This window comes from Falco cherrug, chromosome Z (genome assembly GCF_023634085.1).
Source record: "Falco cherrug isolate bFalChe1 chromosome Z, bFalChe1.pri, whole genome shotgun sequence".
Lineage (NCBI taxonomy): Eukaryota > Metazoa > Chordata > Aves > Falconiformes > Falconidae > Falco > Falco cherrug.
Window position 1 is genome coordinate 13,717,915 of NC_073720.1, and position 144,179 is coordinate 13,862,093.

The window sequence follows — 144,179 nt, forward strand, 5'->3', positions numbered from 1 at the left end:
GTCCTAAAGATGCTTATGGTTAGCTCTTTCAGCTCTAGAGCTCCTGAAAAGTCTTACAAGAAGTGCTAGGTACCTTGATGAGACTTATTAAGGAATTGTCTTTGTCTGAGTTTGCAGAACTCAGAATGACTAATGATATTAAACCTATTCAGATCCAGTAAGATGAGAGGCTACCTACTGTTTGTGAGGGGGACAGAAGACCGAGTCTGAATTCACCAAACCTGAAAACCGTGAATAGGGGAAAGGATGTCCACATGTAAAGGAGTGGAGAGGCAGCTCAATACTGTTCAGTACAAAGTTCAGCAGCAGTATTAAGGAGCTACAGTGAAGTTTTTCTTTAGCAGGCCACAAAGGTAATATCTGGGTTTTGTATTCTTGTTACAAAAAAAATAGTCTGAAGATCCCATTTGGAATAAGCATTTGTAAATGTAGAAGCTGGTTATAAATAATTCCAGGTTGTGGTGCTAGGTTTTCCGATTAACTATTACGGAACCTTAATGTAGTTTCAGTGATCTTGATCTCAGATAAAACTTTGTAATGTTTGCTTCCTTTCAAGAACAAGGTCTTTCAACACCATCTGATAAATCGGCAGAAATGTTGCAGGAGGAGGGCTCAAATGGTTCTGGATCTCAGACCAAAAGCAAAACCTGGGACTTCTGCGTAACAGTGTTGTAAGGGAGATGCTTTGGTGCTATTGAGGCATCACTTTATAATAGCATGTTTGCAGTATCTTTGCACTTCTTGTATCTGTAACTAACCACTGCTGTCCGTATTGGGTCTGACTGAGCCCCATAGCAACCCTCAGTGTTGCGCTTGTATTGCTAGCAGGTAGCCAGGGTAGCTGCTGCAGGGTCCTCGTGCGTAAGCCTGGAATGTTCCAGCAGGTGTGCTAGTTGGGAAGTCCTAGGGCAACCCCTGGATTCCATGTAGGGTGCTAATATGCTGCTGTTATTCCTATGAATGCAGCAAGCAAGCAGGTGGTGAATTTATTCATAGAATCATTTAGGTTGGAAAATACTTTCAAGATCCAGTCCAACCATTAATCTCGCACTGCCGGGTCCACCACTAAGTCATGTCCCCAAGTGCTGCCTCACACACACCTCCAGGGACAGTGACTCACTGCTTCCCTGGGCAGCCTGTTCCAGGGCTTGATAACCCTTTCAGATAAATTTCTCCTTATACCAAATCCAGATCTTCACCTGGTGCAACTTGAGACCATGTCTTCTTGTCCTGTCACTTGTTACGTGGATGTTTAAGGTTAGCCTACCACACTACTGTGGGGCTGTTGCATAGGTATAGTGTTTCCCATCTCAAACTGAAGAGTTCGGGAATAAATACCTGGTAGTACAGAGCACATTGTTAACTATGTGTTACTAGACCTTGATATTTAATTTGACTTTCTGTGGTATAGCAAATACAGCATTGCCTTTTTAATCTAAGTTGGTTTTGGTTTTATTAAATTGAACAGAGTGTAAGACTTTGAGTCATTAATGTGTCTGTGCCCCTTACAAAGGAGTTGGGGTGACATACCTCATCAAAGCTGGAGCGGAGGCTGGATGATATTGGGTATTCCACTGTTCCACAGTTCGTAGCCTTAGGTTTATGACTTGAATTCTTCCAAGAAAAAAGTAAATATTTGCAGCACAGCACTACTGTAAATTGTTTTTCTCCCTATGCACAATTTAACCCCATACAACTTCTGCATTTAATAAAGATCTAAAGAATTGTTGTATTGTACAGAACGACTGATGAATGGGAGGAGACTTTCCCTGACTTGCCACCAACTTTGTGTTGTGCGTCTAAAAAAAACCCAAAACCCCCACAAACTGTCCAAGCAACATCTAAACAGTGGTTTAGAGGACAGGGTGTTACCACCAGTACATTTAGCATTTAATAGACAGTGCTTTAAAACCCTGTACAGAATTGGAATAGTAGTGTGGCTTTAGCTAGAAGGAGTAGTCCCAAATTTGTTTAAGTACCATGTTCAGTGTTGGTAGAGGACACACGTTTCTACTGCAGCCCCGATGGTAGTTGTATCAGACACATAATGGAGGTCCTCTGGGTAAGATGCACCACTGACCTTTTCTTGAATGAAAAACGTTATTTGGTAGCCCTGAGCAGTCCACACCAAAAACTGCTACATAGGTAAGTCTCTGCATTTTACCTAAAGCATGAAACAGTGTAAAACGAACTGTACAGTAAGTAAGTTGAGCGCATTAAACACCTTTGAAAGTTGAAATAAGGCACAGGACAGCTTCATGTGTTGATTAATTTTTATTACATAACATATAAACACCACTTTTTTTAAAGAAAAAAAAGCAAAGAATGACAGGTCTAGTTTAGTAGAACACAGTGTGGACTGGCACTAAATGAAAAGACCATGGATTTGATTCAGCCAGTAGAAGAGGTACAGAGTTCACTGCCAGTTGCAGCAGATTAAATCAGTGTGAAACCAATACTCAGTCCTGTTACAGAATACGTACTAGGTGTCTGTCCTGCAATCCTTTGTAATAAAGTATTTTATTAATCCTTAAATTCTTAAATCCTTAAATCTAGAATCCTTAAAAAGGATTCTAGAATTCATTATTTTAAAAAGGGTAGCTGCTTACTGTTTATTTAATTCTACATCTCTGAATCATCCTAGTTACGTAAATCAAGCATTCACCAGTAAATGCTTCAACAGAAGTGCAATTAAATATAAACAAAACCAGTAGAGGCCACTCACGAGCAGGTCAGGTTTCCATTTTGCTAAGCAAGTTAGGAATTTGACTGAAATCTCTTTACTAATCTCTACGTTGGGTCTGCAGGGCCTGAAAACATTGCATTTTAGTCTCAGCAGTCATGATAAGGAATGAGAGGCATCCTTAGGTATGCGCCCTGATCAGACTAATAGTCTCCATTAAAATGTTACTGCACACAAATGTCTCTAAATATGATGGGGACAGGGTTTCTGCCATTAATTTGTCTGTGCAGGTATTCAAGGATGCTTTCAATCCCTAAACCTCTGATCTAACACTGGTGAGGTCCTAGGAAGTCGTAAATTTGTGTTAATGGCATTGGTGGGTGGTGGGCGTTCTTGAACCTTTACAGCGTATTGACCAGTGTACTAGACGGAGGCACATAAACCACCCTTAACTGGTTACAGATGGATTAGGAGTGACTACAACACCCTAGTCTCTGTGCAGCCAGCTTTCTAAAGATTAGTCTTTTGCATCTTCACCTTTAGACCAGTTTTGCAGATTATTTTAGACATTAAGAGTGTTATTCTGATAGTTCCTGAACTTACTAAGTTTTGAAAGAGTGTTTTATCTACTTCGATTTTCCCCTTCTGGTCTGCAATCATGACAACTCACACTGACGGTGTAAATAACTCTTGTCTGCAGCACACTTAGAAGATAAAATGTACACAAACAGTGATAGCATATTCAGAAAGCTCCATCAGTATCACATTCTTCTAGAACTGATTGGCCTGATTCTGGTTTAGAGACTTAAGTAGCAGAAGGAAAAGATGTTTTATCCACTTTCTCCACCTATAAAGATCAATTTACATGTTGTGATTGGCAATAGACACACTGATTGGCCATGCTGGAGAACATTCACATTAGACCCGAGAACATCTGTTACAGAAGTCTCTTCATTCAAAAGCAGTTTTAAGAAAACTCACTTTTGGAAATAGATCTGTAGTAGACAGGACAAAACACATTTGTTTCAAGTCATGTAGCAGAAAAGTTACTACTGCAGGAATCTTCATTTTGTCAAATTCTGCCCCCTCATCTATGCAACGATCAGCATAGACTTTCAAAGGCAATCATACTTCACAGTTTCTCTAAAACATCTAGAAAGTCATTTCCTCTTCTATAATCAGAGCTTTTTTTTCTGTTATCAACTTGCCTACCCAACACATGATCAGAGTCACGTAAAGTTAAAATTAATTTGCTGCCAATTAAATATTGGTAACGATCAGCACAGGACTGGAAATTTAAACTTTCTGGGCAAGTTAAAATTACACACTTAGGAAATGGGAAGACATCCATTAACTTGTGCTCCAACTACTAGCACCCAGTACATACCATTCTTCCTCAATTACAAACTCTGAACCTAAAATTCCAAACCATTCAACTTAGTAAGGCCCAAATATCTTTCGTGATGATAGCCGCCTACATACACTACTGTGACTGAATACCTGCTAGCCAGCTAATCCATTCAGTGAAGGAGCGTGTCATACTTCAATGTCTCCTGTAGTTTGTATAAGTTTGTATATTCATATTAAATGGCTCAAGAAAACCCTTGGTTTAAGTCCCTCTCTAGCCAAAGAGAAAAGGTAAGAGCTACATCATTCAAGACGTGATTAAACCAGACTTTGACTTTTGATGTAAATCTACAAAGTAGAAAAAATACTGGAAAAGGAAAAAAAAAAATTGTCACAAGTTGTATGAAACTACAAAGTTGTAAAAGTTTTTAAAAGCATACAAAAGTTTTTTATTTGTTCCTGTTACGTCAACATCAGGATTTACCAAAATCTATATATCCTTGCATCATATTGCTAGATTGACAGCCAACTTTTCTACAAAAGTGTATGTATGAAGGTGTTTAGTTTCATCAGTCCCAGACTGTTACTAAAAAACTGTACATCTGAGTATTTAATGCTACGGACTTAATACTTGAACCCATCTGCCTGTGTTTAAAAAGATGTTCTTTCGTGTTTGCCTTACAGGTTAGAATGTCAATTTTCACTGAAGTTAGAGGTAAGATTTCAGATGTATTTTTTTTACACCAGATGCAAAAATTGCTTAAATATCCCCAAAGCAAAGGAATGAAAAGCATCTCAAGCTTCCACCAATGCTCTTGCATCCAAAAAGGACAACTTCCAAAATAATGCAGCATTGCAATGTGCTCTCCCCAAGAGTTCCCTCTCTGGATCCAGAACTGTTTCAGCAGAAGACACTAGGATCCTTCATTCCTCCAGTAGAACAGTGCACAGTGCATCCTCTGTATCAATCATTATTGAAGCTATTGCCCCATCATTGAACTCAAAAGATGTTCCTCCATCTACAACCATACAAGCATCCCAACAGCGGGAACGGACGCAGACTCTGCAAAAAATAAGTTTTCACAAAATAGTTTAAAAAGATGATGTATTTCACACAAGCACTTACCTTGAGCAATAAAGACTAGTTCTTGCACATTCCTCTGCATGGGTCAGCAGATGCACAAGCACACACAGGCACGGCTGGAGAAGAATTTAGCATGGTACTAAGCACTAGAATCCCCCGAGCCATCAGTACTTTGTATAGACTTGGCCAGGAGTCCAGAGAGTACTGAAGGGCTATTGCTCCAAGAGTCTGAGAACAGCCTGTAACACTTGATATTGAAAGCTGCAGTTTAGGTGTATTTTGTAAAGCAAGCTACTGATGATCCCATTTCATAGTGACTTACTTACTTTTTCACGTAAAAGTCTTCAATTCATGATTCTAATGTATGGTCTTCATGTTAAGTGGAGCATGCAGGTTCAGCTAGCAATGCTTAAGATTCAAATAATCTGGATATTAATATAGTCTATTTTGTTACATGAATCATTCAGAGACATAAGGAAAAGTAATTTCAACACAAAGTTGAAGGTCAGAATGATTGCCAAGCAACATCATAAATAGGTATTGCAGCAAATTACTGCCTATGTTAGAGTGTGACTGCTATATACTAAGCTAATAAATTTATATTTAAGCTTACACAATTTAAGGCAGCTCTTTCAGAGCTGGGCAAGACAGAATAAAGATACTAACCATCTCCACTTTCCTCTAAAAGAAAAACTAACGCAACCATTAGAATTCATCCTTTCACATATGTAGAAAGTGAGAACTCCTTAAGTAAAGAATTCTTCAAACTTTTTTCATATTGCTAGATGGGGACCAATAGTTACGCCAGAGCAGCTGCAAGACTGCAGTCTCACATGTGCTTCACTCTTTCTGACTTAGGCCTCGGTATAGGCGATGTTCTGACCTCCAAAATGTGATCAGCAATTACCCAGTGACTTAAATTTTCAGGAAGACCTATCTTTCACAAATATAAATAACTTGGAAGTATAGCCACAGTGTCAAAGCTTAATTGGCCTGTGCATCACTAAACAGCGAAGGCTGGACACTGCAGAAGAACATGGACACATCTTCCACTCCTTCATTTCACTCTGGGCAGCTACTACGTCAAAAAGGAGTAACAACAGCAACAGGGAGATGTCTAGTATCAAGAGCTGAAGATCAAGCCTATGACAGGGAGCAAATTCTCCTTTAAAAAGGAAAAATGGGCAGATCTCTCTCACAAGCATGCAGATATTTATAGCTCCAGTATAGTTTTTATAGTCTATCCCATGCCAAGGACTCTAAATAAAACAAGACTTAGTCCTGTAGAACCCATGGATGAAAACACAGTTACCTGCTCCTATTTTAACTTCTCCTTTTACTATCTCTCTTAAGATTTACTCATCCTTGCGAACTCCCAGATCCAAATGACTAAGAAGTAGTAAATGTTTAAAGACATGACACATGCACAGTGGACATCTAATATAATATTTAGTCCCAGTAGCCAGACAAGTCATTTATTGCTAGGTCAGAAAATGTTGTGATGTGGCTCAAAAGGTGCAGAATTTGGGTCTCCTTCAAGTCAGAGCTCCTTTAGATACTTGTTTTGATATAAAAAGTGAATTAACATTTAATTAATACCAAGATATTATATTGTTCTCAACAGTTATTCTGAACATATAACTAACAGTTTCAAGTGTTTATATTTGATTGTGGCAAGGCCCAGAAAAATCATAGAATCATCACAGAATCATTTAGGTTGGAAAAGACCTTTAAGATCATTGAGTCCAACTGTTAACCCAGAACTGCCAAGTCCACCATTGAACCATGTCCCTAAGCGCCACATCTACACATCTTTTAAATACCTTCACAGGTGATACTAAATCACTTCCTTGAGCAGCCTGTTCAGTGCTTGACAACTCTTTTGGTAAAGAATTTTTTCCTAATAGCCAATCTAAACCTCCCCTGGCATGAATGCCCCAAGTTAAAAAAACTGAATTACCAAATAATTTAGTTTGGAACGGTATCTAGTCCAACATTCCACTCGAAGCAGGCCTTACTTCAAAGACAGATTAGGTTGCTTAGGTCCTTGCCCAGCCAAGTTTTGAGTTTCTCCAAGGACAGCGATAGCACAATTCTCTGGGCAACCTGTTCTAATGCCTGACCATTCTCACTGTGACATTTTCGTTTTTTTATCAAAATCTTACGCCCTATAAAATCATGGCTGTTGCCTCATATTCTGCACTGAAAATGGTTTAACTCAGACTTCTCTGTAACCATCCACTGGTAGCTGAAAACAGCAACTGGATCCACCCACTTAGTCTTGTCTCCTCCATGCTAAACAAAAGCACCGCTTGAGTCTCTCCTTTACACACCAGATGTTTTGGCCCCCTAATCATCTCAATGGCCCTTTCCTGCACTGAGTCCAGTCTGTCAATGCCTGTGTCTCATACCAAGAGAAATGGCACACACCCAAAACTCAGAACAGTGAGGTTCTTTTATTTTGTAAGACTGTGCATGGATCAAACATTAAAAAGGCCTAACACAACTTAGATACATTTCCTTCCTGTTGTTATGAGGAGCCCCTCAAAACACCAACTGGATGTTGAAATTATTCAAGGGAAACTCCTGGATTACTCATACTTTGACAAATACACAGAATGAAGTAAGAGTTCAGTGACTGCTAGACCCAACACTTACTTTGAAGAAAAGCCACGCTGCTGGCTGCTTGAGAAAACGCGGTTTACAATTGGTTCTCGAATACTGAAAAGCATCTTTGGTTCTTCTGGACTGTAGAGCAAGGACTCATTGTAATCATTTGTTACTGTGAACAGAGAAATCAGCCATTAGTTTCTACAGAGCAGACCAGTTATTCTCAGAAATACACATTTCTCCAGGAAAGAACAGCTCCCCTACCAAGAGGGAATATTAAGCCTTGCCAGACGTTTAACAGCCTTCACCTGCAAAAAAAATTAATTTTAAAGAATATTCCTTTCAGTTCTATTGCATGATGAACACTCAACAGCTCTTTTAATGTGATTAAATATTAAGTGTCTCCAACCTTAGGAGAACCCAAATTCTCCTGGAGATCTATACATATGAAAGTCTACATAAGTGCTTTCATATCCAGTCAGATATTTTTTAACAAATGTGCCTAAATAATGTTTATAAGACTGATATTGCAAAAGTTCTAAAATATTGAAAGCAGTGCTGAGTATTAAAGAGTACAAACAAAAGATGAACTAGTCAAAGTTAGGATACCTTAAAGGAATCTTGCCTTTTTCACTAACCTTTTTGCACCAGTTCCATACTCAATGGCATATTCAAACTTCCATGCTTTTTAGCTGTTAAGCCAAGGGAAAGAACTCTGGTTAGACAGGTGTACCTTTATATAAACTTGGCCAGTAATGCCACACTGTTCACTCACCAATCTTTAGGATCTCTTCAACAGCTTGATGTGCTACCTTGTTAATATTATAGGACCTAGACAGAGAAGAAGTCTTGTTTGCTAAGCAATGCAATTTGGGAGAAAAACAAAAACAAAATAAAAAATCTTGCATACAGATGAAGAACTATGTTCAACATGAGGAAGAAAAAAAAAAAGAATGCTATTAAGTGTGAGGTGACATCAGTTTCTTTTAAAAATGCCTTCAATTAACTCTTGGTTTGACATTTACCCGTGGCTTTGTAAACCCTAATCTATTAAGTGAAGTCTTCAGGAAACAAGAGCACAATACACAGGATGTAGTCTCCTTATCAATAATCCTGCCTTAAAACCCCAATAACTGCTGATTTAAGTCTGCCTTAAAAAAAATGAAGCATGACAGTTCTACAGATTGTGTGTGTTCTTATCCCTTCTACCCACCTCTTGCTAATTAATTCCTTCTGTCAGTTCTCAATTTATAAGACCCAACACTTCTTTACAAATATTATGTCTCTTTGTCCATACCCTAAGGTGTGGGCTTGAATCTCATGAGAACTGGTGTATATAGAAAACAAATAGTCAGACCAGACACTTTTGCTTTGCCACATTTAGGTGCACATAAGATGAGCATAAAGCCTCAGTCTGAAACAAGTCTGAATTCCAGCAAAAGTCTTCCCCCTGTGCCCAGGCTCAAAAGGGATTAAGTACTAATCACAGCCTCTGTGCAGCAGTAGTACTGTGAACATCTCAGTTGCCCACATCTCAATACAGCTTAAAATCCTCAGTCCAGCACTTCTGTCATGCAGTCTAACACCTCGGACTGCAAGAGACATTCACTATACATCTGGCAAACTACAGAGATGCTGAGGGCAGCCATCAAGGAGCTCTCTCTTACACTTACTGCTTACCTGCAAGCCTGAGCAGATGCCAGCAAGAAGCTGAGATGCACAGTTTGAAACTCTTCTCCCTCTCAGCTAGATACCCTTTTATGCAAGTTTGGCAGCTGAAGGAAGCTGAAGGGCATTTAAATGCCTCAGTCAGAGCGGGTCTGAAATCCCAGAAGAGCCCCTAAAACACGGCCTAAGGAAGATCGCTCCACTAAGGTTTGGCTTCAGTTTACAGAAGTCCAACAGTTCACAATGATTAAGCCATGGAGATGGGCAACCCTGGAGTCTGGTGCCTGGTTCTGGGGTTGCTCAGTACACAGTGTATAAGCAAATGAAATGCATAACAACAGCACTGAAGTAAGACTGTACATTCCCAAGGTCCTGAACACTAGGAAAGTTCCCCATGCAGTCTGCCAATTTCATCCTTGGCAGCCTGCAGGACTAAGTAATGCTGACCGAATACAAAACAATGAATTACAATAACGAGGAAAACCCAGTAACCATGGTTACATCATGAATATTCATTTTCAAATTTCATTAAAAGCTTCAGTTTTAGTTATTCTTAGCCTGACACATAAATCCAGGGCCTGTTGTATAACTTTAAAGTATAAGCATAACCAGATTTCCAAATAAGAGGCTGTCAATGTACATGTCTCTCACATCTCAAAACTAAACTGATGAGACTCACACGCAGTACTCCAGCTTGTTTAAACCAAGTTAATTTACTCCTTTGATTATGCTAGCACAGCTCTGCTTAGATATGCCTGTCTTTGTTTAAGGGGACTATTTTGGCAAAAAGACTGTGCCCTTTCAATTCAGTTTGAAAGAAGCATGAGGCTTGGAAGGAGAATGGACAGGGGTTGGAACTAGAACATCTTTAGGGCCCCTTCCTACCCAGCTCCCAAACCATTCTATGATACTACGAGAACACCTAACACTGTTTCCAAGCACATATTTTCTCATTCTTCTTAGAGCTTAGATTTTTATACTGAGCTTTCTGAGCTATTTCATCTAACCATCTTAATTCTAGCCAACAAGAGTAGTTCAAAGATCCCCCAATACGCTCTGCAAGTCCAAGCAGAATCTCTTTCAGTCGTCACCCCCAACCATTCAATTCCATGTGTGACATGCATCCTTCACCAAAATTACACCTAAGGTAAACATCTGTCTCAATGGCTCAGCTCCTCACCCTTTCAATTCTTTTCTCCATACCTACAAGTGAGGGGTACTCTGCTCTTCTCATTCACCTGAGCTTTGAACCATACTGACAGTGAAAATATTTGGACATAACTGACATGCAATGACCTACTCATAGACCTACTCATAGTATGAGTGTCAGTATGGATAAAATGCTTAAACAAAATAGGTCCATCTAGCTTATTGGAAGCAGCATTTTATATGAAAAGCAACAACATTTACTTACCATGCTTTTGATCCAGTTCCAGTACACACATTAAGCCCTGAACTCTTCTGTTTTTCCCAAGGACCATCATCAACTGATATCTCATAATAGGAGGCCCTATGAAGCGAGAATTTAAAACTGGGTTTGCAGGACTTAAAGTTCTCCCTGAATAAGACAGAACACACAGCCTTATCAGGCACATAAAAATTTAGAGGGGCTAGTTTCAAATCTGGATGACAATTTCACAGGCTTTGAACAGTGTTTCCGATTTAGCAGACATTTTTTATTCGCTGTTTTGCAGCATGAACTTTTAGGTAGTTCTTCTACAGCAACTTTTCATATTAAATTATGCACAAAGAACTCTGGTTCATCTGCGAATAGCTTCATATACAAGCAGGGTTTGCTGGACTTACAAACGAAACTACAAATACATTAGTTTCCTTGTATAACTGTTGAACTATTGAAAAACTGTGTTTATGCTGGGATTGAGTCTCATAAAATTACATCAGGGAACACTAAGAGGTAAGGCACTCCAACATCAGTAAGTAATAGCATAGCTTCAAGCTGAATTCTTGATCACTGCAGTAATTAAAAATCCACTGTGATTCTTCACAAACAGTTTTAGTTCTACAACAGTCAGCAGGCTTACATTTCGCCCCAGGGCAAATTCTTCCTAAAACTGTAGCAAGCCTTGCGGCACAATCATCATTCTGCACAGTATGCATACATCATGCTAATGTTAAGCCTAGAGAGACCAGACAGTCTCCCTCCATAAGCTTCAAAACACTCAGGGGTACATTTATGATCTAAAGTTATTCATGTTCATAGTGCCTAATTCAAACAGTATGATACAGTCTTCAGATTAATAGATACTCTCTTAGAAAAACACCATATTCACTGTGTTCAGCATACCTGAGTTTCATCTTCCTTGGTAAAAGGACCTTACTGAGCTGTTTTAGGTGATCAGTGTTTCCGTCTGGATCAACTAGGAATACACCTCTGGAGTATTTGGTGTCAAACAGTTTTAGACTCTCGGTAACTAAGGGCATTTTATGTACTCACTCTTGAGAAGATGGGAAGATGAAAGAACTGGAAGCAAATTAAGAACACAGGTGCACAGCTTGATTGAGTTTAAGACAATTTTTGCAAGCTGGGTATGAAAGGTGGGTTTTTTTCCTTCCATTTCCCTGTTTCCTTAACTGACATGAAGAGTAGGACTTTGGAAGAAGCACCTAGAGTCTTTTTGTCTTAAGACACAACAGACTCGTGTATCTGAACTTTACAGAGGATTCATCTGTGTGACATCATTACTTAAGTCTTCCAGTGTAAGGTCCTGTTAACACATATTTATTACTAGAGATTTGTTCCTCCAGGCATTGTGTTCCTCAGTGCTTCTCAAATATACTGGAACCAAAAAGCGCAATATATGTGTGACACTCAGAAGCAGAGGGCTATTATAAAGAGTTGAAAAGCAACTTTGTGTTCCTCTATCACTATATGTTAAAGAAACTCTTTAGATTCTTAGTAAAATTAGGTTCAATTTAGTAGAACGAAATTTGTATCTTTTTGAGACTAATTCCTTTGGCCAATCTGAAGCTACAGTCCAGATGGAAGATAGAGCACTCATGGAATATTTATACTGTTTCCAGCAGAAATCACGGTGTCCCAGGCACTGTACAAATACGAGAAGATGTTACTCTCTTATGTTTTGGGTTTGTTTTTTTTTTTTTAATTAGATACAGGGAAAAGGGATATAAAAGACAAGTAAAAGTTTGGCCAAATCCTGACCAAAGATTATGTTTTAACTCCTCTCCCACAGCCCCAGTCACATTCCCCGCTTCTTGTTGTCATTTGGCTGGCAGAAATATACTGATCTTCAGGATAAAAAGGACAGTCAAAGGTATCCTGGATAATGCAGTACCAGAATTTGAAACTTTAAGAAACTAGTTTCTTAAAACAAGGAAATCAGTGTTTTCCCACAATAACAAAGCTGATGGTGAAGGCAGGCTGATACCTTTGCCTCTAATAAGAGAGGCAGGGCAAAGAAGTCATGCTTAAAGCTATTTCTGCTTGGTCACGCTAAAAGCTTATGAACATATATTTAAGAAGAGATGCAGGAGAGAAGACAGTTTAAGGACAGGTATTTAAATCTTCAGTTCACTGTAAAGATAGTAACTGGAAGGCATTTAGTTACGCAAGAACTAACCAGGAAAGGAGTAAAACGATGAAGAGGAAAGAAAAAAAGCCAGGAATCATGAAAGGTGAATGACTGGCTAGACAAAAAGGTGGAAAATCAGATACCAACATCACTGCACTTACATGTCTGAAAATACACTTTGTAATCAGCAACAATAAAATCAGCGTTATGCATTCATGGACTAGAACTGAAATTTGACAGCAAAGATAACCCATCACTGATTGTCCATTGCAACGTTATAGAAAAAAACTAAGTCAATTGTGTCTTGCTGCAACAACAAACAATTAAACATACCTGGATGAAAGAGATTCCCCAATGAAGACTTCATTGAGTGCTCTCACTGGTAAAAGATGTGGACCAGAGATGTCAGATCCTGCAGGTATTTAATATCAGTTTTGAATTACAGCTCTAAAACCCAAATTTTCAAGAACAATTCACAACTCATTGGAGGACACACTCTGCTACCTGGGTTTCTATCCTAGACCTAAGGCTTCATCTTCCTCAAGGACTCAATTTTTCACTGATTTAGTCTGTAACCAGTCACTGTCCTTTTACTGGAGACTAGCAATATTTGGACCAAGGTCAATAAGGCAATGACACTTATGTTCAGACACTGCTTTCCCCTCACAGGCAAGCAGACAGACTGAAGCCCTCTCTGCTGTGAGTCACTCTTCCAGCCTAGTTAAATTCACCGACAGTGATGTAACAGACATTTCTGATAAAATTCAAAGAATTTGGCTTTATACCACTGGGTAATTAAGGGGGATTCACAAATTGTTCACGTTGACTAAGGATTTCTAAGTGAGGAAGTGCAGTGCTAGACACAGGTTAAGGACAGAATCATGCATCTTCAACCCATCATAAAGAAAACAGTCAGAAGTGTCTGATGACTGAAGCATTACCCAGGGAGAGATTCTAACCCCTAATTTCTCATTTGCTTGCTGGCAGTCTCTGAACATCTTTTTCAATTGTGAAGTAACCTACCTCGAACGTAGCACAAGTTAAGAGCACACATGAATGCCTGCACTTTTAGCGTGCAACAGCTAGACGTGGTAACATGTTCATATGGTAACCTCAAGCAACTATAGTAAGCCTATGAGACAGCACTTTAAAAAAATCTCAGGTACTTTGCCAGCAAATAATACTATCAAAAATATCTCTAAATTACATGTTAATATCTAAAACGGGTTCTAAAGTGTACCATCCAGAATAAACAGAGAAACAAAAAACACTCCCTTCTAAAAAGCCTTAACCTGGGCCTTCAGCTAACGAGAGCTATCTCTCCCTGCCTGTCAAATACAGCAACCAGACTTCAAATACTTCAGCTCTTACAAATCTTCACCTCCTACTACAAGTTACCATAGCAAAATGATTATATTGTCAGATTTTAACCTACTTTGATCCTGGAATCTTTCATTTATGTGAGCCCTGCTGTGTTGCTCTTGGCTTAGCTGCTGTTCATGTAAGTCTACAGGGGTTGGGTTAATACCAGTTCCTTCAAGATACAGTCGGATTCTTTGTCGCCACTGCCACCTTAGAAAGGAGAAAGAAGTTGGTATCAGTAGCTGAAATATTCATTACAGAATTAGGAACACAGTCTTCGCTCTCAAATCAGAGCACCTTTAGAGTAGAAGTTAAATATATTCAAAGTCACGTTTCAAGTTTTATAGTTCCACTATAATTTCTAAATTTAGAAAGTTAATCATACTAAAATGTAAATAGCTTACACTTACTGATTTGCTACCTAATATTTTTTGTATGTGTAAAGTAAGACATTATAGATAACAACTCATCTTTTTAGGCATGTGATCCTAACTCACAAATTAATGATTGACACAGTGATTTTGAGAACAAGCTCTCAGGAATTTATACAGCAATACATGCTGTATTTTTACCATCTTTTGTTTCGATCTGCAGATGTCCAGAAAAGCAGCTCTATCCACCCCTTCATACATAAGGGCCACACATATCCTTTCATTTTAAGGAACTCTCCTAGCCTAGGAACTGTAGGATGCTTAAGAGGAATTCAAATGAAGAAAAAGAAGATATGAAAGGCATTCTTCCTTAAGCTGTTACAACTTTCAGACTTTTTTCCTAGAGGACGTATCAATTCCTTTTTCCTCTTACAATTTAGAGATTATATAAAACAAATTAGTAATAGTAGCTTTGATCAAGAAAGCAAATCACAAGGGAGTGTTATAACCACATCTTTTCCCAGTTCATACCATTGATACCTGGGTGACAGTAACCAGCTTACATGTTTCCTGAAATTACAACAAGACTTAAGAGCTTCGTATGACTACATTTCTAGTTTTTCCTCATTGCCATCCTTGTAGAGCCTCATTCAAGACATCCTTAGTATAACTACCTATCTGCCCTTAAATTCCAAGTATGGTTTTAGGTAGTCAGGCAGACAGCATGCAATGAGTATCATTATGCTACCCTCCTTAGAGTAATCATGCTAGAACATGTCAAAACCCCTACCAAATTAGAAAATGTGACTGTACCCCTATTATACCCCTATTCTGAGATCCTGTTACACCACTGACCATAAAAAAAAGCAAACATGGGTAGTCGGATATAGTTTTGTCCTTTATAAATCAATAATGTTGGTATTTTTCATGGGACTACAATGTAAGTGCTTACACAGACTGTTGCACTGACTGACACCTTAAGGATAAGAGCCATCAGAAGCTCTTCCAGACAGGCTGATCCAGTTACACATGTATTTTAAAGCTTCCTTAGGGCCAAATGAGAACTGCCAAGTGAAACACCTGCTGAGGTCCTTGCTTAGGAATATCAGTTCCTATTGTTCTGGAAAAATAACCAGGGAGATCCCTTTTGTTTCTTTCTTGGTGAGGTTTCAGCTCCACAACGAGACACAACAGGAACATCAGCAACAAAAATAGAACAGGGCATCCAACAAAACATTGTAAGTACTTAGCTAACCAAGGAAGGTTAAATGTATTAGCACTACCAACTTTACCTTAAGCAACTTTGCATGATGGAGAGTTAAAAGCTTCTGTTTTCTGAGTGTCAGAATACGGAGCTGAAAGTTTTATCTCTTGGAAGTTTATTTAGCAAAACCTGTTGAAACCCCTTCCGTTATTTATAATCAATCCCAATTACTGTATTTACCTCATTTCAGAACTCTTCTATGGCACAAATACGCTTCAAGATACAAATCAAATATGCTAGAAGTATAAACAAAACCTAATTGCAGTATATTTTCACATTAATTACTTATTTCTGTTTGATGGTTTGCCTTCATGAAAGTATTCTGACATATTAATACACCACAAATCAATGTCTCTTTTTAAAGTTTTTATCAACTGTCCTTTATTAGTATTTGTGGATAACTGGCTAGCTGAAAAGGGTCACATAGACATAGTCCAGCTGGCTGGACAAAAATGCACATGGCTCTCAGCTTATCTGAAGTAAAGCAAAAATACACTATCGTTGGCTGTCCTTGTTACACAATAGCAGGAGATTGCGGTGGGAAAAGAATGTTACAGGTGGGAACAGATAACTACAGAAGAGAAACTAGGGGCGGGCTTGGTATTTAGGCAACTAACCAATAATGAGCTTAACTTTTGTAATATGTATGAGCTAATTATAACAAGGCATAAAAGGTGACTGTAAGGCACAATAAACGAAGTCTGCTGATCACTCATATTGAGTGACTGTGTCTTCCCTCCGTCGCAACAAGTATTTGTTTATATTTATTTATTTATAATATCTATATGTAATAAATTATCCTTTATTTAGTATGTCCTTTAAAATTCAGCTTGCTTCTTAATTCAGTTCAGATTCTTCTATTTTAAAGAGTATCTAGTACGGAAAATATCAAGCCATCTTCAGCATAACTAACCTGTTAATAAAATTTAAGCCACTTTACCTTAATCACCAAAACCACAGATGCAACACACTGGCCATTTCCCACTCATATAGGCTTCACTAGCTTTTATTAGTATGGCCCATCACTGTACTACATATGCTTTCAAGTCTTAAAATATGTAAACCAAGAGATCCTTTAAAAGAATGCAGTTCCTCATTTATGAATTTGCTAAGTCAGAAAAAAAAAATTCTTGAAGGTCATAATAAAAGTCTTTTTGCTGGAACTGGGAGTCAGTTTTGTCCTTTGTATTCCAACTTCACTCTTGACCACAAACCCACTTTTCAACAAGGCAAACATCTGCAGAGAATACACAATTTGAGGCATTAAAGTTTTACTAAGCATTGTCTGCTCCTTAGGAATGGCACATCATTAAGTAAGTATTTTAGAGCCATAATATGTTCTGGAAAACCAAAGATCAGTGAATCCTACCTGAACTCACCACGATAAAGCTTCTGCAGTGCTTCAGGAAACGAGTGTGTATACCTCACAGGCAAGCACAAGTGACCCTCTGATCTGACAGCAAAAAGGAAAATGAAAACAACAGTATAACTACTAAGATTTGGTACCTTTAAAAAACAAAACAAATCAAACATCTCTTTCTGTTACATAAAGCAAAGCTATACTCCAACCGTTATGAATGTATACCATTCTTATGTAACAGCACATCAACAATACACCTCTTTCAGCTCCTAGGGTGTGTCTGAGTGAGACATAGGATATTCCTCCCACATTTCCCCTAAAATCTGGCTGTTCAGCTAGTAATCCTACAGGAATATGTAGGTACTAACATAATTCCTGTCACTATAGCTCTAGGCAAGGAATTCAAGCCTAATAAACTTTGCAGGTCAGAAGGAAAATTTCCTCCATTTACACACAAGTTAGTGACAGGAGACAGGTAAGCAACATGCCTAAGATCAAATGAATCTTGTAACAAGGCCAGAAGACTAAACACTGCTCCCCTTTCATGAGTGATATTTGATAACTTGAAGGCATTTGTTATTTGAACCCTGCTATTCAGGCTTGATACTGTAGAATATCTATTCACAGCATTTGAAAAGTTTTGGAAGAGGAGTAAGGTATGGAAGGAATTAAAACTTTTGGCCACCACTTTCTTATCCATTAAGACTAAATCAAGTGGTAGTATTAAAAGAAGAAGCCCAAATCTAGAAATCTCAGCAGACAGAGCCTTGGTGAATTCTAAGTTTTACTTGCAATCCATTTGAAGGTTATACCAAGCAGGCAGTACTAATACACTGCATCCACCTGCCCAAATCAATCTTATGGCTAGGTGGATGCGATTTGTGTGGAGTTTATAATAGGACAACTAAATGCCATTAATTGGCTGAGGAGACTGCGTCCTCTGCAGTATGATATGGCTTACATGAAGAAACCATAACAAATCTCATCTGGGGACCTATCGGATTTCCAGTAGGATCCACCTTCTTCATAAAGAAACCAAGTTTCTGTGTGTTAAGGCACCACACTTTATTTTTAAGTCCCTCTTCCTGTCTCTGTGCTATACCTAGCCTCTAGCCTCAAACTTCTGGTTAGTAATACAAGTTAACTAGCTGCAAGTGCTGTTACACTTCTCTGTGAGAACAGCTGTGGCAGTTAAACAGTCATGCTTACCCAATACTACTTAATGTCCTCTCAGATGAGACAGGACAACTCATTGTGGAGACTTTTCTAATAAAACAACAGGTTCACTTGATATTTACAATCCACTAAAATAGACATCTGCACTACCAAATGATACAGGTACACTTCATGCATGATGAAAACAGAGGCATATTTTGCCTGATAGTAAATAAAGCACTGCTTTCCCAAATGTGTTTTTACCTTTCAGGATCAGTATTTACTCCAATAACTGGTTTAAATTTATCGAAGACCTTACTAGCTGCCAACAACATTGTACCATCACCTATAGAAAAAGCAAAACGAAAGTTAAATTTCATTTCACATTCTAATATCCCAAACAAAATAATCTCACATGTACTGCAGCATTACCACTACCTGCTTTTATATCAACAGCTGATGAGGTAAGCTGCACAAGACCAAAATGGGACCACAAAACTACTGACACCTTTCAAAGCAGAGTACTGACAAATGAATTCAAGATAGCAAATGCGACTGGAAAAAGTGCAACTTATCTGACAGCTACACATGCCTAGGCAACTTAATTTGGCAGAAGCAGGTTTGGAAAGAGATTTATGGAAATTTCTGTACATTTATCAGCTGGTAAGAGAAACTCTTGAAGAAAATAAATTTGGAAAGTATTGCTAATTAAAGCCACAGGAGAGAGGAAACAATGCCAAATTTTACTGGGAATCACAGGAGAACAACAAATACTTTAGCTCCATCTCAGCTGTTGTCCTAGAAGGCACTATTTAAAGGTCTTATTTGGCCCCAAATAGGCACACTTGGAAAAGAAGTCTTTAATAAAACTGGTGAAGTAGAAATCTTTAAATGTCCCTTGTTTCTTCAGATATTGGTATTCTTTCCTCTCTGTTAAACAGGAGAACTATAACCTGATGATTCAGTCACTGCACCCAGATACAAACTCTGAAAAGTGCAGATGATGTATCACTTCCCAGCTGCTTGCCTCATAACCATGACAAATGTTGACACAGCCAAATCAGCACTTCATCTCCAGCTTAGAGGAATTTTTTGAAACCTACAGGGGTATATGAGGATGCCTCAGGAATATACACGTATCCCATTATACCCACCCTCTGTGGTAATCAGTAGCTAAGGGCAAAGTGGACCACTGGGGAGGAGAGAAAGGCAAAGCAGTGGTCAAGTCTAGCTGCCACGGATGACAGATCCACAGAGCCCAACAACACTCTGCAGCAATTTGCAGCAAATCACAACGATCACAGAATGAACTGCTGTGATCTCATGTTAAAAGCAAGCAATCAGGTTAATTGCTCTGTTGGTTCATTTTAAAAGGTTTAACCAGTGGCACAGGCTCCTCAGAAGTCGCATACTTTTTCTTGTACCATCCAACTAGATACTCCAGTTACTGGAATTAAGTAAAAGTACGAAAGACAGTTTGGGCAAAGGGAGGAAGCAGTAGTATGCTAGTCTCCACCTCACACACCAAAAAACAAAGAATAGAGTTTAGTGCTCTGTATAATCACAAGACAGCAAGCATTTTATCCTCTTTAGCTGAAACCTGTAATAAATTCCACAGTTTACACTGTTTTACACAAGACAATTGAACATTTCCAAAGAGGCCATGCACTAGGATTCACTCCCCAGTGCTACAGTTTTAGAGAGGATGGTCCCAACCACTGCATTTCATCATATTTCCTGACAACTAAATAAGCAACTTGTTTTCCAAAAGTGCTCCAGATGCTTCACCCACTTCAAAATATTTTTGAAAAAATGTATCTGTGAAAACATCCTGAAACAAATACTGTCATAAAGTCCTACCTCCTGCTGATATAACAGCATCTGCCCACCGAACCGTCTCTTCATTATATTCTCGACGCTTAACAAGACGAACTTCTATCCTCTCGTTCCTATAAAGTGCAGAAAAAGCCTGAATGTGTCCTATATTGATCCTTGTCACACTCTTCTGAAAAACTGACATGTAATTAAGGACTAATTACAGTGGTATTTGACTTACAAGCATTTGACACACAAATCCTTTAGATCTTTTTCATTTGTTGTCAAAATAGTAACACAGTGTGTAGTGAATGGAACAGAGCTAGGTCACATTACAATTCTTTCAGGAATGCCTGTTCACCTGCATCATCCTGTTTTCCGTATTCCTATTTTATTAGAGCTTGTAACAGAAAGCTTCCTTCCATTGTTTTACACGTTTTACACAATCCATGGATATTTGCACTGTGTCTAAAATTCTCAACATCCATACATTCTTACCGTAAACTGTCTACAACGTGCTCCACGTTTTTTGTATGAATGCGATGCCGCTCCAACAGACCCGCATAGTTAGATCCTTTCAAGGCAAGCTGTAAGACATAAATAGATTTTGTAGATGCTAATCACTACAGTACATGCTCTTGAGTAATACAAATAGAAGCCATAAAAAAGCATGTATTTTATGTCGGTAGAGACAAGTGCTTTTATAAGCATTGCATGAATTACATCTACATATACAAGTCAGCTTACATTAATTAGTTCATCAAATGAGTTACATGGCCACAGCAACCAAGAATCACAGAGTTTTTAAGTGCTCAACAGAAATACGCAAACAAGTATGCGACACTGACTTCTGTGACACTTCAGACACTTTGTTTTCCCTGATTCTGCTAAATAACTTAAACTCTGTGTAAGTCTACATGAAATAGTAATATTAACTATACCCCTGTCATGTGCTAAAAGCACTCAGACAAACAGTTAAGACAGTTATCTTAAGAAGTATAAACATTGTGCTATAGAGAAAGAGGACAACAGAAGAAGCAACAGGAATGATAATTAAGAAAACAGGAATATGAAATACCTACAGCATTAATCTTCAAATTTTATTTGAGCTGAAAAGGAAGACTGCCAAGTGCTGACAAAGGTGACATTTCCCCTGCGTCAAAAAAAGCGTAAGGACAATCTATGTACTACCTTTGATACTGTCCCCTGGACTATAAACCAGATTTTTCAAACAAATTCACATCAGTACCAAGACAAGCAGTATTCAGCAGCTGCATTCTAGCCTTGTTCTTCTTGGAAGCTGGAGAATTTAAATACTTCATCTTCACACACTCTTCAGACCACAGAAACATTCTGCACTTCATATAGATTGACTCTTAACAGCAGGCAGGTGAGACTGCTGGCTGAAGATTAGAATTTTTTGCAGCAGGTTTCCGTGTAATTCAGTCACCATCTGTATGTATTCATTCTTTAACTCAGTGTCCTCATGTGGGGCTGGTACTGCCAAATACATGTTTGCATGGAGATTAAGCAAGTAGAAGAAAGGTGGTGAAACGGATGTTAAGTGAAAGGAGTTTATAAATACATTCATAACCAGCAGGCTAGATGAGATGACCTCCTGAGGCTTCTTCTAGGTTGAATTATTCTACAATTATACTGTCATTGCTTCCTTTTCCTTGACCAGTTAAAAACAATTTGCCAGCACAGAAATAGACCTTCTCCCAGAGTTTGTGTAGAGAAATTAATCTCTGCCAAAAGCTTTAAACACCACAAAACTCCACAGTGAAGAGGAGAGTACTGGCAGGATATGACAATTACAGTTAATTAATTAACAGCAATCCAATACCCAATAAACACAATCTTTCTTCACCTGACACCCACTGATGTCAAGAAATCCAACCAATAACTAAGCACTGACACTCGGCGCTGAAGAAATCACAGAGAAGAATGGAAGTGGCTGCTCTGGAACTGTATTGCTGTCCTGCTCATTGTGCTTACAATCAGTGACCGACTTGCAGGAATTAAATCTTCAGGTGGTCTTACTGCTAGGATCAGGAAACCAGCTCCAACAGATGGGCTCCTGCACTTTACCTGAAAGCCACCAACAACTCTACAGGCACGCAGTGGGAGCAGCTGCCACACACACAGATAAGCATGTGGGTGAACATAAAACATCCAGATAAAGCTTTCAGGTCATCCTTACAAAGCTTGTTAGCACCGGTTTACAGCATATAGGGTGTTATGTCCCATTAATTGCCTCACACAAACCCTTTGTTTCACTCCCCAGCTACAGTGCTTGTGCACTTCCATACACCTCTTGCTCCTCCAGAGCCCTTGGTGTTGCACTGGGGACTTCAACAGTGCCGCTGTGCTGCTGTAGTGGGGAAAGAGTACGAAAGGCTACAGCTAGCTGCAGCACTGCCCATTGCTGCATCTGCTGTCAGCTTCTCATGATCCATTTTGAGCAGAAAGAAGAAAGTGGAAAGGGGAAAAGAAGAAGGTATTTGCCACCCACAGGCATCTGCTGCTGACCACCACTGGTCTAATTTACTAGAAAAGGGATTTTCAATTGCACATTTGAAGCACAAATTGACCATGCCTTACCACCAGAAAGAACAAGAAATCCACAGCAAATAACCTCAAAAAACTCAACTGTGTCACTAAAATCAGGGTTCCCATTCGTGTTTCCTCTAGAAATATCTGCTGTGAATTAACACAAGCACCTGACAGGCAGACGTATGTTTTTCAGACTACTATTTCCACAGTCTATTGCTTCCACACACAACAGAAACTGCAAACTCCATCTTGCAATTTTATGTACCTCATTTATTTGGCTGATTTGTCAGCATACTATCTTTCAGCTTGGTCAAAGTGAGTTTTTATCTCAGAACAATGACAGTGCAATGAATCTCTGTATGATCATTGGCAGGCTTTTGAGCCACCATCATCAGTGGTGAGCCAACAGCTAACATTTTGTTGGCATTACCAGCAAGGAGAGGTATGGGTAGCATCACTGCATTTGCCTTAGGTGTGCTAAATTATTTCAACAGCTTCAGAAAGCAGAAGAAGATGCTCAACAAATAAGCTACCAGTATCCTGATGACTGGCTGAACAATTTCCATGGATACTTCCACACTTCCAGCCCTGCATAACAAGATCTAATGCAGAGGTCTCATCTTTGAATTTAATAGCTCTAGAACAAGTTAAGCAGGCATCCCTAAGCAACAAGATAAATGAAAAGTTAGGGCCTTGAGTTTAAATAGCTAAGCTACATCTACAGAGTTAATGAATCGTTCTAATTTGGAAAAAGGCTCCAGAGATTAAAACAGTCTGCTCGTCTCTAGCCTCATCCTTCTAGCTCAGAGATAAGTAACTCACAAGTTCATACACAGAACTCACAAAGGGACAGCCTGCCTGAGCTTAACCACAGTCAACTGTATCAAACAAGAATGCTAATCATCAGCTGCCTTTCATGTAACAAAGAACCAGAGAAAAGCCTACAGCCCTGTAGTCAGAGGTCGGAAGGGATCTCTGAAGGTCATCTGGTCCAACCTCCCTGCACAAGCAGGGCTACCTGGAGCCACCTGCCCAGGACTATGGCCAGATGGCTTTAGAAGATCTTCACAGATGGAGCCTCCATCACCCCTCTGGGCAACCTGTCCCTGTGCTCAGTCACCCTCACAGTGAAAAAGTGTCTCCCAATGTTCAGAAAGACTTTTGTGTATTTCAGTTTGTGCCCACTGCTTCTGGTCCTGCCTCATATCCAGGATGTGTATGCCACACTACAACTATGACAAATGCTGCTTCTTAAGAGCTTTGCACTGAGGATAAAGCATAAGACAAACTGTGACTACCACCTCCTTTTTACTTTACTGACAGCAAAGTTCAGACAGTCCAGTTGCTGCGTGCCTGATCATCCACCCCACGAGCCTTGGAGGAACGTGTGACATAGAGGAACTGCCTGACTGCAGGGCATCTTGGCTCCCAAGCCCACTGATCTGCCAGGCCCACAAACCCATGCCAGGCTTAGGTCTTACCAACCAACTCCTCAAAAAGGCCTACAGGTTTAGGTTCTGCATGAAGACACCTTGCAATTTTTTTTTCCTTCGGAGGAAGCTCAGGTGTACAATTGCCACAGCTGTCCTTCCAAAAGGAAAAGGGTTGACAGGCCATTCTCCACTTCCAACATACGAGAGCAAGTCTGAGAGTCTTATAGATATCTTTATACCAAGTATTGACACTCTTGGCTAAAATGTGAAAAAACTATTACGACAGACCCATGTTGAGTTTATTTGGTATTTCAAGCTGTATGGAGTAGCAATTTGACCTAACTATCAAGTCTACTTGAAAAGAAATGAGTTATACCAAACAACCCTGTCCTGGTTTCATCTAGGAGAGAGGTAATTTTCTTCTTAGTAGCTGGTGCAGTGCTGTGTTTTGGATTTGGTGTGAGAACAATGTTGACAGCACACTGATGGTTTTGGGCTTTGCTGGGTGATGTTTACACTAAATCAAGGACTTTTCAGTTCCTTGGGCCCTGACAGCAAGAAGACTGGAGGGGCACAAGAAATTGGGAGGGGACACAACCAGGACAAGTGACCCAAACTAGCCCAAGGGTTACTCCATGCCATAGGATGTCATGCTGAGTATATAAAAGCTGGGGGAAGAAGAAGGGGGACATTCGGCACTGTGGCATTTGTCTTCCTGAGTAACGGTTACACGTGATGGAGCCCTGCTTTCCTGGAGATGGCTGAACATCTGCCTGCCCATGGGCATGGGGGATTAATTCCTTGTTCCACTTTGCTTGCATGCACACCCTTTGCTTTCCCTATTCAAGTGTCTTTATCTCAACCCACGAGTTTCCTCACTTTTACTCTTCCAGTTTTCTCCCCCATCCCACTGCAGGGAGGGGAGCGAGCAAGTGGCTGCATGGGGCTTGGTTGCCAGCTGGGGTTAAACCATGACAAACCCATAACATTTATGTAAATAACTTTGTATAAGGTAGTTTCTTTGGGTTTTCTGTTTTAAAATCATTGTTAAGGCTTAAATGAAGTTAAAACAACAGAGCTCTGATGTTTTACAGGAAAAAGTTCTCATCCACAGTAAACCTTCTACTTCATTGTACCACTAACCTTTTTATGAAAAGTCACTTCCTTTCATGGAATAAGCAGCTATGTTTGGTCAGTGGAACTGAAGAAAATCTTGTAAAATCAAAAAAAAAATACCTAAACTAAGTGTCATGGGCCAACAGTATATACTTCTGCAAAAGTCACTCATACTAACACAGAAAACCTAAAAAAAATACAAAGAATGTTAAGAAGCCTGCCAGTACAGTACAAGAAGTACGCTCCAAAACGCAAACCACTTCAACTTAGCAATACTCTTTCAGAAATTGCCGCACTGCAGAGTGACTTTCTGTTCACAGGCTAGAACAAAAAAACCCGCTATTCCTACAGAGCTCAGGATATTCAGACTAGAGCACACCTGGCATTTCTTGGTGCTGAAGTTGTAAAAACCTACACGAGGGGCTACACACAGGTCTGGAGCCCTGTGCTGTGGGTTAAGTAACTTCTTCCAGCAGTCATCTGGAAAGATCAGTAAGAGCAAAGGAAACTGAAAAGTACTGATAAATAGAAGTTACTGGCTATGGGTCTATAAACACACAGAAAACACAGTATTTGCCAAGTCCCACTTTCTGAGGCTCCTGGAACAAGTGGGGGAAAAAAGGGGGAAAAACGCACAGGAAATGTCTTTGCAGAGCACAAGGGCAGTCAGCGACAGATGCCATTAGCAGAAGTACCCAAAAGCAGAAGTATTAATGGAGAGTGGGACGAAACAGGTGCAACTGTAGGCCTGTTAATCTGACCTCAGTAGCATGCATGACTGTAAAATAAAATGCATGAGAGCTATTCTAGCTAAAAGTGCATTAGAATATGAAAACAGGGACAAACTGGCCAAAATACATGCAGGCACAGCTTCAGTAGTCTTCCTAAAGCTCACAGCAGAGATGCCATGCGAAGCCGGCTTCCAGATGAGCTTGAATTGGAAAACACACTCAGGTAAGCAGAACATGTTCTATGATCGAGTTACTTTTCCTTAGAAGCCTGAAGGACAAAAGGTCTACATCAAATACAAAAAAAAAACCTTTCTCATATCTTCTGGCCTGATCCCTTTTTAATAAAAGGATAATTTTTCACAGAGCCTCTTTAATAGTTGTTTAAGCAAGAGACATTTGTATGACTGCCGTCCTTCTGGAGTCTTGGCTCTCACCGCTAGCAAGTCTCACTCCACTTGGTGGGAACTGTGGGTCTGCTGTCCTTGAGTAATGCTGGTCCTCCAGGAACAACGCTGCGCAACAAAGACAAGGCTTGTAGCCACAAATACAGAAGCAACATGAAGCCAAGCAACACCCAAATACCCAAGTCTATATATATGGGTTATGACCCTTGATTTAGAAAATAGGGAAAACAACAGCCAAAGTCAAGTCTTACTGACACTGCTGACCTAAGCATTAGGATAAAATAGTATGCTCTCAGAACAGTAATGTGAATGTTGTCCAGAGTGAAATGATTAATCAAGCACTTTGTACATCTCATCCTAGTACACAAAGATTAACAGGAACTTTTCAGACACATTCTAGCTATATATGAATATGTATATAATATATATTCACATTCTTTTGACTGGGCTTACCCTGAATTTACAGCAGTTTCACATCGCCTTAAAGTGCCACCACACCAGGGTTGAGTTAACACCTGGTGTACCAATCAGTTGTTTTATAACTGTTTAACACGTTCAGGAGTTAAGCTAAATGACTGACTAGAAACAAAAAGCAAACAAAACAAAAAAGGCCTAGATCTAGAAATGATTGCTGCCTCAACTTCCCACAATGAACTTGCCTACACATGCACCCCTAGCAGGAAAACAAGAACAGATCGCTGCTTTCCAGTCTACTAATTTCTACATAAAGAACCACGAAACAAATGGATTTAGAGAGCAACAGCTATACACAGAAGTTTGAATTTTAACCTGAAGAGGAAAATACTACAACCACTGTAGGTATAATAATCTAACCATTTCTAAGCAGAGTATAGCACTATTAAAAGTCCTCTATTTTCAGAAAGTCTCTCTAGATTGACCACATCTCTCAAATACAAAGTTAGTGCTCTCTGTTCTGCTCTCAGTTTTAAAAGAAATAAGCATTTCCAAAAGTGTTAAGCTTTGAACTACAAACAACTCTGAATATAGCACGTGCTTCAAATAACACAATCCTCTTAGCCTCCCTGTCAAATAAGGCACACCGACTCCAAATTTGCTCAAATACCAAAGTCAAAGACTGGCAATCTATAGTTACGCAGAAGTAACTTTGCTGTGTTCTGTTGTTAACTACTAGTTAAGCTAAATATTCATCTGTCAAGCTAGAAACAAATCCAGTTTTTCTCACAGGACAGGGAGACACTGCACTTTGTGATTTCTTAGGAGCTCAAATCACATATTAAGCTTTCCCATCTCCTAACGTAAAAATAATCCATATGAAAATATGTGCAATTAAAGCATGATTCAAGTTCCAAATCTCTGTAGTTAGCCACAGCAGAACCTGCCCAGTAGAAATCTGCACCTCGGAGACGTATTTCAAGTGCTCCACAGAAAAGGGTCTGCTCGAAGGACAGCCAGAGCAACCCTGAACCACAGCCCTGAACCTGCACTGGGTTTTTCAGCAGCAGCTGGAACTGATGGGGGAGTTGTATTTGATAGTTATATACAACAGATGTCCGGGTTTGGGTATGACAGCAACTTCTGTAGTAACTATAGGACACCATGCCCACCCTCAATTTCTTCTAACTAGAGAAGAAATATCAAGGCATCATCTATGAGCTTCAGTTGCTGTATTTATACTAATGACAGCAAGTTTGTTGATGACACTATGCTGAGTGGTGTAGCAAATATTCTAGAGGGAAGGATGCTACCCAGAGGGACCTGGACAAGCTCAAGAAATGGGCCCATGTGAACATCCTGAGGTTCAACAAAGCCATGTGCAAGGTCCTGCATATGGGCTGGGGGATGAAGGGATTGAGAGCAGCCCTGTGGAAGGATGATTTGTGGGTACTGGTGGGTAAAAAGCTGGACATGGGCCAGCAGTGTGCACTCAAAGAGACTTAGAGCAGCCCAGCAAAGGACTTGGGTGTTCTGGTGGATGAAAAGCTGTCCAGGAGCTGGCAACGTGTGCACACAGCCCAGAAAGCCGACCGTACCCTGGGCTGCACCAAAGGCAGCGTGGCCAGCAGGGCGAGGGAGGTGACTGTGCCCCTCTGCTCCGCTCTGGTGGGACCCCACAGGGGTACTGCATCCAGCTCTGCAGCCCTCAGCGCAGGGAAGACACGGACCTGTTGGAGTGGGTCCACAGGAGGGACACAAAGATGATCAGAGGGCTGGAGCACCTCTCCCGTGAGGACAGGCTGAGAGTTGGGGGTCGTTCAGCCTGGAGAAAAGAAGGCTCTGGGGAGACCTTACTGCAGCCTTTCAGTTCTTAAAGGGGGCTTATGAGAAACACTGGGCAGGGACTCTTATCAGGAAGCACAGTGATGGGACAAAGGGTAATGGCTTTAAACTGGAAGAGGGTAGATTTAGATTAGATATTAGGAAGAAATGCTTTACTGTGAGGGTGGTGAGGCACTGGAACACATTGCCCAGAGAAGCTGTGGATGCCCCATCCCTGGAGGTGCTCAAGACCAGGCTGGATGGGGCTTTGAGCAGCCTGGGTGTCTCTGCCCACAGCAGTGGGGTTGAACTAGATGGTCTTTAGGATCCTTTCCAACCCATACTGTTCTATGGTTCTGTGGCTCTGTGTTCATTATAGGTGCTTGACTTAAACTTCTCAAAATTCTTAAAAGGTGAAGTGTGTTCTCCTCCTACTTGCTTTTGCACTAGAAACACTAAATGCATCAAGTCTGAACTTACGTGGTTTTGCCAGAGGAAAAAAAAATACATGACAGGGTCAGCTCAGCTGGAAAAAGCAAAAGTCAGATTTAAGTCTTTATTGAAAAGTTTCAGGCTACTTGAACTGATACTTTGATATATCTTTGGCTCAATCTTGTGCTAACAACAGGACAGGTTTCACCAGAATCATGCCTGTGGTACCAGCAGATTAACCCATTCTGGGACACCCAGCTCTTTCAGGAACCTGCAGTCCAGCACACTCGGACTAGCAGGAATGCTCTCAAGGCTTCTCTGAAGTGAATCTGAGAACCAGTCTCACCGAGCAGCTACAGGTCCTGGGTGAACTAAAAATGCATTGGTTTCAGGTAACAGTTGAAAAATGCAATCCACAAACTCAATACATTGTTTACAGGATAGCTTTAATAATAAGCATTTGCCTTAGAAGTAGCAGAGAAACCACACAGCTTCCCAAAACAAAGTCCTACAAAGAATAAGCATTACCTAGGCTCAGATTTAAGTTCTCTGTAAAGCTTTAAATATGAATGAAGTCTTAAATTACAAACTACTGCTGAGTTGCAAGCTGCAGGCATTATTCCCAGTTCTTCCCCGCTTCCCAGTCTGGGTTATTAGTTAGTATACAGGCCATTAACTGCTCATAAAAAAAAAAAAAGTGGTATGTTAAGCAACACAGTAGGTCAGTACCTACCATAAAAGAAAGGTAGTAGGCTAGTGCTACCTGACCACCACTCCTGCCTGTCTCCTGTTGACTGATGTACTAACCACCTGTCAAATGCTCAGAACTGTTCCTGGTCATGTGCTCAGTTTCTACCAGTTCACTATGTTACCCCTTGTTCTGCAGAAGTCCAGTGGGCTTTAGCTAGGAATTTTTTTTTTCCTTATACTTTACTCACTGTTTTCTTCAGCAGCTTAGTCCCCTTACTTTCATTACATACAGCAGTCTTTCAAATGCTGCCTTTATATCTGCTATACAGTAACAATTATGAGGTGTTTTGCCCATTGTAGCATTTTGTATTCCACCACTTCTGTAGCAGCTGACTTCAAATAATTTCTTCACTTGGTTAGTGAAACTGGCAACATTACGTTCCTGAAACTTCACAGAAATGCTGCTCTGGAGGAAGAGTTTGATCCATACGTGAACAAAAGTAAAAATGCTATAAACTCTTTTCTAATTCTTCATCTACCACATCAAAATATTATTCTAATTTTAACCACAACTGAAGAATATACATAATGGTTTATAATTCAAAAGCTAATGCAGCGCAAATTGTTATGTTAACCATAAACAGCAAGTGACTACTTTCTGCACTAACAGGTTTCTAGAAATCCCATGCAATTCAGGCATTTCAATCATTTGCTTCTCATTAATTCAGCAGAACACCAACACAATGTCATGTCACAACTAGCTAAGTACTTAAGAACAATAATATCCAGTTCCAAAAAGTAGCCTTTTTCAGCTGTATAAAGCATCAGGTGTTTGGTGAGGTACTCCATGAAGTTTAGTTTAGGCACACTAAAATGCCCTACTTGTGTATCTCTTTGCTATATATGACTCAGTATACTTGGAATATTGTGCTGGAAAAAATAAATCCTATGGAAAAAGGAGTTGGTACATTCCATTTATTTGTTTCCATTTTCCACACTCCTCTTATGACAGAACAGCAACATAAAGCAGATGCAACTGACACTACTTAACACTGATGCAAGCACATAAAATTTGAAAGGTAAACAAATGCCCACTGTGATTGTGTAACTTGAAGAACATTTACACCCATCTCAATTTCCAATGGACTGGCTTGAAAATTTTATTTCTGAGAAAAAGTGTCTTTATCTTTATGTAATGTTGGTGTACTCTAACCTCCGTCTTGAATTCTGTATGTTTCATGTTCAGTAGACTGAGATGACTTTTCCCTCCCTATCTCTTTTCAGGGTGAGGTAGAGCCAAGTACAGCCCCATCAGTTTTTAAACATGTGCTCCCTAAAACATCTACTGAACTAATTTACATTACAAAATAAGCAGAGATGGGTAGTACACAGTACCACTTCATTCGTTAAGATTCTATTTAAAGTTACTACCTTCAAATATACCACTGTACATTCTACCTTCAAATATACCACTGTACATTTGGATCCACAAGAGAACACAAGAATAAATACCCTAATACATACTGCCTTTTGGAATAGCTCAGCCTTTCCTCCGCCCCCCAAGAAAAAAATTAAAACACAATTTTTTATTTTTTTTTTTTTGGGGGGGGGGGAAGTGCTGAATTATGTAACTTCATTTTAAACTTAGGATTCAGTTGAGCCCTGAAGTTTGTGTATCACTTTTTCCTTCTGCTACCTTCCTTGCACCTGTAAAAATCCTAGTGTTTTGGAAATAGTTGAGTAATATTTTCTAAGTAGAGTTCTAGTGGATCACAGGCATCTGGCTTGAAGTACAGTTCTCTAAAACAGAAATCTAAGAATTAAATACCTAGCTAGCTTCTAAAAGACTACCTTGGGGTGGCTGTGTAACATTCACAAGCTTGAAACGCTAGCAGTTAGGAGAGGTAATTCAAAAGGGATAATGAAAATGTGTATTTCATCATTTAATGTAAAAGAAGGTAAAGAAAAAAAAAATCACCTATCAAGTTACAGGTACAATAGTAGATTTCCCCCCAAGACAGATTTTTCTAAGAAACATGAAAACCTTAATGTGCTGATTAGTAAGAGCTGGTGCTGTAAGCACCCAAATCAGGAACGGGGCGGGGGTGGGGGGAGTAGTGTTCTTTCCACAGTTCTGTGGGTTTTGTTTTGGTGCACAACATATGAACTCCTGCTGAAGCTCTCCCACCTGCTGCGAAACACTCCCTCCTGACCAGCCCTGCCCAGTATGTTACTGGAACCCTATGCTGAAGATGGAGTTCACATTGTGCCTCTTTCATGGGAGGCAATATCCTGCTGACAGGTTATGTCTACCCTACCCAGACACCAGTTTTCAAGAAAGCCATACCAGCTTCAGGTTTCTGAGATGACCACACCTGACAATTTGTTGCAGTGGTCCAAAAAAAGCCAAAACTTGTTCCAAACCTCCAACTCCTTGCTAAAAGTAAAGACATATAAACCAGCCACAACATTGTTACCAGCTGTGATTCACACAGAACCATTTTCCTCCAGTTAAGGCTAAAACAAACGTAGCTTTTCACTGACAAGGTATTTTCAAATGTAATTAAAACTGCATATGAAGTGTGTTTGGACAGCAAAATTGGTCATCTTCCCTAAACACCCAACAGCTGAGAGAAGCTGGCAGCTGCATCTCAACTGCACTATCAAACAACAACAAAAAATACCCCACGGCTCAGGAAATTATCTGTCTTGACTACTGGGATATTAAGTTCTCTCATATAACGTTCTCTTTATACTAGGACAACAGCAATGCTTGCTCTGGATGGGTTTGCTGGGTGAAATAAATAGTGAGGACATACTGTAGCCTTCAGCATTAGTTGACTGGATTATTCATTTTGTAAGCAGCCACATTTAGATGCCAGTCTCAATAACCAGGTCAGAAAAAATGCAAATTGCTGTCATTTCTGATAAGCAAACTGTTTGTAGGAGCTTAGAAAATTACTAGGTTTTTATTTAACTTAAAGCTGGTAACTGCAAGTGTTAGAAATCAAGTAGTCTCTTTAACTGTCATGAAGGCAAACAAACTTATTCCTTGTGTGATCTAATGCACAGAATTTACTGATGCAACACTTTAAAAAAAAACCAAACAGTGCTGGGGTATTTTTCTTTCCTGGTATCAGAAGAGAAATCTCTCATTTTTATAAGCCTCTAATCTCCCTTCTGAACTAAAGAGTCTGGGAAAAAAAAGCCTCATACAACATTGTTCAGAGTGCTTTAGGCTTTTCAGAATTAGAATACTGATAATGATAGTCAAATGTGTTTAAGTACATTTATAAACAGATTTAAAAGACTCACCTGTAAGTGTGTAAGAGTATCTGCCACAAGGTATGTAAATAAAAACAACCACCTGGAGCAAACACATAAAGCATGTAGAGATGCAATGAAAGATTTAATCCTTCACAGATCTCCTAAAAACTCTTTGAGTGTTTGCCCTGGCTCTCCGTCTCTTCCCCATCTGTTCTGCTCTTCTGCTGTCTGGACTGCTTCTTCACCTCTCCTGTCTGTTTGCACAGAGAAAGAATTCAGGAATCATGACCCTGCACCTTTGACTTTGCAACATTTAATAGTGTTTGTACAGTACAACTCCGTAGGTGTGTTCAAAAAGAAAGGCCACAGGTGCTATTAGAAGTGCCAGCCAGCCAGCTTCGATATTCTGCTTCTTGGAATATACCGTGATTTACACAGTATATCATATATATGATACATGCTCTAATCTGTATCCCATCTTTATATCTACTGGTGTATGCCAGTGCTTCTTCTTCAGCTTTCCCAAATATGGAACAAACCACATTACTAGGATGTGCGCCCAAAGGCGCACCGCACACACAGGTAGTGTCACTTCTGCATTAAGTGACTTACCACATTTTCTGTCTTAATACACAAACACATTAATTGCAACAGCTAGGATCAGGTCTGCTCTTCTGTCACTGTGATCAGGCACAAGCCCACGATCTGCTCACGCCTACAATGATCATTATTTGTGCTATACCAAAATCTGAAGCTTCCAAGTAGAGACACCAGTTACCTTCCGGGAACTTGCAAGCATCTCCTCTGTCCACAACCAGTAAGCAAACAAACCCAGGTACAGCTCCTCAAATCTAAACCTCCAACACTGCCTTCAAATTGAATTTCTCTATTAGATAGCCAACGTCTGGACATGAGTATCTGTGACTGCAACAGCACCCTGCTCCTCTTCTGCTACACCACAAGCCACCTCCAGGGTCACCTGAGCTTGAGCCCCTGCTATGTAACACAATCCCCACCACCACCCCCAAGTGAGCCAAACCTTTCCTATATGCCTTCGTTTTCACTCTTTGCTGCTACCCCAACAGCAGGCTTTCACGGGAGCCTCAAGTGCCACCCTGCCCTCTGTGTGATCCTTGAGCATAACCAAGCTCCTGGTCAGATTCATGACTGCTTCAGTTCACAACCTTCAGGATAAACTGAGCATCACCCTGGGTAGCAGCGACTTGCCACACATCCAAGGGCAGTCTGGCCTCATCTCTGAGACCTGCTGCCTTGGGACCAGCTTCAGAAGTCTCCACAGGAGAAGCAGAGAGACAGGGAACACAGTGCAACTGATCTCAGGAAGCAAAAAGCACCGTGCTCCCAAGCTGCCCTCAAAGGTTTTGGCACACTGGGGGAAGGACACTTAGCAGCAATCACTCTGCTAAGAAGGTCCTCAACAGAGATGGTAGGGAGTCTTTTGAAGCTTCACCTAATGTATTTACTGAGGCTGCCACGAACTCAAAAATATTATTAATAAATTTTTTTTGGGGGGGAAGGTGTGGAATTTGAGACCACACAGCAGAATGTAAATACAGAAATTTTTACAGGTCAGCTAAAAAATGTGAGAAAAAAGACAGTAAGGGGAATTCTTTCACTCTCTTAACTCCCATTTCAAATACATAATTCTTTAAGAGCTTTTCAGTGTGTTCTTGCACAAATCTTTGTATTCCCACCCATACAAGCAAGAGTCTAACTGAATATTGCTACACATAGTTAACGAAGGTAGGTTTTGTCTTACCTGGCAACACTGAGGTTTACTGCTGCAATTCTTCACATGGAGGTATTTTTCAAGGTAAAGCTAGATTGAAAAAAGTGCCAGTCCTAATAAAAATTCTGGAATTCTCCCAAATATGGAGAATTATCTTATACCTGTAAGTTTCTCCAAAAGGACAAACTCTAAGGTGTTTCTGCAACTACTTCAGACTGATACAGGTACCAAACATGCAAAACATGCATTCTTGTGATAAGTAAAATTGCAGCTATCACTGCATTTAGTCAAAAGAGTACCTTTAGCAATATGCAACGCTAACAACACTGCTCACTGACTGTCCCACTCCTGCGTGTACACAAGTGGTTAGAGAAAGGTGACCAAACAGGCCATTTTGGTGTTCTTTGTTTTAGCTGCACACTGAGGACAACCTGATTCTCTATACTTAACAGCAAGAAATGCTTCCTCAAGAGAAGCTTAAACAAAGACAGAAAAGCAGTCTTACAGATGAGCTGTGAGAGATGCTGCTTTTCCACAGTGACCATATGAAAGGACGTACACCTCAGCAACAGCAACCTACACGTAGGTGAGAATAAGAACACTGGCTGATGTCTCCATATTAAACTCAGTGCCATAAGGAACTTGACTAGAGAACTTGACAAAGTATGTAAAATGTTTGGATAAGAATTCCGTAGGAGGTGGATGACCTACTGAAGTATTCAGAAAAATGTAAGAACTATCTTGCTTTAGATACTACACTTTTTATCCTGGTGCTTTACAAAGCAACACTATGCAGCCATAGCCTTTGTTTATGATACATAAGTTAAGCACATTTGCAAGTTTAATCCAAACACTGCAAATGAATAGAGGTCTAAAATACTTCCAGATGGACCCAAATTAACGGTCTTACTCGAAATAAAGACAATAATACAAATTCATACAATCTGGTCTGCACAGACTGCTGGCAACCAACGTAACTTCAGCGGGTACCATCCTTTAGCCCACCTGTGGCCGATAAGCACTGGAAGGAGACAGTCATGGGGCATATGGAGGACAGGATGGGGCCAGTGAGCTCAGTGGAGACGAAGACATGAGACACTGGGTGCATTTATCAATTCCTACAGACACCTGCTTTCCTCAGCACACCTTCATTAATGGAACAGCCAGCTGGTTTTGTACTGAATTATTTCCTAAACACCAAAATAAAAAAAAAGGCTTTTCAAGCCCATAGCAACACAGGTGAATGTGAATGAGAGGTCTGGCTGGTGGAGGAGTTGTTAGGAAAACGCCTGAAGTGAGGAAGCCAGGCAAGGATACGAAGGAAAGGAGAAGGCAAGGGGTCCTCCTCTCCAAGTCTCAGAGGAGATTTTCACAACACTGTGCTTTCCACAGCAAGCACTTCTCTATACTGCCAGAAAACAGCCTCCGGCTTGCTGAAGACTGCTGGCATCACTGCGAGGATCAAGCCCAAACGCGATTACTGCACAAATCCCTCGGTAATTTGCAATAGATGAGCGAGGCGCGGTTAAGCGGCGCGGCTCGCAGCCCCTCGCCAGGCCACGCGCCTGCCGGGCCCGGGAGGCGGCGGCACCTGCACAGCGGGGACCGCGACCGCGCCCCCGCCCTACGGCGCCGGGCCGCGCACCAGGGCGAGGGGAAGCCCCGGGGCACGCCGCACGCCCCGGCCCCGCGGGCCCTCCGCGGCCCGAGCACCGGCCCGGGTGAAGCCTCCCCGCGCCCCCACAGCCCGGCCCCGCCGCCACCCCAGCGGCAGCGCCCGGGGAGGCCGCGGCCGCCGCCCCTCCCGCCGCTCACCAGCTGCTTGAGGTCCTCCTCGGAGAGCCCGGCGTAGCGGTACCGCTGCTGCTCGAACTCGTACCGCGTCGTCTTCACCACCACCGCCACCCGCGCCGGCCGGAACCCCCCGCCGGCCGCTCCCAGCCCGCCGCAGCCCCGCCGCTGCGGCGCGCACGGCCCGGGCCCCGCCGCCGCCCCCCGCCCCGCCGCCAGACAGCGAGCGGCGAGGCTCAGCCCGCGCAGGGCGAGGAGGCGCCGGCTGGCGCCGCCGAGCAGCGGCAGCTCCGACAGGGCGGAGGAAGCGCCCACCGCCCGCTGGCATAGCGGCGGAGAGCGGCGGGCGGCGGCCCGGCTGGCCAGGCAGAAGTAGCCGCAGAGAAAGCCCCGCGCGGAGGCCATCGCCCGGGCTCGCTCCCCGCCCGGGACGGGGGCGGGCGGGAGGGCGCAGCGATGCCCGGCGCGGCCGCCCCCACTCTAAGGCTGCCTCCGCTCCCGGGCAGCGATCGGCACACATGTCACGGCCGCGCGGCGGCGCCCCGCCCCTCCCCGCACGCAGGCGCCGCCTCCACCAATAGGGAAGAGCGCCGGTGGGCACCCACCCGCCGCGGGGGCGGGGCTGGGGCGGCGGGGAGCGCTCCAGCGCGAGATGCGCATGCGCACTGCTCGACCAACCGCGCCGGCCCGCGGGAGGGGAGGCGGGAACGGCGTGTGGCGCGCGCGCCCGCGCCCCCTCCAGCTCCCGGGGAGCGCGAAGTGCGCACGCGCCTGGCGCGCCTGGCGCCGCGCGGGGCCGGCGGGCGGGACGGGGCCGTAGGCACGTAGGCGGGGGAGGGGAGGGGTCGCGCGGAGGGGCCGGGCCGCCGCCGCCGGGCTGCCGCGGCTCCACCGCCCCCCGGGGGCGCCCGCGATGTTCCCTGGCCGCCTTGCGCTCGGCCTGCTTTTGTGCTAAGGGGCTGTAAAATCAAGCCGGTTGCGTCCTCTGCGTTAGGCGGTGGGGAGGGGAGCCGGCCCTCTGCAGGCCGCGGCAGCCTGGCGGGCGGGGAGGTGCTTCGCAGCGGGCCTGGCGTGCTCCCTCGGTAAACTCCCCTGAGGAAAAGGACGCTGAAGGTGTCGGAAAAGCAAACAGGTTCTGTGTTTTAAAGGACTAGGTACCGTATCTCATCAGGATCTGAGAGAAACACGCTTGGGAAGCCCATCTCTTATTCATGACTATTCTGGTCTTCATTCCCGCATTTATCGCGGTCTCTGAGGAGCCGCAGGAAGAGGCAGCAGGGTGAGAGCAGCAGGTGTGGGGAAACACCTGTGCAGCCGCGCTGCGAGGGCATGTGAGCCAGCGCTTTGCAAGTCCAGGTAAAAAAAAAAAGTAAATAGATCCCGAGTTACTTTTTCATATCATGAGCAAGCTATCCAGAAATACTGTGCGGTTTTTAAATCATTATTAATAGCTGCCTTTGCAGGCATTGACTTTCACAGACTACTTCTGCACTGAAAGCCTCATTCATGCACGTTTTTTTCATTACTCACCCTGTGCCTGTTCCTCCCCTGCGGGAAGTTAGAGCCTCTCGCTGTGGGAACTGAAGCCTCAGCTGTTTACCTGTCAATGCAGCACCCTGCTAGAGTGCTTTGCTAAGAGTCTTAGGAAATGAGACTAGCTAAGCCATTCAGCCCTTCCCTGCTCTTGTATAACAATACAAAAGCTCCATCCAGTCTTCACTGACGGGTAGGAGGATTTTCTATCTACTGATCAGCTTAGCCTTGAAGGAAACTACCACAAGCCAGATTACCAGGAGAGTAATTAAACATTACTAATTCCCTTGCTAACCAGAAAATACCTCATTCTGTATAACCATTAACTTTTGGATTGTACAAAGCAGTAGGTACAAGATCCCGGAGACCCAAGAGGAGGTAAGAGGTTGTGAAAATTTACAGCTCTGTTCTGAATGGTATCTGTTTTGTAACTTACTTGATCATTGAGCTGCTGCTGTAGGATCCTGTGCTTCATGTAGTACCTAGTTATATTGAACTGGTTTCATCTTTGAAAAACAAATCTGCTTCAACCACTAAGGCAAGCTTGAATGTGGAACAATATATGGAACAAAATATTCTGAGGCCATGCAATTATCATGTTATGGTCTTTTGAATTGATACCCACAGCAAGCATTATAAGCATTAAATATGAAATACATATTTTAAAATGTAAATTCAAAACAGTAGATGGTATCTTAATGTTTTGGAAGCAGAGCGGAGGGATGGAGCATGAAAGCAATTCATTCAGGCTTCCCAGCAAGAAGTCTCTGACAGCCTAGCTGAAGAGTACAGAGCTCATCTGACACCCCATTATCTATGTGGAAAAAGGTTTACACTTCCCATAACACATAAAACAGAGTTCGTGGAATGTTACTTACAGTTTGCATCTTACTTTGTAAATGGCCTACTTATAAAATGCTCAATAGGCACTACTTAACCTCTCCCTTATTACACCTTTTCTATCTGTCAAATGATGCTTTACTTATTTTGACATACATTCACAGCTTGTGACATGTCTTCATGCCCCATCTTCAGAGCAATATACCCAGTGCATTAAGGGACAGATCTGTTAATACAGAATTAAATTAATAAGCACAAGCATTTTAGCCTGGTATTCTTATAGGATAAAAGTATGGAGTAGGGGTGAATTCCTACTGTAATAACTTTCAAAAGTTATTGTGGCTGACCACAGCCAACTTTGTTTTGGGCACAAAGTACTTAAAAATTCCTCATGGAAACAGACACCTCAATACTGCCTGCAGTAAGGAAAATGTTTCAGAGTAATGCCCATTGTAGACACCAAGGAGTTAGTTATAATACATGAGGTAAATTTCAAGACACTAATCCATAGAAAACCAGGCACCCTTAGCTTTACATTCTCCAAGACAGTGGACTTTAAGCATCCTCTATGTAATAAACTTAAAATAATCTATTCTGTGTCACAAAACAATGTAACTGGAAAAAATTCTATGTAAATACTGTATTATTCCCAAGTTGTTAAAATAACTACAAAACTCGCCATGCAAGACTATGGGCAGTTTTGCATAATGTCTCCAAAGGAAGGCACATACTGCTTCTAGTGCAGTTATAGTCTAGGAGAACTGTTCGTTTCTAGTTTTTATTGCTGTAATGCCTTCTTGTGATCATTTAATTAATAACCAGTTATATAATTAACTAATCCAATCATTTGCATTTACATTCTCTAGACTTAATTTATATGCCCCTAAAAGTACTAGTGGTACCTGAAAATGATAGCACTATCTTTGTGTTGAAATGTTAATGCCACCAGTGTTGCATTCACAGAGGAGGAGGTAAACAGACCATCACTATAACATTTCACAAAATTGAGCCCTTAGATTTTGAGCCCAGCTGACCACAGCTGTTAATGCTGATTATCTGGAGGAAAACCCCAGACTAATACTTGGAGAACATGTCACACTTGTGCAACACACCTTACAAGGCAGGTAGATGAACACATCAGTAGGTGTAGTTGGATTGAATTTCTCATCCTAGGTTCTATCCACGTGTGCTTGCATTTTGCTTGCAACATAGGTACCCTCATCAGTGATTACACAGTTGGGCCATATACTTCACTTCATAAATTCCGAAATAGAGGAGGATGCTTCAGAAAAAGCAAAATAAATGCAGTTATTCTTGGGGATGCAAATTATTGGAAAAAAAATCACAAAAGACCAGTGAGAAGAGGCACGCTTTCTTGTCCACACTTTCATTAGAACATGTTATAATTAGCAGAACTTTATTTTTCTACTTTTCTTCCCACTCTTTGCTTGTGCAAAGCAAACTACACCATCCTTGAAGTGGACTAACTGATTTCACCATTTCAGAAGCAATGCGAGTATGTTCAAACAGCTGCAGACACAATGTTTTTTAAGATGAACTTCACTGTGAAAAAAAACTCATGAATCTGAACTCCACTTTTTAGACAGGCAACTGCTCTAGAACAAGCAATGTATGCTTTTTCTAGATTTTCTTGCCAGCATGCCCCAGTGTAGGTCCTCTAAAACTGACTTAAGGAAAAGAGGATGCTTTTCCTCTTCCTGTCCATGTCATACAGGCTGTCATAAATTCATTAGTACTGAAAGTAGTATCAAAGTGCTCAAGGTCTTCCCTGTACTCAGTCTCTCAATAACAGACACTACCAAGCTCTTAGCTTCATACAGTTTGTCAAAACTAATTCAGAGGTCACTAAAGATCATGACATAAAAACCTGAGTGAGAAGATTTCGGAAGAGATACAAACACCTCCAGAACTTAAAATAAGCCACTTAGACTATCTCATCCAGGCAGATTTTGCTAGAAACTCATAATCTTAGTGGCAGATATCTGCATATGTATCCTTATATTAGGAGCCGTTACTTTTCCCTCTTTCAGAAACAACTGCACTAATACATAAGAGATTCCAGCTCTGCACCCCTTATGTATATAAATTAATCACTGGGATTTGTTAGAAATAAGTAAGTAAACAACAATCTGAAAAAAACCCCAAAATATAGGACAGGTTGCTCTACAAACAGCAAATTAATGACATCTAGTTTCATATGGATTTGGGTCATGTCCCTACAACCCTTTTCAAGCCACAATAACGGCAGGTATCCATTATTGCACAAGTTTCTTTCTCCTACTTCCCAGCAAATGCTGCAGCTTGTTCAGAAGCAACAATGTACCACTCAGCCCCACAGGCCTCAAAGAAAATACCAGGCTTACCCTGAAACTTCTTCCTCAGAGGATACCTGCCTCTAAGTTCAGCCACTCAACAACCACCAGTTTTCATAAAGAACTTAAAATTGCCTTTGAGCTTTCTACCTCATGTCCAATTTATCTGAAACTGAACAGTGAGCTTGAAGTGGGTCTGACACATAGATGGACAGAGTACACTGTTTAAATCTTGTGTCCTTAGGAAAGCAGGCTTGAAGTTCTGCAGTGTGGAAGGAACTGTCTGCAGGAAGCTCTGACTAGGGCACAAAACAAGACAAACTAGTCAGACACAGTTTACAGCTGTAAGAAAATTTTATGTTCAGGCATAGAAATTGCTCTGGCTGTCATAAAATTACAAACTTTACATTTTTAAAACCAAGTTAATATATTACATATTAGTATACCTTCAGTCATGAGAAACAAGGAATTTTAGTGCAATGAGACTTAAGAGAATAAATAATTAGGATCTCAAGAGTAAAAATTCATACCTTAAATATGTCTGCACATACATGTGTTTATATGTCCTCTATTACCACAGCATCCCAACTCTTCAAAATAGTTAAAACATCTCTTGTCCTCCTCAGTTCTTAGGATACCTAGCTTCATATTTGAGAGTGTCTGTGTCTGTGTGCACATGAGCATGTGTTGTGTATACTTGTGTATATATGTAATGAACTTGGGAAGCGACAGGTCAGAAGAGCGTTTATTTGTGAATGATCATAAGTCTTGTTCCTTATGCTGTGGGAGCAAATGACAATGTTTAAGTCCTATGTCTGCAAAAGCTCGGTTGTGCCTGCCCTGGAACACTCCTGCATTTGCAAAGGATTTTACAGCTGTAGTAGAATTTAGAGGGATATCATGACACTGTGGTGCTTAAATCCTGTTTCATGTAAGGCTTTGATTATCAGGACAGACTTTGAAATCAAACTCTGCATTCAGTGCACAGCCGGCTGAACTCCAGGGCAAAGTTATCACCATGACCTGTTGCTAAATACATAGGCCTGCCTGCTGTGTTTAACAGCTGCTGAAGTTTTTATAACATGGAGCTTTGTTCCTGAGTATGAGTTGCAGCAATGAAATATGAAGGTCAGTGATGCAAATATTGTTGTGGTCAGGAGTGAGGCTGATAGAAAGGACAAAATGTACAGCTAGTTATGGAAAGAACATTTTTGTTATTAGCAGGCGAAGAGTCAAAGAGAAACCCAAGTGCTTCACTATTTGACACTAGTGCTCTATTGTGAAGTACTCCCCTTTTCCTGAAGGCAAAAATCCTGTCCCACTTCAGTTTACTGTCATCCAGATGCTACATCAATGTCAGACAAAATGCTAATTTTGGCAGGCTATTTAGGATTCAGCATAATCCTAAATGCTAGTTAAATTTCACCTGGATGCTGCAGGGCACTGAGAACTCGGGAAGAAGCTGGTACTCTTCCAAGTGCATACCTATGTTCAGACAGGAAAACTAAATTGTAATTTGACTCTTCAGGTGTGATGCAGCTTTTAAGATTGAGAAATCATTACAACTACCTTAATTAAAAGGACTTCACATATTTCAGAACATTTTTTCAGCTCCGAGGATGACAAAGAAATAATATTTTGTATCCAACAATACACAAGGCAGCAGTGAGTTGCAGCAGAATGGTTACAGACATATCTTCTTTATCTTTTTGACAGAAAGAATAGAAAACAGAGCAAAAATGGCATCTGTACTTTGCATGTGCTTAAGAATGATCCAGTAAGTCTTAATTGATATGTGGCATTAGAGAGAATCGAGTTTTCTAATTCCTTGTGAGAGTGGTTAGACAGGAGGCAGTAGTCTGTGGAATCACTTTTACAGAGTGACTGGGTCTGGGGCTGCTGGGATTATTGAACACATTAGGATGTGTAACATACTCATCTGTTTCAATGAATGATGCTGTTTAGGGCTAGCTACAGCTAAATCAGAAATAATCTCAGATAATCTCACACATTTACAAGAAACATTGATGCAGATATCCAGTTATACTGTGCATACGTTTATTTGTGTATATCAAATGGACAATTAATAGTTCTTGTTTTCTGTAACTGAAAAGGTGTTGATGAGTGCAGGCAGAAACACTTTCAGATTTTAAAGATTATATGTGCCCTAGAAGTGGCCTGCAGTTCTTCACAGTGAGTTCTCCTGGTGCTTATGACTGTAAAGGCAGATCGTGGTCCTTTGCCCTTTAAAAAAATTCTACAAAAAAGTATACAACTCCAGATCTTTTCAAAAGAAACTAAAAAACTTGTTATGAAGGTGGTTTCTGTAGGCCTTGGTCATGCTAATCTGGCACTCCCAATTCTGCTTGTGTGTACTTACAAACAGGATGCTGAATGTTACCAGAGAATTTTAAATAAATATTTTCAGTGAAGCCAAATTTAAAGCTATCCAATCTTTTAAATAACAGATGAAAAGTAACAAATATCTCTTCACGTATATTATTACTTCATGGTTATGTGGTTTTATCCATCAATATGATGAATACACATTTATTTCCTATAAAAGTCCTTACTTTAATAATGCATCTAAATATATTTAATTCTAAAATCTGTAGCCTTTTTAACACTTTGTGAATATTGAAAGCCATTGTGTCATTCCCATTGCAGTGCAAAAGCAGGCCGACTGGAGTCCTCCAAAGTGCATCTCAAGTTCTTTCTCAATGTATTAAACTTAAGCTGTCACTAAAATTAATCTTTGCTTAGAAGTCATAAAACAAAAGGCATCTGATTTCATCCTTTCAGGTTCTAATGACTCAGCTTAGACGTTTTGGGAAGATGAGTTCCCGGCTGTGCTGTTGTAACCTGTGGTAGGTGTCATGAGCAGACTACAGACTGCCTGCGGTTCCATCTAGAATGATCCAAAAAAGAATTTTTAAGCAATCTTGCTTATTTGAGCATATTCATGTTTTGAAAGAATCCAGCATTTCATAATACCAAAGCAGTAGGTTAAAGTTTGGAGATGATCAGTTCCTGGTTTAGGTAAATATCTAACTAGATAACAGGATTATTCACAAATATTTGAGCATGTGAATAGTGAGTGAAGACTGTGACCCCCCATGTCGATAAAGACAAGCACATAAGCACTAAGGATTCAGGTGTCTAGATAGGACAATGTGCCTGGGACGCAAATCATCTCGCTCTATATGGGGAACACTGTCTTAGCACTTCGAAACAGATGTTCAGTAAACTGTGAGAAATCCAGCACATCTTCAAACAGCTCACTAGTCATGAGAATGTACCCAGGAGTGCTTGTGGTGTGTTATCTCTATGACTTTGATGCATCTGCATAAAGTATAGATACAGCTCACTAATGCCAGACACATGGTATCACTATCACAGTGTTTAAAAATTGCTGCTATAATTTACCCACCACTGAATACCTACTAAAAGTTTTAAACCTCTTACAGGTGAAATGAAAGGCCTTGCGTTGGTCAGAACATTAAATCTGATTTTCCCCCTCTCTTTCCTGATTACACATTACATATATGTCAGTATTTAAAGCCAATCAGAAAGTTTTCTTTTCTTCTGTGCTTCAGATGATACTGGTATCTGCTGGAAAGAATACAGCAACTTGGACTCCAACAAAGAAGTTAATTCTTAACTTTTCCTCAGTTTTAATCACTGTCAGGTATGTATGTGTGTGTGTTAGATTTATGATTTGGTACCCTTAAAAACTGATAAGAATTCAAATTAAATTGACAAGAAATATCAAACAAATCAGTTTTTCAGGAGTTCTTGTGGTGTTGCTTAACAGGAGTTCCTTTAAAAACTTTGAAAGTATTTTACTTAAAAATAAAAAAAGCTCTCATAACATTTAAATCTTAATAAACACCAGCAGATAACCAAGTCCTAATGAGGCCAACATGGGAGGTACATGTATAGTGGACTAGAAGATGTCTCTAAAACAAAATAAAGGCTGCACTTCTCTGATATGATACTGTCCAGCTCTCAACAGCAGTAGTCTCCAAAATCCATACAATTCTCAGTGGACCCATATGGGACACACTACGACTTTACAGACTATGGTCTTCTCTTAAGGTCTATGGCTATGTATGGAGGGACTTCCTGGGACTTACTTAGTCCCAGACTCCAGCATCTTTGAATTCCATGCCAGGAAAGAGAGGACACCTCAATCAAAAGAGAGGATTCCTCAATCAGGATGAAGTTAGGAGAAGATTTAAGAGTTATTGCTGAGGTGCAGTGTAAGAAATAATGCATAACGCATTTCTTTGCCTAGTGACATTGTCATCCTTGTCTCCCGCATGTACTTTTCCAGCTTCTCTGTTCCCCCTCAGGGATACGAATAAACAAATTCCTGCAAAATCAGAAAAGGCAAAAGAACAGAAATTACAGGAACCATCCTACCTATAGTCCCATGCTATTTTACTACTATGACTGACATTTTGTACTCCTCTGCGAAAGAAATGCCTTGTGTCTCTCTAAATACTAACAGGGTTACAACACTTTAGGGATCTTGTGCTATTTCTCATGACCCTGATGGACATATTTTTAAATGTAAACAAAATGCATTCCTTTGGAGCAAAGACAGAATCTCCTTATGGCTATGAAGAAAACACAGAAACATGTCTTAGAAGTGTCAAAAGGAAGGAGTAACATTTTTGGAGACATCTTAGTCACTTAGGGTCTAAGTAGTGACTTCCTCATACCTGCTGCCAATGGCAAGCTTCAGTGCTGGGGCTTTACCAGATACATGTTCTGGCAGGATGTATTTTTGAGCCTGACACAGAAATCTTGTTTGTTTGTGCTGCCAGTGGAAAGAGACGGGCACCCTGCAAGCGTTGCACAGTGTCTACATTAGAAGACTGTCTATTCAATACCATACTAGCAGTGCAACTCAGTACTCCCATGTGCCAAATTTGTAATTGTGTCGTCAAGCTGCTTAAACAACAGAAGTCAGAAGATTTTGTCTTGCACAGGTACCTGACACAGGGCTGCCAACATACGGGAAAGCCCCAAACTGATGGCTGAGATCTATTATCAAAGCAGGAGGAGGTACTGGCAACAGTTTGATGTTGTTACTCATTGCAGAACACACCCCAGACACAGACCTATGGGGTGCAGGTGCTCGGTCCTCTTTATCCACAGGGGTCAGGTACAACTTGTTGCCTACCAGGAGACCATCCTCCACTACTGGGCTGTTCTATATGCCTGGCTGTAGTACCCAAAAAGAACTGAGAAGTTTGTGCTGAGAAGTTTGTCTCAAACAGTGAGGCAACTGCAGAGATCGAGACAACCCAGCCAGTCCACTTGAGGATATGGCAACACTCTAAGGATAAACTGAAATGCAGGTGGGTAGAGGCCTGCCTGACTGTTGGTCACTGTGCAGAGGTAGGGGAGGGTGTACCCCCGACTCATGAAGCCCCTTCCTCAAAAGGCAAATGTTCTGGAAACCAAATCTACATATGCAAGCTAATTTGCACAAAAAGCAGAGAAGGCATGTTGGGGCGTGTGGGGGGGGAAAGACCATATATAAAGGGGAACTCTCCAAAGGTTCTGGGGACTCTGCACCAGACACCCTGCTGGCCAGACCAATGCTGGATCCAGGATTGGTGAATTCCCTCTGCTTTGTGTGCGCTCTCTCTGTCCCCTTCTTTTACTTGATTTCCCTCACACACCCCCTCCTCCCTACAAGGCTTGCCAAATGTTATTATTGCCACTTCATTGTGTGAGCCCAGAATAAAGACCTTGTGTTTGTGGACCTTTGGTGTCCTTTCATCTTAATCCAACCAGGGGAATCAGCAAATCTAAGTAACTCCTCCCTCTCTCTGTGGGACAGTGGAACCTGACACTGGCTTCGGGTGATTATCCCACACAGCCAAGAATGTAAGGTTTATAAGTCCAAGGAGAGGGAAAACAAAAGGGGAGAGTCATGTAACTGAGAGCAGTAGCATTTCCTTCAGAAAGGAGCACTCTTGTTCTAATCATTCACACATTGTCATAGCAGCACTTTTCATGGTTTGGTTCATTAAACTATTTAGTGAAAAAATGTTTCATATGTGTAATCAATACACCTGGCAGCAAACAGTTAAAATACTTAAGAAATGAGTTAGCAATGAAAGAAATGGAAGAGATTTCCTTACCGTTGGTCAGCCTACAAGTTTTCTGTTTAGTCTAAATTAATCTCCTCAGCTCACTTGGTAGTCTGTGGGAAAAGATAAATACCTCCCAGAGAGTTATTGATGCCATCTACTCCCAAAATTTGTTTAAAGATTAATTGTTCTATTTCTCTCCACTTAGATTTACAGAACAATTTGTTGTTAAAAATATCTCAACTGTAACTGGTGAAATATGCTCTGAAAAAAATATCATGTATAGCAACTTACTTGTTATGGACTTGATGATGAAATTAGTCTCTCTAGTTGAAAGTAAAGCAATTCAATTAAAAATTTTAATAATACTGGAATAAATTTCTATACGGAATTTGTAAAATGGTAGAAATATCTCTGCTACTTTATACACTGTCTTTGTGCAGTATTGACATCCTGTGGATGTTACAGTGAAGAACTGCGTCTGAAAAATTCTTACAAAAATGTCTTGCAAACATGTAGAATCACTTTAATGTTCATAACATGTTACTTATTATGTGTATCATATTTACTTCCTTCAGTCTGTAGCACTAAAGATAATTCTTGCCTATTTTTTTCATGTCTTTTACAGTGTCATGAAACATATAGCATAATCTAGGGAGTTGTGTTAGTTCTATTTAACAAGGAGGAAATTGCTTATGTTAAGAGACAACTATAATTTTTTAAGAAAAACCAGGTAGAATGGAATGCAATAAAATGCAGAAAGTATACCTTTCTAATTGTCTTTCTTGTAATAAAACAGTCACTGAGAACTTACACTTCTTAACATTTATGTGGTCTTAATGAGAGGTAATCTCTGAAACTGAATTACATCAGTGAAAGGAGATGACTTATGCACATCCTTCAATGAAAGTGAAAGCATGAAAATGAAAGATTTAAACAAATGCTTTTAAATATGCAGGATCTGCTCTCTTGTGTCCAAATGGACATTTCTAGGCTGATATTTAAAACTGAGCTCACCCTGTTCAAAACCCATGAGGTATATTTTTCTTCCTGTTTTGGAAATGCGAGTTTCAGGGACAGGCGTGTCTAAGACGTGAATGTCTGCAGGTAAAATGGGATTTGGATACCGGTAACTGAAATGTATGCAAAATTAAAACCTCATGCCTCTGAGAATAATAGAGGAGATTAAGATAAGCAGGAAACACCAGAAGTCATCAAAAAAAGCACCTGAAAGGGATTCTTAGAACTTCTGTCAGTAGCTGGACATAAATGAAGGACGGATGCTTAAACTAAAAGGTCAAGAAGAAACAGCATCTGACACTGTCATATCTCAGAATCTGTTTGCTGGCTGCCATCTGAATATTTGTATCAGAAGTCTGTGCAAATCAAAATAAATATTTAACTTGTAAATCTGTGCTCCTACGCTGCTTTGACATTCCCTTTCCCCTCCTTTTTGTTTTCCCTAAAAGAACAAAGAGTTCTTATCATCAATAATTCTGGAAAGGAATCAAGCTCCATCCAGAGTTTTCAAGTTACCAGAAACTCTTTGTATAGTCAGTAGAGACTATTTAGGAATTACAGGAGGAATGCTTGATTATCTGGGAGCAATCTGGGGAGTTCTCAGAGCGAACAATTTTCCCATTTCCTAAAGAGAAAAAAAGGTATTGTGAGAAAATGTTCTACAAGAGCATCATGCTTTGTTTAGAGCACTGAATGCGACTGAAATGTACTTAAGAATAGGAACAAGCAATGTAAACTGCAATATATTTGCTTAAAGGGGAGAGGAGACTTGTTTCCTTAGGGAAACAGTCACTTATAGCTCTAACTCATGCATTAGTTTATTCTTGTTGAATAGTTGTTAAAAGGAAGAGTTTATAATATGAGGGCAGGATGTTACTTGGTGGCAGAGGGAAAATAATGCTATGAGCAACAACTCAAACGTGCCTGCTGTAGTCCTATTAGAAAAGTGGCAGGTCCTCTATCCACTGTAGCAGTTTGGCACAGGCAAGTGAATTTGCCCCAGAAATGTGCTAAGCAAATGTGTGTTTTGCTAAGAGAGAAAAGCTTCTAATTCTGACACTGTTTCTGTCTTGCTTTCTGCAAATGTTGACTTTGTTGTGAGCTGTATTTACCCCTTTTGTCTTTTTTTTAGTTGCATTCTTTCCTTTGAGGAGCCTAAATTTTTGTTATGTTGAAGAAAGCTGGCAAAACTGGTGTATAAATCTTGACCTACAAATTTCCTAGTGAGGTAGTTGTTACAGCTGATCAAGAATAAAGTGTTTTAAATGAAGTTAACCACTGCAATAAATACCTTAGTAACCACTTTATGCTTTAAGCTATATGTAACTACCTAATCACTGATGTGAATGAACTCAGCTTGTACTTACTCAAGGAACAATTAGTATCTCAGTACCTCTAGTCATTTCTACTGAAATATAACGAGTAAACCTTTATGTAAAGCTCGACAATATTAAAATATCTTAACCCTCAGCCTTTTGTCAAAAGAGTATTCCACTACTATAAAGATATGTGGATACTTGATCTGGCAAAACCTTGCATTTTAACAATAGTAAGTCAAAATATTAAAAGGAATTGCCCTCTTCTACCTGGAAAAGGATATTTGTAATAGATTAAAGTTATGATCAGCATGAAAAAAAAAGTGCAATTTCACTGCTTACAAGAAAATACCCTGAAAGGATTACAGCATTCCCAGGAAAATTTTGGCTTACCAGATCCACTGCTGTTCATTTGAGTTATTTTTACGTCATCTTCATCATCACTATCACAGTTTAATGGCTGAAAAGCTATTTCTGTCTCTGTGTCTACTTGATTAGCGCATGGATCTTGCTCAGCAAAGCTTCGCAATGCCACAAGACGGTGATGTATTGCTGCATACAGGTATCCAGTGTCTTTCGAGCTTGCCTGCAGAACATAAAATGCATACAGTCCAAACTAATCAAGAAAAATTTGTGTTTTTCACAGAGAAGCTGACTGAGAAGTAATGAGCTGGGTTTTGTCCTTTTCTTTTTAAGAAACAATCCATTTAAGGTTCATACTTAATCATTCATTTCAGAAAATAAATTTAAATACAAATAATATTAAGTTTTCTTAGGTGGCCTGAGTTTTATAATATAGTTGTTGATTATCTTCTTTATAGTTACAAGAAACATAAGCTTAAAAATTATTATTTCCCCTGAAGGACGGCTCAGTTTGTACTGAGTACTTGATATTCGAGACAATTCTGGAATATGATTCTGGAGGTATCTGAAACATTAATAGATGTATTTCATTTTGGTTTACAGAATAAGTAAGAATTTTTAAGCCTAACAAAAAAAAAATGGTTGTGATTATAAATTTTAAAGATACCATAAATGCCACTGCTACTGTTGAACAGCAGATGAGCATCATCAAGAAGGGTATTGAGAACTAGGCAAGGCAGCATTTTGCCAGTACATAAAAACTTCAAGCAGCCATGTCCTAAGTACTGTGTTCCACTCTGGTCATTGCTTCTCAAGGATATAGTACAATTAAAGAAGGTAAAGAGAAGGGCACCAAAACTGATCAATGGTGTGGTGCAGCTCCTTATGAATAGTTGAGATTTTTCAGTCTGAAAAGGATGAGAAGGGGGATGTAACTAAGGTTTTCGAAAGTATAACTGATGGATAAACTGAATATGGTACAGCTGTTCATCAGACCACAAAATGAATGCACTAGGGTACGCTTAAAGCAGTAAAGGATCGGTGTGAAAGAAAGTGCTTCTTCACAGAGTGAGTAAAAACAACTAGAATTTGCTGTCTTGGAAGAGAGTGGAGACAGACTAAAAACAACAGGCCAAAAATACAGTAATAAAAGTTTTTTAAAAAAAGAATTACAAAAATACTTCCATAAAATAGACAGCAAAGGAAGTGAGTGGGGGTGCATGCTCTCACATCCCTAATACAACACTGGTGAACGCTGGGGGTCAATGAGGTGAACAGACGGTACCAAGTGGCCATGCTTGCCCGTGCTTCCCAAAGGCGCTGCCTTTGGGCACTGTCAGAAGTGCCAGTAGAGGATTTCTTAGGTTCTTACAGAATCATAGAACCATTGAGGTTGGAAAAGACTTTTAATATCATTGAGTCCAACCCTTAATCTAGCACTGGCAAGTCCTTATCAACTCTTAAGTCCACCAGAAGACACCTGACTGTAAAAGCAGCAATCATGTCCCAGCTGTATGAGGCTAACAAGCTGTTTATGTTTATTTCATACACATAAACCGCAGAGCTTGGTGTGGTTACACAAGACTTTATGAAGCAGATCATCTGCCGGAGGGTAACTGAATGCATACGGTCTTCTGTAGCCCAGTTCTCCACTTCTGCATCATGTGGACTAATTTCTATCTGTATCACCTGACAACAGGAAGAAATACGTTTTGTTGGATTGGAATGATGTGTGTCAGTGTGTACAGGCAGAAAAGCTCTGTGAATTGGGAAGCAGCAGCAGGTCAGCATTCTGTGCTACCCAGACTCACAGAGCAAACAATTCTCTCCCTACAGCCAGGCAAAGAAGAAGGAAATTCAGAGTTTTTAGGTGTCTCAACTGCAAATGCAACTCTCAGTGGACAAATCTGAGCTCTCAAGATAACACACCTTTTCAGGGAACGAAGGGTCATAGATACGAAAAAGGTAGCTGTTCAGTCTGATCATTTCTATTCGTAGCTTTCTACTCATTCATTCAAAAGCCAGAGTTCCTCTGTCACTTTAATCTAATATGGACTCTGGCTTCTGCCAAGAGCGGTGGACTCACCTCCAAGCATCCTCCAACTCTTCATTTCTACCCTCCCCATTGTGCCAGTACCACCATTAGGGTGATCACAGGGTGAATAAAATCAAGCTAAAAAACTAACCGAGCAAAACCAAACCCACCTAGACCAGTTCTCTGATCTGCCTCACTCATAGCTGTACAAATTCCAATGCCACCAAAAGCGAGGAGGAAGAAACAAGCATGAGGGAAGGGGGCAGGGTCACCCCTCTGCCCAGACCTGGGTGAGTACTACAGGATCAACCGAAGTTGTCTTGTGAGCTGCCTGCTTTGTAGTCAGCATCATGTGAGACTTCTCCCTCACTCATGAAGAGCCCTTTGGATAACATCCCTGAACCAAATGTATCAATCATTCATTCATCTGACATGGGAAAAACAAATTTAAATGGCAGTTAAAAATGTTTGTTGGTGCCTTGGAGGAGTCGCCTCTACTGACTTCTAGACCAGCCTGGATTACATGCCGAGGCTCAGGTCATGCCTGCTGGGTATCTCACGCATTGACCACGCTCAAGAGTCTCGGTGCTAGTTTGGCTGGATACCAACCACCTCAGTGACGACTGTAAATGCAGCCTCCTGCAACCCTTGCCACACACATACAGCTGTCATATGTCTTGGTCTCCTAAAACATGTCTATTTTTTTACTGTCCAGAAGTGCCAGAACAGAATGTTTACATCAATATACATGAGAAGAACTGTGCGGCACATTTGGAAATCTACAACTTTTCTAATTCTCACATGCAGACCAGCTGTGCAGCACAGCCATAACTAAGTCAGTCACAGTTTGGAAGTGATAAACTTGCAGTGCTTGCATATATGGTGCATGATGCTTTGCTTGTGTATGGCATGCGACATCTTTTGGAAGTGGTGATTTATTTTTCTTGCCCAGGCGTCTGAACCCTTCCCAGAAAGGTCTACTGGGGAAACTGCAGACATCCTCAAACTCACGTGGATGCTGTCACTCCCCAGTCTGAGACATATGTGCTGTTTATTTGCAAATAAATCCATTACATTTCCATCCTCAACTGAGCAGCTTTTGCTAGAGAAAACCAGGATTCCCAAGTCTTACGTAAGGTGACATCAAAAAATCTGTGTCCTCCTCAGGTGAGAGATGGAGGTCCTACTCTGGATGGATTATTTCAAACAACGTGTCAAGAACCAAGGCAAAAAAGCTGCTGCCTTGTACCAAAGTAACTTCAAAAATATGTAACTACCTGTGTAGAAATTCTTAGTGTTGCTTCTGTAAGAAAGGGTAATTGCTGCATATGACTGGAATTATACCCATTCCATCAGTGGTACATGAATCAGAGTCTGGAAATGTCTGTCCAAAGGCCATATCCCATCTTCCACCTTTTTTAAAAAAAAATTACTAAGGAACAGCACTTCTAACTCATTTCATAATAAAAGCCATGTAACAGCTAAGCTAAGCATAGACTGACAGAGCATAAAAGGCCATTTGCTAACACCAAAGCCTCAGCAAGTCTTCAGAATCCTAGATGAAATGCATGGGGTTTTTCTCTCTTGCTTACCTGAATCAGAAATACTTGAACAGAGTGGTCCTCTTGGTCTGTTGCAGTGAAGCACAGGTTCTTTCTGTTTGCTCTTTTTATAAGCATTTGTTCCCAGAGTCGGGTGTTGAGAATCAGTCTCAAGCTGCCTTGATTTCGCATAACTGAAATAAGAAGGTTTATATGAAAAGTTGTTGGAACCATCTTCATTTTTACTGCAACAGTTTTCTCAACTACTTACATACAGCTAATATTTTTATGAATTACTCTTTTAAATTTGGTCTAAAACCTGACATGGTGAGATATTTATTTTTTTTTAAGTATTCAAATATATTCATTTCTTTCAATACACCTGGCATACAAAGCAAATAATCTCCTGAAATTGTGTAATGCAGCACAAAAGTTGACAGCCCAGTAAAAACAACATTCCAGAAGTGGCTTGAAACACTGCTCCCAGTAAAGCAGAATCAACAAAGAGCAAGCTGTCAGACTGGTGATTGAGCTAAAGATACACTGCAGTAGAAATACACAGAACCTAACAACATATCCAAGCGTGAGCGTACAAACTGAGTGAAAAATGCCCAGTGCCTCGGTCTGTAGTAGAGCTAACTTTATCAGGCAATGTTTAAAACATTTTCAGCAACTTGACTGAAACAAAACAAGCTACTCGGTTTAAAATGTACTGAAATAAACTTATTCTGGCCAGCAATTGTGCAAGTCATTTAGTGTTTTGTGTATGTGTTACTTTGTTATTTAATTCTTACTTAGCCTTGACTGCAACATTCCATCTTTATTGCTAGAAGTGTCATTAAGCCTCAGGGATCCTATGCCTCTTTCAATCCAGGTTAACGAAAGCTTATTAAATACAAACAGCTTACAGTTGATCTGAAAGAGAAATACATGATGGAAATTGCCAGCCAATATTAATTTTATTGGTTCTAAAACTTTATGGTTTTAAAATTTGGATAATGGCTTTTAATACATCCGTATGCATGTATATAAAGATAGATACTTAGATATATCACCATTATTACTTAAAATGAAATGGCTCCCAGTTCTGTTCTAAATTTTCTGCTGGTCATAGAAAACATTCAGCATAATCCCCGTTTACTTTTCCAATTATTTCATCTTCATTAACTCTCCATCTGTGATACCCACTAACACAGCTGAATTTGTTGCAAGTGTTCTACAGTCTTATGCCTTCACGCTTCAGAAACCTTGTACAAGCCAGGATACCACTACTAGGCGAGTACTACTCCAAAGAGAGTAAAAATTCCATGTTCTGACAAGACAGAAGATTTAATCAAGGATAAAATAATGTAACTTTCAATGTTAAGATTTTTTAAATCATATACAGCACTGCTATAATAACATTTTGAAGATGAAGAATGGCAAGATACATCCTGCCAGGCCAGAAAGATAATTGATATCTTACATGAACGATAAAACTAATTATTTGACAACACATCGCTTTTTTTCCCCAAAAAAATTTTGTCTTTAAAAAGTCTTTACTCAAATCACTTCCAATTTTGAAGTTTAGTTACTGCTGGTATACTGTGTAGATGCCTATAAAATACAACTGTAGAATGACATTCTGAAGCACTTACTGGAAGGGACTACAAAATGAACAAATACAATATAAAAAAGAAAATACCACCCTACAGAAAATGGGTTACCAGAGGCATATCTTAAAAAAGCAAAAATGTAAAATATAAACTGAAGTTATTTTCAGATTGCTGCAATCTGTAATACAACTAGATGTTCTTTTCAACAGCAAAACTGCTCATCATCAAGGCTTTATGGAATACACACCTGTAATACATTGTGTTCTGCTTCTTCTCCAGTTACAACTTCAACTTTATCTAACAGCATTTTCTCCACTGGCTTGGAAATGCAAGCAGCTGCTGATTCAGTTAGTGTTGCATTTCCCAACAAAGCTGTTCCTGTAGGGAAAACAAACAAACAAACCATAAAGGAAATCCTTTCTGTACAGGGAATATTTTCAGGACAACAAAACTAGCACATAGGAAGGCCTGTGACTTTAGACCTGTGATGTCTGATATTATTACTACATATATTGCAAAATGTCTCACCTGTTTAGGATCATTTTGAATTGAACAGGGCTCTCTGCAGTTGCAGAGCTTTGCCCCAACGGACAACTTGCAGAAACAAGCCCTAAATAATTAAAGTTGATTTTTCAAATGAAACTGGGCTGTCATACTGCTCTGCAGATTAATAAATAATGGACACACGTCCCGATATTCAGAACAGTAATACATATACAAAGAATATTGAACTGGAACATGAAAGGACAAGACTTGAAAGAAAACCACTGTTACAAAAGTTTGTATAGTTGCATCATCTGCATGGGTTTTCCATGGGTTTTAATATTTTTTTTACTTGTAAGACTGTTCACACAAAGTAAGAGGATCCAACACATCCATTAGTACAGACTGGTGCACAATTTGGCAAGATGGCTCAGGATAGGAGCCTACTTGGTATCCCCTCACAGCCTCGATTTACATGGCTTGCCGACTAGAAAAGCTCACACCAAACAACCCCTGAAATCTGTCTGTATAGAAGTTTCAGTCCCACAGTTAGGATACAAATATGGCAAAGTAATTTATATGAGCAGTCACAAAATGCAAGCAGCAGACAGCTTAAAACTGTAGTTCAAAAATGCATTCCAAAAGGCATTCACAAAGTTCACTGCATTTTTTTTCCAAATAGTAAACAATAATAATTTGTAAAACTCATATTTTTTCCTGAGTAACTCAGATTATTCGTTCTGAAGTTAGTTCAGTTCAAATGTCATAAACCAAACTGTAGCTGCTTTCTGAACACAGATTTTGGCACATACTGCAAGCGTACTAGTGACTGGATAACTTGAGAATAGATGAAAATTATTGACCACCACTGATTTGACATACTCTAAAATACAGTGAAACATAATAATAAAGCTAACTGCACTCGTCTGCTGAGTATGCTTACTTGTTTGTGGACTGACAGGAAAAGATTCTATGTACATGGGTGTTATTTCTCCTTTGTATGAATCAGCTTCATTACACGGCTTGGGATGCTTCTCAGGACTCTAGAAAAAAAACCAGGGGAAATAAAAATTCCTATTTAAATAAAAGGGCTATGTTACTCGTATCAAACAGAACATTGAATCATTTAATGCATGCTAGGCTCAAGCTTAGCAATTGTAGTATCTTGCAGTAAAAACTGGCCCAGATGATACAATTTCAGTCTCTAGTGGAAGTGATTTTATTATCATAAAATCAGTATATCATTCTTCCACCAAAAAAAATGGCTTCTTTCTTTGGATCCTGCCCTAGGATTTAAATCCACTGAAGGACTTAGCTGTTTAATTACCAGCTAATTTCCAGCTGAAGCACTTAAGCCCCAGAAGAATAGCTTAAAACTCCCAAACACCACAAACTTAACCCCAGAGGAATTAAAAATTTACATGACATTCAGTTTTTGGAGATGAAGTTTCTCAGGCATGTAGAAATAAATGCTTCTGGCTCCTGACAATGCTTAGTCACTCAGCTCCTACCTTGCAACTAAATCCCAGTCAGAAGTCAGAACCCAGACCTATGGTTGCCAAGCTTTTTGGCTGGCAAATACACTTACTGTTTCCATTCTATTTCTACTGAAAACTGAATTTCAATTCCACTTTAAATGGTGCAGTCCTCAGCCTGGGAACCACCTTTTTGTGTGAGTTTCCTTCAGGACTTGATCCACTAAGGTCTGACAGCTTGCAGTCAAAAAACGAGCAAAAGAGAAATGCATACTGGACAGGGAAGATAGGGATGCCCACCCCTCCAACAGCAAATATTTAGGTATTTTGTCCCCGACGGTCATTAGAATCGTACTTACTCACATCTTTAAAAGCACAGGAGGAGATAAAAAGAATCAATATCTGAAAAATACTGTACTTATCATTATCCTTGACAAAAAGTCTGCCAGCTTTTATGGATCTTACCAAAACTCTCTCAACCATGTTTTCTCCAAACACAAAATCAGAATTGCTGCTGTTTTGTACGCCTCTGTCCTCAAACAACTGAATTCTGTGGGAACAAAATAGCATAACAGTATGATTTAGGACTATTTAGAATTTTGTAGAGAAATAAATAAGTTCATGCATTTACTTTACCACTTACCTTACCTTAAAGACAAACAAAAAATGACCACTCAAGTAACCAGACAAATTCTTCAAAAGAATCTGAGAATATTCTCAACATTTCACAAAAGGAACAGAGAGTATCACACTGTGTATCATGAAGATTATTGAGGATGTTCCTTAGAAGCAAAGAACAAGAAGCAAAACAACCTCCTCCTCCTCCTCAAGGAATTGTCTTACTCTAGAAACTGTAATGAGTTACGTTTGTTTCCGTTTCCTTTTGCTCCACCAAAAGACAATCAACAGTTAACACTTATCCCTTCACGTTGGTGCAGTTCTGGTACCCCTCAGGATAACGTACTCCCCAGTGCCTCACAGGCGCTCCTTGGCCATCCACCTAACATCTGGGAAAGGCAGAGGGGCAGTGTATTCTAAAGCACATGCCTTCAGTTGACATAAATACTGCAAATGTAAAGGTATGAAAGCAGATGGCATAGGATGAGGTATAACTAGAACAGGAAAGAAAGATATTGTTTCCATTTTTCAATGACCCTTTCCACAAATGTACTTAAAATGAGAAGTTAAGAAAACTAAATACTTGCAATCCTTTAGTGGTGACCAACTGTACTTTAGGCACATAGATTTGGCAGAAAATTTCATACAGTAGATAAATCACTTTACATTTAGGATCTGGAGCATGACTGGGTTTGGCAAAAGCTACATTAAAACAACACTTGTCCTTCTCTTCTGCCCCTTTTTCCTTCTTAGTGTCTCAGGTGTTACAGATAACTTTAAAAGAAAAATTTCCCACTACCACCCTGAGTCTAACTACTTTCAGTTAGCCTCTTCCTTCTCAGGAAGTTTTAAGAGAAGAAGGTGAATGCATTTATTTAAATAGCAATATAGTCACAACTTGTAAAAAGCATATTACTTGTGGATTACATTCAGGAATATTCCTATATAAGTTGAGTTGTTATTTGACCTGCTAATTACAGAGCCACTTTAAATTAACAGGATCCATTTTTTATCAGAGTCACTAGAAAAGTTCTTGTAAACTTCTTTGTGTGGAAGTTGTTCCTGCTGTTGGGGTTTTTGAGGGATTTTTTGGTTTTGTTTTTTTTTTTTTTTTTAACAAAAGGCTTATAGGTTGTTCATGCTTTCTGTCGAGCTTAGTCACTGGATCTTTTGCTGAGAAAGGCAAAACCATCCAAGTTCTTGTCTCTTTCTGTTCCAGAAGGATGATTTGGCAGGAAGATGATCTGATGTTCTGTCACAAACTGCATGCTTCAGCACCACTTACCTGCTCTTACAGATCATTTACCACCTGTGAGAGGGCTTAATGGCACACAAGTTATGCAGAAGACATTCCTGTTATTAAGCTGGGGTTTTTGCCAGAACCTGATGATCACCTCTCAAACTTAGGTTTCTGTGTTCACAACTACAGTGTGCCTGAAACCTCTTTACATAGGATGAAGGAATTCCCAAGTACAACCTATCTGGCATTTTACACTTCAGGAAAAAAGTATTTCTTAATATTATCCTTAATGTGTTGCTAAGACTAAAAGCAAATAAAGAGAAATCAGAAAAACTCTTCTCAGCCTTGAAGCCTTCCATAGATGTTCTGGGCTATGAGCAGGTATCCTGGTTCCAGCTGGGATATGGTTCATTTCCTTCTTGGTAGCTGGTGCAGTGCTGTGGCTTGGATTTGGTGTGGGAATAGTGTTGATAATATGCTTTCAGATGCTGCTGGGTGATGTTTATACTAAGTGAAGGACTTTTCAGTTTCTCAGGCCCTGCCAGCGAGAAGACTAGAGGGGCACAAGAAATTGGGAGGGGGCACGGCCAGGACAGGTGACCCAAACCAGCCGAAGGGATATTCCATGCCATAGGATGTCATTCTGAGTATAGAAACCGGGTGAAGTTGGCCAGGGCTTGCTCAGGGACTGGCTGGGAATCGGTCAGTGCGTGGTGAGCAACTGTTTTGTGCATCACTTGTTTTCTTTTCTCCCTTCCCTTTGGATTTTGTTTCTCTCCCCGTCTCCCTTCTTTTCATTATATTTTTTGTAATAATAATCATAGTAATTATTGGTTTTATTTTATTTTATTTCAATTATTAAATTGTTCTTATCTCAACCCTCAAGATTTACCTTCCTTCCTGATTCTCCTCCCCATCCCTCTGGATGGTGGGGAAGTGAGCAAGCAGCTGTATCGTACTTAGTTACCAACTGGGGTTAAACCATAACAGGGAACCTGACTAATGAGTTTCTTATCCTTAAGAAAACTCCCCACTAAAATTCACTAACTTGTGATCAATTGCCATCCTGAAATTTCATTTGCTACTTCTAGGTCGCTCTAGTAGCAACTTAGTAAGGATAGCACTCCAGAAGAGCTAAAACCCAGAAACTAGAGGCTGGTCTTAAAGAAACACTGTGGGAAATTAATTTTGATTATTTTCCAAAATGTAAGGAAAAAGTAATCAGTGCAGGATCTTCCTTCTTCCACACATTTAACTGGAAGTGCCAGCCTTAAAGTCTTACTAAAACCTCAACATCCTTATGTTGCTGCAGGGCAAGAACAAAGTGTGTCAGGGATTACACTGCTGTGGAGATGCAAAACAGAGGTGTTGAATTCAGGGAATGACCACTAACAAGGAAGCAAGGGAGAGGAGAAATGTGGATAAGATACTGCGAAGAAGAGACTACGGAAAGGGAGTAGATCCAGGTACTGTCCTTCTCAGAGTGTCCAGAAGGGTCTGAGAGGCTGCCATTTCCAGTGCTGGCCTTGAACCCTTGCAGTTTTTCCATGCAAATGGAAATTGTGCAAAGCTGAATAGATGACCAGAAGCCTGTGTTTTCCCAGCACTGTATTTCTATCCCTTACCACACAATCTCCTTCCCAAGCTTTTAATCAGAATCATGAAACTGCAGATTTCTCCTCTTCAGTTCATTACTACAGCCAGTTCAGGAAATGGAACTGTTGGTTATTTCCTGGGATATGGACAGCTGCAGCTAACAGAGGGCTAACAAATTATTTTCGTTCATCTCACTACAGAACTACATCACATACAGAAGAAGAGGTAGGAAAGCAAGACAAACGTTTGCAGGCAGCAGCCATCCCTGCTGTTGAATGTCTCTGCATTTGATTTTGTAAATTAAATGCCAATAGTTAGACTTTGATTGATAATTAAAACTAAACCTAAAAAATTATTTTCTTAGCAATGAGCAGATCTGGCTGCAATGTTCACTACTGCTTAGCGTATCTATGGAGTTTAATAAAGTTGCTTTTTTGAATACTTATTGTTAAGTTATCTGAGAAAACGGCTATGCCAAAAAGATTTTACTGAAGTATTTAAAGCATCAGTGATTTAACAGAGATTGGAAGAATGGCACTTACACCCCCCTGCAATCTCAGAAGAGCAGTAAGCACCTAGTTGTATTTAAATTAGTTTTCAACTTGCCAAATAAACCAACATTTACCACAATGGCAATATACAGAATTACTGAGACAAAAATACTCCAAGCACATTAGCAATTCCTCTTTTAAAAAGAAAAGAAATATCATAAGCACTTTTAAGTCTTGTAACTTGTCAGTACTGGAACACTGCACTGCATTTCTCAGTCCATCTACTTCACAAGAGAAAGCCACTCACCTGTCTTTTCCTAGACATTGTACAGGTAAGATAAGGTAGATAGACTTGGAGTATCGACACTGACTGATTCTGAAGTCAGTACTATCTTCCTTTAGCTTTTCCAATATATGTATTACAATCATTCTGAATCTGCTAAAAATCCAGCATGTTGTGTGGCTCTATGCTGTCCTCACAGGGCATCATCACAGCATTAATTGTGAAAGAAAAGGATAGGCTGGCTCTTCCAAAAATGAAGCATGTGCCCTCTAATGACACTCATCGCGTCGATAAGGATTAAGAATCTAAGTTGCCTGTGCATCTAAAAATTCCTTACCTCCTCAGAACCCCCTCATCTGTGCATCCCAAATGTTGTGTGCAGGAACCTTTATCTGTGGCCCATCCAGCCATGAAGACTACGGGAACAGGCTCCTTTGCTGCTAACACGTTCTCTGCCCGTTTTAGGTAGGAGCAGGAAAGGAGGCAACATCACAAATGTGCTTTCTGTGGCCCTAGCAATTTTAAAATGTCATTCTCTCATCATAGCTGATCTCAGGTGTATTCCTGATGCTCACAGCTTCCAGGTAAATAACCCTCATCAACCATCAGCAAGCAGTATTAATACCCACAAGATAACCTGCTGACACTAAGCTGGCTAACCACAGACATAACATTCTCAGGAGCCAATCTTCACAGAGGGGCAATAGCCCATTTTTGCACCAGTATGAGTTCTTTCAGTCATATACAGAGGCAAGGGCATAGGGCAATGTCCTAGTCCAAGGAAGTCAGCTTTCTCAGGCAAAAATTCTGAAGTCCATGCTGGTCAACCCATGCCTGCACAAAGATGCCACCCGATCACAATCATCAGCCACTAGCTGTTCATGCCAGGAATTCTGGCATGTGCACGGAAGTAAAGCACTGGTTGCAAGTACTCGCCTTGTCTTCCAAATCAGTCCTGTATGGTTTTCTTTATTTCTCCTGTGTCCAATATGCTGACATATTTTGATAATTCCTGAGTTTTTCTGCATCTATTTATAAGACACAGCAGCTATGCGATCAGAAGAGAGTTCTCCAAAGGAACACAAAGATGATTTTAAACATTCAAAACCAGGACATATTTTGAACTAACATACTTGAACTGCCAAAGCTTATGAATATAAGCTTCATTTTATATATATATATAAATATATATATTATATACATATTTATATATATATATATATACATGATGGCTAACCAAAATAGCTTCTGGTTTGGGAGTTGCTACTGAGAAGCAAACTGTCCCACAGAGATTAATTCCCAGCAGGAGTCCATGTCAGCACTCACAAATCCTGGCACCACACACAAATGCCAGTAAGCACTGTGTGGGTATAGATAGCACAGGCTTAGTACCATGTTAGACATGTAGGACAAAAGGGCATGCCTTAGGCCAAGTGACAAAATATAGACAAAAATTAAATAAAAACTTACCGTGTTGTTTTAGAACTAGAAAGAGTCATGGTAGTAGATGGCCTCACTATTTTGGAACTTACTGAATTCTCAGCTGAGGAATAAGAGCTGTCTTCAGATAGCTAGGAATAATAAAACCAGATTAATTTATTAGACCAAGCTTACTTTCAGCTATAAACAGACCTGCTAGAAGTCCAGAGTCACTGACGTATATTTAAATGTGGTAGTTGGCAGAGCTTCCTCCAGCTGTGTACAAAGCCAGCGCCCATAATCAAAATGGTAAAATGTTACTCTCTAAATAAACAAAATGCAAAAGATCTCCCAAGCTGATTTGCCGACAGAACCCTGATAGCTCAAAGTCGAGACAGCCTGCAGAGAAGACATATTTTTTCAAACACAGTCAGCATGGGTTTAACAGTTCAGATCATGTCAGTGATCTCATTGATTCCACTGAAACTGATCTGGGAACTTTCTTGAAAATCATGCAGTGGAATAAATTAACTGCTTTAAAACAGCACTGTTGAGTTGTTGTTTTTTAATTTGAGCTCCAAAAATATATTAGCCAGTAAAATTACTTTTCTTTTTACCTGAACACGTGCTTCTTTCTTAGTCACTAGAGATACTACAGGATTTTCAGGATAGGTCAAGGCTTGTGGGGGTTGTAAAATGGCAGGCTTAATGACATTCTGCAACTGACTTTGTGACAAGGATCCTGGCAAAATACAAAGACAAAATATTTAAACAGATACTTTTTCTTCACATCCAATTCATACCTATGCGTCTTCCCCTTCAACGGAAAGCTTCAAAGCATATTTAAGTAGCATTTATTGTTGTTTACTTGCTACATATTCTGAAAAAACTGTAATCTGTTCTAAAATACACAACTCTGCAGTGACACCAACCCTGTTATGCTATCAGAATAGAATATAATAATGCATTATATACATAAATATACTTATTTATATTTATAAAATGTATTTGTATTTATTTACTGCTTTATGTTAGATCTGTCTTCTGGTATTTCAAATTTAATCCTGCATCTGCAGATGCCAAGAGAGTTCTTTGAGTTCTGCAGAAGCAGAGTTATTCAGTTAGAAATGTGGAATTTCACTATTCAAAGTTATATTCAGTCCATTCCGGAAATAAGTAGTCAAGAGTAGAGGCTCAGAACAGAGCTCACAGGATATCTACACTGTCAAAAAAATAATTTATGAACCTCATAAAGATACCTAGCCTACCACTCAGCACAGAGAAGAGTTGTCATTTTTATGTCTTCTGTATCTGTTAAGAACCTCTTTGTGGAAGTACAGTGAATAAATATTGCAATGACAGTTACCTTCTTTCGTACTTTTGAGCAAGTCAGGGTTTCTTTCAAGAAGAGCTGAGGTCATGAATATGTTATTCTTCTTCACTAAAGAACACAAAATTTAAAGTAATAAGTAATAACAAACTAATTATTAATTCATGTTTCTATAACCTCTCCCTATTTTGGTAGTACCTAAGCAATATTCCAACCTATCCATCTAAACAAGGCCTCCGAGACAACTGTTACTGTCTCCATTTTACAGGTGGGTAGACTATGGCACAGAAAGCGCCATGGGTTTTCTGGCTATGTTAGAGGCAGAAGTCTTTTGGATATTAATGGATGTTTTAAACTCATATAATCCTTCTTCAGCTTTGAAAACCAGGTGCTGCTGGTTTGCCAAAGCCATTGAATTGGCAGTGCTATCTGGTCCAGCCTTATCAATTTTTAAGATAAGTAAATTATACCCAAGAACATGGGAATAAACATACCCTGCCCTGTTCTACTAAAAAGGCTCTAATAACTTAGTATAATGATGGCAGTGCACTACTAACACTTTCACTGTTCTAAAAAAATAGACCAAACATCAGCCAGAAAGTGATGGCAACCATGCACCACCTCCTGTAAAATGACACAACTGATAACTCTACATGCAGTCACTACTTTTTCATTGCAGAAAGAGTGTAGCCTGTTGCTATAACAATGTTGTGTTCTCTTAAGATTGCTTAGAAATCCTTTATGCCAATGTCTGTCACAGGCCTGTCTCTGGTAAGAGAGACAGACTAGGATTCAAGACCTCTGTATCATTCCCATTAGTGGTAAGTAAGAGAATACTCCCAGGGTTACTGGTTAGGTGGAAGACAGGCTCCTAGGATAGAAAACTATATTCCTATAGGAACCATCGCCATTAAATTGCAAGTAAACTAATTCATGTAATTATTTAACTCCATTCTGTTTTTTCAAGTATAATTTGTACCACAGAGTGTAAATGCCTATTTGCAAATTATTCAGATTCCTCCCCAGCACTGCAGGGATTCCCTAACACCAAACGCAAAAAACATTTCTTCTGTTGAACTGCCAGTCTTCCTCCTAAAACATTCCTTTCTCCTGTTCAAATATCAGTCTAGTCCAATGTACTCCAGCTCTGTCCTGCAGGAAAAGCATTTCCGTACGTTTTTATTTCAGCTAATACCTGCTTTTCTACATAAATATTAATTGGTTTTGTTGGGTTTTTTTAATTACCTGGCTGGGAGGGGGGGAAGGTAGGAAGGATGGTAAAGTAAGATGATCTCCCCCTTTTCTGAGCCAGAACTGTATCTGAAAGGATAAGAGACTGAAATTATCATTTCTTTGGAGAAAGAGAGAAGATTAATTTTAAGCTTAGCCAACTTGATGTCATGCCTTCATTAGTAGTAGAATAAATTACTGTCTGATAACTACCAGCTTTCTGAAGTAGACTGCTAGGTTATATCTATGCTGCTGAATCGGACAGGTCTCTGAAGCCAAGTGGCACAGCCTGGCTCAGGCACAGAGTTTACGGCTAGTCCACCCTGTAATAGTTCTGCCTTGCAGACCACCAGCTGGAGAGGTTCAAAACAGAACCAGGGAGTGAGCTACCAGTTAAGCAGTGTGGACAATCGAGAGGTCAACCACTCAAGCTTCCTCCTGCACCCTACTTTTTTTTTGGTATAGGCATACCCTAAAATTTCTACCATATCTATGATTTTTTTGTGTATGAGCTCAGTATATTTTCCAAAGTAAACCAAACCACTTATTTTAAATGTTCTTAACTACATTTAGGTGCATCACAGGACTAGATAAACCAACATACAGTGTGCACATATTAATACCTAAATACAGAAGTAACCTTCTGGTCCCATCTGTATGTTAAATAAACACTGTAAAAACCAGATCAGTCCTTCTGCACAGTAGCTTCAGTGACTTGTGTGCATTTCCCATGGAAGAAATACACAGTTCTTAAAGGGCCTTCCAGGTCTGCTGTTGGCTGGATGGAAGGACGGGCCCTTCTGGAAATGCTTTACATTTTCAGGGGTTGCCCAGGGAACACTGATTTCTGCCACAAACCAGGGACTCTCACTCCTTTCCATCCCTCCTCCTCCTATGACTTTGTGAGCAATTCAAGGAAAAGATATGAAATTTATATAGATTTTTCACTACTGTATGTAATACTATCTAAGTATAGAAAATTAAAATATTTTTACTTAAGAACGGTTTTATTGGAAATTGCCATCAAGTTTATATAAATGTTTAAATTTTCATGACTTGCAGCACTTCCACAGTGCAGAAATATTTCTTAGACAGAAAAAATCTTTTTTTTTTTACCAGACGAGAATACAGTACTACAGTAATTAAAACATAACAGGAGCTAAACATCATACCTGTGTTGGCCTGAGAGTCAGACTTCTGGAAAGTAAAAGATGATGATCTTGCACGTTTTCGGAAACAACTTATGAAATCTAGAGAGATGTAAATATAATGTTCTGCAGGGACAGACTGGCAAGAGTTTTCAGCACAGTGTTATGACACAAAATTAAAACCTGACCACAATAAATTCTAGGAGTGACTTACAGGAACAGCTATAAGGCAGTAGCTAAGAGCAAGAAGGCTTTGGAATCTCAGTCAAGACCTGGCATAAAGCCCCAGGGAGTCTTCTTTATTTCTACTAAGTCCAGGGAACCTAAATCTTATAGCACTTAAAATCAGTTCATAGCCCGTAGGTTCAGAAGACATTAAGAATGATAAGTGTAGCCTAAATATATAGAAAAAGGCAGCTAAGAGCTCATACAGCTGACGAATATACTTGGCCACTTTTCAGGGCTTCTGGAGTTGGCTTTCTGGTAAACGTGAGAGTTAAAATGGAAGAATTCTTGAGGTAGGACTGGGACATATATATCAGGACATAGTAAGTGTGTACAACTGACATAGTCTTAGTCTACAAGGATTAACAAGGATTTAAGTAAGGATCCAAACATTATTTTCACAGGCAACAGTTAGACCTATGAATAACCCAATATATTGTTATACTGTTTCAATAAGGTGGTTATTACCATTTTCAGCTTTGCAAACTGGGTGTTCTGCAGGCCGCTGGAAAAAAAAATAAGCATGAAAAGGTCAAGGAGAATTGAACAGCCATTTGCTAGACCAGGACGCAAAGTAAATCAATGCAGCACATATGCATTAAAAGCATTCTTTTTTTCTAGTTTCTAGTCTGCCTTATTCTGTTTTGAGACCATTTATTGCAAGTCTTAACCTGGGCTAAAATCCTTTATTACTGCTAGGATCATTGTCTATAGAATCCTCATTTCTCAGCATTTTTTATCAATTATAGGAAGTAAACAAAAAAGCTTTTTACCTTCAAAGGATGGGTCCTTCTTTTCAAACACAAATGTCGGCTGGGCAAGCACTGATCTCTCTGGAAAAGAGATTGTTTTTAATAACAATTCTGTAATAGTACTTCTCAACTACAGTTCTCAAACTGCTCTGCAATAACAAACAGGACTTTACCCTTTTTTTTACAAGGGAGAAAATACAGAATTGCAGTGATGTACAGCACAGTCCACAAATAAGAAAAAAGCTAGAGTACTGAAATCCCAGCGTGAGTTTTGCCTAAGTAGATGCCACAGGATTTGCATTATATTTTTTTTACACTTCCTTCAGTTAAAAAGGACAAAAAAGTGCTTTTAGCCTTTACAAACAACATCAGCTGCCATCCTTTAACAGTAAGGGTGAACTGCAGCTTTGCTTCTCAGAAAAGCGCAAGGATGTGAAATGCAAAATTATCCCAAAAGGAAAGCAAGGAAATGTGTTACACTTGGCCTCCCAGCCACATTCACACTTCCCATTCTTTAGTCTTCAGGTAAGTGAATGCCTGTCTAGTGTCAGTTTTAATGTGTGAATATGATATGTAAACATATCAAATTTTACAGAGAAAATTCTACTCTCAAGCATACCTCTGCATTTCTTAGGTATGACTGAAAACAGCTTTGGATCCATGGTCCTCTTTTTTTTTTTTCCTTTAATGAGACATATCCAGTATACAGTTGCCTCACATCAAATGTTATGTTGGTTGAGAGTACACTGCTTCTACGTCTTACATTACTTCTTCAGGCTACTTTGCTAAGAATGAGACCTTCACAACCTGTGCAACTCTAATGGACTAACTTTGCTTGTCAGTGTAAAAGAAGAAGTTGTTTTCACCAATACCACCAATAAATGACATGTTTATTATGCCAATAAATGGACCAATTAAAGAGCAAAGAAGCAAACACAGATAGATTTTTTTAGACTACATCATACAAGATCCACCTCATGCTAGCTTGAGATGTCTGTAGCATGCAAATGGTAGAAACAATCAGCATCTGAGTACAAGCATATTTTCGTTGCATACCTTAGATGAATGAAGACCTAAATGCTTGTACTTATCTCCACGGGTAGCAAGGACAGACCAGGGTGACTACCGAACTATATGACTGGCCTTTGGCCAGAGAAATCTCACACTTCATATCTTGTTAACTGACTTTTGACAGAGCATTTATCATGTACACACCATTTTTATAACAGTGGCTTCCTCTGTTACTTGTTCAACAAAAATGTTCAAGTGAAAATACATGGATCAGTATTTTTATCTTGGTTTGCACACCTATATCTGTGACCAACAACCAAAAAAACAGTAAACATTGTTAAAATAAATGCTGCGTGTATGTGAAAAGGGCAAGAAGCAAGAAACTATTACTCAAACCCAGCGATGCACAGACACAGCAGTAACAATACAGTTTTACTGTTGTTTAGGTTAATTTTGTACTTACTTTGGCACTGTGTGTGTGTGTGTGAAGGACTGAATTTAGCAAACTTGGCGTGCTTTACAATAAAGGTCTGGTTTGTCCTTAATAAAAAAAGCAGAAGAAAGTTCACTTTGTTCAACTCCATAAAAGATAATTCTCTGTCACTGAAAGCTGGAAGAAAATTTCCACAATCTGGTTACAGCTGGAGATCCATGGCATGGCATCAGATGGAGCAGTTCCACTTCTATTCACTAGAGGGGAGTGGGACATATAAGCAATAGTATTTCAGTGCAGTATGTTTTATTCAGTATAATAGGCTTTCTCCTGTCTCCTTAAAAAAAAAAAAAAAGGGGGGGGGGGGGGGGAGGGGGGAGGACATGTATTCTTATTGAGTGACTCAAAGCATGACTACAGAAACCTTCATATTCTCCACAATACCTGACAAAGCTCAAAAGCTAGCAACATTTGTAAAGGCACATTTACGACTCCAAAGCATGGAATTAGCAAAGAGTGAATTGCTGTGAAAAAGGAACTGACTTTCCATCACAGAGCTGACTTTTGCTGGAGCTAAAAGGCTGTAGGGAGTTTGAAGGAATTAGGAAAGTTCACTATGATTTAAACAACAAAATTCCAGTAATAGTTTAAAACCTAGAAGTTCCTGAAGAAAAATTCCTAACTGGTTGATTACCAACAGAAGCATGCGAAGCTAGGGTATAGTGCTACCTCTTAAGATAAATATGTGTGTTTTGATATATCCCATCAACTGCTTTTGAGCCAAAGGGAAAACTTTCTTGCTGTCTCTATATTTCGTCAGAGGTTGCTGATGCTGCCACATTTATCTGTCATTTCTATGGTTCTGTACTGCTTCTACCCAAATCAAGAAAACCTTTTTGTCATTCCTGAAAAGTATTCTATGTAGCTCATCAATAAGATCTCCACTCCTCAATCAGGCCATTCATAACAGAGTTTTAAAAGTATATTTAACTATATATATATCCTATGCATAATTTCCAACTACATTTTGAACTTCTCAGACAGCCAAGGACAAAATATCTGCGGCTGATCCCCACAGAAAAAGCGATGCAGAATTACTTGTGGATGTCACACAGGGCCATCAAGGAGTTATCACAACTGTGTCAATGTTCTGATTTTAACATCGATGAGCAACTTTCCGTGTCTCTGATCCGTCTTCTGCACTAAGGCTGACGCTGCCAGGGTGGGTGGCTGTGCTGGTGAGGGGAGAAGCCCCCCTGTGCCCTCCTCAGCAGCAGCAGTGGGGCATGCAGCCTGGCAGTGCCTGACTCCAGCAGCAGCAGCCATGGCCGGGTGCCGGCTGGCACAAAGGGCTGGGAACAGGGTGGGCTGAAGTCGCTCCTCCTCCTCCTCACCAACAGGACACAGGCAGACACAGGCTGGTGAGTGCCTGGTTAAGACTGGGCTGCTCCAGTCCTCTGCAGTTTGGTCCTCGTGGATGAAAGAGACTGTTGGAAAACTTACCAGAAAAACCTGCCAAATGGGCTGCTTCTGGCCGCAGGGACTGCAGTAATCCACCAGCCTCAGCCAAGAGTCCAGACACGGAACCTGCCTGTCTGCCCACGAACAATCACCACAGACTGGGCTCTCTTTTCCTCGCTGCAGTTCCCCTGGAGCAGCTCAGTTAGCTCTTGGATGAATGCTTGCTGCACTCAGAGCTCAAAATCAGCCCTTGCCTGGAAGCCACATTAGAAATGACCAGTTCCCTTTCTCGAGATCTTTGCATGGCCTCCTGGCTCCAGCCTCCTGCCCTGTGCAGAAGCATTGTCAAACCTGCTCTGACCTGAGCTCTCTGACATGGAAGGCACCCCGGTTTCACGCCTGGTGCCTCCTCTGCTCTACTTATCCAGCATGGGCATCCCAGCTCCATCACTCTGCTCGGTGCTCTGCCTAGTGCTGCACATGCAGGCAATTGGCAGATTATGGTGGTTCATATGCCCAGAGGGAGACTGCATTGCTAATGTTCCAACTGAATGAAAACACAGAGATGCATTTTGGGGAAAAATAATTGCTGGCTGATGCCTAAGCCTAGGAAGCACTAGTCAGAACGATATGCAAGAAATTATGTAAAATTGCATTCACCGGCTTTGCCTGTATCCCAAAAGCTAGCATTGTCCATGAGGTTTATGGGTCCTTCAGCCTTTGCTGTGACATTCCACTCTTTTTTATTACTATTTCTTTTTCTAAAGCTGTAGAAACTTCCCAAAATATATATGTTAAAAACTAAGCGGGACACTGATGGTTTTGAAAATTCTAGAGTTATTATCATAGAGAACAGATAAAATGATCCCTAACCTTTGAGGGCTAAGGACACAGTGGAGAGGACATAAGTCCAAATGTCTCTCCAGTTTTCAGGCAGTCATATGCCTGAAGTCCTATGTCAAAAGTGGTTGACAGTGCTGTGGCTCTATTCCTCCCAAACTGAAGCAAAAACTTTAAGATGGTATGATAGGAATTTGTGATCTTAACACAAGGTTTTTTTGCTTCTGACAAACAGTTAATTTTTGTATTTTCAGATTCAAAAGAAAATAAATTCTGTCGGATCTCCCCCATTACCAAACTTTCTGTAAGTCTGAAAACATTTAAATTCATATTCATACCAAATCCTTTCACATTTTTGTATCTGAAGTTAGGAACCTGTATGTATAAAAAGTAACAATAGAGGCTTTTATAACACTCAGTATGGCTGAATCCAGTGAAAGTTTTGAGCACCCACTGAATCTAAACATCAAACTGATTTTATATATATCCATTGAAGTGCTAAAATGCAGGCATCAGAGTTTGACAGCAGTTACAGTTCTTAGACTTGAATCATATTTTTCTCCTCCAATCTTAGCAATGTATACTGTCATAGAAAGGAACAGAAACTGATTTTCTCATTGAAATTTGTTTTCTGTTCAAATTGATTTGGTCAGTGATTCCCTTTAGCTAATTAAAAACAGGGTAACTATTCAAGGAATTATGCTTTCTGTGGCATCATTAGTGTGAAAAATGAACGAACAGATATTGGCTTTTCACTAAGTGCTGTGCTGGACAGGTAACAAGCTGCCCTCCTCGGGTCCAAAGTTCACTGCAAGGAAGACATTTGGTTTCATCCCTGCACGACCACCAGAGGACCCCAATGACTGAAAAGAGCAACCACAGTGGGGGGGGGGAGTTATTTAAATCATTTCAAAGAATATTGTAAATAGTTGTGAGAAAATAATGAATATGTATATGGCTGATGCAACCTTAATGGTATAAGTAGATCATATTTAAACTCATTAGGCGCGCCTCTGGCTAGATTCATGCACCCAGCACTGTGGTTTTTGCTCTTTGACTTTGCCTCACAATAAAGATTTCCGAACCTACCTTTAGTGTGTCACGTATTTATAACAAATTTAGGGGCTCGTCTGGGATTACCGGTTCTCCTGGCCCCAGTATCTTTGGTGACCGTCAGGTAGGAGGCGTGCCTCACTGGTTTCCGTGAACTCTGACAGCACACCTCTGACCATGGGACTGTTAGCCAAACACCCCAGAGAGAGGCAGAGGCTCTTAGAGCAAAAGCCACTTGGAGCTCCCTGGGAGGTAAAGCTGCAGTTGCCTGTAATTCACGTGCACGAAGGCCCAAGTAAGAAGATGGACTGTAAGTATTACTCGGTTGGGTGGGAAGTGAGGGCTTGACTGCATGACTTAGTGAGACCTGGCAGGGTAGCCCCCTTCCAGGCAGCCAGTGTGGAGTCTTTCTAACCGTGGTTCCAACATCCCACCAGGTACTTGGCGGGTGAAGAGATGAAGCGAGTGGAAAGCCATGTGGAAGACAGCCCCAGGGAAAATATGGGACAGGGAAGTAGCAAAACAAGTCCCAGGAAAAAGGGGAGCCAGAGAATACCGAATGAAATACCCCCGGTCAGTCCACTGGGGTTGATGTTAGCAAACTGGGAAAGTACTGAGAAAATTTAAGGATAAAGACAAAATGAAAATGATAAAATATCTTATGTGTTAGAGTGGACCAAGGAAGAGATTAGACCAGATCATTTGTATTGGCTTCGTTATGGGTCATTTGAGGGTTGGCTTTGCCAAGCATTAAACCACTATGTGAATGCCCAAGAACCCCCTAATCCAGAGCAGAATGAATACGCTGCTTGCTGGAAAGGGAAAATTTGGCCAGGATCAGTGGGAGTGTTCAGAGCAAAGGAGGTAGAGGAATCATGTCATAAATGGGACCCCCTTGAGTCCTTGCCCCCTCCATACCCGGTAGTTCCTAATGCCCCTCCAAGTGAGGACACAGGAGGGCCTGATGAAAGAGGAAGTACACCCTGACCCGACAGGACTCCCAGAACAAGATGGAGACAAACTGTTAAAGCGACAGCACCAGGCGAAGAGCAGGAAGTCAGAGGGTTTTTTTCCACTTAGAGAAGTACCATTGGGAGGGGCACAGGGAGGTGATTGGGTTTGTGAATGCCCCTTTGACTTCTACTGGAGCGAGGAACTTCAAGAAGGAGATTAAGGGCTTATTAGAGGATCCTCTGGGGCTTGCTGAACAATTTGATCAGTTTCTGGGGCCCAGTATCTACACACGGGAAGAAATGCAGTCCATACTGAGCATTATCTTTTCCCAAGAAGAAAGGCAAATGATCAGGGTAGCAGGCATGAGAGTTTGGGAAAAGGAAAATCAACAAGGACCACCCAGAGATCAGAAGATGCCCCTAACAAATCCCAACTGGGATCATAATATGGCTAACAGGAGAAATATGTCGGATTACCGTAGCCTGATCATTAAAAGCATTAAGGAGGCTATTCCCCAGGGACAGAATGTCGCAAAGGCTTTTGATGGGTGACGGGATAAGCATGAAACTCCTACTGAGTGGTTAGCCAGGCTCCGGAAAAACATGCAACAATATTCCGGAGTAGAGCCCGAGAGTACAGAGGGGCAGACCCTTTTGAAAGTACACTTTGTTACCCATGCCTGGCCAGACATCTGCAGGAAGCTGGAAAACTTAGAAGGTCGGCAAGAAAAAGGGCTAAATGAGCTACTAAGGGAAGCACAAAAAGTGTATGTGAGACGGATGAGGAAAAGGCTAAAGTTGAAGCAAAGATAATGATCGCCACCATGAGGAACGGGGATCTTCAGAGAAACAGAGGGATTCCCAAAGGCGGGGGGGAGGGGAGCAGCTGCTTTTACTGTGGGAAAGAAGGACATTTTAAAAGAGAATGTCCGAAGTGAAATACAGATCTTAAGGTCTTTAAAATGACCCTGGAAGACATTGCGGAGGACTAGGGGTGTCAGGGGCAATTCCTCCTGGGGGAAGGATCCCACCTAGAGCCCTTGATAAATCTACAAGTAGGACCGCAGGAGGAAATATTAGAATTTCTAGTGGACACTGGAGCGGAATGAACATCTGTGTGTCAAGTACCTCTGGGATGTGAAGTAAGCAAAGATACCATAAAAATAATCGGAGCAAAAGGGGAAGGGTTTAAAGCTCCAATAATTAGACAAATAGAGATGAAAAGGAATAACCAAAGGGGCAAAGGAAACATTTTATTTGTCCCAGGGGCAGGATGCAATTTACTGGAAAGAGACCTACAAGTTCACCTAGGGATAGGAGTTGTTCCCGATGAAGGAAGGATGGTGGTAAAAATTTTGAGGTTGACTCAGGAGGATGAGTTGAGAATAGACCCTAAAGTGTGGGCTGGGGATGGAAGCCGAGGAAGCCTGGGTATAGAACCCGTTGTCTTTTCTATTCAGGATGAAGGGTGTCCAATAAGGGTTCGGCAATGTCCCATATCACTAGAAGGATGAAAAGGGCTCCAACCAATAATTGATGCTCTGGAAAAGGGTACTCTTGAACCCTGTATGTCTCCTCACAATACTCCCATCCTTCCTGTTAAGAAATCCAACAGGACGTACTGGCTGGTCCAGGACCTTTGAGAAGTAAATAAAAGAAACATGACTCGATATCCTGTAGTACCCAACCCATAATACCCTTTTAAGCAAAGTATCACCCCAACATAAGTGCTTTAGTTTAATTGATCTCAAGGATGCATTTTGAGCTTGCCCACTGGGTAAGCAGAGCAGAGATGTCTTTGCCTTTGAATGGGAAAATCCCTACAATGGACACAGACAACAATATAGATGGACAAAATTACGCCAGGGGTTTACCGAATCCCCAAACTTATTTGGACAAGCTTTGGAGCAAGTCCTCCAGCAATTCCAAACCCCCAAAGGAACACAGCTAATACAATATGTGGATGACCTATTAGTCTCAGGGGTGGAAGAGGAAGAAGTATGGGAAACGACCATACAACTGTTGAACTTTTTAGAACTGGAGGGACTGACAGTATCCAAGCAGAAACTTCAGTTTGTGGAACCCGAGGTCAAATATTTAGGGCACATAATTAGTCAGGGAAGCTGTACACTGAACCCAGAAAGAATAAATGGCATACTTTCCCTGCCTGCCCCACTCCTCAAAATAAGACTGAGATAAGGAAACTTTTGGGGCTATTGGGATACTGTACGTTGTGGATTGAGGGATACACGCAGGTAGTAAGATACTTGTATGACAAACTCATTGAGGAAAGTTCCACATGGACAAAGGAAGACAAGGCTAGTTTGGAATAACTAAAGACCAAATTGACCCAAGTACCTGTGTTGAGCCTCCCTTCCCTGGATAAGCCTTTCTATTTATATGTAAATGTGGAAGGTGGTGTGGCACATGGGGTACTGGATCAGGATTGGGGAGGGATTAAAAAGCCTGTGGCCTTCTTATCCAAAATGTTGGATCCCATCAGTAGCCATTAGCTGATATGCATTCAAGCAGTAGCTGTCACCTCAATTTTAGTAGAGGAAAGTCGAAAACTTACATTTGGGGGAAAATTGACGGTACAAACCCCGCATTCTATCAGAAATATAATCAAAAGGTGGGAAAATGGCTTACGGATAGTAGGATGTTAAAATATGAGGCCATCTTACTCAGTCAGGAGGATTTGACATTGGTGACCAGCAAGGTTTTAAACCCTGCTCAGTTCTTACATGGGGAACCAAAGGAGGAGTTAATACACGATTGTATGGAACTGATTAGCTATCAAACTAGAGTCCAAGAGGACCTAGCAGATTATGCACTCCCTGAGGAAGAATAAATATACATAGATGGATCTTCTTGATTTATCCAGGGAAAAAGATTATTGGGATATGCCATAATCGACGGGAAATTGATAAGAACAATGGAAAAAGGAAAACTCCCCGGATCCTGGTCCACCCAGTGTTGTGAACTTTAGGCTCTAAACTGAGCACTTAGGCTCTTGACTGGAAAAACAGGAACAATATATACTGATTCTCGTTGCGCTTATGGTGTGGTACACACATTTGGGAAAAATTGGGAAGAAATAGGATTATTACATTCAAAGGAAAAGGGCTGATACACGAGAGCTTGATTTTAGAAATAATAGAAGCTCTAAAGTTACCTGCCGAAATTTCAGTAGTCCACATTAAGGGACACCAAAAGGGAAATACTCCTGAGATAAAGGGAAATAATATAGCTGACCAGGAAGCTAGGGATGCTGCTGAGCATGGGAATATCAAAGTGCTTGCAATAACCCATGAACCTACCCAGCTCACCTGAATTCCTGGGTTCGGACAGGAGGAAGAAAAGGAGTTGATAAAAATTGGGGGACCAAAGGACCCCTGCGGAAAGTGGTTCCTTCACAATGGAAGGCAGATACTAAACAAAGAAATTATGCGAGAAATGATAAGGGAATTACACCAACAAACTCACTGGGGAACTTAAGCCTTATGTGATCACTTTTTAAGACATTTTGGGTGTACAGGGTTTTCATGATGGCCAGATAACTTCAGGATAACCTGCCAAAAATATCAGTAAGAAGGCCATGAGGAGAACACCAACAGGGGGAGAAGTTTGGCATTTCGTCCCTTTCAAAGTATCCAAGTAGATTTTACTGAGCTCCCCCAAGTCCAGAGGTGGAGGTATTTTTTAGTGATAGTGTACCATTTAACCCACTGGGTGGAAGCAGTTCCAAGTGTAAGGGCCACTGCAAATGCAGTATCAAAAATTTTATTAGAACAAATAGTTCCTAGATATGGGATAATGCAACAAATTGATTCAGACAGGGGAACACGCTTTACTTCCAAGATAATACTGTAAGTGACTCAGGCCTTAGGCATCAAGTGGGAACCACACACCCCATGGCATCCTTCAAAGTTCAAGACGAATAGAGAGAATGAACCAGACATTAAAATGAGCACTTACTAAATTAATGGTGGAAACACAGCTATCTTGGGTGAAATGTTTACCCTTGGCTTTGTTGAGGGTCAGAACGCAACCCAGGACTGATTTAGGGATCTCCCCCTTATGAAAATATGTTTGGATTTCCCTCCCTGATCTCACAGCAAGAGATGGCCAGTTACGAAGGAGGAAGTTTGGAAATTTGCAAATACATTGAAAGCATATCAAAGAATCTGGAAAACTTGAGGGAAAAGGGGCTGATATCTCAATCCACGCTGTTAAATTTTAAAATCCACAAAATTCAGGGGACTGGGTATTGGTCAAAACTTGGAAAGAACATTCATTAACCCCGCAATGGGAGGGTCCTTTCCAGGTTCTACTGACCACTGAAGTTGCAGTGCGAAAGAGAGAAAAAGGATGGACACACATTAGCCCGATAAATTAAATTAATACCTTATAAAACGTAAAGTTAAGACACTTTACATGGTGTTCTCCTTTTCTGCTTTGTATTAGGTTTTAAAATTAGGCTTAACTGAAAGCCATACGAAAACCTGTACTTTGAAATATTTCATCCCGGAGCTGGCAATAGGCTTTTTTTATTCTATTTATCAGTTGAGTGCCATTGCCCAGTTAGGTAGCAGGATTCCCATGTCTTGGTTCTTTCTTTTAACAGCTCCATACAGAGAATTTTTTTTAAGACCTAATGCCAATCCACTGGATTCTGCCTGAACTTCTACAATTCCTACAACTTTATACATTATTTGCATAGCTCTTTACAATTAACTACCAATCCTGCAACCAGGTATTTCAGATTGGCTGAGCTACGAAACTGAATCCTTCACACAAGACTTGAAAAAACTCAACCAGTAGTTTGTAAGTGCCAACAAATATGTAATACTGGTAACAAAAGCTGACTTGTAAAAAATAACATTTTTCTCATAATTTCTCAAATTAAAGTAACAATTTGTACCTCTTTGGTTTTTGTAGCGCACCTCACAGGAAAACTTTTAATTCCGATATGGAAACCACAATTTTTACTTTACACAGTTGTGTTGGGTTTGCAGGGCAAGGTTTTGGTGGTGGGTGGATGTGGGGGGCACAGGGGCGGCCTCTGTGAGAAGCTTCCAGAAGCTGCCCCCGTGCCCGGTGCAGCCCGTGCCAGCCGGCTCCGAGCTGGGCCCGGTGCTGGGCAAGGCCGAGCCCGTCGGTGCCGGTGGCAGCCGCAGGGACCGTGTATTTCAGATCGTGTATTTACGTGCGAGCGAGCCCAGCAGCCCCGCGGCCCCCGGGCCGGGGCAGGGGGAGGCCGGGGGGCTCCAGGCGCCGCAGCAGCGGCTCCCCCAGCCCGCGGGGCGGCCCCCGGCGGGGCGGGCCGTGCCCCCAGCCCGCGGAGCCCCCGGGGGAGCAGCTCCCCCCCCGCAGCCCGGGCAGGGCCCCCCCCGGGGCAGGGGGTGCCCGCAGGGGGCTGTGACCCGCGGGCAGCGGCGCCGGGGCAGCTCCGGGCAGGGCCCGTGGCCCCGCGGGGAGAGGAGCCCGGGCCGGGCCGGGCTGGGGCAGGGCCGGTGCCCCCGCGGCGGCCGGGCCGGGCCGGGCAGGGGGCGAGGGGGCAGGAGCGGCGGACACGAGGTGTGAACTGACCGCAGCCCCCACTCCCCATCCCCCGGCACCACGAGGGGTGAGGAGGGAGAGAAGTCAGGAGTGAAGTTGAGCCTGGGAAGAAGGCAGGGTGGCGGGAAGGTGTGTCAAGGCTCAGTTTTCATTTCTTATGATCCTACTCTGCTCTGATTGGTGATAAATTCATTTTCCCCGATTCGAGCCTGTTTTGCCCGGGCGAGCGCCCTGCCCCTGCCCCTGTCCCTGCCCTCACCTCCGCCCAGACCCTTTCCGTGGATTTTCTGTCCCTGCCCAGCTGAGGAGGGGAGGGATGGAGCCGCTTGGGTGGGCACCTGGCAGCCAGCCCCGGCCAGCCCACCACAACAGTAAAAAAGAAGAAACTAACTTCTTAAAGATAATTGTCTTAAATAGCATAACATTCTGTTGTCTGTCTCCAAATAATGTCACTGACTTACAAAGCTTTTAACTGCACCCAGCTTTCCCTCACAACATCCCAGTAAACATTACACAACACATAAGAACTACAAGAAAATTTATAATTAGATTATATTTTTATCCTATCAAAAGGTCAAGCTATGATATAGTATTTGCAAGTTTCTGCACTCTGATACACTATGGCATTAATTTCACTAGCTTTGTATATTACTGCTATAATTTGCAAAAATAAAAGCAGAAACAGTTCTGCATTTTGATGTTACAGGCAAGATTGCTGGTTTGCAGGTCACAACTCAACCCAAATAAAGCTAAGCAATAACAACAAATTCTTGCATATAACATTGCTGTTTTGTTTGTTTCACATACAAATTAGCTCAACAGGAACATGTAATTGAGGAAGATGTTGAGAGGAAAAGTAGATTCACTGTGACTTTAGTTGCTCCATCCCCAGAGGGGATTTAGCATTATCAAAATACTGAGAAAATAAGCCAAGGGAGAGTTTTGCCTCTGCCATTTACGAATATATACTGTGTACAGCTATTACTTGAAAAAAACACTTAAGACAAACTATTGTGCCTGGTATTTTGTGGCAATATACGTAAAGAGAAAGAAAGCAACAATCATCTAGCGTGTCAGCGGAAGACATGGATCCAGAAATTCTTATAGTTCCATTCAAAAAAAATGAATTATTTTGACTGTGCTAGCTGATAATCTCTCCATTAACATGTTGCCTCAAGAAGCATCAGAGTTAATATATAATCATTTACTTAATTTATCATATTTTAAATAACTATAAAATATAATAAATTAAAAGGTAATACAAAATACGAAAATACTAATACAACCACTTTTTAAAAAAACTACCTATATTTCAGATTCTAAAATTGCAGTAACAGGCAGAATAAAATAGACATAGTGAAAATATGCAGTAGGACAAATTACAGAATACTTTGCTATCCAGGCTTGGACTCACATTTAAGTATTGTTTCTGGCTTTTGATATGTTTATCAGTATTAACAGAGATGGACCATTTTCATTTAAAAAGAGGTGGTAAAACAGCAAAAAACTTCTGGCTAAGAACAGGATTTGCCAGATCTGCAGTAGAACCACAGTTTCTGTTTTATAAATGCTCATGAACTTTGCAACATAAGAGACCGCTCACAGCCAAGCGGGAGTACAAGGCTGCCAGCCAACATCTCTGGTCCCTCAGTGACCTCACTACGTAAGCCTTTCCTCTGCCAAAACTTAAATTTAAGGAAGATGACACAAGATAAAATGGAGTTATCTTAGAACAGTACTTTAGGCACTCAGCTTAACAGAACTGACCAACTTTAAGGGATACAGAAAAAGCTTTTAAAAATTTCACATTGCTGATACTGAGCAACTGCTCTACTTCTGGAAGCACTGTGCATTTGAGAACTCCAGTGGAATTCACATGTGCGGCTGGCTGCTCAGCACCTTTGAAAAATCACGTCACTTATTTAAGACTAAATACGGACCTGAAAACCTGCTTGCAGATTCTCATTTATTACCCTTCACATTTTTTATTTCTGTTTATGAAGCATATTCAGTACTTTTTAGGACAACTCCCCTTAAAAATGAACATCAGTTTTCATGCCAAGATGGCAGGGATTTCCAAGCAAATTCACCTTTTTTTTTTTCTTTTTTCTTAGACATTGTAAGACAAGACTGATTAATTAATTTCCATTTAAATACATCACATGTACATGGTGGGGGTTTTTAATTGGTAAACACTAAAACCAAAATGGGAAAATAAAACAGGGTCAAAAATCAAATTAAATTCTAATCTGGTCAAATGTCAAATCTCCAATGCTAAACAGAAGAGTTTTCAGAGACGCATGTTGCTATACAGGCAACAAATCTTCAAGTTCAGTATCTAGTCATACTTCTAGACTTGCAAGCTAATTGAATTTTTTCTTTCAAGATACTCTTCCAGTGAAGAGTGTCAGGGAATCAATAAACTTGCAACAAGTCCTCATGAATCTGGATTTTCCAAAAATGTTCAACAGGAATTGTTCTCAATAATTGGTCCAAAACCATGCAAAAGCGTTTTATGAGAAGAAATAGTTTCAGCATTATTAAAATAGTTCAAACATATTGAGATGAAATTTTTAGACAAAGCCTTTCATATTTTGAAAAACAACATTGTTGAGAATTTTACTTCTAGAGAAATTAAACATATACAACAGACATTTGGCCACTGGCTGTGCTTGCTGCAGAAGTGACTGCTCTTCAGTGGGCCATGGAACACATGGGCCATATTAAATATGAACTGTAGGTTGCTCATCTTGGGTTCAGACAGCATCCTGTAAATACAGTCTAGGGAACTGGTAAATAACTTTACATATCCCCATTTGGATCAACTGAGAGTACATCATCAAAGAAGTGAGTTTCCGTTTCACTGTACTCAGAAAGAGGGAAGGAAAAGTTCATCCAATTAATTATTGCAAAATAAAACTTCTGGAAGAATTTGTCCTAGGGCAGCTTTACTGTACTGTTAAGACTCCAGTCTTGCACATTCTCTGTTATACAAATAGTTCATAACCCACATAAATAATTTCACTGTCATCAGTGACAGCGGTTATGAGAGCAAGGATTCTTCATCCAGGCACAGCTGTGCGGAATCGGGCCCTGACTTTTTAAGGCATGCTCACTCTCTCTTCATCCACTTTTCTCAATTCTACAAATTCTAAATACTGTTTCCTTGATCACTGTGGAAAGGATTCTTTTACCCAAATAACTGCATCTATTACTCCTAGCTTTCACTGTGGGTTTGCAGCATGGCATAAAAGATTAAAAAATTAACATACTTCAGCCATGGAAACTCAGCTGACAGCCTGTGAAACTGTTTATAATTACAGCATATGTCACACCCATTCATCTCTGTAGAGCACAGTTCTCATCTTTATATGGGCAAGACATAAACAGGCCTTAAAACAAGGGGAAAAAAACCAACTATCCCAGCAATACTGTAACATAGTCTTTGAGAGAAACTAAACCCGGTTGGCTTTATTTCAAACATCAGAGCGAAAAAAATATTTTGGGGAGTCTCATCAATAAAATGTAATTCTAGCAGTGATGCAATGACAGAAGTAACTGTGTCACTAGACCAGCAGGACTGTGCCAAAATATGTAACCAAACATTGTTTTATAAACACTGAAGCTTCCAACATCCCAGTGCTCAGCACTTTTAATCTATCATAAAAGCCTGTAAAATACTCAATGCAAGGTCATTAAAATTCACAGGCATATAGAGCCTTACCATTTTCAGGGCATTGTACCAATATCAAATTTCATAAATCACTACAAAGCAGCAAAGAAGTAACACTCAGGGGGGTGGGGGTCGGGGTGTGTGTGTGTGCAGAAATTTAACTATACAGGTAATAAAGCCGAGATCCAACAAGACTCATGCATGTTTACATTTTAGGCATGTATGTAAACTGAACCATGTGTGCTCAACACTAAGCACGTAAGTGAAAGGCTGGTTAACGGACAAATTAGCCCAAGCACTCTAAACTGTATCAGTAATAGCATCAGGTTTAGACCTTGAAGGTGCATGCTTCCTCATGCTGCTTTAGGTTCATACATCAACCTGTGTGGTAAAAAATGGTTGGTGGCATCACCTGCAAAATGTCCTTAATATTACCACTTGTTTCTTTTACATCCCTTTAAAAAAATGTTACTATTACAATTTCATATAAATCATTCTCAGTTCTTGGCCCTTTTCACTACCTACATGATAAAGGATTTTGCTGCCCAGCTCTGCAGTCAGTCACCTCTCTGAGGAGCTCGACTGTGCCAGGTTTGCTCCCGGTGCCCAGGGCGCGGGGCAGGGCAGGGATGGCTGGGAAAGTGCGTGCTGTTCCTGGGTATGGCCAGGAAAGCAAGCACTGTTCCTGCCATCTAGCCCAGCATTTTGGAAAGCTGCAGGAAGTCCAAATGACAGCGGGTGTCAACACCCTTACAGAGAGACCACTTCGGGGTGCTCTACAAATAAAAACCCAAACACACGCTATCTGGTAGTGTCTTTTCTTCAACTAAAATACAAATTGGAGGTTCTTGACAGATTACCACTAAAACCCTGCAATAAAGAAACCACAGCCACCCAAGCTCCTGTTTTGCGTCACCCAGAACACGGTTACCAACCGAGCATGTCCTTTGTGTTTATCCCATTCCCCACACCTCCTTGCAAGGGATCAGAGGGGGCGCACGGAAGATACCAGCCCACCAAACGTACCTGTGCAGCGTTCCTCCCCGGGGCCGAGCCTGCCGCTGCCGGGGCCGGGGCCGGGCCGGGCGCTGCGCTCGGGCAGGCCGGCAGTGCGCTGCGGGGCCCGCGGGCCGCCGGGCCTGTCGCTGCTGCGCGGGTCCGGCTGGGCCTTCGCACCGCGCCCGCATCCGACCGCAGCCATCGCCTGGACGGGAGCGCCGCACACCTGTACATAAAACATTCCTTTGGCATGCAGGAATTGGCTCGTTTCTCATCATGAGGTCCTCCGAAGTACCTTTATAGATACATATGCGCAATCACAGATGTATAGATTTTTTTTATGGATAGATATTAGATGTAATAATCTATAAGCCGTAGCTGGGTCGACAGTTTTGGATTGAGCCTTATCAGCCGTCCCCCAGGCCACCCGCCCCCCCACACTAGGCCGGCGCGGCCCCGCGGGGAGCTGCCCCCGCAGCCGCCACCGGAGGGTAACGGCGGGGGGCTGCGCTTCACCGGAGCGGGCGGCGGCCGCTGCGGCGGCCGGCGGGGGAGTGTCGGCGCGCCGGTGCTACGGTGACAGCTCGCGGGGAGCCCTTAGCGGGGGCTGGCCGTTGGGAGGGGATATGTAAAGCCCGGCAGATTAGCATAAGAGGGCGGGCGGGGAAGCGGCCGGAGCGGCTGTGCGTGGCGTTTAACGGGAGAAGGCTGGGAGAACGCCGGGGCGGGGGGGTTCAGTCACGGGTGGCCGCATCGGCGTGTGCGGGGCGGGGAGGGCTGGGCCGCCCGCCGGCCCCTTGCGGAGCGGGGCGCGAGGAGCCTCTCGCCGAGCGGGGGCCGCGGGCGACAGAATGGCGGCTGCGGTGACTTGTGGGGCTGTTGGCGCCCGTTGGCGCCTGGGGCGGCGGGCAGGGCCGGGCTGCCCGCGGGCGCACCCGTGGCGGCGGAGGGGAAGGGGAAGCACCGCCGAGGCTGGCTCGGTTCCCGTCGCGGCGAACTCCCCCCCCCGCCCCGAGGGCAGCTGCGGCGGCTGCCCCGCTGCCCGTGCACGGTCCCACCGGCTGCGCTGAGGGGACTGAGCATACAGGGTCTGCGAGGGCTTGGACGCCGCCGTCTGCCACCACCCTCCAGCCCGGAACAGGGCGACGGGAGGCCGGCAGCTGCCTTCCGTGGCTTGCCGCGGCGTGGACCCCAGGACCCGGGCGCGGCGGCCAGCGGGCCCGAGGCTGCGCCGGGCCCCGAGGACAGCGGCCGGAGGGCGGCCTTGCCCTTGCCCTTGCCCTTGCCCTGCCTGGCAGCGCGCCCCCTGGCGGCTCGGAGCGGCGCGGCGGCAGGCCCCGCACGGCCCGTACCACACGCACCCGCTGAAGCCGCCCCTCAGGAACGCGGCCCTCCTGCCCTGCCCGGTGTCTCACCGTGAAAGCCCCGTGCTTTTTCCCCCGATGGAACTGCCGGTTTTGTTTAGCAACTGTCTCCTTTGGTATGCGCTTGGTATTGATTTTTGGGGCTCTTTGTTTTCAAAAAGAAGATGGAAGCATCGAGCAAAGCAGCCGAGTGCTGTGATTATTCCCATGCTGACATGAACCAAATGTGGTGTAAGCAAAAAAGGTGTTGCGGTCCACTCCTTCCAGATGCACCGTGCAGCAAGTTAATAAAGCCTAGCCAGTGTCTCCTGTTGTTTGCTTAAACAGTAACAGTCCCAAATTCTTCAAGTGAGAGCAGTTTCAGCCCATTATATTGCAGGCCTGGTGTTAAACTGCCTCTAATCCTGATAGTTCAAGGTAAAAAGGTAGGAATTTGCTGAAGGTTCATCAGAACCATATGTCTAGTCTAGTTTCTCTGCTCAGCCAGTACCAGATGTTTCACAAAAAAGATGCAAGAAGTCCAAGAGCAGGCAGATGTTGAGTAATTTCCCTCATTAGAGTGCCAGTGTTGGTGGGCATGCATGCTGACGTGTGTCAGTTTAACCCTACTGCAGCAGAATCATAGAACCATTTAAATTTTTCCTAATCTAAACCTCCCCGGCACAGACTGAGGCGGTTTCCTCTTGCCCTGTCACTTGTCACCTGGGAGAAGAGACCGACCCCCCTGCCCACACCCTCCTGTCAGGCAGCTGCAGGGAGCCACAAGGTGCCCCCGAGCCTCCTCCTCTCCAGGCTGACCCCCCCCAGTTCCCCCAGCCGCTCCCCACCAGCCTTGTGCCCCAGCCCCAGCACCAGCCCCCTGCCCGTCTCTGGACACGCTGCAGCCCCTCTGCGTCCCCCTGGCAGTGAGGGGCCCAACCTGAACACAGGAGTCGAGGGGTAGTACCTTTAGCCTTAACTGCTGGTACCAGCTATTTTTCTGAACTTCAGTTAAATGTGCAGGCTCTGTATAAATCTTACTAAACCCTTGACTTGATGAGTGCATTTTGTCATCAAGGTCCATAGTTACAGTAGTGCACAAAGTACTGTTTTCCATTTTTTACTTTGCAAATTTTCAGTTTAAGTTGAGTACTGTCTTGTTACTGGTATGTGTAACAGTCTTGTTCTAGCTTCTGAATGTTTCATTGTTTTATACTTTTATCACATAATCTATTCATCTTCTGTGATAAAACTTCAAAACTTCAGTCATTATTCCTTTGATAATGGCTCCTGCTTCCGCTGCAGCTCTTGAGCTTTGAGTTGCAGAACACCCTCCTTCGGACTGAGATGGCCCACGATCAACATTGCGGAAAAGGCAATGGCACAGACCTATGCCTGGTTTCTCCAGAATAATTTTTCATTTTCTTCCACGTTTCCTAACATCTTTTAAGTTTCCTGTCATATTGTAGGTTGAACAGAGCTGTCATCACACTGTTTGGGGTAATGCCTGATTCCATTTTTTGAGATTATAACAATTAGTTTAGAATCCCATACCATGTATTTATAAAAGATTTTTTCTTCAAGACAGTAATTTCTGATTACTATTATGTCATTAGTCCTAGTATTTGCCATTTTAGTGACTATTCACTTAGTAGAGTGGAAGACTTCTCAACTTCTTCAACATCTTCTCTCAACTGACTGACTTAAATAACTCCTCTGCAACTGCTGCTGCTAGATTGTTGGCCCCTTTCCAATCCATCTACACTAGAGACCTTAATATGAAATCTGTTTTTCATCTCTACTCAATAAAACTAATAATCTATTTCTACTTTCTTTCCCTGTCTCTTAGGTGGCTTTTGAGTCATTTTAATACTTGGTCTGATCCCAAGAATATTTAGTTGTGGGCTAACTTTAGACTTACAAATGTCTAAATAATTGACATAATTACTTTTTTTGATCTACTACATATTGATTTCTGCCAAATAAATGAATTCATAGATACTGAATACTAATAATTTGGTAATACACTTTCTTCTGTGTATTCATACGTAGTGATCTAAAGATTTTCTAGGTACTTAGAGGCTTTAATTGTGCTTACATATATGCATACTATACCATATAATCTTACTGTGTACTGTACTACAGGATCAAGACCCTTATGCTTTCAGTGGACAATCTCAGTAGTATGGTGAATAAAGGCATAAATCATGCATGTTGAAAGATGCTGAGCACTTTCTGTTCCTGATCGATGTGTTAAATATAGTTTAAAAAGAAAAGGTCTTACATAGTGTATTGCTAACTTGTCTGAGTTGAGAATCTTAATCCTATGGGCTAATTTTAGAAGGTCAATTCTAAACAATGGTAGGCTGATTTTGACTGCGCGGATTTCAAGGGCATCTTTCTTGCACTTTTTGAGCAAGCTTCTTATGAATTCAGCTGAAGTTGGAGTTGAGATGCAGTTGCATCTGAAAATTAGGACATTGTAATTTGACATCAAAATTATTGTCATTTCATAAAAGTGTAAAAAACTGGTTTTACTTTTAGAATGAGGGGACTGATACCTCTTTACATTCAAAAATTTTTAAAAGTCAAAGAGGTTAGCAACAACTTGCAGGAGTCTGGAAGTGTACTGAGACCAACCTATCAGTTCTAAACATTCTGTTCTTGTTGGGCATTGTTTTGGGTTGCGTTGTGATCAGTGTGTTATCAGCCTTCCCCATCACAACTTCTTATTGTAAAACTCATCTACAATACTGTAAATAAGTGTATTTAAACACCAAGTATAGCCAAGTAAAGTGGAAGTCTGAGTTTAGAGGTGTATGAATTTAAATGTGGTTGTTTATATGAAACGTAAGCTTGATTTGTAATATAAAGCCCTAGTATCCCAGAACATTTGGAAAACTTGGATCCAGAGGCAGATTGTGGTCTTAGCTTTGCAGATGGGGCCCTCTCCTAATTGAGAGAATGTTTTCTTCATATATGATATGCGCTGGATCACATTGAATTTTCATATTTAGATCTGAAAAGTCTAAACAATTTAATGGCTGGATTTACAGCCTTTTTCCTGACTTCCATTTCACCAACTTAATTTAGAAATCATATGTTGCTCCAGCTTAGCTTAATGTTTGGCCCACACTTGTTCAAAACAACTACAAATATTAGAATGCAGTAGTTGAACTTAGGTGAGTTTAAAATGTAAAACTGCAGAAGAGTCAAGTTTTACATAGTGTTGCATTTAATTGTCAGTATGTCGTTTTATGTATCCAGGTAGTGATCCCCAAAAGCTCAGGCTATTCAAAATGTAAAATAATACAACTTACATAGGAGTGAAAAAAAAAAATGCCCAACAAATCTAATGTTTATGTTTCTTCCATAGAATCACAGAAATGGCAAACGTGGAACCATAAAATTCTAAGAGCAAATGTGATGAGAAATACTCCAGTTCCTCCAAAACCAAGCTCTGGGTATTTCCACTTCATTTGTGTTTCGTATTTCCATCGGTTTGATGTGAATTATGCTGTGATGCTTTTCACAAAGTGAAAAGTCATAATTATTTTTTCCTGACATGTAGCTCTTCTTCTTTACTGAGTTACACTCAATTTGGCCATGCCTTTCAAGCACCCATGTTTTGTTGGAAAATGCAACAATTGTCTACCTCCATGTTTCACTCTGATTCTGAATGGCACATTCCACTGTAGTAGAAGAATGTTTTATTTCTGGAGGTCTTATTTTTGTCAGTTAAATTTAACATTCAGAAAAAAAAAATGCTAAGGGCCAGAGTCCTTCTTCCTGCAGAGTGATGTGATACGTGTAGAGAAAGGAAGCAGAGCAAAGCATGCACAGCCCACATTGCTGTCCTGCTCTGCATGCTGCCATCACTGCTACACCTTCCCTGGCATTGCTTGTTCGACCAATGTGGAACCTGTGGCCTATTTTGTATTAGTGATGGGAGTCCCTCCAAAATCAATGAGTTTGAATGGTCATGAAGAACACATGATTCTTAATCTGTATTGTGTATGCAATTATTACTATCTAGGAACACCTTTGAAGTAAAACACGGAAAGAATGGCTGCCTCAGCTGTGTGATTGTTGAGCACACTGAAATCAGCCTTCAGAAAGCACCAATCCTGGCAGCAACAGAAAGTCTGCTGCGAAACCAGCTGCACCAGCTGACAATCAACAGATAGAGCTGTTTGAAGTGAGTCCCTATGACAGATTTTATAAAATCTTTTGGGATCATTAGAGGTCCCTAAGTGCAACTGCTGGAGAAGGAGAGAGTTTTCTGGGAAAGCCTCATATCAGCTCATCCTGTTCTCAGCTTCAGTACGCGTTGCTGGCCACTGCTGAAGACAGGATACTGTGGTGCAGCTCAGCATCACCATCCTCGTACCCTGGTATTAATATCATATTCATTTGCCTTGCAGAAATCCTTCAAATCGTAAAATTTTTAATACACTGTGACAGCCAAGTCAGTGCAGCACATCATCTGAAACTATAAAATAAAAGTAAAAAAACCACAAAAGTAATTTGTTTGGAAATCATAAATCACACATATCCTGTACTTTTGACATTTCATCTATGAAAATGTAACTTAATCAATAGTTAGCTTCTCCATAAGTAGTTTTTCATCACATAATGATGAAATTCATTTTGGATTAAGAGGGATAAAAGTAAAAAGCAGAGAAGTTATCTGTGCTATAGTCTTAGCTAGGTCATAAAATAAATTCCTTATTTCTTCAAGTCTCCAGCTGGTGCAAGGTTCCTTTATAGACAAAATGAACTCTAGACCAAAGACATTATAATCTAACAGTTTTGTGAACACTCAATTGTAACAGACAAAATCAAGTGTTTGCAATTAGTGTTCAGTCAAAGTCCTGAAAATGCCTGCATGTGTCCTACTGTCATTGGCAGGGCTGGCACTCTCCCCTGCAGATCCGTTTCTCTCATTAAGCAGAACTATTAAACTATTAAACAGAACTATTAAAAGCATTGCACAGATTTTGTGAATGTTAGCGTGACGCACCCACATGATTCCTATTTCTTCAAAGATAACCTCTGAAAATTCATTATTTAACATGAATAAAGCAAGCACAGTACATTCATTTTTATGTTCGGATGTATTAATTACTCAGCCAAAAGGCACCCTGTCCCATGCTCTGAGCACTCTCCACTTACTACAGTTTTAGGAGGGAGGATCGTTCATATCACAGTATCTGTCCTCTTGTCCCCCACCCTCATGAACAATTACAATATGTAATGGCAATCTGCAGCTGGGACATTTCCATTCTCCACATCTAAACAACAAAGAATGGACATGAGAGTTTGGTAACAGCTGATGTCTCGTTTCAGGGAACAAATACTTCAAAAGCTGTTTTCTTGGTACTTTACTAATTGCCTTTTGCAGATTTCCCATAACATAGGAGTTTACGCTCTGCTCTGTTCGGCCGAGTGCAGCAGTGCATTTTATTGATTTTTAACCCTTTCACACATTTCTTTTCTCAGAGCGGTTCCAATGCTGTATTTGAGAGAGGTCTGAGTGCAGAATTTCTGGCCTGGCTGTCTGTTCAATTGCCTGGTAAAACCGCCGAACAGAGGGGGGCTCGGTGAGGTAACCAAGCATGTACCTGTTACGCTGTGAGTACTCACACCACATTTGCCTTTCACCTGCCCCAAAGGCAAGGACAACTAGCGCTAGGGTTGCAACACGCTCTGCCTTTGAATGGGAAGGAGGCACGAAGGGAGTGAGAGAGCACATGTTGCTGCCAGCTCTAGTTACTGCTTACGCGGATGGGGAGGGCTGCTGACTGGGTGTCTGCAGCAGCGTCAGGGCTGGTAAGTGACATCTAGCTCCTAACTTGGGCAGAGTCAGGCAGAAGGGAAAGGAAAAGGCTCTGAGCCCTGCTGGGTCACTTAGAATGGCTACCTGACAAGGGATCAGGAGAAGGGACAAAGCTTGGTGAAGGTTGTGGTGAAGGTGAGAGGAATGTATTTGACATTAAGTTGCTACTTAAATTTCCACTGTAATATTCCAGAACAAACATGCAGTGCAAGGGTATTTTTACCAGTCTGGGGCCATGTGGTGTTCTGCTAATGTACAGCTCAGGAAAATGAACTGACTTCCCAAGCATGTTGCACATTCAGGACACACACATTAATTTTTTATCCCCAGAGCTGTCAAATCAAACTCATGAAAGATTGAGACACCAGCCAGTTCAGAATTAACTCTACATTCATTGTAACATCCTCCAAGCACTTTCAAGTTAAAAAATGAAAGGCATTATAAGAATAAAATGTATAATTACTAGTAGTAAGTAGTATGTAAGATTTGGGGGAATGAGCTTTATTAAAAGGGCACATTTTCCACAGATGCGTGTCTGTGTGAATGTGCACGTGCAGTGCTTCCTGTGTACTTAATTGTGACAGTAATGTGTGGACTACTGAATCTATTTATATTACATATTTTACACTGAAGAACTGGAACTGCATATGTGCTAATACAAGTAATTTTTTTCAGTTTTCAAATCATAGGCTTGGATCTCTAAATTTCTTCTATTTTTCCACATCAACAATTGTGTTGCAAAATCATGGAATGACAGAGAGATTCAGATTAGAAGTGACTTCAGGGAATCATCTAGTTCAACCTCCTGCTCCAGGCAGGGTGAACACTGAAATCAGACCAGATTGCTCAGGGCTTTATTCGGTTGAGTCTTGAGTCTCCATGAACAAAGATTCCACAACTTCTCTGAACAACCTACTCTTTTTTCTTTATGTTCAGTAAGATCCTCCCCCATTTCAATTTACGACCACTCTGTCTCATTCTCTTGCTGTGCACCTCAGCAGGGTCTGGCTATATCTCCTTAATAAGCTCCTCTAAGGTTTTGGAAGGCTGCTACAAGATCCCCTTGAAGCTGCTTCTCCAGGCTGAACAAGCAAAGCTCCCTGAGCCCCTCATTACCGGGCAAGTACTCCAGGGCCCTGATCACCTCCATGGCCCTGTGCTGAACTTGCTGCAATTTATCAATGCCTGTCTTGTACTGTGGGGCCCTGAACTGAATGCAATATCCTACATGCCATCTAACAAGTGCTTAGTAAGAGGCAATAATCACTTACATTGCCTATGCCAATCACCTTCTCCTTCACATGCTGTGAATGTGTCAAATAACATAGTATGAAATAATATGTACTATCCAGTATCTGGTCATCTGTGTTTTATAGAGAAATAAAACTACCTCTTTAGCCTGGAAACTATTACATGTTTACAATGTCTTGTAAAACAACCTGCAAACTTACAAACCGTTTCCTGAGTGGTTCTACTACATTTATGTTGTGGTACAAAGAGCATCTCCCAAGTCTTGAGTTGCTGTTTGTATGTTCTGGCTGCATGCTGACTTCCTGTCTTGATAAAACTTGGAAAATCACTGTTGTCCTTACTTCTCCCCCCTTTATTCTTAGAACAGAACAGAATACAATAGAGTAGGATAGTTCAGTTGGAAGGGACGCACAGCGGTCACCTAGTCCAGCCGCCTGACACCGCTTCAGGGCTGACCAAGGGTTAAAGCTCGTTACTAAGGGCATTGGCCAAATGCCTCTGAAGCACTGACAGGCCTGGGGCATCGCCCACCGCCCCAGGAAGCCTGTTGCAGTGTCTGACCACCCTCTCGGTGAAGAAGTGCTTCCTGACGTCCAGTCTGAGCCTCCCCTGGCGCAGCTTTGAACCCTTCCCGCGTGTCCGTCAGCGGATCCCAGGCAGAAGGGATCAGCACCTCCCTCCCCACGCCCCCTCCCCAGGAAGCTGCAGAGAGCAGCGAGGTCGCCCCTCAGCCCCCTTTGCTCCAAACCAGACGAGCCCAGAGCCTCAGCCGCCCCGCGCAGGCCATGCCTTCCCGCCCTCCCACCAGTGCTGTTGCCCTCTGGGCGCCTTCGAGGACCTTCACACCCTTCTGAAATGGCGGGGCCCAGCACCGCGCACAGCACGCGGGGTGAGGCCGCACCGGCGCTGGATGCGGTGGGACGTCGCCCCTTCTGAGCGGCGGGGTGGGCTGCCTTTGGTGCCCCCGGGATGCGGTTTGTCCCTCGGCTGCCCGGGCACTGCTGGCTCACTGAGCCGGCTGCCCCCAGCACCCTGACCCCTTCCTGCAGGGCTGCTCTCCAGCCGCGCCTCTCACGGTTTGTGCCCCGTGTCACTCCATCCAGGAGCAGAATTCAGCATTTGGACTTGTTAAACTTCATCCCCTTAATCACTGCCCAACGCTCCGATCTATCTAGATTCTCTGCAAAGCCTCCTGCCCCCTGAGAGAGTCAACATACATCCCGGTTTGGATCAGCACCAAACCTGCTAATGGTGCATTCAACTCCCATCCAGATAGCTGATAAGAATATTGAACAGAACTGGCCCTGGAACTGAACTCTGAGGAGCAGCACTGGTGCCTGGTTGCCAGCCAGATGTAGCCCCATTCACTGCAACCCTCTGAACCCTGCCCTTCAGCCAGTTCTTCACCCAGCACACTGGCTCATTTCATATGGACAACTTGTCCAGAAGGATGCTGTGATGGAGAATATCAAAAGGCTTACTAAAATCCAGAAAAACTATGTGCACTGCCTGCCTTCATCAACAAGACAGATGACCTTGTCATAGAAAGATATCAAATGCGTTGAACAGGACCTTCCCTCTGTGAAGCTATGTTGACTGTGCCTGATGATTGTGTTGTTCTTTAAATGCCTTTCTTCCCACTCTCTACCCCCTATATGCTTCATTTTCATACCAAGAAAATCTAAGCAGACACATAGACCCGTAGCTCTCTCCAGCACATCCCTTGAACATGCAGGGCAGGAGAGCAGGTCTGCTTTCTCACCACGAGTGCACCCTGTATGACCTCTAGCCCGTACAGTTAGGGCTGTTCACAATACATTTCACCACTCTGCACAGATGCACACATTCCTACTGCTAGACTCTTTAACTTTATTTTTTGCCATATTAAAACATTCCATCTTTAAATAGGCCTGAGTTACAAAGCCATCTAGACAACACCCTCTGAAATAGTTATGCTATCCGTACACTGTTGATGTAAATGTAGGACAGCTGCAGGCTTCCAGTCTCTAGAAAGACCCGTGCATGTTCACTGGTCATTCCCCAAAGACAACTACTTTTTGAGCAACACCAGCCAATTATTAATTAGTTGTACATGTGTTCTATTTATATTGTAGAGTACAACTCTTTAATTAGGACACGATGCAGTACTAAATCAAGTCTTGCAAAACTTAATTTGTAAATATATAAGGACATATCATTAATCTAAACACAGATATACTAAACGACTTTTACTCCAGAGCCTAATTTTATTATTAAAGTCTAACTATTTGGACCTTGATTTTAAATCACTTATGACAATTTGAAAGAGAGCAATACTTACTTTGATCTAGCATTTTAGAGTACATAATGAATAAGTATCCAGCAAAACATTCAATACAGTAGAAAGCCTAGCAAAACACTCCTGACATTTCTGGGTTTCAAAGAGAAATCAAGAAAATAATTGTTAACAAATGTTGTGGGAGTTGTTAATGCCTTGTAGTTACTCAAGGAAAACACATTCCAGTTCTCTGTATCCAAAGCACTATTGTCTGAAATTACACCCATCTAATTTTAGGTACTTAAGTAAGGTGTCTAAATTAAGAGCCTCATTGCTCTACTTCTACACTGTACTTCAGAGAGGGTGATTTATTCCTGTGATTTGCACTGTCTCTGGATGGACACTCTCCCTCCATTGACTGCAGAAGGAGCCCAGACTCTCAAGGTTTTCCTTCAGATGTCTCCTAAGTAAGGAAAGGTGGCACTGCATGCCTGGTCATTTAAAGGGAGAGGTTTGGAAAAGGTCATATGACTCATGCCCTAGAGATATAAATTTGCTTGCAGTGACTGTCAAAACAAGGGTCATTGCCCCAGATATAGGTGCTCTTCAGCTGCAGGTAGGTTGAATGGATCTCATCTTCAACGTGAAAATTTCGCTACATAGAACATGTTTCAAAATCAGTTTAGGAAACTAATTACCAAGCAATATCACCCAGGCTTATTAATGAAAATCAGGGCAATGTCTTTAGTTTCCAAACTTTAGAAAGCTTCTCTGTAATGTCACAAAGAACAACCAGCTCACTTGGACAAGCATTTTAATTAAGCTACAAGGAGAATGTGTGCATCAGGTTTCTTTAAAAAGAATTCTGAATCTAGCAGGCGACTTTCTCTGTAAATGTTCACCTCTTTTTGTCCTCTTTGGCTGGTGTTTGGTAAACCATGCAAATCCTGAAAATCATTACATTCTTGAATAGCCCACAGAATTATGGAACTGTCCCCCTGAAGTCTCTGGAATAATTTGCTTTAATTTATGCATAAGCATAAATACATCAAAAGCCAAGAGTTTTAAGAATTTGTACAATCATACCTCCTATTTTTATCTATTAAAAAGCTTACCATCACTTCTTATTATAGAATGAGGTAGATTACCACAGACAGGTTTTTATTTTATTTGTTAGCCATTTACCACTGCAGTATGTTTGTGTCCAAAGATAAGGTCTAAAAATTTATTTTTTGTTGTTCTTCATCTCCCTATCTCCTGCAACTAATTTATTTTACACTGTGCTAATAGGATTGTGGCATCACAAAGTGTAAAATCAGACTGTCTGATAATGTGCTGCATTGTCGCTGTTTCAATGCTGTATGTTCTGCTCTAGGTCACATGACAAAATGAGCTCCATTCAATACCCTGGCAACTTTCCAGAGTTTCTGTAACAGATATTCTAGGACATTGTTAACATTACTTAATGCTATGTACAACGGGCTTGGTTTTAATTAACCTGCCTCCAGTAATTACTGAAGGAAATTTGAAGGAGTAATGCAAGAAAAAACTCCTGCTGTGCTCAGTGGGACAGGAGCAGAGCATGGGCTGTCTTGTTTGCTTTTCCAGGGAAGGAGAGAACTTGAAAAGGTCCTCTGTCTGTTCTATCAGCTGACCCTGAGCCATATTAACAGCCACCTCAAAGATATCTGTAGGAGCAAGTCCAGAGACAGAACTTAAAGAATGAAAAGGAATTAAAAAGAAACATTTAGGAAGCCAAGAAAAAATGATTGAAATAGAAGCTAAATAAGGATGTCGTAAGTCTAGTAGTGAACAGAAGCTTAAGCCATTGAAACTGATTGTAAAACACTGTGCTTTCAGTTAGAAATATCCATTTTTTGCCGTGATGTTAACAAGTACTGTGTTCTCTGTTTTTAATACACCCCTCTTGCACTGGGTTTTCATTTTTTCTCTGTATTGCACTCTCTTTCCTCCTGGGATAGGAAATGGGCTCATTACCATTAGATCTCTAATCAAATACAGATGCACAATGAGCTACAAGCCTCATGTAAGTCTCATTTTTATGCTGTAATTTATGTAACATTTGAGATCATGGTAAAGATTTCAATTTTATGTGAAGTGACTTTTGAGTAGCAGAAACTTCACTAATGTAACAGGCCATGTATGTTTAATAATTAATATTATGAAGATTGAGTGCACCCTCAGCAGGTTTGCTGATGACGCCACGCTGTGTGATGTGGTCAACATGCTGGAGGGGAGAGACACTGTCCAGAGGGACCCAGACAGGCACGAGAGGGGGGCCCATGCAAACCTCATGCAGGCCAAGTGCAAGGTCCTGCACCTGGGTCAGGGCAGTCCCAAGCACAGGTACAGGCTGGTGAAGAATGGATTAAGCAGCTGTGCAAAGAAGGACTTGAGGGTACTGGTGCGTGAAAAGCTGGACATGGCCCAGCAACATGCACTCGCAGCCCAGAAAGCCAAACGTACCCTGGGCTGCACCAAAGGCAGCGTGGCCAGCAGGGCGAGGGAGGTGACTGTGCCCCTCTGCTCCGCTCTGGTGGGACCCCACCTCGAGTTCAGCTCTGGACCCCCCAACGTAAGAAGGATATGGACCAATCGGAGCAAGTCCAGAGGAGGGCCATGAAGACGATCAGAGAGCTGGAGCACTGCTCCTGTGAAGACAGGCTGAGAGAGTTGGGGTTGTTCACCTGGAGAAGAGAAGGCTCTGGGGACACCTTACAGCAGCCTTCCAGTACCTGAAGGGGGCTTGGAAGAAAGCTGGAGAGGCTTCCCACAAGGGCACATAGCGACAGAACAAGCAGTAATGGCTTTAAACAAAAGGAGGGCAGTTTTAGGTTAGGTAACAAAGAAATCCTTCACTGTGAGGGTGGTGAGGCCCTGGTGTTCCCATTGTCCAGAGCAGCTGTGGATGCTCCATCCCTGGATGTGTTCAACGCCAGGTCGGATGGGACTTTGGCAGGAGGAACCAGATGATCTTTAAGATCATTTCCAACCCAAACCATTCTGTGATTCTATGGTTCTGTGGTTCCCTTCTCGCCTAGATAATTTTGGAGGCTTTTGTGAATGATTTGCAACTGGAACAATACTCAAGGGCAGAGATGAAACCCTTAAGTCTTTGAACAAGCTATACTACGTATTTTTTTAAAAAAATGAACTAGAATAAAATTTTCCCTATGAAAATCAAATTACTTATGTCACCTTACTCTAGTCCAGAAAATCTAAACTGTTTCAGAGTGAAAATTCCTATAGCTTCTCCCTCAATGCCTTTAGTACACTACAGGCACTTTCACAGCTGATTTTAACTGTTTAAATACTATCATTATTAAGAACATAGTTTCAATACCGTTTACCTAAGCAGCCTTTACTTTCAAAATGCTGTAGATATTAAATGTAAAAGGTATTTTACCACAGCCTTCATGTTGCAGAGTTTATGTTAGAAAAACTACAGCTTCTATGCTTGATCAATAAGCAAAAGTAGCTACATCAAGTGTTTAGTGGCTTTTGTTAAATAAGGTATACCAAGATAGTAATCTATGTATTTAGCCAGGGAAACAGGAACAGAAACTACAGATCAGTTGTGTTAGAGGTGTTAGAAACATCATGTTTTCATTTCCTGGCTTTTGTGATTTGAACCCTGCAACCTTTATCGTGAGTGGATGTAGGCCTTTTGTTTAGCAACTGAACTCCAGAAATGCTTCCACTCTAGATGTGTTTGTCTCCCAGAACATCCCTAGAACTCTTAAGGTGTTCATCACCACTTCCTAGTTCCCACACCTTATGAAGATTGAAGGAGACACTTCAAAACTTGGCCGACAGTAATATAGTATCAGTTCTACTACTTGATGGATGACAGTGGTAAATATGATAGATATTGATACTTTGAAAATGAGAAGACAAACCAAACATCTTTTCTTATTATACAGCTTCTTTTTTCAGATATCTATCTTGCTTAGCTACCTACCTTTTTAAAGCAAAAAACAGCCAAAGAAACTGTGTTCTGAAACAAAGCATTCACTCCAGGTAATCCACCCTCCTTAGGCATTCTGGAAAACAGAAATCAGAGGCTCAGCAAATGAACCTTTAGTTTTATGAACTTTGGAACTTTCTATCTTCAAAGAATGGTAGAATGGTTTATGTTGGAAGGGAACTTTAAAGGTCACCTAGTCCAACCTCTACTGTGATCAGCAGGGACATCTTCAACTCGATCAGGTTGCTCAGAGCCCCATTCAACCTGACCTTGAATGTTTCCAGGGATGGGGCATCTACAACCCCTCCAGGCAACCTGTTCCAGGGTTTCACCACCCTCATCATAAAAAATTTCTTCCCTATATCTACTCTGAATCTACCCTGGTTTAGTTTCAAACCATTACTCCTCGTCCTGTCGCTACAGGCCCTACTAAAAAGTCTGTCCCCAGCTTTCTCATAAGCCCCCTTTAAGAACTGAAAGGCTGCAGTAAGGTCTCCCCAGAGCCTTCTTTTCTCCAGGCTGAACGACCCCAACTCTCAGCCTGTCCTCACGGGAGAGGTGCTCCAGCCCTCTGGTCATCTTTGTGTCCCTCCTGTGGACCCACTCCAACAGGTCCGTGTCTTCCCTGCGCTGAGGGCTGCAGAGCTGGATGCAGTACCCCTGTGGGGTCCCACCAGAGCGGAGCAGAGGGGCACAGTCACCTCCCTCGCCCTGCTGGCCACGCTGCCTTTGGTGCAGCCCAGGGTACGGTCGGCTTTCTGGGCTGTGTGCACACGTTGCCAGCTCCTGGACAGCTTTTCACCAACGAGCACCCCCAAGTCCTTCTTTTCTGGGCTGCTCTAAGTCTCTTCATCCCCCAGCCTGTACCGCTACTGGAGTTTGCATGGACCTGTATGCAGGACCTTGCACTTGGCCTTGTTGTACTGTTGTACCTCATGAGGTTCACGTGGGCCTATTTCTTGAGCTTGTCTAGGTCCCTCTGGATGGCATCCTGTCCCTCAGGTGTGTCAATTGCACCACTCAGCTTGGTGTCATCTGAAAACTTGCTGAGGGTGCACTCAATCCCACTGACTATGTCCTTGATGAAGATGTTTAACAGAAGTGGCCTCAACATGGACCCCTAAGGGACACCACTTGTCTTTGAACTCCATCTGGACATGGATTAATTGACCATTACCCTCTGGATGCGACCATCTGGCCAATTCCTTATTCACTGAGCAGTCCATCCACCAAATCCATACGTCTCCAATTTAGAGAGAGGGATGTTGTGAAGAATCACCTTGGATGCGTATGAGTCACATATTTTGCTGCAAGTTGAAAGTTTCACAGATAATCCATATCTAACAGTTACTGCTTCTGAAAATTAATTACAAATTCACTGTTTCATTTTTTAATGAAATGCAATGCCTGTCCTAAGGTCTACTGATTTAAAGAGCACGGTCAGAACATATATACTGCAGAGGCTGTAATACTGAAAACGAATATTGCATGCATTGTATTCTGCAGCATAGTGACAAAACAACAGAAATAGCTTTTAATAGCTCAGGTGTAGGGAAGTATAATAGTTCCAGGAATACATATTTCTGCATAGGCAAATATATTCTACTCTTCCATGGGTTAAAGGTTACTCTTGTATTTTGGTACACTTCACACAACTGGGAGATGCTTCCTTACAGCTCAATGATGGGTTGTGTTGCTACTCATATAATCTAAGCCTAGAAAAAAATTGTTTCCAGAGCTAATTTAAAGAATTCAGGAGGGAAGTGAAAGGCAGCTGGATGCCAGATTACCAGGAGTGTTTTATAAACTATACGTGCCCATCTGAGTAGATACTAAGGGGCAACAAGACTTAGTTTAGCTTCAAATAAAATCATGCTGATTAGCAATGCATGTAGTTATGCTACTGATATAATTATGTCTTGAAAATTAAAGACATTTTAAGAAGGATAATATGCAGAGTAAGAGCCCTATTACCTCAGTTGTCTGTCAGGACCAGAGCAAATGGATGAATTTGATTAAAAAGATTATCTTCTACTTCACCATTTTGTTATGTCAGAGAAACAATTTCCCAAGAGAACTCCACCTGTCAACTGACAGACAATTACACCCTTCACGTTTTCTGAAAAAAAAAAAAAAAAAGGAAAAAAAAAAAAAAAAAGAAAGGCTAGAACCCTCTGCAGTCCTAGAAGAGTTTCCATATGGCAACTCAGCTACCAAGAGCTGTCAGCAGATTATCACACAGTAGAACAGAGACTTCTGGTAATTACTTCAGCTATCAGATATCAGAATAAAACTAGGCTTTATTATCAGTTGGTTTCTCTTTCACATATTTGTAAATGAAGTGACTGAACTCTTAAGAATCATTCAATTGCTTTGTGGTGTCATAGGACTTCATTTTTATGTGCTTTCTTTTGCCTCTTTGCAAGCACAAAGTGACTTCCTGGATCACAGGGGAATAATAACTGAAATTCTTCGCCTGCACTATTCAGGAGGCTGTGAAATGTTGAGAATGATCCTTTTTAGCAATATAACCTATTAATCTGTAAATCAATGAATAGCAAAAGCTGCTCCAGCTGTCAGGACTCCTTAATTTTTTAGCACATGCGGAACAATGGCTTCTCACTTCTTTTGCTCCTGGAAACATTCACAGGAAATTCCTTAATCCTTTTCTGAGTACGAAAGCTGTATAGCTCTACTGCTTTAATTATTCAAGTATGGTGAAAGAATACTGCTCCCCTGGTGGAAAGGCAGATGTATTCTCAACTCAGTTCTCATTTACTCATGTATAGTAAGAGGAATAAGCCATAAGGTCCCTTTCTACTGGTGCAATTAAGTCAAACTTGGATATGATCAAACCAACAGTATATAGTGCCCTTGACCAAATCTTATGCTATTTCAAAACCTGAGTATAAACAAAGCCTTACTTCTACAATAATACAAAATGGCCAAGTAAACGAAACAGTATTTGACTAAGGTTGTTGGTAAAACACCTCCCCACTTCAAAGGTGATTATTCTTTTTTTAAAGCACAAGAATTGTCCATCAGTAACACAGTACATGAAATCAGCTAGCTAGCCATAGTCAACAGCTGATGGTTCACAGAAATGTAAATTAGAACTTGAAATATCTGAGAGCTAGAACTATTTAAGCTCTATTAAAGTCAGGGAAACACTTTTTATTTCAGGAAAGCCTGTTTAAACCTTTATTAAATTCTGCTAAACGTATTCAGCTCCACTTCCTTGCAGCAGGCAATCAGCCTGCTTTGTGATGTGAAACATGAGGTTTTATTTATTTCCCTTTAATACCTTGCTTAGAGAGAGATTAATTAACTAGTCCTTTAAAAATAAAATATACATACACAATCCAGACACAGTTTTTGATGACTTCCTGCAGCACTACATTCCGTGGGCTTATCCTGTGGGCTAGATTTCCTTATATGGAATTTATATTTCCATGTTTTTGGAGTCTGAGCCCTTTGGAGTTCACTTGAAGCTGACACTCAAAGCAAAACATGGGCTGCTTAAGTTAACTTAACTACATTGAGTGAAATTCTAAGAAGAGCCTGGACAGGCCTTGTGGAGTGCAAGTGTCCCCCCATTTGCTTCCTGTTTTGGATTTTTTTTCCTGTTTTGTAATTTGAGGAGTGTGTTGTATGCTAAGGTGGTGTGTACAGTGGGCAAATGGGCAGGTCTGAGAAAAAGGAAACTGAATTTGAGCCACTGCCACACCACATTGGCAGCACTGAACATGGGAAGGCTTCCTTCCTTTGCAGACCGTATCATGCAAGTGCCAGGCGTACTGCAGGACTCGTCAGGTTTAAGCCCAGGCCCTCTGCCTGTTTGTGAAGGATTTCTTAATATTCAGCACAAAGAAGAGAAAGAAGGCCACTTCCCATGTCCTACAGTGGCTGGTGGACCTCGCTGACAAAGACATAGCAAGGCTGCATTTTGCTGCTCTGAACTTCCCCTTAATAAACTAACTTTTACCCGGCAGAGAAACTTCCTCAAGCCCCACACAAGCTGCTGTGCTGGTATAATCTCCCCATCAACTGGTAATTTGGTTTGGGTTTGGTTTTAGTGTCAATATGTTTACAATCCTTTACCTTTGCACTAATACATAGCTGATCAAGTAAGTAACTATTCACAGTTGCCAGTTCATAGTATTTTAAAGCAAACTGGACCCTAAAAGAAGTAGCTCTGCATAAGTATGTTTTTATGTGGTGGTTTGTGATACTGCCGGCTCTAAAATGTGAGTCCGTTCCTGGTGTGCAACAAGCCAATCTTACACACGGAGACGGGATAACTGTTTTATTCCAGAGTTGCACAGGTCAGGATGCTGGCGAACACAGCCAGCACACCGCAGTACAAAGTTACAAACACGGTATGCAGAATCTTACTGCACTTTCCCTGCCCAGAGGGATTTGCTACACATCTGCATATCCATCACCCAACTTATTTTACGACTACACTTGCTCTCTGAGGAAGGGTCTTTTAGTGGGCCTGGGACTCTCCCTTAAGGGGTGTGATGTTTAGTATTGCTAGTGAGGATAGTTCACTTCTAGGGTGAGGCTAAAGACCTTGAGAGCCAACTAACTGGAGTTTCACACGAACGAGGTAATCTAAGTGCGTACGGCTTGCCCGGCAAGGAGAGGATGCTCTTTGTCTTTCCTTAGGCTGACCCCCTTCATTAGAAGTTCTTTCATTCATCATTCTTGACAACTCTAGAGGGTCGGCCTGACCTAAACTCAGTGCACATATAGTAAAACACTAAATCAGAGTTTAGCACTAAATCAGAGTTCAAGAATTCGTGAGTTTAGACAACAATACAGTATATTAAAATTACTGTAATTAACGCTGCTACAGTGGAAACTATTAACTTATTATCAGGTAATTTTTTCATCATTAGATAAACACAAACAGGAGCTAAGTTACAAATGCTGGCTTTTTGTTATCCTTTATTCCAGGAAAGTCAGAATGCCAAGCGGGCTAATAGATAAAGTAACTGTTACAATGCTGTAATTGCTGCATGAACCTTTGTTCTAGAAACGAATATATTTGAAATAGAGGATCATAGCTATAAAACTATAAATCCTCAAAAGAAAAGGAGGGAATGAAAGAATTGTGCAAAAGTTTGTATTGTATGAGGAAACTAGCTTTTAGTTGCAGGCTGGCTGTGTCCTTGGGGCCAGCTGTTTAGGCTTTGTAGTTCTTGTGTGTAGCTACTAACCATATAAGGAACATGTTTATCTTGGTCGATGAATTTGGTAAGTGATAAGAGAGGGTCTGCAGCAGAAAAACTGGGCTGAGCTGGTTCTGCGGTTTGTGAAGAAATGCCAAGTTTGTGAAGAAATGCCAAGTGAGGGACATGTGCCAGAATATAGGGGGTCACAGATCGAGCAATGTGATGAAAAGGAGTGAAGAGGAAGTAAAGACCACCAGACTGTGAAGACAACCACCTAGAGACATAACTGCACAGACATAAAAGGACATTACAATATTAATGAAGGGAAGACTCATACATATGCAAACAATTCCAGGAAATCTAGTGAATATGTATAGCTATGCAACATAAAGTGGGACCCGCAAAATAGTTCAGGATGTGTGTTAGGTGGAGCAATCCCCCGTGCATCTGGGTGCTGCAATAAATAATGCCTTCTTCTTAATAATACATTGATATTAAGGAATTCTGTTCCTGATTTTCGGTGACATTAAGGGCTGGAAACAAAAGCTACTGCTCAGGGTTAGAGTGAATAAATTTCAGAAAGCTTAAGCAAGTCACTGAGACTAACAGCAAATGTGGGGATTGAGAGATTGGGGTTTTTGTGTTAGAGATCAGCAACTGAAAAGAAAACCAAAGAAAGACAGAAACATTTATGTTCTGAGAGGAAATGAGGCAGAACAAGTTCAGCATGGAAAGGCAAGTAGTTTCATCTCTCATAATCACAGATGCTTTACCAGTTTCCTCCTTGGTTAAATGGAGATAATAATAACAAGAATAGCGGATAATGATAGATTTCACTGTAGTTCAGAAAGGTTTGTTTCATTAATAGTGATCGCAGAGCTCTTCAGCGTGACTGGACATAAGTTGCCAGAGAAATGCAAATGATAAAAACCACAGTTACTGAGGATAAATAAAAAAGATGAAAGACAGCATTGTGAAATATATAATTGTGTTCTTTCTCCTCAGGAAATGTAATGACAGGCATCTCCTTTTGTGTTTGGCCTATAAAATAAAATGTGTTTTCATACTGTCAAAGCACAAGTAATTACGTGCTTTTGCTTCTCTGTAACTGGACTTCATTGAAAACAATGATGAGGTTAATTTACTTGTGTAAAACTAGAGAGAAATGAGAACTAGTCAGTGTTACATGCTATTGTGCAATGTCATTGGAACAGTTCAATCAATCAACTATTCAAATGGGAAAATGTCCTGAACACACAGTTGAGTGTTCCTGCAAAGGAAGTAAGCTTGACATTTCTTTCTTTTCACATCTGGACACAAGATTACCAATCCAAGTTAAATAAAGAGATCAGTCTAGGAGCGTGCACCTGCTACAAATATGTGCTGCCTGTTCACAGCTACGTTATGGAAACCTCTTAACTGTTAGTCTGGAAGACTGTACAGAATGAGTATCACACATCCACACGTGCAGCTCAAAGTTGTACAAGGATGAGCCTGTGAAAGTATCTGTCAGCAGAAGACTAAAGCAAGCAGTGTAATGAATTCTAAGAAAAACAAGGATCTGGCATCTCACAGTCTGTCGTAGTATCAGTCAGAAGCTGGCAAACACCTGAGGGCAGTCCAAGGAAATGCTAACCAAAGGCAACATGAGCAAAGTCACAGGTAGTGAAGCAGAACTAGTAACATAATGCAAAGTACAGTGGCTTATAACACTTACAGATGTGGAATCATCCAAGCCACCTTCTTTCAGATATTAAAAACCTTAATTAAATCCACTTTACAGCTAGCTGTTAAATACTTGTATTCCAAAAGTATCCCTTGTACTGTTCCTCATGCCACACCTGTATGAATGGTGTTGTGGTTTAACCCCAGCTGGTAACTAAGTACCATGCAGCCACTAGCTCACTGCCTACCCCCAGCCCTGAGGGACAGGGAGGAGAATCCAAAAGGAATGTAAAATTCAATAGTTGTGATAAGCACAATTTAATAGTTGAAATAAAATATAATTACAATAGCAATAGTTATAAAGAAAAGGAGGGAGAAAGGGAGAGGAATGAAATCCAGAGGAAGGGGAGAAAAGAAAACAAGTGATGCACAATAAATCTGCTCACCACCTGCTGATTGATGCCCAGCCAGTCCCCCAAGCAGTGATCCCCAGGCCTCAGCCAGCCCCCCAGTTTATATACTTAGCATGACGCCCCATGGTATGGAACACCTCTTTGGCTGGTCCAGGCCAGCTGCCCTGGCCGTGCCCCCTCCCAATTTCTTGATCCCCTCCAACCCTCTGGTTGGCAGGGCCTGAGAAACTTATAAGTCCTTGAGTTAGTATGAACATCACCAGCCAACAACTAACAACATCAGTGTGCTATCAGCATCATCTTACACCAAATCCAAAACACAGCACTGCACCGACTACTAAGAAAAAAATTAACTCTACCCCAGCCGAAGCCAGGACAATGTTTTCACAGCTATAGGTGATTTTTTTTTTTTCTTTTCCCTGCTGAATACCTTTTCAACATCATAATCTGTGTTATTTCTTAAATAGAAAAAAGTAATTGTTGTTTGTGTTTTAGGAATCTTGCTTACCCTCTGATGTTCAGTGCAAGATTCATCTTATTCAAGGGTAATAGCCAAACACTGGCTTTGTGAACCTGCTGTGAGAGTGTCTACATGGAACGTTGCAGTGTATTCCAGTGAGATGGCAACAGCAACAAAGATCTATGATACAGCTAAACTGTTCTTACTGCTTAGAATTTGCCTGGGTACCTCTAGAGTGTGGTAGTTCATTCAGGTAAAACCTGTATCTGTATTTCCTTTCCTACCAATGTTAACAATACAAAAATTTCCATAGCAGGAGAAACATTTCCTTTCACATGCATTCTCATTCAAGACTGCCTGTTTCATCCATGCTGTAATTTCATCAATCACTATCTTCTTTCCATTGAAAAGGAGTTGCCTATGAATACAGATGGTACACTTTTTGAAATTACACAGATACCTGGACAGTCAAAACTGTGAGCTTTGTCATGTTTTATTCTTAGGAGATGCCTAGTATTGAATTCAGGCACACTTACTTGATTTTAGAATAACTTGGCTTGTATTTGGCTTGTATTTCACTTTTAGGAATTGGAAATGAAACTATGCTTATCCCATTAAGACATATACATGTGTGAGACATCTTTCCTCTAGAGTTTTTAAAGCAATCAATAGTCTGTACTTCTGTCTACAGAAAGCTGTTCATTTTCATGTCAACTTCATAAAATAAAATAAAAAAATACATTTATTGAAGTCTGGGTCTTTAATCAAGATCTATTACCTAATCAAATGACATGAACTTCTGCTAAACATCCAGCAGATTTGTTTTGGGAGTTTACCTCAGGAAAGACAAAATATAAAAGTAATATCTCAGTGATCCAGAGCTGAACGTGGTTTATATCCTGAAACAGCTGAAAAAGCTGTTCAGATTATATTCAGATTATTTACATAGAAGAATAAATATGAAATATTTATTTATAAATAAATACAAAATATTTATTTATACACAAAAGAATTGAGGATGACACAGTGGTGAGAGATGTTGGCAGTCCTGTGAGGAATCTGGGAGCTGTGTCTCTCCTAACAAAGTCAGTTGTAATGTGAAGGCTTGGGGATGACTGACATGCATGGTGGAAAACTTCTCTGTAGATGTGATTTGACAGTTTCTAAAGTCTTTTAATCTGTTGACCTATTATGGAGATGGACCATGGGCTCTGAGTAAGGCAAGAAGCCAAGCAAAAGTCCCTGGTGTAGTAGGCTTTTTTTTTTTTTTTTTTTTTTTTTTTTGTAATTTTTCTTGTAGAAACTGGTTGCACTGTTTTCAGACAGCCTTTTATCTTGCTCTGGAGGCCAACTTTAAGTGAAAGAATTGGGAATGTTAACCTTTGGTACCTGTTTTATATGGTTTTGTTCTCTGTTCTGCTCTCACAGCAGCCACTGACTGGGAGGAAAACAAAGATCCTTTGTCCTTTATAACAATAATACTTTTTGAGTCTCACCAATAAAGTGTGTGTTCTTAGAGGTTTTCTCTCCTGGTGTTGTGTTCTACCCTGTTTGGGCTGCCATGAGAGACAACATCAGGATGGGGGCAGAATGTGGAAGGCTGATTCTTGGATGAGCAAGCTCTTCTGCCTTTTGTTACATCAGCCTGGTAGATGAATAGTGAAGTAGCATCCTTTATATATGACGGCAAGGTGGATGCATTTTCACATGTACATGTGAAGTGGGATCAAAATGAATATTTAAGGGCCTTGCTGAGATGGTGCATCAGCTTTTGGATGAAATGTGGCACCCAAGGGCCTTCAGGGAAGGGTGTTGTGTGGCTGAGACTAGGGCAATTGGAAGAGCCTTATTCCTCTCGGACAGTCCTTGGAAGTGATGTAATAAATTAGTTGAGATGTAGCCAAAGATATCCTAATTGCTTTCAATAGAATAGAACAGCTTTGACCATTGTGGCTGAATTGCTTGCCAGTATTTGACTTTTAAATGACAATCAGAAACTGGAATTGTACTTTGAGTCATTCATACTGTTTTGCCTGCCAGCAGTTAGTTAACCTCTTTTGCTCTTTAACAGCTCTTCCAAGGGCTATTTCAAACCTACAGTACCCAGAATGGTCCATTGTTGCCTTAAATGATGAGGAATTAAATCATGACCTTTCTATACAGTGGTGGAAAACTAGCAGTTTTAAGCAACGTTTCTCATCACATACGTTTTCAATACTGAAAAAGGACATTCCCAGTAATGTAAAAATAGCTTCTCAAATTTTCTTCTGAGGAATGAGCAGTAAAGCTGAATGGGAGCAGTTTGTGCAAGATATCAGTTGAGGTAGCTCTTCTTGACCACTACAGTATGGCATATATCCACACCTTCCCTTCCTTACCGAGCCTTTGTGTAGTCAGTGCTCCCATTTAACCCAACAGTTGGTTTTCCTGGCTAAAAGTTGACAGGGTGAGCAGCCTTATAGGAAAAGTGAGTGTGGAGTGGGAAGGAAAGGCAAAGAACTGAGGAGGCATAAAGGAGGGACGGGTTTGCTTGTTTGTTGTGGAGTGAGGTCTCTGCACAGAATTAAACAATTTTATGTCTGCTCCTTTCTGACATTTGTTTTTGGCCTTCACTCATGAATCAGCTTCCTGTCTTACTATCTCACATATAAAATTTAAAGAATGTTCAGTTTTCTCCACAACCACCTTAATGATTAGTTAGTTAATTAAATAGCACTTGTAAAGCAGTTAGATATTAATCAAACCATTAATCATGTAAAAAATATATTATAAAACACCTACTCTAAGTATATGTTGCAACGACTGCTAAACTATGTTTCATTCATTAAGAATTCATTAAGAGTTCATTCACAAGAACTCTGCCATTCACTAATGTGCACCACCCATTTTGTTTGGCAGTTTTAGGTGTTATGGAACAATCCCAGTCTCCCTGAGGTCAATGAAAAAATCCCCTCTGACGTCAACAAGCACCACAATTTATCAGTTAATTGTAAAATAACCCAGTTTAGGTTCCCTGATAAGACTCTAGAGCCTAGGTTTATATGTATGTTTAGAAAATCTCAGTCATTAGACTTAAAAGAATTCCCTCCATTTTTTCCTTGTATTACTTTTTAATGTGAAAGATGAGAATAGATTTCATATACACCTCACCTACTATTACTTTTTCACTAGTTTTACATTTGTGGTGCCTTCACTGTACTAATTTTTTCCAATCCATTTAATCATTCCTCTATCATAAACATTTAATCAGATTGACCTGTGTGGGAAAATAGTGGAAGATTGGTGAGGAAGATTATAAACACACTCAAGTGACCTGCAGCTAAGGGCTAAAAAAAAGCATATATCATACTAATTGTTGCTTAGGCTTGTGTGTTGGACAAGTAGAACGTCTGTGTTTTGATAAAATAGGCCTTGTGATACACTCAGAGGCACCCAGGTCCAGTGATCCCTTAGCATGGACCAGGCTCCGCAGTGCCTATGTCCCAGCTTGTGTGCCTGTGCCCAGATGTTGCTTCAAGGATCCCCCGGCTGGTGAGGTAACAAAAATAAATTTACCCTTTGCATTTCATCTGTGGTTTTGTGGTTGTTCCTGCATCTTGCCTGTGCCAGCTCGCACAATCAGGTTCTGAATGTTACTTGTCCTTGTACGTTCATCAGTAGCAACTATCAGAGACATACCCACTCACTTTAAGATACGTACTTCTCTCACACTTCTTTTCTAAACAGAGTCAATGTTACCTGTGAGTACTGCCCAAGTTTAACTAGAAGGCTGAATGTATATTCTCATTGTCAATCATAAATTTATCAGGAATGTCTCATGCTTTTTTTATGAAACAGATTTCATTTCTCGAGTGCTTAATAAATGTGAATAGTACATATTCCTTAATCATATCAGTAGTTTCGGTGTCTTTGTATATTCCAGAGAATGTCAGTCATAAAGAGAGCCAAGATAAGGTCTTCAGTGTTCTCCTGTTTCCTTCTGGGCTACTGCTCGTTTTTCAAACATAAATGCTTGAGTGACAGAAAGAAGCTAATGCCAGATTTGCTTTCTTCTACTTCTTGTAAGTCTTGCTTTAATTCAGCGTGATCCACTGTTTCACAATAAGATGATTACATAACTTTGGGTATGTGATCTCCCTATACATTTAACTCAAACCCCATCTTTTTTAATAATGTTCTTTTACTACTTTTCTGATATTAACAACTGGGAATTTGCAGCCTCAGTTCTTGTTCTAGCTGCTATGGGCTTAATGCATTGATTTGTGGCCTTCCACTGCCCAAAATCCCAGGTATCTATAACACCATGTTTTCCCTCAATTAATTGTGTTCTCAAATGAACGACAAAGAAGCAAAGAACCACAAGACTGTTGATACAGCTATATTGTGGCAGAATATACATTACTAGGAACAATGGGTTATTTGTGCTGCCTCCGATGCTGAAAAATCTAGATTCATGTTATTAAAAATAATAAGGCACAACATATATTACAGCCAGTGGACTCATTCAAATAAAATTCCTATTACAGTTGCTCTTGTCCAAACACATACACAAACCTAATCTGTCAACAAAGAGCTCATAAACAAATGTTGCTTTGTAGTGGACCATGGGATTGTCGTTATAGAATTGAAGGGATCCCTCATTTAACCTGCCTGGTCTAGTGGTCAAATCTGTGAAGACATGTAGATATTTTTTCAGAAAGGTTAGGTGACAAATCTTTTGGAGCGTATTGACACTTCTGTATCAAGTAGTTGTAAAATGGTGTGAGACATCACTTTCCAGAAGATAATGATAAAGTATATGTAACTTCCTGTGAGATAAATGTATATTAAACTAGGAAGCTTGAAGGACAGCCTTCATGCAAAGGAAAAATGATATTTCATTGCATTGACACTTTCCTGAAGGATCTGGCATTCCAAAATTTAAAAGCTCTATCTGCAAATCCCAGAGAGAATTCTGCAACATGAAAAATGGTTTTTCACAAAGTAAATTTTATGTACTTCCTTTTATTTAATCCATTTTACTACAGAGGCTCTAAAGCGTAAGCAGAATTGCATAAAACCCTGTCACATGGAACATGTGACTACTTATGTGAAGCCAGTAATTTTATCTAGTAAAAAGAATATTTAATTCACACAGTTGTTTCTGACTGTGTTTACGATGTAACTGTCCTGGTTTCAGCTGGGATAGAGATGCTTTTCTTTCTAGTAGCTGATACAGTGCTGTATTTTGGATTTAGGATGAGTATAATGTTGATAACACACTGATGTTTTAGTTGTTGCTGAGCAGTGCTTACACTAAGTCAAGGACTTTTCAGCTTCTCCTACTGCCCTGCCAGCGAACAAAAAGCTGGGAGGGGGCACAGCTGGGACAGCTGGCCCAAACTGGCCAAAGGAGTATTCCATACCATATGATGTGCTGAACAATGAAGATAGGAGGAGATGGCCAGGGGAAGGCAGCCCACTGCTCAGGGACGGGCTGGGCATTGGTCAGCAGGTGGTGAGCAATTGCACTGTACGTCACTTGTTTTGTATATACTTTTATCACTATTAGTATTTTCCCTTCTTTATCTGTCCTATTAAACTGCCTTTATCTCAGCCCACATGTTTTACCATTTTTCCAGTTCTTTCCCCAGTCCCACTGATGGGGAGCAAGTGAACGGCTGTGTGGTGTCTACCTGCCTGCCAGGTTAAACCACCATAGCAACATGAACAGTCTGTACTTAGAAGTGTGCAGGAATACCTGACTGAGAATTGATGAGCAGATCAAAGGACCAATATACAATTTAAATTGATTAGCTGATTGCTTGTCTTCCTGACTATGGAGGTCAGAAGTTGCCAAGTATTAGCTTATTCAAGCTTATTGGTGAAATCAGCATCAAGTGGGTAGTGCAAATTTTTTCATCATCTAAATAAATATTCACCTTAATGAATTCACAGTTGCAAATTAGGTATTTGATCTACATAATATTATTCTTTAATCAATTATTGAAGTTTAAGTAGCTACACTAGTTTTATCTGACCTGACCTATTATGTGCATTTTTAATATGCTTGTGATTGTGTTACCTGCGTGCCATGCTGGAGACATCATGGTAGGCTGTGTGTATTTGGCACTCCCATGTGAAACCTTAGCATCTTCCAAACTGCTCAATGTTATCATCTTTGAGGACTTTTTCCTTATTTGGCTTCTTTAGAAAAATGATACCTGCTTCAGCACTTCATTCTGCCCACTAGTCTTCATCTGTCTCCAGAGCTAGAAGAATAAGAGCCAGGACTAGGTGGAAATAGAGCCTTATAATGCTATTTACAGTTACAAACAATGTTTCTGTGGAAGTTTCTGCAAAGGAGAAATAAACTGAAGGGATGTGTATGATGCAGACACAAACCAATTCACAATTCACATATTTAAAATGTCAATATATAGCTTGAAATGCAATCTTTCCCCATGTACCTTTGTTAGCTTCACAGAGTCATAATGCTTACAGTATGGTTATAATAATATAGCCAGCCATGCTGTATAGTGGCCATAAAAATTGACACCAGCTCATTTCTGCTCCAGAGACTTAGTATTTGCTTAAACTATACAAGAGCAATAGACATCTGCGCAGTTCTGACTAAAAGTTAAAAGCAATTTAAAAAAAATCTATAATTAAATCTGTAACAATTTTATTATTTATGTATTCAAGCTTCTTCTGCAATAATTCTATTATTCTTCAACCTGACTTAGACATGTTTCCCATACCAACACAGTTGTTGTTTGTGATAGTACAGAAAGCACTAGGGGTTCCAGGAGACATGGGTAATTCAAATGTATGCCATTCTGGTGTGTACTGTTAAACTGACAAAGCATTTCTAAAGCCTCTCTTTTTCTATATCGTTTCTGTATGGCTATTTTTTATATAAGACCACTCTATGGGTTGTGCTCGAGAAACTTGGGAAACTTTTGCTTGCTACAAAATAACAGGCTTCTCTGATAGATTATAGGACCTACAGAAAAAAAGAAAGTGAAAGATGTGAAGCCTCTCTTGTGCTCATTTATTTACACTCTGCCATTAACTAATTAAAGTCATGCCGATCCATAAGACTAAATTGACTGAGGCGCTGGGAGAAGCTGTGAAGGAAATGTAATATGATAAATCACTTACAAATGGCTAACAGTAACCTCTGGTGACAAGTCAGAACTGATAGTTTCCTTTTTTCCGTAATGCAACTGCATAACACGCAGTGTGACAGATTTATCTGGGAAGCACCTGCTCAGTACCACTTTCACGATTTTGATTTTACAAGGGCTTTATCCTAACTGTACCCATGTGTATGCTAAACCTGAAATGCTGCAAGTGTAATTCCAGCAGTTCTTTAGCTTTTACATCGGCTTCAGAATTGCAACCAGGTCTGCAAATTCATGCAGCTGATAGAGGCCATATTTTGAAAAGTCAGTCACTGTATCTGTGTTATTAAGGGTGATTAAAAGAATGAGATTATCTTCTCATGTTAACTCATCTACTGTGGGGCCCAAATCAATGAATGAAGACAGCTGACATGATTCTCTCCACCTCTGGTTTGGCCCATTCCTGATACAACAGTGACTGAACTGTTCATGAAACAGCTGTTTCATAAAACAGCTGACTTAAACGTCAGTGCAGTGCTCTGCAACAAACTAAAACCAGTGGTGGCTTTACCTGAAGCGTGCTGCAGATAACTGCAGAGGGATTTACTGGCTATGGCTAACACCCCTTCCAGCTGCCCAGGCCTTGTGCAGGAAACCATCCATTGGCATTGGATCACAGCAGCCACAGCCTAGAGCTGGTGTACGATACCAGTGGTGGTGTCAGTACAGTGGCCTCTGGACTGTTGCAGCTAAGAAAGACTTGGAACGGTTCCATTCAGCAACAAACAACAACCCTGCTACTGAGGCAGTGATTTCTGCTGGCCCAGCAGAGCAGAAGACTGGCAGCTCCAATCACTTTAGCTGCCAGGTCTGAGTTTGGCTGTGACTGCTGTTGGAAGCCTTGAGCTGCTCTGACTGTGCTGGTACTACCTCCCATTGCATAGGAATTACCCTTTCAGAAACAAATCCCCAAGCTCCCGGCACCACAGCTAACCAAATTACTCAATGCAGTCCTTCCTAGTGAACTGTGGAAGATCTCGTGTGCCCTTACTGATGAAAGCCTGGCTATGGGAAATGGAGCTATGGAACCAGAAACCCCTCCAGGGAACGGCTGTGTTAACTGCTGGTGAGTGACGCTGGTTTGAGCTCTTAGCCAGTTCACCCCACAGTAAACAGCCAGCCTGAGCTGAAAGAACAGTTAGGATTTCTGGGTGGATGGATTTAAGGCAGGAACAATGCTCACATTACGATTCCAATTAACCCTGCAGTGAAGAAAAACCCACTGATGCAAAACGTCACTCAAGAAAAATACATATTGGGATTTAAGCCTGGAAATAATGGCGACCATGGCGATACGAAAACTTTTCCCTCAAGGCTCCCCTTTTTTTCAATATTATCTCTGTTTTAGTAGAGCATAACGACTAACAGACCTGAGGTATCTCACCAGGTGGAAACCACACATTTGGAGCATGGGGCAGGTGCCTATACAACGTATGGGTCTGTTAGGGGTTTTCACTGCATAGTCACAGTTATGGTGGTTTAAGACAAACGCCATAACGCCAAATGTCCCCCTCGTCCTTCTTCTTCCCCCAGTTTATATACTCAGCATGACATCCTATGGCATGGAGTAACACTTTGGCTAGTTTGAGTCAGCTGTCCTGGCTGTGTCCCTCCCAATTTCCTGTGCCCCTCCAGCCCTCTGGCTGGCAGGGCCAAAGGAACTGAAAAGTCCTTGATTTAGTATAAACATCACCCAGCAACAAGTAAAACCATCAGTGTGCTATCAACATTGTTCTCACATCAGACCCAAACCACAGTGCTGCACCAGCTACTAAGAAGAAAATTAACTCTATCCCAGCTGAAACCAGGACACACTAATTGTACTGCAGAGGTCAGCCAGGCCCTGACTTCACCTTGTGTCATTTGTCCAAAAATTTTTCCTCTGTGTCTCCACTGTTTCAGAGGAGTCAAAGGCTACATCACAGAGGAAAATGAGAGGTGAATGCACAATAATGTCACCATTGCCCTCCTTGCACAAAAATGAACAAACCCTTGTTTGCTGGGGGCTGCAATGTAGCTGTGCTGTAGCTATGAGCTTTTGTGAAAAACAGTCTCATTTCTAATGTATTTCATGTATTTCTGATCCTTTTCCATACTTGAATTCTGTAGCGGGGGACAGGCGTACCTGGGAAGCCGGTGCTGGTTACAGGCACACATGGTGACAGGTAAATGATTACTTGTTCTCTATCCCCACCTCTGAGCTGGGGATTTTCCACTACAGTGTCTTTGCTTAGGGAAAGTTTTAAAATGGCAGCAGAGTCTCAAGCTGTCTGATTTTAGTGCTGATAGAATGGTACTCGATTTGCTTGACTAAGGAAGCTGCTGGCAAAAAATGTTACAATTGGCAATTTACTTGTCTCCATGCATATTTTGGCTCCCTATCAACTTTCTGAAGTTTTTTTCCAGACAAATGCAGAATAATCAGAACATCTGCCATGCAGGCAAATGTGAAGTTGATAAAAATATTTTATTTATACAGCCTAATGCAAAAATGTGGTTTGATATGTTATGAATGTCACTTCTAACACTACTAATTAAAGCTATAATCTCATTGTGGAATTAAAAGAATTTTCTCATTTACTGCGACTGTATTCTCTTTTTTAAATCCAGGTTTAGGGTTTACAGAATCAGAAACATTTTCTACACAAACAATACTAAACACAGGACATCTTATAGGAGTAAATATTTAAGGCTTACTCCCCTTCTCACTCTCAAATATGTAACTTTACCTCCTCTTTTAACACTATAAAAAGACACAGCTCTAAACAAGATTTGTCAATAAGATGCCTTCTGAACACGGATCACAAAATTGAAAGATGGAAGTAGTCTACATTACTAAATTATGGCAGTTCAGTTGCCAAATATTTACACCGTTACAGGCATTGTCTTTTTTTTTTCCTAATTAAACAAAAAAACTTCTATTCTTACTCTGTATGCAACAGGTTTATATTATGTATCATTTTGCATAGGTTGTGCAGGTTTTTTTTGAAAGACTATCATAGTCTTTCATATCATATTTGACTAAATATATAGCAGTCTTAAACGATACAAATATATTTCTAACCTATCCAGACTCTTTTATTTTTCATCTCAAATATGTAAAATAAGTAACACAGTAAAGGTACTATTCAATGCAAGTAAAGACATCAGATTCTAACTCTTACTGCTAGCAGACTGCTAGGAAAAGTAACCCAACCTAAAAATAATTTGTAAAATGTAAGTCGGAAAAAATATAACTTAAATGCAACCTTGGAAAACATTAGAAAAGCATGCTGATTTAGTTCAACAAATCATCCCTATGTGACAAAGCTTTTAAATGTATATGTATCTATATACACAGCTTAAGCTGATGCTTAAATCTCATTTATTTGAATAAGACCTAAGCATATGTTTAAGTTCTTGGCTGAATAACAGCCCTAATATAGCTGATTCATAAAGCCAAAATCTAGGATGATATAAAGTAACTGACATTATAACTTCAGCTTTCCTCATCAATTTGAGCTTCCAAATTTCATCTGTAAAGGTGGCTCAGGAATCTCTAATTAGCTGCTGACATTTGTGCCTAAGTAGTAAACAGGGTTTGGTTTATTGCTAACAGCAAATAAAGAGTAAAGCCATAACAAACAAACAAATAAAAAAAATTAACTTCTTTTACTGATGTAAGCTTCATAAAATGATGAACCATGTGATTCCAAGTGACTGGATAGAAATCTCATATCTTTCTGTATAGTTCCCAATATTAGTTTAGATTTTTAAATCAAAGCTTCTTTGAGACTTCCAATTTTCTGCTACAATGTGCAAGACAGACAGTAATGGTTTGCAGGGATTTTTTTGATTCTGCTAAATTTTCAAGTTTTCATACATCACATATGTTGCTAGAATAATTCCCCTGGAAATTAGTGAAGTCACGTTCATTTATCCAGCTAAAAATTGAGCTTCTTATTTATTATAATACCCAGCCAAATTCACATATATAGAAAGTTCAAAAGTAATAATACAGGTGCATACTGATTTTCTAAATGTCTTCTTTATGTATAACTATTAAGTGCATTTTTTCTACTTTGGTTTTTCGGGATTGTGATTTTACTTCAACACTTTTTTAAGGCTTTTTGTCCCATTTTTTAAATTCACTCCAGCTCTTTTATAAGGGAATCTGAAAGTAAGGGATACAAAGAAGCAAGAACCATTACATCCTCTTAAACAGGCAAGAATCTGTAGTAGAGGAAAATTTACATTGTTACATTCACATAGAAAATTTAAGAAAATATTTTCCAAAAATTTACTTGCTAAAAATCTAATGCCACAATGGGTTCAAGTGTTTATTTTTACCTTCTACAGCCTGTTGTATTTAACATTTAACATTTAAAAGTAAAATTGCATTTGTTAGCTCAGATGTTTCCTGTCTGCTCTTTAAGTAGATCCGTTTTAAATGGAATTTTTAAAAAACACATGAATAGTCAGACTGGCACTGTGAAGTATTCACTCCTGAAGTCAGTGTTTGCACCAGGAGTATGCTGCATGTGGCTCAGCCCAGTTTGGAAGTACCATCTCTTAAAATCACAAGTGATGGGTTAAAACCTGCCTGATAGTGTCAGGTCCTACTGTATTTCCATAATAAGAGCTTTCTTCCCCACTAGATGATACTTCTGGGACAATAAGACTCCCGGTTCCTGCTTCCCTTTATATATAATGTAGCTAGCCAAATACATGTAATGCTTCTACGGGGCTTCAAATATATTAGCTTAAGAGTCTATAACAGTTTTGAGAGATTTGGATTAACTCTTTGCTGTGTTTTATGCATGCTTTAAACAACTTGCTTTAGTTTTCTTGACTCTTTTGAAATATATTTTATGTCTAATTTTTCAAGGTCAAAAGGTGCTAGTTAGACCACAAAGGAAAATCAGTTATCAAAAGTACTACTGTAAATTAATAAGCTTTAGTATATATGAAAAAAGCTTAACTGCCTAGGGTTTAGTTGTTGATGAATTTTCTCCTGGTAAAATATTCATAAAAGACACATAGATAAGCAGATTCTTACTCCATTCCTTCAGTCCTTAAATAAGTTTATCCACTTGCAATACATTTATGTCAGAAGTTTCAACTTCAGCTCATGACTAACACTGCCAGCTGTCAGAAATAAGTATGTTCAGTTTTCTTTTTGTACAGTTTGTCCTTTGCACAAATGTCAAAACACGGTATTGGCTCCCACATAGTAATTTTCTTTGTCTAGACAATTAAAAATAAGAACTCTACAGTTAGTTGGTTTTAAGTATTTGACTAAAAGCCCCACCCAGACTGAAATAACACTGGAACAATTTGATCTCTGCTTAAATGAAAATCAGCTTCTTTCCCAAATCTGCATGAAGAATACTCAGCTTAACTGCTTGGATTGATACCACCTGTACTTATCCACACACACAAGTGAGAAGAAAGACTGCTTCAAGTTTAAAACCCAGCTTAAATCAGATGAAGTGTTATGGAAAACAAACTATCCACTGATGTCAGGCAAAAAGAAAAGGGACTTGAGTACTCTGGGTGGAGGAGAATTTGGGTTTGGAGAGACTGAAGCAGTGGAAAGAAGAGAAGGTTAAGAGCATTTAAACAGTCATCGCAACGTAGATAACTAATGAGGGGACAACAGTAACAGAACCCAGAGCCCCTGACTTCAGCAAATCCAAGGTCACTGAGCAGCAAACAAGAGAATTACGACTGGGGGAAACAGGACTCCGGGATGCAATCATAGTTGCTAGAGCTCCTGAACCACAGATGGGTGCAGTGAGGGGGTACCACTGAGCACACAGTCAAGGTGGATCTAATTGGGAGATGACGCCAGAAGCAAGAAGAATATGATGAAAATCAGCTGCATGTTTATGGAGAAGGAAAGGGAAAGCCTTTCTAAAGTAATTTCTATCAACACAGAAATCTCAAGCATGGCTTTGTAAAAAATTTTTCCTCTGCTGCTTTTGCCCTTTAGAGCTCAGAAAGGAGAAAAGCAGATAATATATGGCCAATATTCACAAGACAACTGTCACCTGATACCCGTAAGGAAAGTTTCTAACAAATGTAAAGTAAGAAGCAACAAGAATAAAGAATGAAGCCAATTTGCATCAGAATCACAGTTTTTAAGTATATACCTCCTATATGAGCATCTCCAGATGAAGCCATACTTCCTGAAATTTGGCACACTGAGTATTGTGCCATTTTACAGATTTTTCACCTGAAAATGCTGTAAATATGATGTGAGTTTTAGGCTGCTTGTGGTTTTCATGTTTTTTCCTGATGACCTAAAATTTTTTAAACAGCTTTTGGTTCACTATCACTTTAGCATGTAATCAGTAATTCTACATGCATTTTGTTTTGATAACATATTGAGAAGATGGGCCTTTAAAAATCCCCTCAAAAGGAGGAAGTTATGTTTTATTGAACATCATCATATCCATTTATAAATTATTCTTATGCTTCTGTCACTTTTACAGTCTTCTGTCTCACTAAGAGTCTAAATCCATCAATATAAACATAGTATCATAATATAGAATGGTTTGGGTTGGAAGGGACCTTAAAGACCATCTAGTTCCAAGCCCCCTGCCACGAGCAGGGACACCTTCCACCAGACCAGGTTGCTCAAAGTCCCATCCGACCTGGTGTTGAACACATCCAGGGATGGAGCATCCACAGCTGCTCTGGACAATGGGAACACCAGGGCCTCACCACCCTCACAGTGAAGTATTTCTTTGTTACCTAACCTAAAACTGCCCTCCTTTTGTTTAAAGCCATTACTGCTTGTTCTGTCGCTATGTGCCCTTGTGGGAAGCCTCTCCAGCTTTCTTCCAAGCCCCCTTCAGGTACTGGAAGGCTGCTGTAAGGTGTCCCCAGAGCCTTCTCTTCTCCAGGTGAACAACCCCAACTCTCTCAGCCTGTCTTCACAGGAGCAGTGCCCCAGCTCTCTGATCGTCTTCATGGCCCTCCTCTGGACTTGCTCCGATTGGTCCATATCCTTCTTACGTTGGGGGGTCCAGAGCTGAACTCGAGGTGGGGTCCCACCAGAGCGGAGCAGAGGGGCACAGTCACCTCCCTCGCCCTGCTGGCCACGCTGCCTTTGGTGCAGCCCAGGGTACGTTTGGCTTTCTGGGCTGCGAGTGCATGTTGCTGGGCCATGTCCAGCTTTTCACGCACCAGTACCCTCAAGTCCTTCTTTGCACAGCTGCTTAATCCATTCTTCACCAGCCTGTACCTGTGCTTGGGACTGCCCTGACCCAGGTGCAGGACCTTGCACTTGGCCTGCATGAGGTTTGCATGGGCCCCCCTCTCGTGCCTGTCTGGGTCCCTCTGGACAGTGTCTCTCCCCTCCAGCATGTTGACCACATCACACAGCGTGGCGTCATCAGCAAACCTGCTGAGGGTGCACTCAATCCCAGTGTCCATGTCACTGATACATTTACATACCAATTATGCCAATTAATATAATAATATGATGTAATTAATTATACACAATTTTAATATACAAATTTAAATATAGTGACACCCATCCCTAATTACAAATTTTAAAAAGACTTTAAAATGGTAAAGTTTGCAATGATATATAGAACATTTCCTTTGATATTTATATAAAACCTCAAAAAAATTAGACTGCCTTGTAATTATTACAGGATTCTTAAGTCTTTATATTTATAATCATTTACTCCATGTGATTTTCCTTGTTCATCTGACCATGATCTTGAACCCCTAAAATCTGAAAATGTTTTCAAAAATCAAATAACATGCCGCTGGTCAGCTGCAAACTTCTCTTTTTACAGAAAGATCAGTTTTCACAGCATTCTTTTCATCAGAATTCCACATACACCTTTTAAAATTTACAGACAAAGTCCACATTAGAGATTGTAAAGTGGGCAGGAAAACCATGATCAAAGTGAGGAACCAACTGGATTTTTAACTGTTCAATGTCAGAAACTGGTTTTTTTTAACATTAACAGTTTCCAGAGGGACAAAGTATTTCTGATCTGCACTGAAATATGGCATCTTTTACTTCACATTAAGAAGTAGTTTGTTCTTGTATGAAAAACATCCTGGCTTTCCCTTTCAGTTTTCCTTCAGGAAGCTGAGGATGCAGTGGTTTACAAATGGAACACTGTTTTAATCTCTAATTTATGGACATTTTACTAATTTACATGAAAACTTTTAAAATAATGAACAATTTATCTGCTACACTGCAAGGGACATTTTGCTACTCTATTGCCACATTGGAGCTTTTCTAACCAGCCTTAATAATTTAACTGCAAACCCCAAAATATATTGGTACCTCCACAGCCTCCCAGCATTCACAGACCACCAACCTGAAAAAAAGGCATCACATCCACTCTGTAACTGCTACTTAAATTCCTTAAAGTTTCCTTCTGCTGGTATAGGGGAATGGAGAGAACACTCAGGTGTGTAAGCAGTAGATTTTGTCTCTGATGATTAACTGCTTCAGCTGCATGGAAAGGAACATGTTATAGAAAGTCTGAGCATTGGAAACTTATGCAGAAAGATGCCAAGATACTATACTTATTTTTTAGTTTAAAGATATGCTTTATGCTTCCACTGCAATCAGTGGCATATTTGACTGTGACATCAACTGGAACGGGCAGGGTAGGTATTCTGTGTTGCTCCTACACCTGTGTGAAGGTGATAATGATTATTCTGACATTCTGAAACATGTAGCTTTTTTAAAGCTCTGGTTTACTGAACCAAAAGAATCCTGGCTTATAGTAATGTGTTTTAGTATATGTACAAAGAAGCTGTATGCAATATATGCCTCCAGATTTCCACATTGTTTCATCCCCAGTATATGTCAATTTGTATCTAAGAATGCAAGAAAGCACATAACAAAGGGCCTTATACTGCTCCAAGAACTGAAAAAAACTTCAATTAATTTTGTTGCAGAGATTGCTGAATTCAATGATCTCATGTGCACCACATTTACTGTAATAAATGAAATTCTTTGGACTGAAGTCTAAAGATGCATACTTCAACTTAGTAGTAGCTTCACCAATGTGAAGGTGTTGTACTAAGGAGTTAAAGGAAGCCGGTATTCCATTCTCTATTCTTTTGCACAGCCAGATGAATAACTATTAGAACGATTTCATACTACTTCCAATAATAAAGCTTCTGTTTCCTACAGATCAAACTAAGAGCTCATATGAGACTGAATAATCTCCACAACGATACCATGAGAATGATCTGGGGGCCCCAGTTTTCAAATGAAATGGCAACAATATTTTCAGACCTGTCTGATTTTCTGAATGAATACAACTTTATAGGATTCATCTGTTTTCCTTACAACTTGAGTTTTGGCTTTACACCTCTGACAGGGAGAACACAACTCTAAACTTTCTGACAAACCTGGACCAAGGTGCGAATTATTTTTGTGCCAAAATCAGATTTTTAGTGAAAGTCATTAAGAATATTTGCTTTGAGGTTTCTATCAAAACCATGATGCCTTTAGCTGGGTTTCCTCTTACATTTTTGTTTGCATTGTCAGTGTATGCAAACCTTATGCAAACTGCAGCAACAAAGTCAGAACTCTTGCCAACAAAAACTGCTGAGTTTCACACAGCTTTAAATATTTTACAAGGTCCAAAGCTTTGTTTGCTCTCATTTGAAAGAACTGTTAGGATACTACTCACAGTTTGCCTGACCTCAGCCTGTAATTTGGAAGGTTTACTCTCAGGCATACCTGTAACTTTCCACTTCACACTCGGTCTCAACTATTTATGAAGAATCAAGTGGACAAAAAATGGAAAGAGAGTCTCAGTCCGTGTCAAAAATGGCATTGTTGTTTCCAAGTCACTGAGAAGGTAGGAAAATAGTTATTGAATGCTTACAAATGAACGTACTAAATGATAAACAAAGCAATATGCTGTGTGGGGCTTGATGCCTATCACACTAGTGAACATGATGATCATCACTGTAAGAACCAGTCCATAGCGTGTAGGCTAGAAAGCTGTATTATCACAGATTACATCAGTCTGAGAAACACGTAAATAATTTCATGAAGTCTAAATGCACGTAATGGGGTATACCCACTCCTAGTTTGAGCGGAATGTATCCATGTTTATCTTCCCAACTTTTTAATTTCTAAGAATCACTATTGAAACAGTGATAGCAATAATTATCAGTAACAGTTTTGTAACTCTAAAGACACTGCACAGTTAAAGAAGACCTGGACATTTAAAGAAAAAGTAGCAGTAGGTAAGTGGCAAGGAACTCTGAGAAGATTTTCATAGGCAAACAGAAGAAAACTGAAGCTACTGCATATATTTATACACCTATCAGCATTTGTAAAAGGCTAACTTTATATTGCTAGAAATAAGGGAATCAGCTGCCTAGGACAAAAATGTGAATGCTGGTAGGAAACATTTTAAAGATCTCAAGAAAACTATGGAAAACAAAGACATTATTTTTTGGCTAAATGGACAGCAGCAATAGTCTGTATGCAGTAAGAAAAATAAACTAAAATCTGGAAACTTTAGAAAACTGGTAAAGAAACCAACAACTCTAAGAAGAAATCTATGTTCCATAGGGACAAGGACAATAATGAGATTTTCCATACAATAGGAACAAGCAATTGATAGAGACTGTGACCACACAAATACGGTTGAATGTTAGTAAAAGACAGCATACAGTTATTATTTCTGGGTTTTATCCTCAGAGGAAAAAAGGGGGTGATTTGTATATTCCAGGCAGATAATTATACAATTTCCATGCAAAACTAGGCAAGGATATCATACAAATACTAGAAGGGTTGTGTGGAAGTTTATGTCAGCAGGTTAATATAATTTGCATTTGAAGGTTTTAAAGACCTGAGAGTTATCTGAACCATAACTGTTGATTTTCAGTAACTGTTCGAACACTAGGAAAGTTCCAGTAAACTGGAAGCAAAGCTAACGTTGAACATGTATTTAAAAGGTGTGCAGTCCAGATAATTACATATTTACCAACTTGAGACTGATTCTAACAAAATCAATCATGGATACAGCTTAATTAATACAGAATATTTTAAAGATACTAAAAATATGGGCTGTCAATAGAAATATAATGAAAATAGAGCCTGACAACCCAACTGACCATTTTTTTGCTGAGACTCCAAGACTGAAGTACTGCTTCTAACACCTCTGTATGACAACTGACTCTGTAGTGTGCAGGATTCTGACTAACGCAAAACTAGGGGTTATTGCAAAGGTTAATTTGCAATTGGTTAATTTCAGCAATGTGACGTTTAATACGAATAAGATAATTTCTTTCCCTGGTAACTGTTTACTGCTATTATCAGTTATCTGGAAGAAAAGGTAAAATTATCATTGCTAAAACCTGTAGATGACACAGTTTGGACAACTGGTAAGCAATGACAGAGATGGATCACTGGTACAGAATGCAGTCACTTAGTAAAAATGGGTACACTCAAACAGAATGCGATTTAAGACTGCCAGTCATGAAGCTCTATATCAAACTACATTAGCAGAATGGACACTTTTTCATCTTACAACCTCTAAATTAAACCATCTAGTGAGAATCATCATTTTAACTGCTGGGTGTGGGAAAGCTAATCAGCATGAGTGAGATTCCAGCCACAGAGATTCCACTTTTGTGGAAGATATTATGACATCTGACAGCTAATTTTAAAAGCTGCAAATAGTAACACAGACTTGCAACTCTATTGCAACCCAATAGTAACAACAATACACAGATAGCCCCTTTACCCTGGGTATTCCCAAAAAGGACAGGAACAATCTGCCTAGGTTCTGTCTTTGCAAGATTTGAGAGGCAAATACATGGGTCATACAAAGCCTTGTGCTTTAAAGTTCTTCCTGAGACAGGGAAATAGGGAAATCTCTCCATGCTAGAAAAAAATGCTGAATTGTAATAAAAAAGTTATGAAGAAAGTTATGAAGAGCCTTGAATCTAATGAGATGGCAGATGGAAAAGTTGCAAATATGGGAAGAACATGGTCAAACAGAGTGAGCGGAACATAACTTTCAGTGACAGCATTTTAAAAGGGTCAGCTCAAGAAAAAGATGTTGCAGTAGGCAATGCACAGTGTACCTGAGGCTGGCTCTAAAGATATACAACTGAGAATGGTAAGAAAAGGGGGTACTGAAGGAATAGCAACAATAACAGCTTAAATATGTGAGACAAGGAAGAAGAAATATGAATCTCCCAGTTTGCACAGAAATAGAAAAGCAGAAGTATAGACGGCTTACAAAGGTCAATCAAAATTGAGATCATATTTCCATGAAAACTGCAGATGTTTTCAAATGCTAAGCACTGAATGCGTAACACTGGGCAGAGAGGTAATACTGTCACTAGTGTTCAGATAACAGAAAGACAAAGTGGTTACGTCTGAGGAGCAGGCAGCTTACAAATCCTTCTTAAGCCCTCGTACCTCAGATCTGAACTAAATTAATCCTGCTATCAAAGACTCCCAGGGAAAAAGACTCTTGTCTGAGAACAGTAAGGCCTGGCATTACCACCCTTGCCACCTTCTCCTTTCGCCCTTACTATGCTTTGTGCTCATGCAGCACAGTAAACAAAGCAGCAAGAGAAGTCACAGCACAGACACAGACAAGACCACTGCATGAAAGCTTTGCAGAACAGTGTGGGAGGTGGGCTCAGCTGGCCTAGGAGTTTTTTTAGCAAAATAGTGGGGTAAAAACCAAACAAACGTGAAGGAATCATGGGAAGTTTTGTCATCTGTCCATTGTATCTCAAAAACAAGTACTTCTTTCTTTTCCCTTGTCTCATATGTCCAACCCATGTATCATCTTTTCTTCCTTCTTAGCAACTCCCGGGCACCCTTGTTTTCCTTACTGTACTCATTTTCAGTTCTATTTTCTTATTTCTCAAAATCTTGTCTTAAAAAATTCTCCTAGAAATGCTTTCTGCTCTTTTCTCTTCCTGATTATTTCTCCTTACCTCTTCTGTGTCCATCTGCTGTGTTCTTTCAATCCTATCTATCTGCTTCAAATAATAACCTTTTTAGGGTAAGAAAATGATCATATTCAGTGGTTCATAAATGTACATTTAGGCTTATGGGCATGCATTTAGGTCACAGTACTGGGCTGCACAGTCTTAAAAAGTTTTCCCCATCGAATGCAGCAATGGAGCTGGCTTCTGTTCACAAAGTGTCCTGCTAATCAGCCTGCTCAGAATGGAAATGATCTGCTGTGAACAAAACAAACAACCTACTACATATTAACAATTATTAATTACAAAAACCTAGAATTCTCATATTTGCCATACAGATAACTATCAATTTTATCTATAAAAATGCTGAACTATATAACATTATTTCAATTTACAACAAATATTTATGATTTTTTTAAGATGGTTGCTCATAATTCAAATTATTTTATCTACATGTTTCTCACTAGAAATGTAAAAAAGCATCTTTTCGGATTAAAATAAAAAGATTAGATAAGATTAGGCTGGGCTGAAAAAAGCAGATTAGTTATCTTTAGTAAAGTAAAGGTTATACATTTCAACTACCATAAAGAATTGCAAAACTTCAGTATGTGTAGGGTTAAAGGGTGGAAATGTGCTGTAACCTGCAGTGGAAATTTCCACTGCATGCTTTATTAGCAGAAGAATGAGCCATACCCATGGTAAGGGGTGTGTGTGTGTGTGGTCTCTTCATAAACACATTGGAATGCTGTGTCACATTATTTTTCCTTCCAGCCTCCTGACCAGTTTTTGGTTTTGGTCTTCCTGAGTTTTCTGGGGTCACAATGCACAGATCCACTAAAAACTGTGAGGCATTTGCCTAAGAGCAAACTGCAGGATCATATTTTAGCCTGCTCTGCTCTTTCCTCATACTGACACGTTGCAGTCTTTGTAGTATTCCCCAGTCTTTCTCACCCATTGACTTAGTCACCCTTTCTTCTTACAGAAAGTAGCTGTTTGCCTTCTTTTAATTCTGTACAGCTGACACTTAATTATGGTTATTGGAAAAAGAGCAAGGTTCTGGGGACAAGCACTGTTCTGTCTGTTAAACAGCAGTTCCTGTGCTTCTAAACTAGTAATCTTTTAGAGGATAAAAGAGGGAAATTAGAAATACTTGGAGAGAAGTCACCTAGAGTCCCAAGAAGCTCAGTACTGGAACTTGAGGCGTCTGGTTTGTTTGTCAGTGATTTGGAAAAGGCCTTGGCGTAGCAAAGCAAAAAAGTGAGCAGCATTGTTATGCTTTTTCTTGACCATTTCACAAGAGGCTGCAGAGGAACTGCAAAAATACATGTTTGGCTGGGGAAAGGACAACCACAAGATAGGACAGGTTACCAGAAAATAAAGTCACTAAGTATATGTACAAATATGAGCTTAATTGAGCTTCTGGCACTTGGGGAATAAAATCTTAGTCTATGTGGATAGTTTTCTCAACACATTAATTCAGTGGGAATCAGAACATTACACAATGCTCTGAATTATTAGAAGAGGAATAAAGAAAACATAGATGGTTATCCTCTTTACAAATCCATTGTATTAATGAATTCTGAATACTGTTAACGGTTCTTTCTCACTGCTAAGGAGCATATACTGGAACCAGAAAAGGTATTAAAAAAATGAGTGACAAAGACAGTGGGAGATATGGTTTTCATAGGAAGAGAGCCTGAGCAGAGTAGGATTTTTCTTAAAAAAAACCCTCTGAAATAAAACAAAATCATGACTTGACTGAAAGTAAATAGAAAACAATCATGGAATCATAGAATGGTTTGGGGTTGGAAATGACCTTTAAAGGTCATCTAGTCTAACTCCCTTGCAATGAGTGGGGACATCCACTAGATCAGGTTGCTCAGATCAACCTGACCTTGAATGTTTCCAGGGATGGGGCATCTACAACCCCTCCAGGCAACCTGTTCCAGGGTTTCACTACTCTCATCATAAAAAATTTCTTCCCTATATCTCCTCTGAATCTACCCTGGTTTAGTTTCAAACCATTACTCCTCGTCCTGTCGCTACAGGCCCTACTAAAAAGTCTGTCCCCAGCTTTCTCATAAGCCCCCTTTAAGAACTGAAAGGCTGCAGTAAGGTCTCCCCAGAGCCTTCTTTTCTCCAGGCTGAACGACCCCAACTCTCAGCCTGTCCTCACGGGAGAGGTGCTCCATCCCTCTGGTCATCTTTGTGTCCCTCCTGTGGACCCACTCCAACAGGTCCGTGTCTTCCCTGCGCTGAGGGCTGCAGAGCTGGATGCAGTACCCCTGTGGGGTCCCACCAGAGCGGAGCAGAGGGGCACAGTCACCTCCCTCGCCCTGCTGGCCACGCTGCCTTTGGTGCAGCCCAGGGTACGGTCGGCTTTCTGGGCTGTGTGCACACGTTGCCAGCTCCTGGACAGCTTTTCACCCACCAGTATCCCTAGGTTCTTCTCTACAGGGCTGCTCTAAACCTCTTCGTCCCCCAGCCTGTACTGATACCAAGGGTTGCCCCAACCTGGGTGCGAGACCTTGCACTAGGCCTGGTACCTCATTTCACATGTACCTATTTCCCAAGCTTGTCCAGGTCTCTCTGAATGGCATCTCCTCCCACAGCTTGGTGTGATCTTAGAATTTGCTGTAGGTGCACTCAATACCACTGTCTATAACGTTGATGAAGATATTAAAAAATAGTGGTTCCAGTACAGACCCCTGAGGGACACCACTTGTCTTTGATCTCCCTCTGGACATGGAGCCATTGATTGCTACTCTCTGGGCATGACTAGCCAATTCCTTATCCACTGAACAGTTCACCCATCAAATCCTTCTCTGAAAAATATAGGGAGAAGGATGTTGTGGGGGACAATGTCGGAGGGGTTCCTTTCAGAAGTCCAGATGGATGACAATTCCCTCAGAATTCTGGGATGCGTTTCATCAGCTTCCATGGACTTTTGTACGTTCAGGTTCCTCAGGTGGTCTCGGGCTTGGTCTTCTCTTACAGTGGGAGGGACTTGGCTCCCTGACTCCCTGCCTTGAGGTCCATCTACTTGAGAGGTGTAGGACAAGATATTGCCATGAAAGACTGAGGCAAAAATTTGTTGAGTTCCTCAGCCCTGTTTTTGTCCATTGTTACCAGTTTTCCAGTTGTGTTCAGCAGGGGGGTGCACATTCTCTGACCTTCCTTTTCTGGCCCCCATGCCTACAGAAACCCTTCTTTGCACCCCATGCCAACTTCAGGTTCAGCCACACCTTGGCCTTCCTGACCCCATCCGGGCACAACTTCCCAGGGTACCTGTCTCTGCTTCCACCGCCTACGCATTTCCTTCTTACTCTTCAGTTTGATCAGCAGGTCTTGACTCAGCCATGCCAGTATTTCTTACACCTGGGGACTGAGAGCTCTTGTGCTCTATGGAAAGTGCCATTAAAGATCTGCCAGCTCTGCCCTGCTCCCCTGCCCCTGAGGGAAGTTTCCCGGGGGGTCCTATTGCCTAACTCCTTCAACAGTTGAAAGTTTGCTTTCCTAAAACTCAAGGTCCAGACTTTACTCTTCATCTGTCCGCTGTCCCTCAGGCCTGAGAACTCCACCAGTGCATGATGGCTGCAGCCCAGGCTGCCTCCAGTCTTGACAGCTCACTTGTGCCAGTGACCCACAAGTCCAGTAATGCATCCCCTCTGGCTGGGCTGGCCTGGGCTGCCTGTTACCTGGCTTAAGAAAATATTCATTAAATATTTATCTCAATTTAAACACTAGAGGGCACCAATGAAATCGCCCTTCAGGAGATAATCTCAAGGAAGAGTATTTTTTCAGTGTAATACAGTTCACTGAAGTATTTCTTGTTGTAAAGTGTCGTGTCAGTATTTTAAGGATTTCCAAACAGAACTGGCAAAATGCAGTGAATCCAATGAGCAGCAGTGAAGTTCTGCTGCTTCTGACTCAGGAAACACCTAGGCAGAGGATGCCCCCGCAGAAGGTATGCTTTCTCTCATTGGGTCTTCTCCAAGCAGCTGCTATGGAGCCACTGTAGGAGGCAGACTCTGAGGTGAGACAAACCTTTGAGGTGTCCTAGCATGAGAAATAAATGTTCCTGAAACTAAGCACAGAGCACCACATTTAACAATAACCTGGTACCAACACCTGAAAACGGTGAAACCCAGGTGTGGTTGCAGTGAATAGGACTACATCTGGCTGGCAACCAGGCACCAGTGCTGCTCCTCAGAGTTCAGTTCCAGGGCCAGTTCTGTTCAATATTCTTATCAGCTATCTGGATGGGAGTTGAATGCACCATTAGCAGGTTTGGTGCTGATCCAAACCGGGATGTATGTTGACTCTCTCAGGGGGCAGGAGGCTTTGCAGAGAATCTAGATAGATCGGAGCATTGGGCAGTGATTAACGGGGAAGAAGTTTAACAAGTCCAAATGCTGGATTCTGCTCCTGGATGGAGTGACACGGGGCACAAACCGTGAGAGGCGCGGCTGGAGAGCAGCCCTGCAGGAAGGGGTCGGGGTGCTGGGGGCAGCCGGCTCAGTGAGCCAGCAGTGCCCGGGCAGCCGAGGGACAAACCGCATCCCGGGGGCACCAAAGGCAGCCCACCCCGCCGCTCAGAAGGGGCGACGTCCCACCGCATCCAGCGCCGGTGCGGCCTCACCCCGGGTGCTGTGCGCGGTGCTGGGCCCCGCCATTTCAGAAGGGTGTGAAGGTCCTCGAAGGCGCCCAGAGGGCAACAGCGCTGGTGGGAGGGCGGGAAGGCATGGCCTGCGCGGGGCGGCTGAGGCTCTGGGCTCGTCTGGTTTGGAGCAAAGGGGGCTGAGGGGCGACCTCGCTGCTCTCTGCAGCTTCCTGGGGAGGGGGCGTGGGGAGGGAGGTGCTGATCCCTTCTGCCTGGGATCCGCTGACGGACACGCGGGAAGGGTTCAAAGCTGCGCCAGGGGAGGCTCAGACTGGACGTCAGGAAGCACTTCTTCACCGAGAGGGTGGTCAGACACTGCAACAGGCTTCCTGGGGCGGTGGGCGATGCCCCAGGCCTGTCAGTGCTTCAGAGGCATTTGTCCAATGCCCTTAGTAACGAGCTTTAACCCTTGGTCAGCCCTGAAGCGGTGTCAGGCGGCTGGACCAGGTGACCGTTGTGCGTCCCTTCCAGCTGAAATATTCTACTACATTCTATTCTGTTCTGTTCATCACATACGGAGAATTCCCAAAGAAATGCTAATACTGTAAAACATGCAAAACAAGAGATATTTTAAAAACATTTAATACTAATAAAATATTATTTAATATTTATATCTATATAATATTTAATATAATTTGAATTGTAATATAATTAATTATAAATAGTAAAATGTTATTTAATTTTAATATTTATTTATTCATCTTGCAACAAAAGTATTTTACCAATGGTATCAGAAAGAGCATAGTTAAATAAATGATTCAGTCTAAAACGCCCATTAAAGCTGTAGATATCACCTTATTTTAGTAATGTTTAACAATTATCTTTGGTGGTTTCAAAGTCTAATCAGATCTACAGGAGTGTATAAAGAACCACCTTTGTTTATTCTGAAAGAAAACATGAATGGAAGCATCATTACAGATCAAGGGGTATAATCATTAAAGCAGGCTCAGACTACATCGAAGTGAAAAGTAATTCATTTGTATTTTTTGAAGTTTTGTTTTTTCCCTTTGTAATATTTAATTTCACGTAAATTTGGTTTATGTATATGTATAAGTATAAGTATATGTATATGTATATGTATATGTATATGTATATGTATATGTATATGTATATGTATATGTATATGTATGTGCATGTGCATGTGCACGTGTACGTGCACATTTATATTATTACATAATTTGATTTAATAAAATCAGTCTACAGGACTGAGAATCCAAGAAATTACTCATAGCCAGAGCATGTGGTTTAAAATTTGACAGTTCAGCCACTGCTGTAGATTGTTTCTTGTTGCTGTAGGAAAACTTCCAAAAGCTCTTTGAAAACCAACCTTTTGCATTTATTGAAAAAATAACCCAATCTGTATTATACTGATTTTCAGTCCAGGCTGAATTGCCAAGCAGCAAAGGGACAGATTGTATTACAAAATTGTGCAATCTATGAATATGGTGATTATTATGCAAATTGAAATAATTGTTCCTCCACCTTGAAGATAACATAATAAAACTAGACAATTCTGGAAAATTCAACACAGATGATGAGACAGATACCACAGAATTGGACATTAAATAAGTGACAAAACTTGGAAAAATGACAGCTAAGGTAAGAGGGGTATGATTAAGAGCTATGAAATTATGAATGGCAAGTGGAAGATGAACATGGAATGACTGCTCAAAATTTCTTCTATTACAAAAAAAAAAATATTGCAATGATCAAATTAAATTATCAGGCAGAAGTCTCTACACAGACAAAATTTTCCACACAGTGAATAATTAAATGATAGAACTGACTGCCACAGGATTGCCTGAACATAAACACTATAAATGGAATTTAAAAAGCAAGTAGACACAATAGTGGAAAAAAAACCCAAACACAAGTAAAATTCTCTGAAGACAAAGACACATTTACAAATTCCATTCACAAGTCACATACTGCCTGAAGCCAGAAAGGCCCATCAAAGAAAAACACCACCGTGCTCCTATCTTGATTGTAAACTCTTCCCCTAAGCAGCTGCTTTTGGCCATTGGCAAGGGCAGAATTCTGGGCTAGATTGCCTTTTGGACTGACTTAGTACAATATAAAGATAATTATTTCAGATTTTCATACATTTGTTCATGCAGTTTATAGAATGAACACCAACTTAATATGAGTACGCTTATTTCTCAAGGTGAAAGAGGAAAAAGAAAAGTAGTGAACTATACATGCATCTCTAATTAGCTCTCAGGCTATACATTTAAACATTTGAATAACTGTAGGCAAAAGAAATTACAGAAGGTAAGCAGGTAACACAGCTTGCTTTAATAAAAAAGCAATGTTTGATTTTTTCTTATTAAGCTTTTCAATATTCTTTAGAACTGAGATTTAATGTGTGCCCATGAAAACTTTTTTTTTATTCTTTAAGGAGATAAATCAAGTAGAATGCAGTAATCCATGCAATATTTCCTTGTGGTTTCTACTCCAATGTCAGAATTTCTTGCATGTTTGATAACTTATGATAAATAACAAGTGGCTCCAAATAACAACTGTGATTCTTCTGTTTTCTCATGTCTCTGGATGTATCTTGAATAAAAAGCGTTCTAAAATTAAAGAAGGCATTTAGATGTGTTTGCTGGCATCCTGCGGTAAGCCTGCTGCAGACTAATTGCCTTTTCCAAAGAGAGTTGCATTTTTCTGTAGGAATGAACACCCAATACTTGTTACTGCCTATTGTGATTTGTAAGCAGATTTTCTGTTATTGACTTAAAAAGCTTATGTATCCTTCAGAGAGGGATATAGTAGTTGACGTGCACTGCTTCATTTTGGACATCTCTGCTGAAACTTATCTCAGAGTATTTACAAAAATTTGCAACTAAAAAGCTGTGGTATGAAGTTGTTATTACTGTATACTTTACTATGCAGTGCGTGAATTACTCATTCTTTTTTATGATGGTTGAGTATTTTTAGGTGAAGACAGAAAGAAAAAGTGTAGTTTGGTTACTATGTTTCAGCCAGTTTCTAACTTGATTAGTTTTGCTGTTTTGTGAACTCTTCATCTTTATAGAATATAGAGGTCATCTAGCTGAAGCCACAGAGAGCTCAGAAATTCTGTTTCACAGGAAATTTTTAATCTGACCCAAAGGTATTGTAGCTATTTTTACATCTACCTTTAAAAAAGTTAATTTGGAAAAAAATGTTAACAGAGATTTTCAAAACCAAAATTCACTCTGTAACTTGAAACACAGCTGAAATGAGCTAACACAATTGTCAATTTAATTCTGCAAATCACCAGAAGTCAGGCCAAGAATACCAGACCTTCCAAACACCTTTCTAATGGAAAAGGGATCTACAGCTATAGTTGTGCTTCACAATAGCTGGTATCCTTAGAATACTGACTTGAGACAGGAATCACAGGTTTCAGATCTGCTTTGCCGCTGAGCCTCCAGCACAGCCCTTTCACCTGGGCTAAAGGGTGGCGTGGAACACAGAGCCAAGCACTACTACTGTTGCAAAACTAGAGAGAATCTATTATTCTGCAAAAATATAGAGAAGCAAAGTCCACAGCTAGATGGTATCCTCTTGATAAAAATCTGCTTTGGTCATAGAAGCAGCATGGACTGTGACATCAAGTAATATCAAGTGGGTAAGGCTCCAAGTGTGTGTTGGAGATAACATTCCTCTGTGGAATTACATTTATAAGCATTAATGCCTCCCTATGTTACATGAAGTACATAAAGATACCTGATGTGTTAAAAGGAGCTATGAATCTCATTTCTTATAGGATTTAAAAAATCTAATGGAATGGTGAGAAATGTTTTATACTATCTTTGTGTCAGTAGCAACAAATTATGAAGTCTTGATCATGTCAAAATTATAAGCCAAGCCGAGCAGAAATGCCCAGACCAGTGTTAAAGGAAGAACTGGATCCTTGGAGCAAGGCAGTCACAGACTTGCTCAAAAGGCTCCTGAAATGATCATACATGGATTTGAAACAAACATTGTTAAGAAGAATTTACAGTAGCAGAACAGCACAGCTATTTTTGCGAGGTAGCCTATATCCTGTATCTAACTACAAGGTCCTGGATATACATTTAAACAACTTGTACTAATTTCAATCCGAATGACTTTGAGTACCATTTAAGCAGATGTATTGAAGCTACCAGTGGCTACCAAAACCAGCATTAAAATGCTGCATAAACTACTCGTTAACGGTGAAAAGATAGACCCTTACCCATCCTTAGTATTGTTAAATCAAGGACAGCACTAATGAAATCTGGTTTGTCACCTTTCAGTTCAAATGAAGTTTGAAAAGCAAAAGAAAAGAAAAAAATAGTTTACTATGATCAAAGCAGAGTTCAAAAGGAAAAGTATACAAAATCCCAACAAAAGATTATGCTTCTGGGGCAGCAATTAAAACAGTCACAAAGACTGGTGTTCCTTGTATGTTCTCATGTGTCCCTGAGATGACTTGTCATCCCAGATGACATACATCTATATGTGAAGAAGACCGAAGACACAGGATGCCTGTAATTTGGCCTGGAAGAAATGAAAATTATGCAACAATCACACCCAAGACACACAGTCAGGACATAAGCAGACCAAAGGAGCTCTCTGCTGCAATCAGATCTCAAAGGAACTATCTAACTTGAAAAACTTGTAAGTCTTCTGATTTGCTTTAGTTCTGTTAATAGGAGATAGGGGAGCTATTTCCATTCTCTAACAGAATTGGTAGTAAACTTGGTTGGCCACATGGTAAAGAATAAATTGCCATAATGCGAATTATGCAAGTCTCCATGGCTTATGCAAGTCCTTCCCTTTGGACGTGCCACACTACATTCTTTTGCAAACAGAACTATCCAGGCACAGCAAGGTTTCTGCTGAGAGACAATGCCGTCATCACATTTCTTAAGACACTGTGTACCTGTGGCTTATCAAGAGTTTAGTAAACATTTTCCTAAATAACACATTAAGCTTCTGCTTCTGCTAATGAGATTTTAACCCTTCTTCAGGTCACTTAAAATTCAGTTATGACAAGAAAAATAAGGCAGGAATGTAGCAAGAAGTAAGAAATGTGTTTTAATGATGAATGCTACTACCAATGATTCAGAAGAACTTTTCTAAACTAATGAAAAGAGAGGTCAGAAGACAACATTGGATTTCACATATTTCTGATGTCAGAAGAGATTGGAATTATTTTCAAAAGTAATATTGTTGATATAATCAGTTACATTTACATAAAATGGACACTTTGGTGTTTTTGAAATTGAGACAAGAACAAAGAATTTGCTGTGAGTTGCTGGTATTTGGAAGCTTTAGACGCATTGCACCTTTCACCTTGAATGTGAATATGAGGCATTTGGTCCTTTACAGTACCATCTTCTGAACTTCAAAAACATCTCCTAAACTATCATAAATATAGCGAAGATCATAGCAAATACTTTTAAGGAAAGATGCAATTAATAATCAGAAAAAAAAAAGGTCCCTCTCAGAAACAAAGTTTTAAATTAATTGTAAAATGCAGATCTTAACAGACGTGCAGTGACAGATTCAAGTCCATGCTTTTTTACAAAAAGCCAGAGGCAGACAGCACGTCTGGAGCTAGAACATATTAGAAGCACTGTGCTTTTTGTGGTAACAAGAAAAAGCAATATCCAGTGGATACACTTGTAGATGAAAAATATGGCTACTTTGGAATAGGTTTTTTGAATGTTTTAGAGACTTAAAATAAGTTATTACAAAAATGCCTTACTTAAATGGTTGCACCTGACAGTCACTGCTTTTAAAAGGCTAAAGCCATTTAAAGACTAAAAAGCACCTGCTTTACCTGATGCAATTGCAAAAGATGCTTACGTACCTTAGACTCTGACCCTATCCTGACTGTAATGATTGTTCAAGGTTTGTATCAGTAGCATTAATATTCTTAATTTCTGATCTGATCACACATCCTCAAATTAAACATTAAAGGTTCTAACCCTTTCTATAAAAGACAGCCAGATAACATCATCTTTTTTTTAAGTCAATACACGCTGTGACTATAACCATCTCTCACGTATTACTTACTTCGCATGTTTTATTGTTTACTACACAGCTGGAGGGTTTGGTGGGCAAGGAGAGAGCAGTGGGTGGTGGTTATTTCAATTTCAGTAGGGCATTTGACACCGTCTCCCAAAACATCCTTACAGACAAACTGATGAAGCACAGACTAGGTAAGCAGCCAGAGAGAGGGGCAGAAAAGTAGCTGAACTGCCAGGCTCAAATGAACACCTTAAATGGCACAAATCCAGCTGGAAGCCAGTCGCTTGACCGTAGGAGTCAGTACTGGCACCAGTACTGGAGCAAGTCCACTGAGGGGCCACCAAGACAATTGAGGGATTGGAGTGTCTGAACACAAGGAGAGGCTGAGAGAGCTGGGACTGTTCAGCCTGAAGACAAGGAAGCTCAGGAGGATGTTATCGACGTGTATAAATACTGGGGCAGGGCAGGGATGATGGACTAAAGAACACAGAGTCAGGTTCTTGTCAGTGGTGCTCAAGAGGCAATGGGAAGACACTGAAATACAGGAAATACTTTAAACTGAAGGAAAAATGTTGTTACTGTAAGGGTGATTGAACACTGAACCAGGTTGCCCATAGAGGCTGTAGAGTCTCCATCCTTGGAAACATTCAAAACATAAAAGGACCCAGTCCTGGGCAGCCTTTCCTAGCTGACCCTGCTCTAAGCAGAGAGGTTGGACTAGGCAGCCTCTAGAGGTCCCTTCCAATCCTAAGTATTCAATGACACTAGCATTTAATTCACATCATAAATTCCTCTAAACAGGCAACTTTCTGTCTTGTATATTAAAAAGCATAATGTGACAATCTACAGAAAATTATAATGACTGATGCAATTACACTCCAAAGTAATCTAGCGGCTTTCTGTCATGCTTCCCTGGTGGGACACTGGGAAAAGGAGAGTCTTCTACTTTCTCTGATATGCTTTTTTTCAAAGGCTGAAGAATTATTACCACGTGCAAAATATTAACTGAATAAACAACACCCAATACTTTAAAACATCTGCTTTTTGTGAGCAAATCTGAGAAAACAAACTGAAAACTTTCTAATAAAAATGCTGTCTAATGCTATAATCTTGAGGCAGTCTGACAAATTGCCCAATTCTTTCATGGCTGATGCCTTTTAAAACTACTCCCTGTTGTGCAGCTGTTTGCTGAAGTTCCTGAGGTCTGTTTTGTCTTGCCAGCGTTGTTCTCCTTGCTCACAGTTCAAAGACATATCATGCAAAGCACAGCATTTTTATGACATTAACAATTACCGTTGTTTATTATTTTATCTTGCCCAGAGCATGCCAGGTATTTCTCAGGAAATGTATCACAGAAACACACGGGCCTGCCTTTATCTCTTTAATAGCTTCATTACTAATATGGCACATTTTCTTTTTGCTGTGTTGGTTATTTGGTGGTACAGAAACAGCAGCTTCTTGTGTTCATGAAATCACTTCCCTTATCACCTAGAAAACTCAGGACCAGTGCTGCCCTATCCCATGAGCAATTGCCATCTGCATGCAGAGCTGTAGACTGGAGCAGTACAATGAACAGTTGTTTTGCCCCTTCCCTGGGATGGAACAACTGGTGAAGTTGAAAAGCCCACTCATTCCTCCCTCTCTAGGCCCTAGCTGGTGGCAGGTTCAGCACACTTGAATTACCATGTAACCTGGGCATTGCCTTGACCTCAGACTTTGTTCAGGAAGGTTCCACAGTCTTACTCTGAGGCTATGCTTGATTGCCACTGATTTTCTTCTGAGAAGCAGAGATCTCTATTCATTTGCATAGCAAAACTATTCAGGCTTTATTATCACATTTCTATTAGGACTCTTCTGCCTTTGAAGATGATATGTTGCCTTGCTCATATGTAGGAAGAAGAAAACTTTTCCCAACTTGTTATTTTGGCCCTTATAAAATCTTCTGGGCAATTTTTCACTGACAGTTTTTTCTTCATCTATAGAAAATACAAGCCATCATCCTCTTTCCCTATCTCCAAGACTCTTTTGGGTCCACAGCCCTATTTACTCTTTCCCATTTTTACTGAGATATTGACTTCAGTATTCCATCAGGTACCTTGTCCTGAAATATCCCTGATGCTCATAAGCAGCACTCTGAAACATTCTTCACTAGACTGCCTACAGAAACATTATAATTGTTTGTGGTTTGCTTATCATACTGACCAACAGTATCTTGATGTCTCCTTGTATTTGTCTGATGGTAACTGATGTAGCTTGTTTTATATTGTGAGATTTTTGACCAAAAAAAAATCACACAGTGCACTCCTGCTCCATGAATGAGGCTTACTGCTGTAATGCTGTTATTACTGTATGAGATAATGCAAGGAATTTGGTAATAATAGTTATCACAGATATTATTATGATTAATATCAAGACGTATATTTACGCTATTTATCTTGCTACAGTGTAAAAACTGACAATGTCATAGACTAATAAATTCAAATACAGACTTTAAGTAACAAACAAATGGGGTCGCCTCCATCCCTGTAGTCACTGGGAGATACTAGCTTTTACCAGGAGGTGGTGCATATGTGACACTGAACAAAACCCACCACGCGGTCCTCCAGTTTCAGGCACTTTTCCCATGATAGAACAGACACCCCCCCCCCCCCCAAATCATTTGATTTCTGTGCTTCGTTTTGAAAAGATGGACTGAACTTCCAAGATAAGGAACAAGTAACTTTCGTTCGGAGATGACTTTTCCAGGTTTTTTAACCTGGGCTTTCATCTCATTTTACATGCAGACCGTCAGTGAAATAGGTTTTTACTGCTGTTCAAGTGCTAGTCCATGCAGAAAACAATGAGAAATAATTTATAATTTCTTTTTACAAGAAAAGAACGTGTAAAGTGTTGTAAGAATGGATTATTTAAGTTTATAATACTAAATACCTAATGAGAATAGTGATTTTTACCATTTTGGATTAAGAAAATGTTTTTTAAAGCCAAAAAGTTAACATAAAAATATGTTCTCAAAAATTAGCTCAGAAGGGGTTCTTTGAAATTAAACTGTGAGGTGTCTGAGTGTAACCAGAATCTATAAAGAAACTTAATTTCTTTTAAACAACATTTCCATTTATGCAGCATCTTTCATCCCACAGGAACAAAGAAATTATTTTAGAGGTTTTGGTATCTATTATTTATAATTTCAGACGTTCTATATAGAAAGCTGATTCGGAGACATGAGGATTGTATCCTTTCCTTCCGTTATCAGTTGCTTGTAAATTCTTGAAAACTACCTGTCTTGGTCTGAAATTTTGCTTAGACTGCCTTAAACAAATGGTACCATTCACTGATTTCAAACACAGGACTGAAGGCACAAGAGACAAGAAGTTGTTCTGTTATGTCTGTGCCTCCACAGATTCACCGCTAGCCCAGACCACAGCATCTCCAGAGATACCCAGACTATTCTGGTATGTAAAACAGCATGATGCATATCAGTGCTATGGTCAGTTTGCCTGGCCATATGTCCTGGTTTTTGCTCTGTAAGCCTGTAGCCTTCACTACAGATCTCTGTGTCTTGCTCGGGTTCTCCACTGGGTAAGGGCTTTTGGTTGAATTTATAGATCAGTTGGTAACTCTGTGATGAATCAGGAAAAAAACTCTCCAGTCCTGTTAGGATAGTGTCTGTCTATACCTATTGCTCTATGATGTAACAATTATTCTGTGAACCTGAATTAATCTAACACTTTAAATAAATAAATAAATAAATAAATTCAGAATTGCAACTAAAGGGAAACAGGCAATCCAGTATGGCTGAATAATTTCAGTATTCAGGTTTGGATGTTCATGACATGATCTGCTTTTTTCACAGCACCTGTCGTTGTCACACTATACAATTGCCACACTGCTGGGTTGAAAAGTTAGCCAAAATTCAAGGCCCTGATGGGTTGTTTCCATTAGGATCAGGAACGGAGAATGTGAGTTGGGTAGTCTCCAGACCTATTCACAGAAAAATGCAGTCAAGGTTTTGTTTTCTTGAAGGTACTAGAAATAGCTATAGATAGATTCCTCAGTTAGAAACTGCCTGATCCATTACCCTGGCAAGTTTTGTGTGCAGGAACCTCTACCCCTCTTCTCAGGTTCACATTTGCAATTATTTTGCCTCCAATTTAAGTATGTTCTATGCCTATGCTGAAAGTTTTGCCATTAGAAGCTACTTTAACTTTCTGCTGAAGGTCAGTGATAGCCAGAGGCAGTAAATCCTGCCCTAGGCCCAGGGAAAAGCAGGACATGACCTCCATTTCCCTAGTATGTACATCCAGTGATTGTGGATACAGTACTGTCACTCAGGGTGCTGGCAGCTGGACCACATTTGGTCCTTTAGAAGAATCTGTGGTAGGGCAGCAGAAAACCACAGAGTCAGACACCACTGTTTTGCCTCTTATCCCTACTGTCTGGTTACCAACAGAGCAGGCATCGATCATACTGAGAGGAATTGGACATTATGTGGCAGCGGGCTCAGGTATCTGAACTGCAAAAGGAGTGAGTGTTTGCAAAATAAACAGTATTTCCAGCCCTGCATTATTTGTTGTATACGCATAAGCAATGAAGGGAGTTATTTTCTACCTCATTTGGTAGAAGGACAAAGGACAAAAGAAACATGCTGCATGAGGAAGAAAACTTATATCTACCAGAGCTGTCCTCACCCTAGTTTGTTTCCTGGAGCTAACTCTACCTCTTTTGGTAGAGTTTAATGTTTTGTAGTTTGGTAGAGCTTAAATGAATTAAAGTCTGAATTACACCTACCTAGACCTTGCCCCTTGTTAGGAGGTTCTTTTCTTTCTCTTTCATCTCTTCTCTATGTAGCTCAGAAAGATGATATCTTGCACAGTTGCAACTGCGCAGTATTTGTTGCCATGGAAAGAAGGAGAGGAGGCTTCCTACAGAAAAAGCCAGTCCTAACAGCTGCTCCAGATTTTTTGGCCTGATTTCTTGAGGAAACAAGGCTCACAAGAGATCACATTTTCTTTTTACAAGTCTTTGTGATCCAAGCATTCTCCTCTGCTTAGGCTCTCTGGTATCTCACACCACACAAATTTCAAAGGAACCCTTTCCCACAGCACAGACATTCCTAGTATTTTTCTCTCATTTTCTGATGTCTGATAAGGGCTGAGCCAAAAGCATAACCTCAGCATGATTCGGTTAAACGGTTACTCAACCAGTGCGTACAGGAAACCAAACTCCACTAGGTCCAGCGCTCGCTGAAATACTTCTTGTTTCATGGAGTCACTGCAGCGTCTCTGGCAAGGATGTAGCACTAGTGGCCTCTCAACCCACCCTTCCACCTGGTGCCTGAAAGCCCTTCAACAACAGACGGCAGGTATTTCTTCCCCAGAGTTTCCAGGGAAGTGTGGCCGACATGATCACTGCCCTTTCCTCACAGCTATTTGACCCACCAACATAATGGCATTGTAACATTTGTTCCTCTTCAAAAACTTGGATGGGCAGAAACGCTCCTTTCATTCAAGGCTTCTAAGGGTACCTTCTGCTCAGCCACACCTCAGCCAAAAGAGATCTGGCCAAGAGCTTGGCACAGGGCTTTGTGGGACTGCTACTGCAGAATTGTTAAATGCAACAAGAGCAAAGGCATGTCTATACTGGATGTGGAGTTACTCAGCCCACACAGAGCTGAGGATTTGCTGCCTCATATGTGGAGGCATACTGGGGTCCTTTCTGCGGAAAGATCTGAACCACAGATCTTGGTTTTTTGCAAGTGTACACACAGACTACTGACTAAAAGAAAATCACAACCTCTCCCTTAAATAAAAGGCAGTATTTTACAAAATAAGGGCTTTTCCATCCCAGTGTACCCTCAGTAGACAAAGTAGATTAAAACATTAATATGCATCCTGTTCTTTCTTCAGCCGTAAATCTTTTGCAGGATTCTTTCATGAGTAATTCTGAGAGGCTTGATAGTCTCCATCCATGAAGCAGCAGCATGAAGATTACAAGACTACCCTGTGCTGGACAGTTCTGGATCCCAGTTTTCCAAACACCTACTTTGTATGTTTACATGGTGTTTTACAGATTTTTGACTGACTTTCAACTTCTACATTTGCCTAGTACTCTTACGGTTCTTTTTCATCATCAAGCACTGTACATACATTAACTAACATAATCCTCTTAATCCTCTTAATTAATCACTTCAGTATTATTCCAACCCCCATCCTGACATGATAAGAACCAAGCTGAAGAGCTGCTGTTACAGCCTTAACTGCATGTCAAAGAAACCAGCACAAGCCTCACCAACATGTATGTAAAAAACTCGGTTCTACTGCAGAACCATTTGAGGTTTTTGTGAAAGCAGTGGAAATTTACAGTACACTGAAAAGAAATTTGATATGACTTTCTTACTGCATACAAAATAATGAAAAAGTTTTTGAATAAAGGTTATCATTGCTAAGGAGTTAGAGGAATTTAAAAAAAAACCTCTAAGAAAAAGCCCAATACTTATGAAACACCAGTGAAATAAACACACATATATTCAAGGATTTATTTTAAAAGATCACTGTTGTGTGTGCATCATCTGCTACACAATCCTTTAGTATTGAAAAGCACTGCATATGGAAGAAATAGGTTCATTTTCTAACCTAAAACATAAGATATTTTCTTCAAAGGTAAGCATGATGAACATGGAGTCAAAAGAGAGAAAGGACTGGTTAATCAGGACAGGCAAAATTACAGGTTTTTCTGAAATTGTAATGAGCTCAGACAAAATGGATTAACCTTTTAAAAACAAACAGAAGGTTTTATGCTGGAGACTTCTTTGAGGAGAAAAGGGTTTGCAGAGAAATCATGTGCTTGGGTAGAAAATGAAACAAGGCTAATTCTAAGAAAAGTTTGAAAGCTGAGAAAAGGAAACCTTCCTTTCTAATAACGTTAAGTGTAGTCCATGGGAATGTTAATTTTCTTTTGGTTATAAAATTTGGATCAGACTGGAAAATGAAGTGCTTGAGTTTAAGGACTTAATCTTTAGAATATTTTCTGCAGTTATGCCCTCCCTGTAATTCTTTCTTGAACTTTATCCTGAATAATCTTCACATGCGTGCATTGCATTCTAAGTCATTAAGTCTTTTTTTCCACATTCTTTTGAATGGACCAAGGACCTGCTTCAACAGAGCAACTGCTGTACTCTAAATCAGTAGTTCTCAAACTATTGTTTGCAGTCATCCACAGAGAGCTGGCTTGTCACATGGTGCTGGTGGTAACCTTGCAAACAGAAATAAAAGACACTAAAAAGATGTATTAAATACTTACTCGTGACACAGTCTCAGCAAATAAAACTGAACTGACCATGCAGTGCTCTAAGAGAATTGGGAGCGTTCTTTGACAAATCATGGATGCTGGAT

General features: G+C 40.8%; 2 protein-coding genes across 5 annotated transcripts; both read right to left on the minus strand.

The window, feature by feature from the left end:
- Positions 1-2,259: 2,259 nt before the first annotated feature.
- NADK2 (NAD kinase 2, mitochondrial) lies at positions 2,260-37,219 on the minus strand. 4 transcript variants are annotated; one of them, XM_055699697.1, is made up of 12 exons: positions 36,703-37,219; positions 20,769-20,857; positions 20,316-20,404; positions 18,720-18,801; positions 17,310-17,393; positions 14,379-14,515; positions 13,277-13,355; positions 10,807-10,950; positions 8,500-8,555; positions 8,363-8,416; positions 7,773-7,896; positions 2,260-5,093 (listed from the first exon to the last, which is right to left on the minus strand). In XM_055699697.1, exons 1-12 carry the CDS (start codon positions 37,081-37,083, stop codon positions 4,955-4,957), a joined length of 1,458 nt encoding a protein of 485 aa, XP_055555672.1. In that variant the 5' UTR covers positions 37,084-37,219; the 3' UTR covers positions 2,260-4,954. The 4 variants fall into 4 exon arrangements, with proteins under 4 accessions (XP_055555672.1, XP_055555673.1, XP_055555674.1 ...); XM_055699698.1 differs by having other exon boundaries at positions 13,277-13,322; positions 36,703-37,217; XM_055699699.1 differs by having other exon boundaries at positions 10,807-10,902; positions 36,703-37,217.
- A 1,583-nt stretch (positions 37,220-38,802) lies between these two features.
- Positions 38,803-67,413, minus strand: RANBP3L (RAN binding protein 3 like; the record flags this gene model as incomplete). The annotated part of the gene is made up of 13 exons (XM_027811457.2): positions 38,803-45,759; positions 50,224-50,416; positions 53,821-53,963; positions 54,564-54,684; positions 55,612-55,742; positions 56,791-56,890; positions 57,788-57,872; positions 63,021-63,121; positions 63,587-63,711; positions 64,336-64,410; positions 65,545-65,619; positions 66,702-66,779; positions 67,371-67,413. Coding segments are annotated over 13 exons (1,401 nt in total), but the record flags the coding sequence as incomplete, so codon positions are not given.
- Between the last annotated feature and the right edge of the window lie 76,766 nt (positions 67,414-144,179).

Coding starts and splice junctions, on each gene's coding strand:
- NADK2 (XM_055699697.1), bottom strand. CDS start 37,083: ATGGCCTCCGCGCGGGGCTTTCTCTGCGGCTACTTCTGCCTGGCCAGC. Junction 13,356..14,378: donor TGAAAGATTCCAGGATCAAA/GTAGGTTAAAAT, acceptor AAATACCTGCAG/GATCTGACATCTCTGGTCCA. Junction 5,094..7,772: donor CAGCGTGGCTTTTCTTCAAA/GTAAGTGTTGGG, acceptor TATTTTTTGCAG/AGTCTGCGTCCGTTCCCGCT.